Source organism: Suillus discolor (assembly GCF_016758755.1).
Source record: "Suillus discolor strain FC423 chromosome Unknown F5147scaffold_55, whole genome shotgun sequence".
Classification (NCBI taxonomy): domain Eukaryota; kingdom Fungi; phylum Basidiomycota; class Agaricomycetes; order Boletales; family Suillaceae; genus Suillus; species Suillus discolor.
Genome location: NW_024541302.1, coordinates 1 through 113715, shown reverse-complemented (window position 1 = coordinate 113715; position 113715 = coordinate 1). Strand labels below are relative to the sequence as shown.

Below are 113715 nucleotides of genomic sequence, written 5' to 3'. Positions count from 1 at the left end.
GTGGCAGCGACTCCAGCTGGCACTGCTGGCTGGTTGTTGAGATAGGTTTCAATTTCGAGGGCGTGGGCGACGGAGAGTATGGTGGTTTCGACGATGACGTCGTCTTCGATGCTGACAACGTTGTCGGCAAAGGGGGATTCATAGAGACTGATGGAGGAGGTGTTTGATTCAGTGGGGGAGACAGTTTGTTGGGAAGACATGTTTGTATGACAGTGGGGACTGGTCGATCTAGTTCAACTTGTGCCTCTTCTTATAGGCAGAGAGTAGGTCTTTGGCGTTTTCCATGTTCTCCGCTGGAATCCATTCGTTAGAGCCAGAAGAGTATCCTTTCCAGGATACGAGATAGCGTCTTCGTTTACCCGTTCCCTTGTGACTCAGGACTGCTTCGACTTCGTATTCTTCCGACTGGTTGACTATATCTGGAGGTGGTTCTTCGTAGTTCGGTCCGTGAACCTCTGTCTCCTGATAGGAGGATAGCTCAGAAGCGTGGAACGTGGGGTGGACCTTCCATTTTTCTGGAAGCTTCACGGTGAACGTGATTGGCGATAGGATCGCGGTTATGGGGAATGGTCCGTGTCGTTTGGGCGCAAGCTTCCTAGATGGGAGAGTGGTCATGAGGTTAGCTGCGGATAGCCAGACCTTATCTCCTATCTTCCATGGTTGATACTTCTTTCCGTGCGTTCTTTCTGCCATTCGTTGCATGGCGATATTGTGGCAAGAGATGGCTTCCTCTCGGATCTTTTGGAGGGCACGAACCCTTTCTTCTGCGGCAGGGGTATCCGATGATGGTAACACGTGAGGGATACCACGAGGCTCGTATCCCATCATGAGGAAGAACGGTGATGCGTTCCTTGCTTCATGTCTTCGGTGGTTATGTACAAATTCAGTGAGGGGTAAATGGTCCGACCATTCATAGGGGTTACTCCTACAGTATATTCGGAGATATGTCTCGATTTCTTGGTTGAGCCGTTCGGTTTGTCCATCTGTCTGAGGGATGATATGCCGTGGAGGCAGCGATCTGGTATCCTAAGAGGCGTGCTAATTCTCTGGAGAACCTAGAAATGAACTGAGGTCCTCGATCAGAGATCACCTTTTCGTGGAGTCCGAATCGTTTGAACTACGTTTTTAAAGAACAGCTTGGCTACTCCTTCGGAGGAAATGTTCTTGTTGCAAGGAGAAATAATCACCCCCTTCATAAGGCCATGGTCTACCACGACCATGAGAGAGTCAAAACCGTTGGACACAGGGAGGTCGGTGACGAGGTCAACAGAGACCTGGGAAAAGGGGCGAGTGGCGGAGGAGGGGATAGGGGTAATGGGCGGTGAGACGGGGTGGGTGTCAGCTTTCATCTGCTGACAGAGGGCGCATCCAGCGACATAGGAGCGAATAAAGGTGCCCATTGCAGGCCACCAGTAGTCACGCTTGACAAGTTCCTCTGTTTTAAACCGCCCGGGGTGACCGGCAGTTGGATGATCATGGTGACGGAGCAATATGGCCGCTCGTTGTGAAGGTGGCACATAGGCGCGAGACTTATAATAGAGTACTCCGTCCGACATCGTCCAGTCGGAAAGAGCTGATTTCATAGGAGGAAGGCAAAGGCCATCCAGGGCGTCACTGGCTGTAGCGAAAATAGGATCATCTCAAGAGTTCTTTGCAAGGGCGGTGGAGAGTTCATCGTCGATCAAGCGTATGAACATGGAATCTGGAAGGAGTACACGATCCTCATTGTCGTGTTCACCAAGACCGTGATCCTGGACGTCGAGAGAGTGCGTCGGGTGCAGCAAGTTTTGTTCCAGGGACGTGATGCAATTCGAGATCAGTAATTGGACAGAACAAGCTGCCAACGTGCCTGTCGTCGAGAAAGCTTCTGTGCTTTTGAAAAATAAAGGAGGTTTAGGTGGTCGGTGAAGACGAGAATGGGATGGGGGTTTCCTTCTAGATAATGGCGCCATTCATTGAGAGCGCGAATGATAGCGAGCAAGTTCACGATCAAAGATATCATAGTTGCGTTCAGCAGGGGTTAAAGGACTGAGAGATGTATTTGCAAGGATGATAGACGCCATTTTCATCTGTCTGAAGGAGTACGGCCCTGGTCGCTACCAGGGAGGCGTCAGTGGCAAGGGCAAATTGGCGTGTAGGGTCAGGATTGCGTAGTACTGGTTTCGTTGTAAAACATTGCTTGAGACTATCGAAAGGCAGGTCTGAGCTTCAGGGGTCCAGGCGAAGACTTGATCTTTTCGAGTTAGATTGATGAGTGGTCGAGCAATGTCAGAATAGTGGGATACAAACGCCCTGTAGAAGTTGCAAAATCCGAGAAAGGAGCGGACGTCTCTCACGGAGGTTGGGATGGGCCAATCCTTTATTCCGTCGACTTTGGCGTGTTCCATTGCAACTTCTCCGGGACGAATAATCATTCCAAGGTATTCCACTTCTGCTGCGTCGAAAGTACATTTTTCTGGTTTGACGAACAGTTGTTCATGACGGAGTATCTCCAATACTCGTTTCGTTCGTTCACGATGCTCTGCGAGGTCGGAGGAAAAGATGAGCAGGTCGTCCATATAGATAACAATCCATCCTTCATTGATTTCTTTCTGGAAGCGATTGTTCATGTAGGACTGGAAGGTAGCGGGGGAATTGGTTAAGCCAAAGAACATTACAGTGGGTTCGAACAGGCCTTCTTCGGTAGTGAAAGCCGCTTTCCATCTATCGTCAGGATGGATTCTAATATTGTTATAGCCTGACCGTATGTCGATTTTCGTGAAATGCTTTGCTTTGTAGAGTCGTTCTATAAGAGTTTTAGGGAGCGGGAGAGGGTATTGGTTGCGTACGGTCCAATCATTGAGGTATCGATAATCTTGACAAGGGCGCAACTCTCCGCTCTTCTTTCCTACAAAGAAAAATCCACTGGCTTGCGGGGATTTTGAGGGTACAATGAATCCTTTCGCGGTATTCTCCGTGATAAAGGTTTTTACTGCTTCTCTCTCTTTTCCTGATAACGGGTAGATTTTGGATGTCCTGGGCATGAATCCTGGTTTCAGATCGATTCGATGGTCGATACCGGGTCGTTCTGGTGGCAACTTATTAAGGCCGTCTTTTGCAAAAATATCAGCGTAAGTGTGCAGGTAAGATGGAACGAGTTCTTCGAAGCTCTTCTTCATCTTTTCCTTTTCTCCTGCGACAGCGAATTCTTGAGCTTTGTTGCTAGTTTTCGAATATCCTTGCTCCTGCTTTGATGTACCGTCTCTGGTGAGAGGAGTGTCAAAAGAGACGTCGGAGATTACTCGAACTTGGGAACCGTCAGGGGAGTATTCGATCAGGACGTCTTCGTCGTTCAGGGGATAGAGAGAAGGGTCGACCACTGGAGGGGCATAGTTTTCTGACCATACATCCTCCTTAGTGTCGTAATCCGGCTCATCTTGATCTGGTGCGAGGTGAGGAAGTTCTTCGTCGGTGATTTCTTCCACAGAAGCTCGTGGGTAAACAGGGTTTTTCTTGAGTTTGGAATTCTTCCATTCGCGGGATGGTTTTTTTTCTGCGAAAACGGGACGGGGAAACAGTAGTGGTAGGTTGCGCTGTTTCCTAAGATGGTCGATCTTCTTTTCGATCTCGAGCGATCGTTCATTTGGTACGAGAGATAGTTCTTTGTTTGTCCAGTTGATTGACGGGTTTAGTGCTTTTAACCATGGGAATCCGAGCAGGATTTTATCCTTCTTCGATAGTTTGGTTATGTTGAACTTCCCTATCATGGTTCTCCCGTCAATTTTGACAATAAGGACGCAGTAGCGAGAGATGAGTCCTCCTCTTGCATCAGATCCGTCTGCAGTTATAACGGGGAATGGTTTCGAGAGTTTGTGGGTCTTGATTCCGTGGAGTTTGCAGAATTCTTCGCTAATGAAAGTTCCGCTAGCTCCGGAGTCAATGACCATAGAGGTTTCGATGGTTTTGTTACGCTTGGTGGAAATGATAGTGGCTGGGACACGAAGCTCCTTTTTATTTCCAAGTGATTGTACAAGTCGTATTGGGACAGGAGGTACTGACATCGATGCAGTCTCCTTCTTTAAAAATCCATCTCCACGAAGCGTCGGTTCACCTCTTCGTCGTCATCACTACTCTCTTCTTTTTCAATCTTTCGGCGGATGGGCATCTTCTGTTTCTTGTCTTCCCTAGGGTGGAATGTGGTATCGTTGGCGCGATGGCCCGTCTGGTGACACTTGAAGCAGCGTCCCTCTTTGAGGTGTCTTTTTACTTCAGACTCAGAGAGCTGGTCTATCTCCATAGCATCGCTTCTGCGGGGGGTGAAGTGACGATCTCCGTACTTCTTCTTCCTAGGCTGGTAGTGCGTGGGATTCTCTCGTTTCTGAATGGCTCTCAACCGTTGGAAAGCGTTATCCAGGTTGATACACGTCGCGACGACGGTTTCAAAGTCGTCTAGACTTTCTCCAGTATGGTAGAGGTTGTTGCGAAGTCCTACGTCAAGACCTTCGCGGAAGAACTCTACTCTGGTGACGTTCTCGGTTATTCCTGCTTTATGGGCTAGGAGGCGGTAGTTGGAGATATACGTGTGGAGGTCTCCTTTCATCTCAAGGGCTCGTACTTTAGCCATGGCTGTTCCCTTGGGGTCAATAGCTCCGAAGGCTTCTTTAAACGAGACCTTGAACTCATCCCAGCTACCGTAACCGATAAGATTCCCTGCGGTATTCTTCAGCTTGGCGTTCTGAGCGGTTTCCATGAAGTCTTCTTTCCAAGCGGCAGCATTGCCCTTGGTCATAAACGAGAGTGCGAAGATTACTTTCTTCTTGTCATTGTCGTAGATCTTCTCGTTGATATCCAAATACGCATTACAGTTCAGCATGAACCTGTGCGATTCGTCGCGGTCTCCGTCGAATTCGGGGGGAGTACCGATCTTGATTTCAAATTCTTTGGTGGTGTTCGCCATTGTGTTTAATGGTGGTATTGGCGGTAGCGCGCCTAAGTTCAAAGCTCCGATTAAAGGAGTTAACGAAGTCGTGGTGTCTTGCTGACGTCGCAGGTGGCGGCGTCTGAAAAAAGGACTTTAATCTTTTGTTACGACTGGGGTATGTCGAGCTGTCTTAGTCCGAGTGGACTGAGATTCGGCGAGACAGACGTGGTTCTTCTCTCGGATGAGAGATCAAAGGTTTCTGGCTAAGGCAAGTATCGGCGACTTCCTTAGAATAGCGGTTCTTAGATAGCAAGGTTGGAGACCTTGCTAAAGGACTTGTTCCAGGTAAAACCCAGTAGATTAAAGTGAGGAAATACATGTGGTACACTATGTAACTATATAGTGTGAGTTCAAGCGGAGATTGTAAGTGCGTATCAAGATAGAAGGCGGACAGCCCGCTTGGTGAATGATAAGAGATAACAGATAAGAGATAGTAACCATGGTGCGGACAGCCCGCTTTGATAGGAGATAGCGATCTAAACATAGCGATGGTTACTGGTACGAAAAGTTAGCTTGGCGATAATATGAGTGAGGTTCTGGAAGGTGATTGGTCGCTCGTTGAGAGCCGTGTGCATGTACCATTGTCCAGTATCGAAAGAGAAGCGAAGAGAATGAATATACCGTAACACTGTCTGTATCGTTGGTCGGGGGCGTCTCTCTACTCTCTCACTCTCTATCATTGGTCGGGGGCGTCTCTTCCTCACCTCTACCCTTTGCCCCCCTTGTCTCACTCCCTCACCTCTACCCCCCTTGTCTCTAACACAATGTCCGCAAGCTGCCCAGCTTGTGGACAGGACAATCTCACTGTCACAGGCCTCAGTCATCATCTATCAAAGAGCCGAAACCCTGATTGTCGAGCGCTGTACAATTACTCACGCTCCCAGATACACGCCAACACTAGTGAACCGCAACTTGATGACGAGTTGGAATGGCCTGATGATGATGGAGGGTATGACATGGAAGAGTTTGAGTGGGCTCGCAAGGGATCTGGCCATGGTAGTGATGCGGATGAGGGAGCGGACGATGGATGGGAAGATGAAGCAAATAACGAACCTGAGTGGGAGCCTCCGGTTGATCAGCAACATGACCACGATGACATGGATGCCATGGATGATTTGGCCGCTGATGAAGCAACCGGTCAAGAACAACACCATGGTCACCAGGAGATTCAAGAACGTGCCCAAGGGCAGCATGGTTGTGTTATCGTGCCCTATCCAGACTCGCGTGCTGGGCAACCTATTTCTAACAATCATACTGCCAATGTTGCGTATGGTGCGCATCTTTCCAATGCCAACCAGGAGAATACATATCACCCATTTGCTTCTAAGATGGATTGGGAGGTCGCAAGATGGGCAAAACTTCGTGGACTCAGTTCAACTGCGTTGTCTGACTTACTTGCTATTGAGGGGGTAAGTCGGTCACCTTTTATTTTCTGGTTCATGCGCTTATGTTCATTGCAGGTCAGTGAACGCCTGTCGCTCTCTTTCAGGAACGCGAACGAGCTTAATGCCATTGTCGACCATGAGCTTCCAACAGGCCGGCCAAAGTTCAAACGAGAGCAAATCATTGTTGCGGGAGAAGCCTTCGACGTCTATTATCGCGATGTGATTGAATGTGTCAAGTCGTTGTACAGTGATCCCGATTTCGCGAGATACCTTGTGTTTGTGCCTGAGCGTCATTATGCCGACAAGGATGAGACAGTTCGTCTGTTTCACGATATGCATACAGGAAAATGGTGGTGGGATACACAGGTACATTGCATTGACTACGTCTACCATATGATACTAATGATACTTCAGAAAAAACTCGATCAGCACAGCCCAGGCGGCACCATAATCCCAATCATCATCTCGTCCGACAAAACTCAAGTAACCTTGTTCCGCAACAAATCTGCTTACCCTGTCTATCTCACCATCGGCAACATCCCAAAAGAAATTCGACGCAAGCCATCACGCGGTGCCCATATACTTCTGGCATATTTGCCATGCACACGCCTCGATCATATTTCTAACAAAGCTTCACGCCGCCGAACTTTGGCAAATCTGTACCATGCTTGCATGAGCCGTGTTCTCGCTCCCCTGAAATCTGTTGGACTGGATGGGATTACTATGGCGAGTGGGGATGGTACTCTCCGCCGTTGCCACCTACTGTTTGCGAGCTTTGTCGGCGACTACCCAGAGCAACTCCTTGCTACTGGGATAAAGTTCGGAGAGTGTCCCAAATGCGATATTGAGGCTGATGAAACGGGGAGCAATACGGCACCATATCATTTACGAAGACTGCGCGAAGTGTTAGATGCGCTCGCTACTCTGGATGAAGGCAGTATGTCTTTCGTTCGAGCTTGCTCAGCAGCAGGGATCAAGCCCATAATTCATCCCTTCTGGGAAGACCTCCCGTTCGCAAATGTTTTCCGTGCAATCACACCAGATGTGTTGCACCAGTTATATCAAGGACTAGTCAAACATCTCTTAGGCTGGTTGAAGGCTGCTTGTGGTGCGGCTGAAATTGATGCTCGTTGTCGGCGACTTCCTCCCAACCATCATATACGTCTGTTCACCAAGGGCATCACTGGCCTCTCGCGTATCAGTGGGACCGAACACTCGCAAATCTGCCGCTTTCTTCTGGGTATCGTAATTGGTATCCGTTTGCCCAATAATCTTAATGCAAACCGACTTCTACGAGCTGTCCATGGTCTCCTCGATTTTCTCTACCTCGCACAATATCCGTGTCATAGTTCGGAGACCCTACAACTACTCGACGACGCACTCAGTCTTTTTCACGAGAACAAAGACATTTTCGTTGATCTCGGTATCCGAGACAACTTCAATCTACCGAAGCTGCATGCCACTCGGCACTACTCGTACATGATTATGATGTTGGGCACAACAGATAATTATAATACAGAGTATACAGAAAGACTACACATCGACTATGCAAAAGACGCTTACCGCGCTACCAATCACAAGGACGAGTTCGCGCAGATGACACGGTGGCTCGAACGCAAAGAGAAAATACTGCGCCATGACAAGTATGTCATCTGGCGACTTGCTGGTGATGTCGAGTCTGAGCCCCACCATTCACGTCCTCCAGATATGACCTTCCGCCGCCTTCAGACTATGCCCAAACACCCTACTGCAAAAGCTGTCACTATAGACAGATTAGTTGATGACTATGGCGCTACCTTTTTCCGCGAGGCACTTGCTCGCTATATCACACAGCTCAGGCATGCCGAGGATCCTAACCCCCTCCATGAGCGAGCACTGGAAATATTGGCCCGCGACATCCATTTCCCGTTTCGAACGCTTCCTGTTTTCCACAAGATCAAGTGGGTCTCCGTCGATGCTCATGGTCATGGCGACGCAACCGTCACGTTAGATTCAGTTCACGCAAGACCACAACGGAGATCGGGTTCTGGTCTGCTGCCCTGTCGTTCAGACACAGTGCTGGTGAACCTTGGTGCGAATACAGAAGCCGTTAGCGCAGGTATAGAAGGTAAGTCAGCAACGAGTATTCACAAGGATATTGGTGACTCACAGTTGACTGGCTCAAGCACTCCGCGTTGGTCAAGTGCGAGTCGTTTTCTCACTACCTTCAAAATCTCTCCCGCTCCTCTTTCCACCAACAGTCCAGGTTCCTAGCCACCTGGCTTATATCGAGTGGTTCTCGCCGTTTGCATTGGCTCCCGATCAACACCACGGCCTTTACAAGGTCTCGCGTTCCTTTCTTGGTGGCGCAAAAGTCGCAAGCATTGTGCCATTGTCGAAGATCGTGCGGAGTGCCCATCTTCTACCGAATTTCGGTGCCATCGTCCCGCGAGAGTGGTCCAGTGATACAGTTCTAGATGACTGTGACACTTTTTGGTTGAACTCGTATCTAGATAGATTCACTTACTGTATTTTCAAATAAGTCTTGATAATTCCATTGTACATTATCGTCTTCTAGCCATTTTATTCCTAAAACTTGAAATTAGATAGAATTATCAGAATAACATCATTTAGCGCAAATTATTACAATTTTTGCCCAGGAGGCTTTTCCTGATGTTAGGTGTTAATACCGGGGCAACATCATGAAAGGAGCGAGCGAATCGAGTGATGCTAACGGCTGGATTGCACGGTGGTGTCGGTTCCTTCCGAGCGTTCACCTTGGAAATCTCCGCCGGAGCATCACCGAAATTCCCCAACTCAGATAAGGGCTGATAATGACTGACCAGGATGCACAAGGTCGCAAAAGGTGCACCAGGCGTATCAGTGTGCGGAAGGCGGGGGAAACAACTTAAAAGATCTGGTTGAGAAACTCAATTGAAGATAAGATGGCGGAAGTTGGGTAAGTAACTCGTACCTTAGCGCAGATTTTGAGCTTAGAAGCATTGATATGCCAATACTACTTATATGTTCTGATCTGGTGATGAATTCTGATAAGACCATTTCATTTCGGTATTGCATTACATGGTATGAGCAGACAGTAAAAGTACATCTAAGAGCAGAACATGCACCAAAGCTTCTGAAGGAGACTCGGTATGACAATGACAACAAGAGGATGATTAGACAGCAGCTTGAATGTGAACTGTGAATGAGAAGTGAGACGATGACAAGAGCGAAACATGCAACAAGTGGACAGCGGCTTGAATGTTGCAAATGAGACAGACAGACAGACAGATGAGAAAGACACATCCTGAGTGAGAAAAATCAGTGTCAACAATGAGACGAACCGTACACCAGCACCCGCATCTACCCCTTCTGAATAAGGCTTGCTATCTGCATGGGTTGCGGAGTTATGACTCGAACACGCTCTCATAGTCTACACATCGCCAATGACAACCTCCAGGGTGCCAGTTGCTGTTATCGATGCCAGGACTGGATGCTTCCAGTTTCGCTAACCTCTCGGTAACACGAAAATCTCATCTGGACTTCCAGCGCAAATGAACTGATGTTTGGCTTTACCAGAGGGCCCATCTTCGAATCGCTGCTCACGTCAGTCATAAAGTACACTGACACCAGGAGACCTCACCTTCGAATGTACCTACCTTTCCTGTACTTGACTACCGCTCGTGGAGACGCAGCCATGGCTTCCACATTGACAAAGGCAGCTGCCACGAAATTGATTCTGAAACCGGTAACGACTTTGAAGGGTCATGGAGAGTATTTCCTGACGGCCAGCGAATGGTCAGTGGATCTGATGATAAGACCACTTGGCAATGGGATCTGAAGACGCGCACTCAGCCTTCCAGCGCTAACCACAAGAACAATTACGCACATGACATGATGTAAGACCAGCAGAGGTGGCCACCAGGTGCGGCTGGGTTGGTATGTAAATGATACCCAGTATTGTGCATTGTAAGTTCCTACACAAATGATCAGCTATAGTTATAACTTATAAATGTGAAAAATTGTACCTATTGCACAAGACGTCAGATGCAGACACGTCGAGATAGGCATAGGCATGTGTTACGCTGACTGTAGGTCGGCGTGTGCGAACTAGGATAGGTCTTCTCAGCGACGACTCGAGTGAGTCTACTGAAGCTGAGCGTGGTCTGGCCTTGACGGAACGTCAAGGATTCCTCCGGCGATCTCGGTAAGACGGCGCTCGTCGAGATGCAGGGCTAGCGGATACGTGCTAAGTCGTATGGGGGCGACTTAGAAGTGCGGTCTCACACAAGGAAGCTGGTAGGCTTAGATGAGCAAGTTCTGGGGATGAACCTAGTAGATTAAAGTGAAGTTAATCTACAACAATGTGTCTACTCTTATAGCGTCTAGCTATAGGTATTCTAGCTCAGTCTGTAATCTATAGTATATCTGTAATCTAAGATAACTAGACATGAGGAGAGATAAGATACATGAGGCTTAACCTCTGATCAAGCATGCTGCGCCAAGGGCAGCTGCGCATAGGTACAGGAAGCGCCAAGCACGCTCCGGATCTTCATGAAGCGACATGCTGTATACATGCGCTGATCTAGGATGTCCATGAGGCGTACATGAGGCGTACAGCCTCCATGGAACAGGTACAAGGCCGTCTAGGCCAGGGGCGGGGTCATAGCGCCAGGGGGCGGGGTCATAGCGGTCCAGACCGCTGTCTTTCTAGGCGCGGGCGGCGCACCGCCGCGCGGGGAGTCTAGCAGAGCGGGGGCAGGCGTAGGGAGAGCTGGGGCTCTAGTAGGTGTTACAGATCCCTGTAACAGCATGCACAAGCACACAGAAATGAGCAAAGATGCTTGTCAGCAATGTACATACATGGATAAACGAAAACTTAGACGCACCTAGATTGCACTAGTCTAGGATGGTTAACACCCATGTTCAGAAGCTCGTTGGCTCCCTCTTCAGGTACTGTGAGCTGTGCAGAGTTCTGCATCAAATAGTTCGTTAGATTACCTGCCAAGGGAGAATTTACTTGGGAGGGTTTGGGTTGTCTAGCATGTCGAGTGACAAGATCTTTGGCCTTGCTGTGAAGTGAGGTGAAAGATCCTGGGCGGGATTGACCAGACGGCAGCTGGAGATCAGACAACTGCAGAGATATCAGATGTGAAGGAATGTAACCTGGTGAGCTTCTTACCCGGTCAATCATCACTCACCCAAGCTCAGGGAGGTCAGGTGTCAAAAGACTGTGAGATCAAATAAAGTCAATATATGCACTATATTTTGGCATGTAATCTGAGAACTCACGATTGTGGATGCTTAGACTACTTGATTTTGCTCTTCCAACTTCGTTATGTGATGGCTTACCCCTCCAAAGTTCCATGTTCTGACTTTCAAGGGCACTAGTGATGACTCCGGTGATGTATATGTAGGGTGCTCACACTTTCCAAGTAAAGTCCCATACGACGAGAAATAATCAGAATAGGGATCAGATGAGTTTGAGTGTGACAGGCCAACATGGTGGTGGTAGGGCTAAGGGTTAAGACACAACTGCCGACGAGATAATGTTATCAATATTTGGTGTTATTGACGTGATGTTTGGTTCACATATCAATAACGCACGTGATCATCAAATTCACCGCATTACTCTTGCAAAATCAGTTGTATTCCTGTCAATTGTGCTATAATCTAATGATACAAATCCCTCGATTCATGATCAGAAAATGCAATATGCGACCAGAAAACATGATAACAATGCAAAACACGACAGGATCAACACAACGGCAGCAAATACAACGCAGCAACGAGGCTGGCAAGCGAGAGCAAACTGCGAGGCAATGAGGCAGGCAAGAGCAGGCAAGCGAGAGCAGACGACCGTGAGGCAACGAGGCAGGCAAGAGCAGGCAAGCAATAGGGACGACTAATACATTGAACCGTCAGCAATGTCGCTAGAGGGGATGTACCTTCGACTGTGGCAAAAGGGCCCATAGACTCATCTACTTAGTAAACATGAGTATATGCGTTGAAAAATACCTTTTATACTACCTGAATCCACGAAACCCTCAGACTCGTGGAATCAGTGGAGGAAGGCGGCGGCGGCGGGACAAGTTGTTGGGAAGATGGTGGTAAGAAGAAAGGGGGGAAATGGAGTTGCCTGGAATTCCCAAAACATTCTAACTTTTGGTGTCAGTAGTAAAACTTGCCCAAACACAAGACTTCGTGATATTTACAGAATGTTGCGCAAGAAGCAGAGCCCAGCTGCAGAGTAAGCTGTGTGACACCGAACGACACCGAACGACGCGTAAATGTAACACTGTTGCATTGATGAAAACACGATCGACGATGCGAGTAACGCGATGCAAATCGATGACAATGTAATGATTTTGTCGTGTGACACATTGGTCAGTTGATACGGTAATAGCATATCAGGGGAAATCTGAACTTACCAGGGGCACGTCAGACTGATGGCAGCCTTACGCGTTTAGGAGGGTGTTGAGGTATGTCTGAGGGAGTGTTGTTGAACCTGCCATCAATCGTCATCGCGTCATCAGTCCGTAAAAGATTGTGGCGCGGGAAAGTGTCCGCATAAGGTAATTTCAGACTTGAGGAATTTTGGTGATGAGTGTTGCGGGCCCCGCGCCGTAGCAGTTGGGTATAGGCAGTGACTTAGATGCATCGCCACGGTGAGCAGTGATCATGATCTCTACCAGGTTGCGATTGGATTCGTACATGTGCCTCGCTGTACGTGTTTTATCCTTACACCCAAAAAGTTCTTGCTCACAACGTGGCAGTATCTGTCCGTGCCACCATGGTTGGCTGATCCTCGGACACCCCAAGTTTTGTTTCTGTAATGCGCTATCAGTGATTCATAACTTTCGACTTTTGGAAGGAGTCAACTGTTATTCTAATAGAATATGACAGTGGGTGTTTTGCTCGCATTCCAGCGCTCCTTGTATAACTGATCAGGCTGCCAAGACTCTCAGGTTTGTATCGACCCTTTCAGGTCTCGCCCGGGGTGCATCTTCGTTGCAGGAACGGTATCTGCTTTCCCAATTCCTGATTTCAGTTGATGTGGTTTCTTCATATCTGTATCGGCCAGGGGAACTTCTTTGCACCTTCCACATATCAAAGAGTTACCGTGCCTGTCGGCTGCGTTCCGTCCGCATCGTCGTCGATAGGTCTGAATTTCCTACTCTTCGCCATAAGTCCGCTCTGTTTTTCGAAAACAAGCTAGGTTGTGGCTCATAATGATATGCCACGGCTGCGGCTACGAGAAAGATATGGTCAGCTGTCTGATTCTATCCATATCATTGGTAAACTTTCCCCGGCTCGGATGCACGTCGCAATCACATGACCCAGAAACATCGCGACACTATGTAGGTGCAACCAACCGGCCTTCTCGCGCACGTCATACCAGCCTTTTTAGGGAGACGACTCGTAATCCATATGATTAGCCTGGAGCTGCATACAAATTGATGACTGTGAGTGATTTTGCAGGTGTACACAAAGATCTCCGCTTTTAAAACGTCTGGGCTCAGCGGACTGCACTATATTACCTGAGTGCCTAACCCCACCGCACCCACAGGTGCGGCTCGACCCCTACAATACCAGAATCTTGTACCTTTCGGTAGCTCATTGATACCAGTGGTAGAAGCGTGAGCTTGTTTTCTGGGTGGCTGCGCTAAATTCACTCTTCCCGCTGATAGTACCAGAGATGCGCTACAAGCCAGTGTCATCAAGCTGCATGGAGAAGCTCAATGAAACTTACATATTTATCTGATGTTGCGAAGACATCTCTGATGGGGACCTTGCGTGGGCCGAGAGTACGATCCTGAGGAGTCGACAGGAAATAAATCATGATGTTTTGATTAGGGAACCTTCGATATGGCACTGCATTGTTGTTAGAGCGGCCTGAGAGCAGTTAATGCGTTAATGCGATCAATATATTATTTTGAGGGTGGATAAGAAGCATTGACGCCTTGGTGAGACTGTCCGAATCAGTGCAAACCAGTTGGGAACGAATCACCGCTTGGAGCTTTTAGACATTGGCAGCACGCTGGTCCATTCATTGTGACGGGGGAAGCACCCCTCCTGATTTCCACAACTCTACTCATTCCATTAGGTTTCCATATGATCAACGTGCACCACGTAACAGCTACGCATCTATAACACACACGCGCCGAAGGTATTATGAACCCGGGTATTACTAAGGTATAATCGGCCGTCAGCGATAACGAGAGACTAGTACACGCATGCTCAAACTTCTATCAATGCCATCATAGAATCGGGCTCGCATCTCTGCTAGGTTCTGCATCCCACATTTTGGACAGCGCTCCACCAAAAGCCTTCCCGAGAGCCGAAGCTAGCGATGTAGGTACTGCATTACCGATTTGTCTGAATTGCTGTAAACATGTCAGATGTAGAACGACGCGCCGCAACAAAGGCTTACATCATCGATAGCCTTTGACATCTTGTCCTTGTTCACCGAGACGAATTCGTAGTAATCTGGGAATCCTTGCGCACGTGCACATTCGCGGACCGTAAGGATGCGTTTTTGCTGACATACAAAGTGTTAAGCAGTCAGATTCCAAGCAACGATAACATAATAACTAGAATGCATACAGAAGGATGCAGTACTTGACCACCCTTATTATTTGGTAGCACTGTGGTCAGTGCAGTCGAGAAGAACATGTTTGCATCCAGCCGCTGATAGACGGCTGTCGAAGGATCAGCCAATACGTGTGAATATGAACGCATCGCGTCTCGCCTTTGTATTTCGTCCTAGCGTTCTCGTGCCTCGAGAGCCCAGTGTGCAGCTCCTTTGGCAGGTCTATGGCCTTCACAGTGAATTCCACACAGCCAGAAATCATGTAGCTTGACTTACCAAAATGATTAGCTCCTGCTCTCAGAGGCACGTTTACAGTTCTGAATTCGGGGTTCAGTGGGAACCAATCCAGGATAGACAGCAAAAACGTACCGTTCAATGATAATATCGTTGAAGCGTTTCGTATAATGGTATTGAAGCTTTTCGCTACCTTGTCGCATGAGCTTCTGGTAACGGGATAGTGGCCCACTAGGATATTGACATGGTCTAGAATAACCAGCGTATGGGTCCTCTGAAGTTCTTGCAGAATGCAGCGGTGAAAAAGATGGAATCCCAAGCTCATCTTTACGCTTGCGCTCCACCGCTCTGTCAGCAGCAGTTTTCGAGATTTTGGTGTGTGGGTTAACCCTGGATGCAAGTTCGAATAAATCAGGTTCCAAAATTTTGAAACAGTGCATACCAGTCGAACGGAGGCTACAAAATAGGCTGAAGTGAATATATGTTATCAAAAGGGGGATTTCTGAAAACCATACCAAATCACCAATGGCTTCATGAATTGTGACGAAAGGTAGCGGAGCGGAGAGGTCAGTGTTGTTATCGCCGTACTTCAAGCGTGAAACAGGTGCTAAGTATGCACCAGTAGGCAACTTGACGCGCTGTACTCTTGCGTGCGGAAAGACATGTGTCGGGATCGGGAAATCGGGTAGGGGAACACCTTGCCTGGCCGCCACAAACAGAACTCTCTTGCGTGCTTGAGGCGCGCCATAGTTTCCTGCATGAAGAACATTATATTCGATTTGGTAGCTGCAAAAAGATCAGCATCGAACAGTGCAAATGTATCAAATTATACTTTAAGGCAAGGAGGGCGGCGATGATGAATTTCACGACGCCCGAAGCAACAGTTTTTCCCTTTAGTGCATGCTCCAGGATTCCACCAACGTTCTCCAAGAGGAAGTACATCGGACGGTAAAACTCTACGTATGCGATCATGTTGCAGACAAGCGTAGACCTGCAGTATATCGTTTAGTACAGACACACACCAATCGCACGTCGTGTTCACCGTATATCGTCTTCTCTCTAGGAACAAGATTGTCACTACGATGTATGGAAACGTTTTTGAACCTTACCTTCGCGTGATTCATCTTTGAGAAGGATTGACATGGCGGACCTAGTAAAGACGATAAACATCACCACTGATGACGTGAATCATTACGCACCGCCATAAATAAAATCAACTTCACCCGGCTTAGGCATTGAAGGTAGGCGCTTCTTATCTCCTAAAGCTTGGATAGGGCGAGGATTCTTCCCATCTGCGACGTCAATAGCGTGCTGGAGGCATACGTTCGTGCATTGATTGTACACCGTCACATTAGGGTGATTTTGCCTGAGACAACATCAACACAAGCGCGTCGAGCATGAAACGCACACCGACTTGTAAGTCCTCGCTGCTCCTGGAGAAAACTCAACTGCGTATCTTGTCTCCACAAAGCCAGACATATCCAATCCGGTTCCAAGGCCACCCGCACCTTCGAGTACATGTCAAAATCAGTCGCAACGACAAAAGATAAAGTCAAACCAGCAAAAAGTTCCAGCCCTCGAAGCGGGCCGAACCTCTGCAATTGTTGAGCCCGGCGTACTAAATTAGCTTCGTGCTCTTTGTGGCATTGAGCGCAGTGCCGGAATTCATTTCCTGACCATGGGTTTAGGTCATCGAACGTACGAACGTCGAGGGAATCGGCGCACTCGTTCACGTAGTAGTGATCGTCGTGAGTGACCCATGCATCGATAGCGGTATCGTCTGTTTCATGAATGACGAAACACTGTCCGCGGATATCATCAGGTCTTGTTTTCTCCTGGCTCTTCGAATGGAACAAGCGCCGCTACAAATCATGAGTTAAAAGGACAAAGTAGGGTGCAGGTGGTGCCTTACGTCGTCAGAAGTGGCTCCTTTTGTTTTATCAATACCACGGCCGACTTCCCGGGCAACATCATTATAACGCCCAAAGAGTCGAGTGATGACTTCAATGCACCTGCCCCTCTTAATTTTGAAGTCCTCGATCTGACCAATCTGATAGACACTATTAGGGCCCGTTGAGATATACGCGAAGTCACCCTTATGATAGTTGACATCATTATGAGAGAAGCCATCTCGAAGGGCTCGTGAATCAGTGAAATTCAATACGCGTTCCTTGTGACCGCAGGCGAGGCACTGCTTATGGTCGTCACAGAAGCTGAGAAGTGTTTGAGTTTCCAAGTCTGAAAGCCGAACGAAACTGGACTCGAGGCTGTTGAACATAAGTCTGCGGGGCCGTGCTCAGTGTCACACGAAGCACCGCTGAAAGAGGCTGCATACCCATAGTGAAAGTCATTGTCGTCATCGAGAGTTGACTCATCTGGCTGAAAACTGTCCATTGGCAATTCACGGACATTACATTTTTGTGATATGGCGTCAATTTCGACGTCACTGCATTCGGAGAGCATCAGGTAAAGCGCATGTGGATGTCCTGCTTCTTGGAGGAGAGTCTTTGAGCTGTGTGTGAACCACTGTGCATGGAACTTCTTGACGCCCTCGTCTTCGAAGAAGTACCGAATCATACAAAACCTTTTGAGGTAAAATAATCACAAATGACATAGCAGGAGCACAAGGTCGCAACCCACCAATAGTCATTTGCGAGTTTGTTCGTCGACTGAGAGGGCTGGTACTTGTAGGATTTCGCACGGGCAGTATCCTCGTCTTCTCCAGGTACGACCATGACAGCATCTCCGACCTGAGGCAAATAAAACATTTTTGTAGAGAAGCAAAAAAGAACTTACTGAATACTTTACTTCATCTACAAGAACAGAAACGTAAAAGCCAGGACGGTCATCCACAGGGTCCAGCCACTGCACAGAGTTCGGGTTGGCGGCGTGTATTATAGAGGGATGCCGTGGCACGTCGTCCGATGCATGCATGTCCTCGTCCATGAGCTTTCCAGCAACCTTGATATTTTCGAATAATCGTTGTGCGACCCTTCCGACGCCGGGTGTTGCGACGGTTTTGTTCCTGTGCTTAAGAACTTCTTTCTCGATATTACCGGAACTCGAAGAACGACTCTGGGGCGGGCGCTGGGTACGCGAACGGGAGGAGGGAGCAGTTGCCTCCATCAAGTGATAAGACATTTCTTGCCCGACAATGTCCTTCACTGCCGGTGTGCGCGCAACGTAGATTCCGTCATCGCGAAGCTCGTCGAGTGTTGCAAAAACATAAGATTTCTGTTCGACAGTCAGAGACTGATGCAACAACAGGAAACATAGATATACATACAATGTCGGCAGACTGTAAGTCATTCTCATTGAGCTCACGCCCGATGATGGTTAATGCAACAGAAACTTCATCGGGCGAGTCAGGAGTTATGTGAAGGGAAGAAACAAAGTCTTCATAAGTCAACCGTGGGCTAGCCAGGGCCATAGACACGAGGAGATGGGCGACTCGATGCCTGAGCCACAAGCCACGAAAGAAGGGGGCATATTGTTCTGAAGGAAGGTGGAGAATATACCAAGCATGTTCCGTTAGAATATAAAACTTGCTGGATATTTCCAAATCAGTTGCAAACTACATCAGTATCATAGATAAATACTTACTCATCGAGTTCTCTAGAACGCTGTCGTATGTCGTGAATCGTGAACTTCCGGATCTCTGTCAAACGAATCCGTTGGAGGCAATCCTCGTCGTCAGACATACCATTCCTGTTATCCTCATCGTCGTAGTTATCATCATAGTATTCATCGACATCCATATGAGATTTCACAAAACCCGAGGCACGGTACATCTCGTTGTTCACCGCAAGGTTGACGTTAAGTAGCTCACCAATAGGCACTAGCTGTTGTTTTGCGCACTCGTATATGGCGAAATCTGTTAATATGCGTACGGGAACACCCTCAGAATTGCCACAGTCAGACTGTTCAGTGGGGTCGGTTTCGCCTATGACCTGAAAGTTCTCGTCCTCGTCGTATTCGTCGTCAGGAGGGACATAAATCAGCGTTTCTAAAACGAATGTGAAGGAGATGATGCGAGATATTTAGATAGACGTGCCTTCAGGTGATGCGAGTTCCTTTGGTTCAGATTGCTGTTGTGGTGGCTGTGCCACCTCCGAGTCATTGAGCACGGACGAGTTGCGTACAACGAGGGTTAATTCCTCTGATGCGTCTGAATCAACCTGCTCACGACCACCTTTTTATATCAGCTTGATGACATGGAGTGGCTAGCTTACTACGCGTGAAAGTAACCTCTTCCTTCTTTTCTTTCCGACGCGTGAGGACTGGGGCTCATGCTCTGCAACCCTCTTCGAGGCCGTTTTCGAGGATGATGTGCGGGAAGACATGGGCCCAAAGTGCCGCTTCTTCGACATAAATTATGCTTGGTGGGTCCCCGTACGAAGATAAAGGCTCAGGAGTAACAAATACCAACTACTAAGGGATCTATACTTAACCGAAAAGTTTAGTAACAAAACAGGATGATTTGGGGGGTCGACCGAGGGCTGATCTTCTGTTTGCGCTTTGTTGCCACTGGCACGTGGCAAAGTATAATTATCCGAGATAGTCGCTAGCAAAATCGCTCGCCGTCATTCCCAGTTGCTGACAACTGTCATGCGACTGCCCCTCCAGCTTCTTCTAGCTTTTTTGATTCAGCAATGCATCTGCGCTTCACAGCCAGCCAAGCGCTCTTATACAACACACGATTATTATGTACTCGAGCATTACCCTTCCGCAGGTGCAACTCTAAATGAATGCACCGAAGAACTTGGAGTGGAACTCGTCGAACAGGTCGGAGAATTGCGAAACATATGGCTCGTGCGCTCCGCAAAACTCATATCCAGCGTTTCTCCAAGGACAGTATCAGACGGAGTCCTTGGCAAGTTCGAGGATTTGGCCGACCTTGCAGCCCATTCCAGTAGTCTATATCCGCGGGCGGGTCGCCAAGCCCGTGCACATCGCATATTATCGTCTATAAAATATTTATCGCCCCAGATACCCCGCCAACGGACAAAGCGAGACGGCTCTTTCCTAGAACGTGCACCACCTCCCGTGAATCCCGGCGACCCTCAACCGAAAGCCTCTGAGATCATTGCAGAACGACTTGGATTTGTGGACCCCCTATTTACACAACAATGGCATATCGTTAACGACCAATACCCCGAGCATATGATGAACGTGACGGGTGTGTGGGAAATGGGCATCACGGGGGAAGGTATCATTACTTCGTTGGTGGATGATGGATTGGACTACCGGAGTCGAGACTTGGCTGAAAACTTCGTGCGCTATACTCTGTGTGATTCATTTTGGCACTGACTTTCTTAAAGGATGCTGACAATTCATACGACTTCAACGACCATACCGATTTGCCCACCCCAGTTCTTTCTAATGATAATCATGGCACGCGCTGTGCTGGCCAGATCGCCGCAGTCAAAAACGATGTCTGCGGCGTCGGACTCGCTTACAAGTCAAAAGTTGCCGGCGTGCGCATATTATCTGGACCTATAACCGACGCCGACGAGGCGGCTGCCTTGAACTACGGCTTGCACAATGTGTCCATCTTTAGTTGCAGTTGGGGACCGCCTGATGATGGCAAGTCGATGGAAGCGCCGGAATATATCATCGAAAAAGCTTTTGTAAATGGTATACAAAACGGTAGGGAAGGGAAAGGTTCAATATATGTTTTTGCCAGCGGAAACGGGGCTGCACATGGAGACCAATGCAATTTCGATGGGTACACCAATAGCATATACTCCGTCACAGTCTCAGCCGTAGACTTTAAAGGCCTACATCCATATTATTCTGAACCCTGCTCTGCCAATATGGTTGTAGCATACAGCTCAGGGAGCGGTCAACATATTGTAAGCCTGCGATTCCGCGTGTCGAAGCCAACTGAAGTTATTCGAAGGTCACTACTGACACCAATGATAAATGTTCCAACAATCACGGTGGTACCTCCGCTGCCGCCCCCAATGCGGCTGGTGTATTTGCTTTGGTACTTCAAGTTCGGTGAGACTTTTATTTCTTCACAGGACTTACATTGATGATTTTTTTTTCATGACAGGCCTGACCTGACATGGCGAGACATACAACATATTTGCGTGAAAACTGCCCAGATGATAAACCCTGAGGATCCTGACTGGGAACCCATGGCTTCTGGACAGATGTACTCGTACAAATACGGTTTCGGGCAGCTCAATGCCTACGCCTATATTCAAGCAGCACAGGATTGGCAGCTTGTGAAACCGCAAGCGCGCTTCCACCCTCCTGCTGTGCAGATCAACAACGGTACCTTGCTCACGGAGGATGGTGACATGGAAGGCGGGCAGTTGATTGTCCCTGGAGGTATCACGAGCTCGTTCACGGTGACGCAAGACATGCTTGACACGCACAACTTTGAGGGGTTGGAGCACGTGACAGTTAGAGTGTGGATATCGCACACCAAGCGCGGGGATGTCGAAGTCGAGCTTACGAGCCCTGGTGGGGTACGCAGCGTTCTTGCAGCTAAGCGGGATGGCGACCACGACAGGACTGGTTTTAGAGGGTGGAGATTTATGTCCGTCAAGCACTGGTATGATTGTTGTGTTTCACAAGACTCATTCGAGGTTGTTAAGTGTTTTCGCAGGGGTGAAAATGCGGTTGGCACCTGGACGCTCAAGGTCTCTGATCAATCATCCGAAGGGCACAACGGAACTTTCCATGGCTGGCGTCTCATGTTCTGGGGCTCATCCATCGATCCCAGTGTCTTAACAACTTACGTTCTTCCGCTTTCAGAGTATCAGCTTCCTTCCACAGCTGACGACGACGCAATTAACATCCCCACATCGACATCAAGCAAATCCCACCCTAAGCCTACTTCTGGTCTCCCAGACGATCATGGTACTGCCGAAGGCGAAGCCAACAAACCTGCGTTCCCATCCCCGTCCGTACCCGCGACCGCAACGATGACGCCCACACCAGACGAAGGGTGGTTCTCAGACATGTCCAACCTCGTGTCTAGCCAGAAATGGTTCTTTGGCGCTATTGGCGCAGTAGTGCTCTTTGGTGTTGGTGCAGCAGTGTTTTTCTGGAGACGCCGCGTGAAGCATCGGGCGTACGCTGCGCTTAGTGCGGGCGATGAACTGCAGATGAACTCGGTCTCAAGGCAAGGCAGGCCCCGTGCCAAGGAGCTGTATGATGCGTTTGGGGAGCTGTCGGATGACGAGGATGCAGATGAGGAGACTCGGTTGCATGGTGTAGGGTTTCACTCTGGGTTCTTGGACGATGATGAGCCATCGGCTGCGGGCCCTGCCCCCGTGTACAGAGACGAGCCTCAACGGGAGCATGATGCGAGTCCCGATGTAAGATCTTTAAGCCCTGGGAGCGGCAGCGGCAGTGGAGACGGGAGCTGGGAGCATGCTTCTCAGACACCTTGATTTATATGATTTATGTACGTACTTTTTTGTGGTGGCATTTCCTTTATGTGCATAGAGGATATGGGCTGCATCTCGTATTTCGTCAACACCTATATTATATACCACTCGAGCATTATAAACGGGACGTCAGGATACATCAGCATCTACAACTGCTTGTGTAGAACCATCTCTACGATAGACCAAAAGTACATAACGACGATGGTGTACAACCGTGGCATCAAATTTGGTATCCGTGTAATAGAAGTGTTGAGATCAAAACAATCAATGCAGACACAGTGGAAATTCAAGTAACGCAAGTGGATAGAAGTGAAAACACAATGAGCTATCCGCGAGCGTGAGCATCGCCACCATTATGCTGGTGTGACGACTGGGTAGGCTCCAAGTCCCATCGAGAAGGCGTCCTCAGTCTACCATCAGGCCAGCAGGAGAGGTAGCAGAGGAATGCCATGAGCCAATGCACATTCGGGAGTGAATCGGCGTAAGAGACCACGGATGTTGTGTCGCTTTGTGCCGTGTCATGGAATACAGGCTCTTCTCTAGGCGGCCGTCGAGTGTCATTAGCTTTCCTGTAATGGGGCACGGAGATAACAACGACACGCTGTAGAGTGCTAAACTTCAAACAGGAAAGGAGCAATAAGATCCAGCTTACCTCCGTAGCGTGCCCAGCTGCGACTCGTGGCTGGGTCGGACTGGGCATCGACCGACGGAAAGGAAGGTGCTGTAGGAATTGTGCCTTTTGGGGGTGGTGGAGATGTCCGGCTGACGGGTATGCTTGCGGTGATTTCCTGCGAAATGGTAGCCGATTTACTAACGCCATGATGCGAGACCGTGGTGCAGAGCGCTGTGACATTCCGTGTGGAATGTGGTTGGGACGGCGGGGCGGATAAATCTGGGGATGGGTTCAGCCATGCTTCAAGATGAACCTAGATGAGGACTGACATCAAAAAATTCATCATCTAGTAATGGTAAGTCTGAGAGGTCCTGCCGAAAGAATGTTTAGGGATGGTGAAAAAAAGACGGAAATTGCTTGCCTTTTGGCTGATTTATTTTGAGGAACTGTCCAGCTGGATTCTGTACTTGCCATTTTTGGCATGTGATACAAAGTCCGATGATGGAGGCAGAGTACACTGTGCACAGTGACTGCTTCACGACCAACATTTATGTTACGCACCTGGATTGAATTCATACGAAAATACTTACTTTGGGTAATGCGCACTGCAGGAACGGATATAATTTCTCGACCTCATTTTGGTAATTAAAGCACATGATTATGGTATGACTCTAGTATCGCCGTCACTCTCATTGCCATACGTCCACCAAGTTTGCCTCTCACCCACACTAGTACTCATTCTCTACCAATATGACCATAGTCTCAAACGATCCCACTTTGTGGCCGACCATAAACGTATATCGTTATTCCAGTTATCTTGTAGGTTCGTGGAGAGCAGTTGAATATTGAAGTTGACTCATTCTAACTTTAGCTGCGGTTTTGCAGTTGCCATTTTTGTTGGAGTGACATATGATTGGGGTGAGCATGATGATATTGAATGACTGCTGATATCCTAGAACTACTATTTCAGCACTTTCTTTCGGACAGGAGGTATGTCAATCATGATGCTATGGCTGGGGTGGGCATCTCGCTAACAATGGTTTTACACTAGGTCGAACTGATCTGGGTGAGTGGAGTATCATGTCAGAGGAACACACATGAAAATACACTCAATTCCAGGGGCAACGCTGGTCCTTAATGACAGTTCTGTATCTCGGTGTATGCGGCTTGTTTGTTGTAGTTTCCATGCTAAACTGACTTAAACGTACCCTAGATGCGCTACCTTGGAATCTTATGCAATGTGTATGTTTGAAAGGTTAAGCAATCGATGTCGTATTGATTGTCTATCTCTCATAATCAGTATGACTGTGTGGAGTATGTCTCCTTTGTATATTCGCTGCCTTCGCTTCTCCTAATCAACAGCATACAGGCTGTCTTCCAACCATCTCGCTAACAGATACAGTGAGTTTTCTGCACAGATGCCTACCATCCCCCTTTAATTGATCGTGGTGTCCTGTAGGGGTCAGTGTGATTCTTTACTAACTTCTTAGTTCATTAATGACTGCTACACTATACTGCCCCAGATGTGAGTCCATTCGGAGTGTGTACCCGAAGCTTGTCACCGACTGGATCCGTTAGGCGTTATTTCGTACAACGTACAGGTTTGGATCAGTCTTTCGGTATTTATAATGCTGGGGGGTGAGCTTGGCACTTACGACAGTCATTTCTTTAACTGAAACATGTTGCAAGTCGTCATGATCACTCGGTTATATGCCATGTATCAAGGATCCAGAAAGATCCTGGTATTTCTCAGTGTCATCTTCCTGGCTGACAACATTTTCAACGGAGTGGCCACTCTAATGGTAACCCTACGTGTTTCAGGAGGTACGCTTGATTGTGGATAAAAGTAAACGTGCATAGTATTCATTGATGAATACCAGAGGAACTCATTCTCTCCGGCACTCATCAGTGCTCGATTGACTTTGGAGACGATGGCGTGCGTCTGGATTTCATTATTTGGATACTCGGAACTGTGTGGGAGGTCCTCGCACTATGTCTCGCAATCCGGATTGCTGTAAAACACTTCAACGAATTGCGACAATATTCGACAGGAAATATTACCGGGGACTGTTTCACGGTACTGCTGAAATCTCACATGGTCTACTTTGTGAGGTGAGCTCGTGGTGTGATTATCATACCTCTTACTGAAGTTTTGGCGGTGGTAGCTTTGTTGCTATTTCTTACTTCCAGCTCGCATCTGATTTCTCTCCAGCACTCTCAACGGTAGTATGTCAATCTTTTACTGACCTCTGCGTGCGACCATGGCTCATCGTTTCTATAGGACCAAAATGCCTTGAAGTTTCAGGTTCCAAATTTATTAATCGGGCAGATTTGTGTGCTGGGACCACACCTGATTCTTAGCATTCGAATGTATCACGCTGAGCTCGTGGCCGGCTCCGATACAGCAACCGGCATGAGCTCGATCGCTTTCCAAGAGCGTGTGCATATATCGACTGGCAATAGTATGTGATGCTGTGAAGTTGACGGTTCTCTAGTCTCCAAGGAGAGCAGGGAAATTTGCTTTTATTTATTCGCGCTTTCGTGATGATATTGATCAAGTTCATTTGGTGTTTCGGAGTATATTTCAAGGACACATACAAAAGTGTTCGTCGTAGTATTTAGTCAATATACACGCTTTAATCCAATATCCGAACATCTCTACTGGCACTAGTCGCCTACCCACACTTGCACCAACTATACTGGTCCTGTGTGAGGCATCTGACATCAGCAAACTAAAACTTTTGTCGAGCGTTTTACACGTCATGGCAATCCTCCATAACCAATTTTCCAAAGTCCTAGCGAAGGCAGCGAGGCCAAATTTTGAAAAACTCGTACTCTATGTTTGTATACAACACTGTATGCTGTCGAATACATATGTGTCATTTTTGTATACCGTTGACTTTACAACAGTATTGTACGAACACTGCTTATACATCCACAACTGAAACATAGATCTCGGCATCATGTTCCTTCCTCTCCGATATAGAATCTTCATCTTTGTTTTCACCTCTGATGGCCGGCGTATAGTTGGATATGGGTCCAGTGTACCAATGTACGCCTCCGTACACCGGAAAATAATACCAGGAAATCGCCAGAAACATGAACCCTCCAAGTACCACAACTGTATAGTTCATCTCCTGTGCTGTTGTTTGCGGGATCGCGGGGAAGAAGAAAACAAGGATCATGAAGGCCATCCACGTCACAGCGATCACAGAGACCGGAAAGCTCTGCAGAGGCATATGAGTTCAAGAATACATCGCGCCGATTAACCCACCAGTTTCCCCAGATAAAACGGACCGGGTTTAAAATCATTCTGGAACACAAAGCGGTTGGTGATCGGCGTTATGTAGGCGATATACGACGCGGTGATAGCAATTGTGAATACTGCATCGATGGCTTCGGTGCTCATGAACGACAAAAGTCCGATTGCCAGAGAGCAGATGATTTCGAACCACACTGTATTGACGGGTGTTCCTGTGTAGCGATTGATCCGGTATAAATACCGTGAAAAAGGTATGGCTCCATCACGAGCAAATGCAAACGTTTGGCGAGAGCCGACCAGGAGGAAGTTCGATGCCATGATGTACCTGCTCTATGGTTAGGCTGGGAATACGCTACACGGCACTAAAACGTACTCCGCTATAATAATAAGACACCATAGAGCCAGAGCTTTTTGCTGCCCGAGCGAATTGAATAAGATTTGTGCCATAGGCTGGCCAATAGGGCTATTGAGGAGGCTGCCGACATCAGTGCCCATGCAAAAGGCAAGGGAGATGTTGACTCCTAGATTAGAATGTGTCATCAAGATGAGAGTGACATGTCATCCATTTTACATACCGCAACCAAGGACAGCTGATACGGCAATAGAACTGACCTGACTGGGATAAATACAACAATTAATCATTTCTAGTGTCACTTACTATTGCCCACGGTATCGCCATAGCGGCATTTGAGGCCTCCTCACTCATGTGAACGCTAGTATCATAACCCGCTGGTGGGTTAAAGATGGTCATGAAGCAATGATTCGAGAGAATATGGTCTAACCTATTGTATAAAGAGGAGCCATTAAGCTCAAAATAAATGCGAATACGGATGGCCAGCCAGCCACTACAACTAATTGTGAGCTGCGAGCGTAATTTGACGATGAAACATACAGTTGGTGAATTCCCCTAGCGCAAAATTTGCGCTGTTTCGATAATCCGGTGGCGTCGCGATCGGAAGCGCGATGATGATTATGAAGCAAAGGCTATTGGAGGATTTGAAACAATGATCGTGGACGAACTCTACAACACCTACGCTGCATTCACCAACGTGAATAGTCTCTGCAACCTTGCCAAAACTTTGGTACCGAGGCTCACGATGACAGCTTGTGACAAACCCAAAGCTGCGTATATACCATTATAACAACCAATATGAAGAGTGTCGTGTCTGTATGGGAATGAGCTTACTAGAGCTGCTGGTTGGTAGTCGTATATGTCTGGTCAGAGGAGGTAATACTGATTGCTGCAGTAATTTGAATTGCACAGGCCCAGTTTATGGAAGCTAGCACGCGTGATCAGGGGGAGACTGTTGAAAAAATGAAACCCGTCTTACAAACTCCCGTGATCATCTCTATGGTATTCGAATCTGTAGATGGGTCAGGACTGGCTGCATGTCGCATCGAAATGCAGGACTTACAGCCAACTATCCAAGACAGAAAATTGCGGCATCGTGGAGAAGCGAGAGAGTAAGTCCAATAATATAGCTAGATTGTGTTCAGTCAAGTGTGAAACAGCGACAGCGTCGATGACATACGCCGCCAGAAGTAGGTGCTGCTGATGCGAGCTCTGCCAACGCTAACCCGGTGCACATAATAAAGGGGCAAGCAAATACCCACTGCGCAGAGGAAAGGTGAGACGTTACAAAACAGCAATCTCCACGTGTGATGAAAGCTTACACCCCAAACCATCGCAACAGGTCCACCGTTTGGTATTATATAGAAGAGCACGGAGCTGAACAATTTTTCGTCATTGATATACAATTTAGATTGGCTTGCGCCATAGGACAGCTTACGCTATAGAAGGAACCACTCCAACGATGCTGAATGCAAGTCCAGCCACCTGCAATTGTTAGCTTGTGTCGCGTACGTGGAAGAGTCTGAAATCAAGCTCACCTCTAGCGGAGTGAATTCCCTGCGAAATTCCTGCTTATATCCTAGCTTGGCGAGAGTCGCCTCATCTGCACCTGGTTGCGGGTGCAACTTTGAAATCGCTGAAGCGCTCGGAGCTGCCATATTGCACCGTTGCAAGTGGGCGATTTCGAATGAGCCTGAGCTATTGGCCACACAGTATAAAAGAGATTAGTAGTCGACCGGGAATCACCAGGAAGCACTCTCAGTATCCACCTTAGGTGATCGTGACGACCGAGACTTCCTGATGCCATACATATGGTGGAGCCTCTCTGCGATACAAACGGAAATTGAACCAAGAGATCACTGAAATTTATCTCGACTTACAATCGAACTGCGGATACTAGGCTGTCTGAATCTGACGTGCGTGGTCAATCAGCCAGGGTCGAACAACTGGACATCAACGAGAACTTGAGAAGGCTAGGTCGACATCCAGTCGTGGGCCTCATGCGGGACAGGCGTAGTACAGGCAACCGTACTAGTAGCAGCCTACCGTAACCTTTACCATACCTCTGCTGTCAGCAGAATAAGCGTTCTGGTTCTTGACTTCTTTGCGCACTTCTCAGGCTTGCCACCGCTTTGTCCTTGCTAGCTCTGAGTCGTAGTGAATAGGTTCCGTACTGTGTCTCTAGTCAGGGATGAACGTACGTGTGCTTTGAAATTTTAGCAGGCAAAGACACGTCAAAATCACGTGGCCAGACGGTAGCAACAATGCGTCACATAGAGATCTTGCCTTCGCGTCGCTTCGGGTCATGGATTCGGAGCATGGGCTGATTTGGAGAAACGGCGCGCTGCGAATGGCGATACTTACAGCAAAAGATCAGCTTAAATATGTACAAATAAATGAAGGTGACTCGGACTCGATCATGCCCCGGTATTTGAATATTTGCACCTAAGCATCGATCGGTGAGGCCTAGGTTTCCTAATAGCCTTTTGCCTGGTCGGCCTTCGAGATGACATGCTATTAATAGGTCAGGCTACCAGTTGATAACAGCACGTTTATAAATCCTCATCGCAAACATGTAGACGCCAGTCCATCCTAAAGTTCGCTACCCACAACTTCAGATGACAAGACGATCCGGGTGTGGGATATGAAGACTGGCCAGGGAGTGGATCCCATTTTCCAAGGGCACACCGGAGGTGTTTATTCCATCGCAATCTCACCTGATAGCAGGCGCATTGTGTCTGGCTCAGAAGACAAGACAATCCGAGTGTGGGATATAGAATTTCTCAATCAACCCCACCCTTTCAAAGCGCCTGTGATATGCTTTTCACCTAACCCATCCTATGCTCTTCATTCCCCTTCCTCCTTTCTCCAGGATTCCTCAAACCCAGTCTCTGTTGCTGCGAACGAGGATGGATGGGTTGTACATCCTGACGGGCGGCTTCTTCTCTGGATCCCACTCAATTTTCACCCGGTGATGTATGCCCCAGGAAACACACTGGTCATACACGATCGTGCATCGCAGTTCGATTTGAGTCGTCTTGCGCATGGCACGTCTTGGCACATGTGTCGGGAACAGGAGGCTACTTTGTTTTCGTTATGATACCCTCGTATATCGCACCACACTATACATGATTCGTACCATACGTGTTTGTCTTGGCCAGGGCTTATCAAGTTCATTTCGTCACGTACCAGTCAGATTTTGCTAGCACACAATGTTTGCCATGATACTCCAATTTGTACTAAAGCACAGCCGTACATCATGTTGTTACAACTATCGCTGCTAGCTTCTACATGCATCGCAAATCACATCCCGTCTCTCTGACTCTTCCTGTGATTGGGAACGCGAACGATCGATCAGTTTGATGTTGGTGTTGCATAGGGAGGGATGAGTGGTGTGAGAGAGGCTGGTGAGGAGTCGAGAAGATGGAGGGTAGATTAGGATGCCCCATGTGAAGAGGTGATGTCGGATGGAGAGGTGTATTCGTCGATTGAGACTTGTTCGGCTGTAGGGGAGGTAAATAGGTCTGCACACACCACAGTCTGGAGAAGAAAATAGTTAGAGAACGATAGATATAGGACTTTAGGCTCCAGAAACAATTGGGTTGGATCGTGGATGGCAGAGGTCAGGCCTAGGATTGGTATTAGCAATCTAGTGGTGCGTACATACACTTAAGAGTTTTTGTTGTGGGATCGGTGATACGACGGAACAGAACAGACCTTGAGACTAGATGCGCCCATGAACAACTCTTCAGAGCTCTATGGGATATAGCCCGCCATAGTCCATAGCCATGGTCGGGGCGCGTACAGTTAGCCCGTCAAGACCCGAGCAGTAGCGAAACCTCGTAACTTCATTCACAGGCCAACAACTCATATGTTAGTTGAAAAGGGGATGCAATAAAACGAACCTAGTCAGATGCGCGGAATATTTAGCGTGCGAGCTGAAGTTCCAGCTGCAAATCATGGACGCGAGGGCGATTCCGAAGCCTGCAAGAAGCTCATTGCCTGGTAACAAGACAATTTGAAGACGCCTGCAGCATGATTGATTAGAGACGACGTGGTGTAGAATGACGATAAATCAAAGTCTTATGCAAGACGCTGCGAGAGAATGTCAGCATCAATACATGTAGTAAGGTCATAGGGCGCACCTGTACACCCACCAAACTCTACGTCCTCTACAAGTACGACGCATATATGATAGCAGTACTTATCGTCCTTTGCAAGTGCAATACTGATCTTGTCAGTACCTTTCTTCATGCAGAGAAAATTGGGTTACTTACCTGACAGCATCTCGTGTCTCGCAGCTGCTGCGACTTCTCACATCGCAACACTATTCCTGGTGTTCTTGTACACACCCGTATTATCATACCAAGTCGAGGAGCTGAGAAGATGTGATGGAGGAAGGGCGAATGTGGGTAACGGGTTGACGGGAGTGGTGCTCATTGTCGTCTGCCAGGTCGGACGGAACTGGTTTTAGGTCACTGGATGAGTTATTAATATGGTTTTGATGTGGAAGGAGACTTACCAGTGCGGTAGCGTAGACAACGGACGAGAATATTTGGGATGAGGTCAAGAAGAAATGAGGTCGGTACACCATAGTTGATCGATCTTTGGCTACGGTAGGGCCTGACAAAGGCACATGAAAGTTAGTAAGACCGCTCAGGAATGATACCTGTGACTATCCACAACCGCGGCCGTACACCAAGTAACTCCCATCTCGAGAGAATACCATACAGTCACTGTGTGTCGTTCTCCCGAGAAAGAATCACTTGTGATTGATTCCTGTTGGTGAATTGGATGGCTGACACTGGCTTATAGGACCTTGCCCGTGCCGCGACTGTACGATGTTTCCTACTAGTAGTAAGCTCTGCACGCTAGCTAGTAAATGATCCTGTATGATAGGAATCAACAAACCGTTGGGTGTGAACTTTAATTTCCGTTGACATTATGCCGTGCGAATCTAAGCTGCACCGGTCTTTCTGACTCACAGACAGCACTGATCTGCACAATATTTGGTGCCGGCTGCTGCGAGTCCTAGTCATCGACAACCAGCTCGCCGGTCTCGAGTCGTGTCCCAAATGATGTCCACCAAACGCCACGTGCTTACCATTTTGATGTTCGTAGTAATGTCTCGCCGCCAGCTTGCATGCGTGGCTTCTCTGGCCGAGTTCCTATGTCGGTCATCCCTGGCCAAGCACAACTTCAAAGGACTTGTGAACTTCAGCCCGTCGCAGTCAAGTCGCAGTAAGTTATTTCCTCACAGTATTTGATATACAGTTGACGACAATTCATGGCATGCACGACAACCCCTGTACATGTGTGCAAAGAGTCGTGTTTATTTTAGGACATGACCACCCATTCCCGATTTCGGAATACGGGCGCGCCCATACTATAATTTGAAAAAGCTCCAATGCTAAGCTGCATAATTATGGACACCGGTTCGACTCAGTAGGTATTCCAGTTGGCTATTTTTCCTCTCCAATAATTAACAAACCTAATAGACGTTCCTCTTGGGTTCATCGTGCGCTACGGGATCTTCGCCCTCGAGCCCTACTAGCAGGTATGGTACGTTAATGACCTCGCTATGTGTCCAACATACAATGTACCTTTAATGAACCAAACGCGTCCTCAACAATCCAGTACCGTACAGCTAACTTATCGTATGCCACGGCCTCGGCTGACTCCAGTGCACACATGTCAATGGTGCCGATTCCTTTCTGGTACTTTCCTGAATTATACTGTTATCTGCTCTCAACTATTTGCCTATAGCGTTCACCCAACATCAGTGATTTTATGTCCGCTCAGGGCCCAGCCACCGTTTGCAAGATAGCTTGCAAGATATTCCTACTTGAGTGTGGACGATCACTTAGTCCCCTGCTTCCGTTGATGCGATGAGGCGCTTATGACTCAAATTGCATCGCGTCTACAACCAACTATAACATGGTTCTATATTTATACCGATGACATTAATTATAGCCTCCGTTTTCAAATTAACTGCACCTGCGGAATCACAGCAACACCTGATAGCGGTCCAGAATGTCGCAGACCTGTCGCCTGAGCTCAGCAGCCATCATGATTCAATAACCTTGGATGGATAATATTCATGTGCCTATACAGGCACTTGATAGCTCCAAGACGTCGCCGCAATGCGGTCCAACGAATCAAATTATAACAATAACATATTGTTAGATTGCAGTATGTTTTTAAGCTGCGGAGGTATAATTAGATTCGACTCATCAGTTTGTCGGGTGTTCATTCTACACGGCAACAGGGATATGTCGCGGGAGGAAGCAGCTACTCACGCTCTTGAAAATTGTTGTAAGCCAACCTTTTACTTACAGAGCTCATTCAATCTGACGTTACTTACTGGGCAGCTACTATGCAACGTAGCTGCGGCACCAAAGATCTCCGCTTATAAACAGATCCATCTCCATACCAGTCTTGAACTCGGCAACTGTCAAATTTATCGCTACAGCGCCTGGGACCAAGTCTTGAAGATCTGTGGTCGGGGCTATTTTGACAATTCTGCCGAGGCTTGATGTAAATGTAAATTTTCTACTACCGGTATCGCTTGGCTAGTGATTTGATCATGTTGCATTATACAAGGCGGTCCGTCGTGTCCTGCATGCCCAAAATAGGTCTGAAGGCGGTAGGTATAATTGACATGACAGCCTAGTTGCGTCTCGAATCATCAATGCTTATTCAGGTGATCCGTTGCAACGCCCCCGGCCAACGACATCCACAAAACGTGTGCGTATCGCTGACGGAGAGTGCCTTTGACAGGTAATTAAAATTTCCATTCTACAAAGTCCGTAGTGCATTCGGGTTGATCAGTGGAGACCTATAGCTGGGAACCTGCTGGGACGTACCAGCACAGGGGTTTACTGCCTCATCATTTTGATCCACGAATCGGAAGATATGTAGACCAACTCTCTGATCTAGAGGGCGATACGAGGAGCACTACTTAAGCTGGAGGATTCAATGTATTTCGCTCATCATCATCCTCCTCCTATTGACTCGAGTTTCGAGTCATGTTCCAACTCTATGTACTCATATGCCTTCTGGCATGCCTCCAGGGTCGTGCCGTGACTATTGGCCCAGTTTCTGACCTCGTCATTGCCAATGGCATTGTATCCCCAGACGGGTTCACCAGATCGTCAGTGTTTGCTTAATTTTCGACCTATTTGATTACTGAATCCATTACAGAGGGGTTCTTGCCGGTGGCACTCATCCCGGGCCCACTATTGTAGCTCAGAAGGTAGCATCTACTTTGCATGCGCAAACTCTTGGTTGACCTCATGTGTATTAGGGGGATACGTTCAAGATCAACGTCACGAACCAATTGACTAACGATTCGATGCTAACGAGTACAAGTATTGTGAGTACCAGCCGGTAAATGCATATAGGAGCTTACGATGATGTCTGTTGCAAACAGCACTGGCATGGACTATTCCAGCACCATAGCAACCAAATGGACGGCGTGTCATTTGTTACTCAATGTCCGATCGCTCCGGGACACTCTTTTTTGTATAACTTCAATGCTAGCGACCAAGTGGGAACATACTGGTACCACTCTCATTATGGAGTACGTACTTCGATTTATTCATGATGTCGGAAACTGATTCTAATTTAGGAGCAATACTGTGACGGTCTACGAGGTCCGCTGATCATCTACAATCCCAACGACCCATACAGTTCATTGTATGATATCGATGACGGTGAGTGCGTTCGACGAAACGGAGTTGTGATTCTGACATTTGAGTAAAGAATCTAGCATCATCACATTGATGGACTGGTAAGAAAAGAAAAGGCTGATACATTTTTTTGTCATTAATTCGGCTTGCTTTGTAGGTATAACTTGCCATCGCCTCTAGTGCCGAGACAAGTGACTGCCGACTCAGTGCTTATCAACGGTGTCGGGCGTTATGATGGAGGGCCAAATGTGCCTTTCGCCGTCATCGACGTTCAGCCAGGAAAGCGATATCGTTTCCGCTTGCTGAACATGGCGTGCAAGCCCAACTACATTTTCTCGATCGACAGCCATAATCTTACCATCATCGAAGTCGATGGTCAATACGTCGAGCCGCTCGTAGTGGACTCTATCCAGATCTACGCTGCGCAACGATACTCCTTCATTCTTGAGACGAACCAGCCTATCGACAACTACTGGGTGCATGCCGATCCAGATGCGGGTACAAATGCCACGGCTATCTTTCGATATGCAGGTGCTCCCGACGCAGACCCCCAGAACATGACAAACTCGGACTGGGATGCTCTGAATGAGACTAGCCTACACCCCCTAACTCCGCCTTCGCCTCGTTTACTGCAGGAACCAGACGTCAAACTTGACCTTGTTCTTGGGAAAAATCTGTCCAATTTCAACTTTCTCATCAATAACGTCCAGTACACTTCTCCTAGTATCCCTGTCCTACTACAGTTACTGAGCGGTGCTATGACGGCTGCGGATCTTGCGCCCAACGGCTCCGTATACACTCTGCCACGGAATAAGGTTATCGAACTTACGTTCAATCCCGATAATTCCCCTGGGGGTCCTGTGAGTCCATTTCAAAATGACATGTATATCCTTGGCTGACATGTCTTTACAGCATCCATTCCATCTTCATGGGGTACGTCTTGGCATGTCATCTACATACACTCGATGGACTAACCATAATTGGTTTGTAGCACAGTTTCGCTGTTATCAGAAGTGCTGGAAGTACCGCTTATAACTACGTCGACCCCGTCATGCGCGATACAGTGACCACTGGCAACACTGGTGATCGTGTGACTATCCGGTTCATCACCGACAACCCTGGGCCTTGGCTGTTACATTGGTAAGTGTTGTTTGTATCTATGTCTTTTTAGCTGGTGATGACTTTTTGTCTTTGTGAAGCCATATCGATTGGCATCTAGCCGCGTGAGTTGCTCCTTTCACTGAGCCTGGACTCGAATTGATCATTGGATTCGTAGCGGACTGGCTATTGTATTCGCAGAGGCTCCTGAAGATGTTGCGGCTTCGCAGCCTCTCAATAGTAAGCACCGAGCACTATGAACCAAACCGTGTCTGACGATCAACGTTAGATGCTTCGAAGCAGCTCTGTCCGATATATAATAGCATTCCTCAGCAAAATTTCCCTCTCCCTCCCGTTGATTGATATGTTTGGTTTATACCTCCGTTTTTCTGGAGAACATCAAACAGGACATTTTCAAATACGATTTGTAGATTCATAATAAGGGTCGGACACGATAGATAGTAAATAGCCCTCATTCTTAATGCAGAAGTGATGTCCGAGCTGTGATCGACAGCCATTCGTGCCGTTCGTCCGTATGCATCAGCATTTAGCTACAAATACATGCACCCTGTAACTTGAGTTCCACATGGAGAGAGCTTAATTAAGATGCGTCCAACCGCACCGCATAGAGGTACCAGAATAACATCATCTGATTTTGATCGTCTATACTTGCAAATCTGAAAGGGAACGGCCGCGAAGGAAAGGGTTCGCGGGTTACTATGTCAAATTGAAGGTGTACACGGCACCAGAGGTGAGTCAACATTCCTGTATAATGATATACTGCGGTCCTCAGGCCTCAGCGCTCAGCTGGAGAAGGGTAGTGCTTTTCTGATCGGCGAGGCGTAATCTCATTCTGTTCTACTTCGTGTGCTAAAAATGTACGTACACTGTTCGTTGGACAAATATTAGCAAGCGCCGCCGAACCAACTCATTGGCGATCCTTAGCGTACAGCCTCAATAGCAAGAAAACGCATTGCGCATTTAGAATCTCAATTTAGACCTAGTCAGTTGGACAAGGGCCCCTTGGTGCCCGCAGCCAACATTGAACACGTCACTGTCAACAAATACTTATCCGAGACACTAAGCTCATTGACCGAGTCCGTCCTCAATCATCTACTCTCGTGCGTATAATAAGGATATCAGAATCCATTTTAACATACCAACCTGAGCTAGTCTGCACCCTGATAGTACTGTAGCTCTACGATGTATTAAAAGCAATACCCTTCTCGCAAACCTTCCCTAATTCGAAAGCTACACAGCAATGAGACTTCATAGTAATGCAAGAAGAAAAAAGCAATACCTCTCTCGGATATATTGCCTAGTTGTAGCGCTTCTCGTCCTTGAGACGGTAAACAAAAGCCTCTGATGTGACAAGGTGTTATACATAGTGATCCACCAGGCCTGTGACGACTTACTTCTCTTGTGAACATGGTGGGATCCAACGTCCTCGCGCGCCATGTCGCCATCATCGTCACCACCGTCGGCGTCGTCCCTTTCATTGATTAAATGAGAGACGGAGGACTTATGAACCTCTTCGCCGCCTTCGCCGTCGCCGTCCTCCTGCCTTTCATTGATCGCATGAGAGATGGAGAACTTATGAACCTCTTCGCCGCCTTCGCCGTCGCCGTCCTCCTGCCTTTCATTGATCGCATGAGAGATGGAGAACTTATGAACCTCTTCGTCGCCGTCGCCGTCGCCGTCCTCCTGCCTTTCATTGATCGAATGAGAGATGGTGAACTTATGGACCTCTTCGTCGACTTCGCCTTCATCTTCGCCCTCTTCCTGCCTTTCATTGATTGAATGAGAGACAGAGGACTTAGAGTCCTGGGAGCTTATCTTGTGAACGACATTGTCAATGTCGTCGTTGTGGTTGGCTTCGCCGCTTGCATCAGAATTGAGGGAACGAGGCGACACGAGTGTATCTCCAAAGTTGACCGAGTCAGGTGTACTAAGTTTGAAGGCACTAGCAATGATCCCAATATCATAATCAATTGTGGTAGGATTAAGCTCCTGGGGCTTATCCAGAGCTGCATAGCATCTCCGAGTCAGCGTCACTCCCATCAACAAGAACGGCACGAGTCCTCTCACAAGTACGTGTTTCGACCAATTTTGGCGTCGGATATGACACAGCAATAGCAGCGAATGTAACGAGTGTGGTGAAGATGAGTGTGAGATGCATGGTTGGAAACCACAGTGGGTATTTGGGTGCTATGGACCCTCTAGTAAAAATTGTGAGGGCTTTTAACTAAAATGTAGTATCGTAAGAACCACCTAGGTTCATCGGATACCTTCCGACTTGACACTTACTGGACATGTTTGATTTCGGATCCGTGGCTGGCTAAGACGAACTTCACCTAATAGGCTGTTAGGCCAGGGTCTCTTAGATCACAAGTACTCCCGAGAAGTGCTGCCTGGTGGCGTTATATTGGCGTTCAACATCTCCACCAATCGCCTGAGTGCGCTACTGAAGTCGTAAGCGTTGTAAGTGTCCGTAACGCGCGTAAGTTAAGCGTTCATTTCAATCGTTTCGCAGATCAGTGGGAGTCGGCTTGGAGAGAGTGTAGTAGGAAACCAAAAAGAGGTTTTGCAATGATGCGTGACGTGCAAGACGGTGCCACGACCGGTCCAATTGCAAGTCTCTCGTCGTTATCTCAATCAAATGTTTCCTACTTGATACTCATAGATGTTCAGTCTTTTCGTGTGACGTGCTTTTGACATTCAGTTTTACTTCGTGTCAGTGTCATTCGAGACATCATGCATCATTGAGAGAGCTTAATCAAGATGCGTTCAACCGCACCGCATAGAGGTACCAGAATAACATCATTTATTTTTGATGGTCTATACTTGCAAATCGTCTGATTTGCTGTGCAGCTGTAGACATCGCAGTGATAGTTCCATAGAAGTTCTTTATCACAGCCTCACAGCCTCAGTCTATGTTGGCAATCAAATCCACACTCTTTCGAGCCATTGCCTCATGGCTGCAGACTCATGTTTTTCATTGAACTTTCTTGGAGTGGTGAACGAAGTTACATTGGCCAATCTGCGGTGCGGATAACATTCGTTGCTCGCTTCACAACCTTCTGATCAGTCTGAGCATCATTCAGGCTCTCTGCACCTTGGGTTTGTACATCCAGGTTGCAGTCTGCTACAAGGCTTGCATGCCCGCCCATTACTGGTCCCTATGATTGATTTCACCCATTCTATACCACGTGGACTTAACGAACGATCTACCTGGAAACGCTTGATGCTACAGAAGGGGGTGGCGTCTCGCTTTATCGTAGCGTTAACGGTTGCGCATTCTAGCTCAATCTTACGAGAATAGCAAGGCCTTCTCAATCTCATGATGCTACGACACTTGCTGCTCTTCGCATTGATCGGGTCAAATTTGAACCAGGGTCTACCATCGTGCCTTTGCCTATGGCCCGCCTGTCATGCAAGGATACTAGTATTACTTCCTCCTAAGGACTCCACACCTATGCAATCTATTGGGATGACGCGCACTTCACGCCATCCTACCTCTCATTCCCGTCCACGTCGCACAGTACAGTATATTTCTACGAGAGACGTCTCAGATAGACAGGGCCTCCTCGCGCGCGCCCAATGACAATACTTGAGTGTCTTTCGCAAGCATGCAGTCGACTCAAAGGTATGACTCGTTGAAAATGATAAGCTGATATCAGATTGTTAACCAATAGTATGTTCTAGACAATCTGTCAGCCTGAGAGTGTCTGATGTCAAGAGGCAAACCCGGTGTCACGTTTGTTCTATCTGTCTAGCATTCCAACTATCTTTTTAGGCTATTGGGGCAACGACGGCAAGCAGACCTAATAAGCAGGCCTTCACATATATATAAACTTGATGTAGACCGACATACTCTTTATGTTTGAGCGTTCCTTAACATCTTCCAAGGTCATTGAACAGGTCTGCGCGATATCCGAACAGTGGACATGGCCCGTGCATGACTGGCGAAGTTACCCATAGCAGCGGAGTATAGTGAATATGATGAGACGAACTTTCTCGCCTCCTCAGTATATTATCTCAGTCCCACACCATGTCAGAGAATACGAAAAATGAGATTCTCGACAACTTTACATGCAGACTTTCACGTAAATGCATATCTGGGGCCCCGCTGGCCTCGGGACGATTACAAGAAGGCGGCTGTCGAAATGTCCATATGATTGGAAGAAGATATTTCCATTTTAGGCCATATCATTACGGTTTAGGTCCACACTTCCCTTGACGTTTGAGCATACATACACTCTAGAGGCATCTGGCTGCGCACCCAGACCTCCTGTACTACTACAGCGCATCGACTCCCCACCATAAATCATGATAAGTCCCAATGATAACGGGTTTTCAGATGCAGATATCAAAGGGCTCAAGCTCGCATTCTCACAACACTGCAGCACTGCCAACGAAGCGACCAGCTCGGAGCTGGGGATAGCTCTACCACCAGCGAACTACAGAACTGGCTTGCAGTTTAACAAGGGTGCAGGTATCCATGAGAAACGAAGCCCACCAGGTGGTATCTGGATGGAATCACCGGTAGACGTCAAAGGCAAGGGCATCGCACGGAGCCTTGACTGGCATTTGGCTACCATGGCATCGAATGATAAGGAGCGCGAAGGTTCGTATATGATCTATCGAATGACGAACTACATTTGACCATTTCGTTTCTTGCACCCCTCTCTACTCACTCAAAATGCGATGTCCCTACTCGCATGAACGTTCACAGAAATAACTTACAAGCTCCTCGAGTGTCTGCCTCGTTCTGTGCTTGCGAGTCTGCAGCGCAGAATGACCCCTCTGTTGCAGTTCGATGTCGTAGGGGTGAGTCCGACGTTTTCTGTCTAGCAGCCCTGACTGATCAACTGATTATTTTTAGGCCCTTCCCACAGAACTATCTCTTTTCATCTTCACGTATCTTCCAGCAGCTTCCTTGCTCGCGTGCTCTCTTGTTTCTAAACGTTGGCACACCCTTGCAACAGACCAGGTACTTTGGCGTCGTCTTTGCTATGCACACGGCTGGGAATGGCGCACGGACGTCGCTGCGCTCACTCCTTGGGATGGACTTGGTGATGCGGATCCTGCGGATGCAGTTGTTCGCGAAGAAAGGGATGAAGATGAAGGTATGGGCGATGAAGAGGAGGACGAAGACGAAGGGAGCGGTGAAGGCGCAGGAGATGTCATCGATTTCATAGGGGACGACTCGGTAGACTGGACGTCAATGCCGATGAACATCGACGATATTGAAGTACAGGGTCTATCCCATCTCCTAATACCTATCACTTCAGTTGCGTTATCTTCCTCTTCGACAAGCGCCATCACTCCGATATCCCGTATCACATTGCAGCATGGCGTTTTGCCACGAAATGTGCATCTTGCGCCGGACTATAAGCTTCTCCACCAGACGCACATGCTCCTACACAATCGTTTCTGCCAGGGCGCATATCGTAGGCGTATCCTGCCTGGCGCAGATGCCGGCGGACACAGCGCTGCAGTGTATTGTCTCTGGTTATGGACGTATCCAGCAGGGCTTGATGGTCGGTCCGCACCCCTGCAGGTGCTATTTACGGGTTCGAAGGACCGCACTGTTCGGGAGTGGGATCTGCGCACGGACCGCGTACGGCGCGTGGTCGGTGAATTGCATGATTCTAGTGTCCTAAGCTTATGCGTATCTTCCGACTTTGCGAAGTCGGGAGATGGAGAGGAGGTTTTGGCAAGTGAGCCTAGTAGGGCTGGGTTTCTGGTGAGTGGAGGGAGTGATAGGCGTGTCGTTGTTTGGGATCTCGGCAAGGACAGGCTGGTCAAGGTGCTGCAAGATCATCTTGACAGCGTACTTTGTGTTCGTGTCGATAATGGGAGGCTTGTGACGTGTTCCAAAGGTTTGTTTGATCTACGGCTCTATCTGTCGATTGACTGAATGTTTACTTTCCAAGACCGAACTGTCAGAACATATGGGTTTCCGTCGCTGAAGCCTCAATTCGTGTTTCGTGCACATCGTGCAGCTGTTAACGCCGTTTCCGTTGTTGGTGACGTGATAGTGTCTGGCTCTGGCGACCGTTCCATACGCGTTTGGAATGCAAACACTGGTGCGCTCATCAGCACCTTTGAGGAACACCATGCACGAGGGTGAAGCTCTTCCTGAATTTTCCATTAGTAGATATGATTGCTAATATACCGTCTTCAGCATTGCCTCTATCGAGTTCAAGCCCCCATATTTGTTGTCCGGCTCATCAGACATGCATTTGCGCATGTTTGATATAGCATCGTTGCAAGGCTGGTCGACAAACCCTGAGGTCAACACTATTCCCTCATCCACGGTTCCTACCTTGACCTCCTTGGCATCGCACGGTCAAGATAATATTGCAATGATACCGGGACAGGGGATGGCGCCATTCTTTTTGCATTCCTCCCTGACACGATCCATGTCTGATACCCCGCGGCCAGATGCAAACACTATCGTATGTCATGCCTGTGGGTCGCATGGATTGGCTGCACGGCGCGAGCAAGAGAGACACACCCATCTTGTGCGAAGTGTTGCCCTTGGGGAGGAGTTTGCCGTCAGTGGGAGCTATGATTTAACCATTAAGGTATGTTGGGTGCAATCGCAGGGAACAAACGAGACTTATGACTTTGTGTTGACACAGGTGTGGGATAGGAAGACAGGGGCGCTGGTCGCTGACCTGAATGGCGGGCACACAGGAAGGATATTTTGTGTAGGTTTTGATTGTACCAAGGTCCGTGATTTCTAATTGTATGTTTAACTTGATTGAATCTCGCACAAACTATGCAGATTGTTTCGTGCGGGGAGGATCAAGTGAGTGTATATACTTCTCCGCGTTAGCCTAAAGCTGACCGCGCACATTACAGAGGATCTGTATTTGGGATTTCTCACATGGGATTGATACATCTTTCATCAAATTGTAGCTCTAGAATCATGCGATACCCTATATTTTGGAAAGCTTCCTCTCTGTAGATTGCTTATCGATTGGTGCTGCCAAAGCCTGAAATGCTGCAAGTACAGGAAAGATCGGGCGTTGTAGGCGGGCGATTGCCTGCTAGAGTGGACCTTGCATGATCATGATGTCACGCAAGAATGCGACTGCAACCACCATGAACACACAAGTTTGACTACTTACTGACTTTCCTCATCTCCGAGTTGTCTCCGAGTCTAATAGTAATACCATTCTACGTTTATTTTTGTATCGTCGTGCCCCGCTCGCCCTTCCCTGTTCTACAGTCTTTCTGATTCCAGTAAATCGTCAATAGAATGATACAATTAGGCTATTCTGACTACTTACACGTGTAGGATTTTGAATCAATGATGCTGAGTGAACCATCATGGGCTGTATCCAATATCTGCAGCAGTGTAACTCGATCGTTGAGTGCACCAGCTTCAAGTTACTCATGTGCATAAGTCATGACCTTTTTCTCAATTGACCTGTTCAGCCTTGGATCACGATCTAACATGGTATTAGTGGTCTAGTCGATCGATAACTGGCACTTTGAAGTTCTAAGCACATGTCCATCATTAATGATCCTCATCGCAAACTGGCAGTAGTAGGCGCCTGTGGCACTCTATCTTTCGTGCCACCCACCATCCTCCCCGTTCCGTTTTCACCAAGGCATCTTTAACACGCACACTCGGCCATCCTTCCCACTTACTAGATGGATGAAAATAATCCTCCTCGGAAGAAGCGCTGGGTGCGGTTGAAACCACTGCGTTCGGAGTCAGACCCGCATTCGGTAGAGGACAGAGGCAGGAAAGCAGCCAGTCAAGATGTATGAACTTTCGTCTTTAGAACTTCGCATTGTTTCTAATCATCACAGCCGTCCTCTCCCTCTCTCTCACCTTCGAGGAATGGGTCTAGTGGACTATCCTCGGGGTCGAGTCTCAAGCTCTTTGGAAAGGTGACCAAGCGCTTCGCTCGAAGTGCTCGACAGTCCTCCAACCCTGAACCCACTCAGTCCAACAAGGCATGTCTAATTTCAATTCTGAGCATGCCCAGGGAACGTGCCATTGTTTGCTACTAATCGCCTCTACAGGATCTCACCGCTCCCACTTCTGAAGCAGATCGCGAGCAGTCTTCCAATTCAGGGATTGTAGAGGCAAGTTCGACCAACGAAGTTCGCAATATTTTTATTGGTCTCTTTCGACGATGTGTTGACGTCTCTACTTAGCCCGAACATCTCGACCCGAAGTTTGTGAACGAAAGAATCGCCGATGCTACCAAAGGTGTCGCAGGCGTCGGCCAGGTCCCAACAATAGTCCAAGACGCTTCTTCCGCGATCAACAACATACCATCTGTTTCTGATACAATCGACAAGCTTTCCGCTTTGCTTAGACCCTTGAAGGCATTCAACTCTGTTGCCAACGAAATCGGAAATGTACAGTCATCTATCTCTTTTCTGTACGTGACTGACATTCACACGCAGGTCCATCCCTACGCGAAGGTGGCACTGAGTATCTTCACTTACGCGTCCAATGTAGGCTTTTTCTCAATCATCGCCGTTGCAGATCGACAAAGTTTCGGTTACAGATGATTCTTGATCAGGCAGACCGGGACGTCGCGGTTTCCAGTCTACTCTCAAAGATATCTGAAGTCTATACTTTCATCACGGTAGAGGAGGAATTGGCCAAGATACAATCAATGTTAGCGATATACGGGAAGATAGCGCAGCAGACGCTGGAGTGCGCTGATTTTATTGTTCATTATTCAGAGACCAAGAATTTTTGTGAGTCAAATGTACTGAGTAGTTGCTTAGGACTTATTGTGATTCGGATAGGGAGACGAATTGGCAAGTACGTTTACGAAGAGACATTTGCCACGATTCAGGAGTACAGCGAGGTTCTCGACAATCTGATGCAGCAATTTCGACAACAAACGGCTGGTGACATTGTCCTCTACCGTATGGGTAAGGGTTAGCCTTAAACTCACCGCGAACCCTCTTTGACAATCACCATCTTGTCATCTAGCCGAGGACTTGGACAGCGATATAGTGCATGCAGCTGGTGCTAGGCTAGATATCTCCAAGTGTTGTCTCCCAGGTACACGAGAAGGAATCCTGTCCGAGATCAAGTCCTGGGTTTGCAACACGGGAGAGGACGTACCGCGCGTCCTGTGGTTGTCTGGCGCTGCAGGTACAGGCAAATCAGCTATTGCCCACACAATAATCAAGTGGTATAAGGAGCTTGGTGGTCTGGGAGCTTGCTTCTGCTTCGATCGTACACGAGGAGCTGACTACCGCCACGAGAAAATATTTTCCACAATCGCACGCGATCTGGCTGCTTGCGATCCTTTCGTGAGGCGAGCACTGACAGGTGCGTTCCATGACGACGACACGCTCAAGCACACAACGGACATCATAAAACAATGGCAAGAATTAATAATTGCACCAGTAGGGAAGGCCTCGAAAGCCAGTGTTTTTCCCCTCTTGATTGTCATCGATGGGTTAGATGAGAATGGCGAAGCAAATTCCCGGGAACAGGTTCTTCGTCTGCTTGCTGGCAAGCTGAACACTTCTTCCTCCCAGCTAATCCCGGGAAACTATCGCATCCTCGTCACTTCCCGTCCACTAAGAGACATTCACGATGCCCTTCATACAATGCCACATGTGAACCATATTTCCATGGACGATATTCCGCCCTCGTCCACAGACCGTGATATTCAGCTTTACTTCTCCCTCAAGCTGGCAGGCCCGCGTAACATGTTCGACGATGGGCATTTCGAGATGCTTGTTCAGAAATCTGGTGGTCTGTTTGAATGGGCTCGTCTCGCCTGCGAGTATATCAACGGAACCACTAGAGTGGGCCTAGATCCAATGGTCCGTTTCAAACGCGTGCTGGCTAAAATGGAAGAAGAAGACTCAGAAGTATTTCCGTTTGATGTTATATATAGACTTATCTTGGCAGAAACGATGCCAGAGGACGAGCGCGGAAAATTGATTCCAATGTTTCTCTCCGTGATGGGTCAAATTCTTGCATCACCGGAACCGCTGCCTATGGCCGCATTGACTGCGATGCGACTGCATTTCCCATGCGATGATGACCGCTATGACGTGGCTCAGGTCATCATGCCACTGGATTCACTTTTTATCGGTACTGGCGATTCCCAGACTCCAATATGTCCGGTTCATCTATCCTTCTACGATTTTCTCAGAGTGAAGTCGCGGAGCGACGATTTCTTCGTCGATGTGTCACTGGCACAAAGTGATCTGGCTTTTGCCTCGGTTCGGGTCATGGAATATGGACTTTGTTTCAATATCTGCTCCTTGGAGAGCTCTTACCTGCCCAATTCTGCTGTCACCGATCTGGAGACACGAGTGAAGAAGTCCATTTCGGCTGAGCTATCGTACTCATGTCGCTTCTGGGGGACACACGTGCAAGCTGCGTCTTTTGAACTGGCCCTTGCTGAAGAAGTCGAAGCTTTTTTCAGCGGAGAACGCCTGCTCTTCTGGCTCGAAGCACTGGCTCTAATGAAAAGTCTCGATAGTTCAGCAGGGTGCCTCTCGTCTATCTCAAACTGGTGCAAGGTACGTAGCTTCATCCCATTGTTGGGACCAATGGAACCTCACGGGTAATGGCAGGGTCATGATAAATTTACACATACCGGTGGTGCTGCCAAGGACACGCAAGAATTCGTCCAGAGTTTCGGAACCACCATTTTACACAGCACTCCTCATTTATACTTGTCCGCTCTGCCGTTTACTCCACCAGAGTCGGCAGTATATAAAATATTTGTCACCCATTTTCCTCGCATTGCTCGGGTCGTTGGTGGACATGTCATAGTGCAGCCTCAGACCCTTGGCGGGGATGCCAGCGCTATGTCGGCCGCCGTTATGTCGGTCGTAGTCTCACCTGATGGAAGATGTATCGTGTGTGGTTCAGATGACGGAAGAATTCGGGTGTTTGATAGGATGACTGGCAAGGAGTTGGATTCTCCTCCCAAAGGGCACACCAGTGCTATTCGGTCTGTTGCAATTTCGTCAGATAGCAAACTCATTGTGTCTGGCTCGAATGACGAGACGGTCCGGGTGTGGAATACGGAGAATAGCAGCGCATTTACTCTCGAAGGGCATATTGGCGCCGTTCGGTCTGTCGCTACCTCGCCAGATGGAAAACGCGTTGTGTCTGGTTCAAATGACAAGACGATTCGGGTGTGGGATGTGGGGGCTCGTCAGGCACTCGGTGCCCCACTCCAAGGGCACACCGCCTTCGTACAGTCCGTCCAGATAAATGGAAACTACATTGTTTCTGGTTCAGCCGATCATACGATCCGGGTATGGGATGCAGTGACTCACAAGGCATTGAGTACCCTCCAAGGACATACCGACTGGGTCCAGTCTATCGCACTCTCGTCGGATGGAACTCTCATCGTGTCTGGTTCGCGTGACAAGATGATCCGAGTGTGGAATGCAGAGAATGGAAAATCGTGTTGTGCCCCTCTCCATGGGCACACTGACGATGTTCTGTCTGTTGCAATCTCGCCAGATGGAAAACACATCGTGTCTGGTTCAGCTGACAATACCGTCCGGGTGTGGAATGCAGAGAATGGCGGTGTATTTCGTGCCTCTCTCCAAGTTGCAAAGCACAATGACTACGTTCGGTCTGTTGCAATCTCGCCAGATGGACAATGTATCACGTCTGGCTCAGATGACCAAACAATCCAGGTGTGGGACAATGCCTTTGAAGCACCTACAAGCTTCTCGTCCGACCTGACTAGTATTCTCCATTCCACCTCCTCCGTTCTTCAAGACTCTTGCAACCTAGCGTCTCTCAAGGAAGGGTGGATTATAGGTCCCGAAAGACAGCTTCTCCTGTGGATTCCATCCGATCGCCACCCTTCCATCGCCAACAACATGCTGTTGATATCCAATGGTTCCTCAAAGCTGGATTTAAAGGATTTTGTACATGGCGCATCATGGCACAGGTGTCGGAAACAATAAGTTGTACCATGATCTCTCTCAGAGTTTACTCCCTGGTCATATATTTTCCGACACCTACTTTAGTGGGAATGGTGGAGTGGGGTACCCCTCCAGCGGGGGGCGGTGCAGGCGGGTGTTTTGCCACCATTTACGTAGTTTAGTCAGTAGGGGTAAAGCCTTCGCATTGTCGTAGTTGCATCACCATGTCACCGTCAGCTTCAGGCCTTCTGTGTGCCAGATGCAGGCACATTCACTGCAGAAGTGAGAAGTTGATCAGACCAATATCCGACACTGCAGGAAATTTTGAGATTGTGGAGGTGCACAGAAACACCAGGACCTTCTGATCAAACTAATGAATTGATGTCGTAAGCAGGTGTCGGGGACTGACACTGCCAGCGCCGTTACGAATCTTACGATATAGCGGTTTGTCAAATGCAGACTTACGTACATATGTCTAGTACTACACAAGAACTTGTACAATAGAGTCCAAGCAACGCAATACCGCCTTGGGTAGTGTAGATGTAACTCGGGATAAATATACGCGAGTTCCTACAGGTAACAGCATCGATAATCTAAGACGACTTAAGTCTTTTCAAACCTTTCATTGCAGATAATATTTCCTTCAAGTTGGACGGTGGAGATTCTCGTGATTCCAACTTGCTCATCGCGCCACCCAGCCCATTACGAAGAAATTCGAGGTCGCTATCTGAAGCATCTGGTGGCATGTTAGACCTCGTGATGGCGACAAGAGCTTCAAGAATGTCAATGCCATCATCCAGAACGTCGGAATCAGAACCGTTGTTGTACTGGCGGCCTGCAACATGCCATGCCATCCTCGTCAGGTTCCACCACTGTTGTCTGGTGATGGCGAGAGACCGATGCTGTCCGTAAGCGACTTGGATGCGGACGAAGATTCCGGCGAGATAAAAGAAGGATGGAGGAGGATCGTCACGAAAAACAGGGATGATTGTGATGCATCTCTCGATATGACGATCTTCGTCTAAACGAGGGAGCCAGTTGGGATGACTTGCAAGAGTGAAGATGAGACAGAGATAGTAGAAATCATCGTGGTTATCGAATTGGGGTGGAACTATGGTGAATAGGGCTGGGGAGATCACGGAGAGGACCTTGTTCTGTAAAAACACTGGAACACTGAGATTGGGAGTGCCAGTGATCATAGCTAGATCTCGTCTGATGCGATAAGCGATGTGTAAAGCGACACGTTTAGACTCAGGGCGGGTATCTCGATTTATGAAATGAATGAGTGCACCGCAGTATTGACCAAACTCCACAGTATTGCCAAGTGATGGTGCCGACAACACAAGGAATATCAGACGCTGAATGTCGATGAGCGGGGAGTCTACAAGTCGGAGGCTCTCGCTATGTTCATATTGGGACCAATAAGTGACTTGGAGGAGGCGAATTGCCTTGGCGAACAAATCGCCGCGATTATGTCCACGCTGGATGGGGGGACTGATGGCCGTCAGGACAGCCTCTGAGAAAGATGAATCGCAGTGCGAGTTACTGTCAACAGCCCGACAAGCAGCACGAAGTGCGCTATGGCGCAATGTATGCGATCTAGGGCTGTTATTCAAAAATGGAATGATGTAGGCTTGACTGATGCTCTTGAGGTGACTGAGCAAGAGGAGAGCATCTCCTGCTGCCTCGAAATCTTGGGTGTTGTTGTAATGTTCCGCGCATTCCATGAGCCAGTCAACCTTTGAGGGATCGAGTTCCGATCCGAATTCACCACGCCAAACCAATTCTACATATTCCTCGTCTGGATTGACAAATCTATCCATGCCAGCACCCAGCGCCATCCGCAGAGCAGTGCGCATGTTGTCTGCTTGGTCCCGTAGGTCTGCAGAAGCAGTATCCTTCATTCGGCGGAATGAAATATGGCACTGTTCCAGTGCCGAAGGAAGATACAGTCTGCGCCACAATTGCCAGTGCTCCCACTCTGGCATGAGTCCATTAAGTATCTCCTTCGCCATGTCATGATGCTTCCAAGAGATGTGAATCAACGCCCTCCCAAATGACACTGCGTTGTCTTGGTCTGATGGTGTAGACTTGAAACATGCCCTGAACATGTCTAACACTTTCTTGATCAACGACGGTGACAAGACATACTGCGACTGTTTGGACAGGATACTCTGCGACTGCTTGGACATGGTAACCATCAGGTCGAGCGCCAAACTGAGAACGTCAGGGTTTGTCGAAGTGTCCAAGATCCATGACATGGCGGATGCAGTAGAATCGTCATGATTTTGGTGGCCAATACGTAGGACATATAGAATGGCTAAGGAGATCCACGTCTGGAATGGACTGTCAGGGAATCTCAGAGATACCGCGACGATGTAGAGATAGAGGAGGGCACCGCAAGCAGTTGGTACGATGATGAAATAGGAAACGATCCGGTGTTGCATCCACATGGCAGCTGCCAAGGACAAAATAAACAGAACGAGAGAGATCTGGAGAAGAACTGGGAATGAATGCAGGACATGTTCGAACCACCTCTTTTTTAGCTCCTCAAACTTGCGATGCCTATGCTGGCATCGGTCTCCAAGTCGACCACGATCAAAACGATTGGTCTTATAGTGACTCAACCATTGCTTGCCCAAGACAGCGCCGAAGGCGGCAAGCAGACTAAATGTAAGGCTCATATATGCAAGCACCTGCATCCAGATTTTGGAAGAAGAGTAAGAGACGGGCGCCGAAAAGGTCACTGGCTGGGCGACAGAAGATCCGTTCCATGTGTGCTGCATAAACTGTACCAAAAGGTCGTTGGTGGTATCAGCGGGATTGGGCTGCATTGCAATGATGAATGCGGTATTGACGGCGGAAAACAGACCAGCCTGGTTATTCATTTAGGTGGTAATAAAATCAACCATATATTTCCGTACAAAGAGCATTATTATATCCATGTTGCCATTACACCTCTCTAACATGTTGTCGTCGTATTCGCCAGATATCTTTTTGTATGCAGCCCAAAATTTAGAAGCCGCGCCCTTTCCTCTCTCCTCGGCGATGCTGGAAGTCTCGAGGACCTCGATAATCTGCCGGAGAAGATTCACAAGTGGACTAAAATGAAGGTATTCAGTTCATATACAATCACACGAAAATGAGGACTCACACAAAATCGCCGCTTGCACTGTTATCATCGGAATCCATGTGGAACTTCGAGTTTGATAGTATCGATGTGGTAGGGGTGAATGGGGTTGGGAGAAGACTGAGAGATGGGCTACAGCGCTAGAAGTATCGCGCATTAATAACATTGATATCGTGGCAATGTTGTAGGTTTCAAAGTTCAAACTAGCGGCCCATGCTCAAGAGGCCGAGACCCGGATGTGACACAAACATGATTTGGATTACATAACACTCGCCCTACTATGGCATGCTAGCAGAACGTTTGAATTTGATTTGAACCTTCCCTGCCGGCAATATGTCCAACCTTGGTAGACAGTTTGTCTCTTTGCCGTTTTCTCTCTTTACCTTGTGCAGACTGCAGGATTCAGATCATGATGGTGACGCAGTACTTGTTGAACAGTAAATAGTAAAGCAATATGGGAGCCGGATAAGTGAAAGGGAAAAGGAAGCTTGCGAACGCTGCCGCAGCGCTGAGGCCGAGGCCTGTGTTTCAAGAGCATACGACGTCAGTTGTGGAAATAGAAGAGGGATACGCACGTGTCAACAGCGCACTGAACTAAATGCGAACGTAAAAGAAGTGAAGGAAAGGTTACATAAAGCAAGAGGTGAGCGCTGAGCATGTAGGAGGGGGATTCAAGACCATGGGTGACAACACGATAGAGCGACACACCTATCGCTTTCATCCGAACTGCTGTTCTGAATCCTGTAATAGAAACTGAATCTATTATTAGACTGATCCACATTGTTTCTGGACCACGTCTTCACTCCGCACGGCCGCCCTCCAAGTACTTGAACCAGGGTATGACAGGGTTATTGGTCTGAATGGCGGCCACGTATGAATGATTGTACCAAGGTCCGTTTGATGTGCGGGGAAGATCAGGTGGATGCTTCTCCACGCTAGGATATACCCCAACTTCCCCTGTAGCTGCCGTAGTCATGCGTGTTCCCTCGGCGGCCTGATGGAATGGGCGTTGTGATTTCATTTCTGCTTCCAACTTTGGTATAATGCTTGCGGTTCCATGATGTCACGCGACGTCATTTGGAATGCTCTATAAGGCCTGGTTCATACCAAACCTCGCTTTCTACTAATCTGACTGTAACGATGAACACTCTCTTTGGTACACTTTCTCGTACAGCTGCTCTTCGTCGTGCCCCGCTCGCCCTTCGCCGTTCATCACAGTTTCAAACCTCTTTCCAATTCACTGCTCGTCCTGCAGCCGTAAACCTTGCACAAGTCCACGCGCGCTTCGCAGCAAGCTCTGTCGCAGGCAGACCAGGAAGCCAGACTATCGAGCACGCCAAGCAGAATGTGAAAGAGGAAGTCGGGAACTCGATGACAGACTGGGCCCGCTCCATCGCTGGTGGCGTGTTCACAGTAGATAGCGTCAAACCATCAAAAGACTCTTTCGTACGTCGCTCTTTGTACATCAGGTCGTTCTTCTTATTAACCATAGTACTTTAATTATCCAATTTAGTTCGGTATCACCACCGCAGTCGCCCACTCTGTCCCAACCCCCTATCTCGTCATGGGCCTTACTGGTGGCATCCCATACATCGCCTCATCTGCCACTACCGTATATCTTGCGCACCAAGCAGGTCTCGCCACAATGGGTGTTCTCACAAATATGGACCCTGGCGTTGCCCTTAACATCTTAGACCAAGCCCTCAACTTCCAAGTCCACTATGGCGCTGTCCTTCTGTCCTTCCTTGGCACGTGTTTCCACTTCTACTTCTATACTTTGACTCATGTTATTTTTAGGTGCAATACACTGGGGTATGGAATTTAGTGGTCTGGGCGGCTATAAAGGCTACCCTCGTCTGTTCCTCGGCATCTCTCCTGCGGTATTGGCCTGGTCCACTATTACTCTCCAACCTACCTTCGCCCTCCTCTGGCAGTGGCTTGGATTCACCGCATTGTGGTATGCCGATAATAAAGTCACAGCTGCCGGTTGGAGTGAGTCTCCTTGTTCCAGGGTCGTGCTTCCCTTCTAATTGTGCCGCCTTCTCAGCACCAAAATGGTATTCCCAATACCGCTTCTACCTTTCTATCCTCGTTGGCACGTGCATCATCGGCTCCCTTGCAGGAATATCCTATTATGGTCCTGTAGCCGGACACGGTCTTGTCTCCCACGACCTGAACATGATTCGCGCTGAGCGGTCAGTGTCTCGTCTTATTTCACATCCTGACAGCTTCTCACCCCTTTGCAGCAAACTTATCGAGCCTGAGCGTGCGGGCCACGTCGGTGGGGACATCGAAGCTATTTCGGGTGACGAATCGGGCGACACATATGTTGTCATCCGCCGGAAGAACAAGAACGGAAATGCCGACAATGGAGCTAACGAAGAGGCGCACGCTTAACAGTGAGGGAGGACTTACCGAAAAGTGATGCCACAGAGCTGGACGTTTGGGAAATAATCATTACCATCGCTTGTACTTGTCAGCTGTATATCTGTACGTGTATCATACCTCTCGTTGTACTATCACTTCAAGACCTTCTATATTTGATCGGGATGGACGTAGTTGTTCCAATGAGATGAAAAGTCGGGGCCTTGGTGGCACTGCTACCGATATGAAATGGGAAAGGGGTCTCAACCAAGTTTGAAGTCTCAACTCACTATCATGAACCAGGATATGAAGCCCGAGTTTCTGTTTCTCACTGATCTCCCCTATGTACTGACAATTGTCTTGCAGGTATGTAGAGACCTTCACCAGATGTACCTGAGCTCCAATATATTGTTGAACTCAGTGGTCAACAATTGCTTCCTGTCAATATCCCTCTTGACAATAACACTCCTACTATCTCAGAGCATTTACAACTCCTGAGGGACAGAGCTCACACATGGTTCAAGTTGAACACTCAACCTGTCGAACACGTCGATGTCTCAAACAAGTACATCATGAAAATTACAGCCATATCAAATGGGCATTTCTGCCTCATGGATGACCCGACCCTGCATCATGACTATCTACGGGGTCAGACCATCTCCGAGATCTTTCCAATATTACAAGAGCCCTCACAGCAAGTGTTTGATCGTGTATGGCATTCAGACACACTGTCCTCAGTTCCCAATGCACACCTAAATGATATTCTCATGGACCCGACACAAAACCTGCTCACTGCCACATACCACGTTCTTGATGGGCCGGATGTCTATATTGACCTTTTACCTTTGGATAGAAATGGTGCTCACCCCCAAGCTGCTGGACCTACACTGTTTATCTCACCAGAGCTGTGTGAACCCCAGAATGTTATCCCAAAAGCTGAGGGTTGGAGGGTTTGCAGTCTGGGGAGGCTTATGGCTCTCTCGCACTCCCTGAGACTCAACGATCCAGACAGGATCCTGTGGTCATTGCAGATTTGGGACTGGCAACACTCGACAATGTCAAATGTGAGCAAGCCTTGTCATTTGAAAGACTGGATGACTGATGGATTGTTTAGAGTGTCCTCAGCAGTGCTGTGTCTGGAAGCCAAATCTCATATGGTTATTGTTTCCTCAGAACCAGTAGATTGCTTATGATTGCCAACATCAATTTGAAGGTCTATTCCATTGAAGATATGTCCCAGGTGCCACAATTGCTCGCGTGCTTCTTGTTGCCTGCAGCTGTACGTGGTACACATTTCGTCTCTGACAACTCAAAGGACAATGGTGCACAAAGTAGGCCGGAGCCAGGGATGCCACAAAAAATGTGGAAATCAGATCCAACCCATCGAATCATATCCCTCAACATGTCACCTTACCTCCATTTTGTCATTTCTAGCAGGATTTTCTTCGACCCCGACTTCATTAATGGGGGGTCGACGGCCATACCTTGGGAACATTGGGGCCCTTTGAATACTCGTATTTTCCAGCACTGTGAGGACATTGTTGATTCTGTTACTGGGAGTCGAGTCTTGAAGGTGAAACGTGCATTATCCTACCATAATGATCCCTTGGAGTACAGTTTGCGTGTGATGGACTTCAGCCCGTTAGCTATCAAGTATGGGCAGGGCCTAGGACGGTTGGTGAGAGAGCCATCTACGATAGATTTGGATGGACGGTCGTTAACGACATCCCTGCCTTATGTGGAGGTCGTGTCGAGCAAGATATCCAGTTCTCTCTATGAGCTGCTGTTGTCGTCGATTGATGAAAACAGGATCTATGCATTTCATGTCGAGGATTGCTTTGTAGGCTCTTCCCTGTCTCGAGGAAGTCTGATCTGATTTTAAACCTACAGGTCAAGGTCATTAAGCTTTGGGAAGGGGTTTGAAGTGTGCTCTATTCAGGGCAATACATGAGTTCTATATGTAGCAGGAGTAAACTGTTGATGTCGAGGATGCAATTGAACAGAAGTAGGTAGAACGAAGTAGACGAATCCAAGTGGCCCAGTGTGAATGAGAAGCTGTATGTCGAGTGCTCAGAAGACGCGTGAAGCACTTGGCGAGGATCGCGAAACATCGTATACCTGGAGCCTGTTCGGTGCAGGGTAGGGCGAGGGGACTGCCAGTCGCAACCAGCGCACTGGTGCTTGGAGCCTGAAAGGTGACTCCTGCGATATTGAACGTCTTTGCTGGTAGCACGCTACTGCATGAGGCACCAGCGGCATTCGAGACCCCTACGGTAAAAGTATGGGCTTGGTGGCGATGAGGACGTGGTAGCCGTGCCAAATGCCCTTTTCCGCTGATGGCATCAGCGTGACAATATCATCCGAGTCAATGGTAGATGGATTCGAAAAGTTAGAGACCTAACATATTTCCCTTACGGTACGGAGACGTCCAGCACGGGAGTCCTGTATGGGTGGTTGGGTACTATGGCTCTGGGGGGCAGAGGGTGAGAAAAAAAGATGGTTGATCATGTTCTTTGTTCATGGGACGTGGTGGTAGCGGTGCAGTTGTTGTGTCAAGGTGGGGAATGTGTGTTGAACTGGTCAGAGGTGCATCGAATCTGCTGCGACATGAAAACGAAAACTTGCATCGTCGAAGAACCCATGGCGAGTCCAGCGAGTTGTGGTCGAGGCTTTGGGCCTGGAATGGTCTGTTGGAGTGGTGAAGTTGAGGTAATTGCAAGATGACTGTGAAAGCTTTGCTTGCAAGTTGTTTTCGACGGCGTGAGAACATGATAAGAGAACAAATTTCTCGCCCGTTGACATGGACACCCCCCTCTCGTATCCGCTTTGCTCTGAGGAAATATCTGTGTGCAAACTACTGTCTCCACGATGAGCTGTGACTGTCCTCGAAGAAAGTCACGCAGTGCACGTCATCAGTGGCCCGCCAATGACTAGTTGACCCCTGAGGCCTGAGGCCTAATTCCCATACCGAGTCAGGAGTCAGTGTTGCCTACCTCGTCTACACCTGCCTTCCGACAATTCCACTCAGGCCAGCGCATAAGTCTGTCCTTAAAGAACTCAGAGATCACACGAGGATGATGTTTGTTCAAGGGATGCGGGAAGTTCATGAGACGCGAAAACGTGAGGCAGCCCAACGCCTTGAGATGGCGCAAGAATGGCGACGAAGCAGAGTCAAGGTGAGTAATTAATCAGTTGTAAGCATATTCCAGATTTCATTCTTTCCCGAGTACAGATATTTTATCGCCATCTTGTCGACAAAGGTCTGATCGACGAAGATGGTGCGAAGAACTTACCAGATGACACTCTGGATTGTCCTATCTGCCCATCGAAACAGACATCATGCAATTTGTGCAGATTCATTTCCTGCTCCAATATTGATTGTCAAGCCTCCTCTACTATCACCATCGTACGGTGTTTTAATCATCACGAGACGAAATTCTGTACTTCATGTTTGGAGTGTCCGGGCATTCTGCCTCGCATGGGCAAATGTCCTATATGCGCACACTGGTTCTGTTCAGCTGAGCTTGAGTGGTGCATCGGGCGCCCAGTTTCTAATGGCGACACACGCGGAACCGAACCTTCCTCACCAATTATCGGACCTCCCTCACCAATCACCGATTCAACCCGCTCACACCCAGCGCGTCCCTTATTTTGCCGGACTAGGCACTGTATAGAGGAAAGTATAGCGATTGGAAAAAATGGCGCTCGTTGTTGCAATGAATATTGCTGGTTTAGCTGGCCGCTCCACATCAGAACTTGCCCTGATTGTATCACACAGGATGATTTCACCTGTCCATGTGGTGGATACTGGGCTTGCGCTGACTGCACGTTGTTCGCTGCAACATGTGCTCCTGATTCGACCTATGCGTGCCCTGGGTGTGGCCGGCGTTTCTGCTTTAATTGCTCATATATCGGAGCTTGCGAGCTGTGCTCACATGGGGGGCTCTGTGACGACTGTAAGGAGCATGAAGAAAATATAGGAGTGAAGCAGACCGTTTTCAGGTGCCAAGGCTGTGGGTTTTATCTGTGCGGGGAATGCGCTGGCATTGATGAGAAATCGTGTTGCGAATACGACAGAAGTGTTTGCAAGCTCTGTCGACACGACGATATGAAAGCACTGACGAGCTTGTTTTGGAATTTCATCTCTGCATCATAGAAAAATTAGATGGAACCGTAACTATGTGCGTCATGAGGGAGCTCTAATTTACAGACGAAATAAAATATAATCAGGGCGAGAGATAGCAAGAATCCGAAAGTTGGATGAGAGTTCTGTGATTTTGGTAAGACCTTTTGAAGTTCACCGGCAAGTATGCGGAGAAGGTTTCATCAGTAAGCGCATCAAACTGTTTGATATGTCTCCGGTGGCAGCATCTGAGATTCAGACGTCTTTGTCACTCACGCTGACGACATGAGACCATCTATAGTGAATGTGACTCATTATGCCCACTATCATATCTTCAACATACTTGCAATATTCCATACAATGATGTGTTCGTCGATAATTTTGGGAGAACGATACCGAGTATGCCTCACAGCCCACATGTAGGGATCCGAGGAATATTTCGCCCGTCTCCCTCTTCCACACGCATACCGTATCGTCCGATGATGCACTGGCAAATGTCTCATTGCCTAGTGCGGATACGATGCTCCAGACATGCCTGTCCCTGGAATGAGATCTGTGCTCTCTGCTTTGTTGCGATTTCCCAGACCAGGATTGGTCCGTTCTTCGCACCGCTCACAAACCAGCGCTAACTAGGGGGATGCTGCAACTGTCCAGACTGTGCCATGGTGGCCCAACCTAAACAAGGGCTCCCCCACTTTGTTGTCCTATGTCCAAATCCCACATTCAAAGATTCTCATCACCAGAACCAGCGACGAGGAGACAGGAATCGGGGATGAGAGCTACGCTGTCTATCCGGTCTTCGTGGCAATTAAGCGTCACTTCTCGTCTTCGTGAGTGGTGGTTTCCACCGCCATTATTCTGTATCTTGTTCCGCAGGAGCGAGGAACGGGAGGCACGCACTTACATGCTCTGTGGTTGCTGGTCTCTCTACACGTGGCTGCTGAGCCCACATCTCTGCCTTGCTGTAAACACTTGGTTACTTGAAACTTTCTTGCTCATGGCCTCCGTCCATGATTTAGTATCCCCCAAACCTGCTGCTGTCAAACGGGAGGATCAGTTGGCATTGCAGTGAGTTACAGTCTCGCTAAACTCACCTGTGATGCAGCGTCACTGCGCGATTGCTTCCTGTCAAATGCTGAAAATAAGTGCAGCACCGAGTCCTGTAGGTATACCATGTACATTTCACAGCGGGTAATACCAGGCACCATGACCACTTGCGCTGTGCTTCGGGATGTTATATTAGCTTACTTGATTTCTCAGATGACAATAAAGCCATACCTGGGATGCCTTCCGAGCCTCCCGCACCGCTGGAAACACCATTATGACTTGTGTTATCTTTGTCACAACGCCATACAGCTCAGGCTGTAACCCAGAGCTCCCGGGAATCATACCCCGAATCCTGAACATGGCCGTTTTTATTGGTCGTGTGCACCTTGGGGTACATATGATGCCGCTCAGCAGCTCACAGGCCCATTAATCTCTTTGGCATCGTGCGAACAGCCGCGGCTCGTGCGCGCATGGCCTTCAGCACTGCAAAATTCTGCATTTAAACGTCTCACGAGTCTGATTGGTTTCACTTTCGCTTGGTGCTTTGAACCGCGAGAGGAAAGCCGACCGCGGCGACCGGTCGATTCTCGGAATTGCCATGCGAATAATGTGTTTGAATATGATATTTCAAGAGAGACTTCAGTGCCTTGGATGTGTAGAAATGACGATCAGGGCAGAGCAGTGCGAATATGAAGTTGCCGGTGTCCCAGAGACTCGGAATGTTCTGGAGGAGTCGTGATCACAACAAACTTGTAAACTTTAACTTTCAAATTCTTACAGTCGTCACTACTATATTGGTCTGTTCATCTTCGAGCACAACAGCCTCTGATCTTTTTTTATTATTATAACCAAGAATCTGAGCAAGATGGTCATGCCAAGTTCTACCGCAAACTGGCACTGGAAAAATAAAAACGTCACTTCATGGGCAAAGGAATGGTTCGAGCGAGAGCTGACAGCTATCGTGATCGAAGGAACCGAAGGAAACGTCACGATTTCTTCTGTGAGGATCGAAGATGGTGATGTCGAGCTGGGTCAGCGCAAGTCAAAGTATGCATCCTGTTCTCTCTGCATTTTGCGCATTCATGAAGAGATCATTTTGTCACTTTCAGGTTGATCACGATATACGACATTCAAATGAAGGTAGATTGGCGAGGGGCCACGAGTGATGGGACAGATGTCGCTGGAAAACTCAGTATCCCAGAAGTCTCGCATGAAATCACGCTGGATAAGCTGTCGGACTATGTTGTATGTCTCCCAATACCCGACGCGAAGACTATGAAGTTGAAGTGTTTTGATCACAGTACAACTGGACGCTCGACACTGCTTCTAGTCCTGCAGTCAATGCGCTCTTCGCTTTCGTCAAGACACGTCTTCCATCTGCTCTCGAGGCCAAGTTTGCCGAGTTCCCTGTAGCGCTCGTCGATACCCATGGAAAGGACCTTACTGTCAGCGGGGCACCTAGCCTTTCGGGTACACCACCTCCTTCTACCGAGGCAAATGCTACGACGGCCGCATCAGCCTCTACGACTGTTCCAAAACCCGCCCCCGTCAAACAATCTCAAACTAACATTAACACATCCAGTGTGGTCAAGGAAGCGACGTTTATGGCAGCTTCAGACGATCTCTTCGGACTCTTTACGGACGAAAGGAGAATTCCTTCGTGGACTCGTGCACCGGCTCAGGTAATTCGGGAGCACGTCCATAAGGAAATTAGGCTGATATGGTTGCTTTGGTAGTCTGCAGCGCAAGCAGACACTGAGTACTCGTTGTTTGGTGGTGGTGTCAAGGGAAAGTACGTGTCACTGACGCCAGGCAAGGAGATTGTCCAGACTTGGGCTTTACAAAGTCCTACATGGCCATCAGGTCGGATATCTTTCTTCCTTCGTGTTATCTCAGAAGCGCCTGAATCTCTATCGTGCCAGAGCACTTTGCAACACTGACAACGACTTTCGAGCAATCGTCTGATTCGACGAAAGTGACGTTCACTCTTGATGGTGTGCCGAAAGGCATGGAAGACGAAATCACGAGGAATTTAGAGGGATACTAGTACGTGCGCGTCTTTGGGAGTGCTTTCACGCACTGACTTTTTTCCAGCATACACGGCCTCAAATCTATTGGGTACGTACAGCTCATATCCTACACCAGACCTTCATCATCATCCACCCGTTCTCATACTATCACTCCTTCCAAACCTATGAGCTCTGCTTCATCAGCTGCGACGGCTCTAGGGATAGCCGTGGTGGTCCTTGTCGCGGCGTTCACCCTACCTTACCTCTCAGTATCTCCGATCACCTTGCGTTCTTCTGCGAAATAACGTTATTTGTATACTGATAATGCTATGCTTTTGTGGTTTTGGTTTTGATACAGGTTGGGCACAGTTCTCTGAACGAGTCGCTTCGCGCGGTGAAAGGAAAGGAAATGTCACTGAGTGTACCGTAGGTCATAGAGGGCGTGTCTAGGTGATCAAGAAGAAGAAATGTGTGGTGTAGGAGGATTTATAGAGTAGAACGAAGCGTGGAATGATGTATAGAATTGGCAGAAATGGATACATTTCGAGTCTTTTTGTGGACTTAGAAGCGGTGCCAGTAACACGTAAACTCGGACCCCGGACCCCGATGTGAACAATTTTGGTCCTCGGTTGGCCCTCGGTTTGGTTGGCCGTTCTTCGTCTTGACCTTCTCGTCGTCGTTTGCACCACCAGCTCTTTACATACTTTTCCCTCAACCCACATTTCATTTGGAAGCTATGGCTGCAGCAGCTGTCGAGGAAATCCGTGCGACGTCCTATGTCGGTTTCGACTCTATCACGCAGCAGATTGAGCACAAGCTCTTGAAACGTGGTTTCCAGTTCAATGTTATTGTTGTTGGTGAGTCGTATGGTTGTTAATGTATCTACGGGGTTGAATGATGCGTGTGGCGTTTAGGACAAACTGGTCTTGGGAAGTCGACGCTGATCAACACCATTTTTGCATCGCATCTTATTGACTCGAAGGGTCGGTTGGAGTCGGACGAGCCTGTTCGGCAGACGACTGAGATTCAGGCCGTCTCCCATGGTCAGTCAACGTTTTCCAAGTCATGTTGCGCAGTATTCACGTCGCGGTTCCACTAGTTATTGTTGAAAATGGCGTTAAATTGCGTCTCAACATTGTTGACACACCTGGGTACGGCGACCAGGTCAACAACGAGAACTGGTAGGCTCCTTTACGTGTGTTTTTGGACTGTCGATAACAGGCGTCGTGCAGTTGGGATCCTATTGTCAAGTACATCAAGGACCAGCATAGTGCGTATTTACGCAAGGAGTTAACGGCCATGCGTGACCGCTATATCCTGGACACGCGTATCCACTGCTGCCTGTACTTCATCAGCCCAACGGGACACTCGCTTCGTGCCATTGACGTCATTGTGATGAAGAAGCTGAGCGAGGTTGTGAACGTTGTGCCTGTGATTGCGAAGGCGGACAGCTTGACCTTGGAGGAGAGGGTTGCGTTCAAGCAGAAGGTCGGTGAGATCTTATGAACCTTGGTTCATTGGCTGACCGAATTGAAGATTCGCGCGGAGCTTGTGTACCACAACATTCGTTTGTATCCCTTCGATACGGATGAAACAGATGAGGAAGAAATTCAGTTGAACGAATCAATCCGGGTATGTGTGTTTGTAATAACATTTGATGGTGCTAAGACCCTTTTAGAGCGTGATTCCCTTCGCTGTCGTCGGCTCTGAGCGGAGTGTGATTATTGACGGCAAGTCTGTGCGGGGCCGGAAGAACCGATGGGGCGTGGTGAATGTCGAGGATGAAAACCACTGCGAGTTCATGCACCTGCGAAACTTCCTCACGAGGTTTGTGCTACATGCCGAATATTTCGGGACCGCATTCTCACCGTGGCGTACTATAGGACACACCTGCAAGACCTAATTGAGACGACAGCCCAGATCCACTATGAGGCTTTCCGTTCAAAGCAATTGCTTGCTCTCAAGGAGGGTGTGCAGCAAAGACCACCCACTAACCAATAGAGTGCTATTCCCCTGGTTGCGATCGATGTAAGTGGTAGTGTTTGAGATTAAAATATCAAGCTAAAATGAAGCACAGGAAAATGCAAACCAAACATTGATACCCTGTTGGTTCCGTACTAGCTTTTGCGTTCGTTTGTTTTCCAATGGATTTTTTACAAGTTGTTGCGTTACTCGCCTGCACGTTCATTTTGCGTCTAGTAATCTCATACCTTAATATACAAGTGATTTTCTTGCGTCATCTGCATTATTAAGTAAAAGGTTTTACATAAATAAGTCCTTTCCGAGGCCGCCGTTCCGTAAAATTACCTGCGTATTGAGTTCGGCCAGGTAAGAGAAAAGAGTGAGGGGGGGCCCGACTCCTCTCATGGTCAAGGCACCAAGTGACGGAGCAAATTAGTTTGAAACTAAACAGAGGGGAATCAACGGATCTGAGGCGTGGGTCAGCCACAGATGTCATCAATGAATAATCAGTCATCGGGCGCTGCTTCGGCAAATAGTACGTATACGCTATGACTCTATAAACAAATCCCTTCTTTCCATTAATACTACTCCTCCTTCCTCCCTTCTCTGAGTCCAGGTGCTCATATGGCAAAGTATCGCTCCAGCGTTACTGCCTTGTACAACAAAGTTGTCAACTTCAACGTAGAGTCTCTATTCTCCCGCCATCCTGGCCCGGGCATACCTCGGACTGTCTTCTTCAACCAGAATCTCCCAGATGGCTACTTCGATTCAAAGGGCAAGCCAAAGAAAGAGCATGTCTACCCCACAAACCAGGTCATCTCATCCAAGTACACAATCATAACATTTCTGCCCAGAAACCTCCTAGAACAGTTCAGGCGAATAGCCAACATGTGTGTCTCCACTCTTTGCACCGCCTCAATGACTGACCACATCCTGTAGTTTCTTTGCATTCATAGCCATTCTGCAGTTCTTTCCCGAGTTCTCCACCATCTCTCCAGGTCTGGTCATAATACCCATCCTTATCGTCCTTAGTATCACCGCTATAAAGGATGGCTACGAGGACGTCAAACGCCATCAGTCAGACCGTCACGTCAACCATTCTCAGGTTCGCGTCCTCGCCGGTGGCGATTGGGTTAACCCGAATTTGAATGGTAGAAAAAGTCGGACCTTCGTCAGGGGTATCGTCCCAAGACGCCGTCCAAAGCGGAAAGACGTTGAGGCGGGTAGTGCAACCAAGCAAGATCCAGATATCGAGTACGACCGCGCGGATTCCATGGAGGAGGTTGAACATCATATGTTTGGAGATGCCGGCGAAAATATTAGGCCTCATTGGCACAAAACCATGTGGGAGGATATCCGGGTTGGCGACTTTGTCAAAATCATGAACAATGAGCCTATTCCGGCTGATCTCCTCATATGCGCCACCTCCGAGGACGAGAATGTGGCGTTTGTCGAGACCAAGAACCTTGATGGAGAGACGAATCTCAAGTCCAGAAACGCATGTCCTGCCCTAACTGACCTCCATACTGCTGCCTCTTGTGTTTCCACACTCAATCCATTCACTATCGACTGCGATCGACCGGATACGAACATGTACAGGTTCAATGCCACCGTTACTCGCAATGGAGAAAAGTCCCCAGTGGACGTTCAGACGGTTCTTCTTCGCGGCACGGTACTCCGGAACACGGAGTGGGTCATCGGTGTCATTCTTTTCACTGGCGCTGAGACTAAGATCGTCCTGAATTCTGGAGGCACGCCCAGTAAGCGGAGTCGAGTCGAGAAGCAGATCAATCCCCAGGTGTAAGTCTTTTCCATCTTGGGTCTCTTCTGTACCTGACTCGTGCTCTGCTTCCAGCTTGGCAAATCTAGCTATTCTGGCTATTATGGCAGTCGTGTGTGGCATCGCGGATTCCCAGATCGAAGCCGTGCAATACGCAGAGGGTGCCCCTTGGCTATACGGCGATAACGTGTCTAGTGATAACCCAAGGATTAACGGGCTGATCACTTGGGCATTTGCGCTGATCACGTTGGTGTTCATGATCCCTTCTTCCATTCAAAACTGATCGATCATCACAGGTTCCAAAACATTGTACCCATATCCCTGTACATCTCAATAGAGTTTGTGAAGACGTGTCAGGCACTCTTCATCTACTTTGACTACGACATTTTCTACGTAAAGAAGAACCAACCGACCGTTGCCCGAAGTTACAACTTGTCCGATGACCTTGGGCAGATAGAGTACATATTTTCTGACAAGACCGGTACTCTGACACAGGTACGCTTGCTGTGGCTCATCTGCATCCCGATTTAACGTTCTTTGTAGAACTCTATGGTCTTTAGAGAGTGTTCCATCGCAGGAACGGTCTATCACGGTGATCCTGAAGAGGATGAGGACGACGACATCAAGAAAACCTTAGGAAACAGTTCAGACGTCGTTCGTGAAACCAGCAACGACTCCTCCTATGCTTCGACCTCCGGGCGTGGGGATGATCCTGCCGTCCCATCTGCTGCGGATGCCACCGCCGTCAAACTCTCTAGCGGTGTCCTCAAACATTTCAGGGATGAGCGCCTCTCCCAAGATCTCGCACGTGCAGTAGAAGCCGAACCGGATTCAGAAAACGCTGCTCAGGCGCGGTCGCTTAATGGATTTTTTTCCGTCTTGGCACTTTGTCATACTGTTCTAACCGCTGTCGACCCTGCGACAGGCGCCATCGAGTACAAAGCACAATCACCTGATGAGGCTGCTCTGGTCCAAGCTGCCGCGGACGTCGGGTTTATCTTTCGCGGACGTGAGAAGGAGATTCTGCTTTTGCAGACCCCTTTCTCGAAGGAGACAGAGCGGTATGAACTGCTTAATATCCTGGAGTTCACGAGCGCACGGAAACGGATGAGCATCATCATCAAGAAACTGGATGAACAAGATGGGAGACTGTTCTTGCTTACGAAAGGCGCGGATAACGTCATCTTTGAGCGGCTGAAGGCTGGTGGAGATGACTGGAAACGGACGACTGAGGCACATCTGGAGGACTTTGCGAATGCTGGATTGCGGACGTTGACTTTGGCATACAAGGTTATTCAGGGTAAGTTAAATTTGGCTCGTGCCCCTACTTGGCTAAAGGGTTTATGCAGAGGATGAATATGAGGCCTGGTCTGAACGTTATCATGAAGCCTCTACTGCCCTGGAGGACCGTGAAGACAAGATCGAGGCAGTTTGTAATGAAATAGAACAGGACCTGCGACTTCTTGGTGCCACTGCCATCGAAGATCGACTCCAGGATGGTGTGCCAGAAACGATCGCTGATCTCAAGGTCGCGGGAATTAAGGTCTGGGTTGCTACCGGTGATAAGCTCGAGACTGCCATCGGTACGTATTCATTCTCTTTTTCAGGGTCTGTCTGACAAATCTTCGATGCAGCTATCGGGCGCAGTACGAATCTCATCGCCGAGGACTCCAATATTATCATCATCCGCGGTAGCGACCGCCCGGTTGAACACCAGATGATTCAGGCGGTGGAGGAATTCTTTCCAGATAGCGGCATACTCGATGAACATAGTATTGCGTCTAAATCACCTTCAACAGAGTCGACCAGCGCCTTCCCCATGCGGCGGCTGAGCTTGGGGATCTGTGATATCGTCGGAGACGACAACGGTAATCGACCTGGGGGATTTGTGCTTGTCATTGATGGCGCTGCGCTGGACCACGCCCTTCCGGATGACAACAACAAGGCTCTTCTTCTCCGTCTTGCTACGCAATGCGAGGGCGTCATATGTTGTCGTGTTTCTCCGCTGCAGAAAGCACTTGTGGTGAAGATGGTTAAGGACGGTCTTCACGTGATGACCCTTGCTATTGGTGATGGCGCGAACGATGTCAGCATGATTCAGGCTGCGGACGTTGGTGTCGGCATTAGTGGTGAGGAGGGTCTGCAAGCTGTCAACTCGTCGGACTATGCTATTGCACAGGTGTGTGATTTGGTTCAGTCTTGGACATGTCGCTCATGATAAAATAGTTCCGGTTCCTCAAAAAACTGCTCCTTGTCCACGGTCACTGGTCTTATGCTCGTAACGGGATCATGTTAGTTTGTTCATTTGTGCTTGATACTGGTTCTGATGCTTTTCGGCTATAGGATTGTGAACTTTTTCTATAAAAACATTGTGTGTATCGGCGTGTTGTGGTGGTTCCAGATCTATTGTGGCTGGAGTTCAGCCTAGTGAGCTATGCACTTGTCTCAATCTTGCATAGCTGCTGACTCTTTTCCCAAAGCGCATTTGAGTATACTTACCTGTTATTCTGGAACTCGTTCTGGACGATTGCTCCTGTCCTCGGAATTGGCCTGTTTGATCGAATAGTTGGTAAGATCATATCACTAGACATACGAGCTACAGGTTTCTAACGAATTGCACAGATGCCGATGTTCTGATGGCCTTCCCTGAACTGTATCGCTATGGTCGCGAACGGACTTGGTTTTCTATGAAATCGTTCCTCATCTACATGATTGATGGAGTCGTACAGGTACGTTATACCTTTCCTTGGGTCGTATTACCCCCCTGACATCCATGCAGTCTGTTCCTATCTACTTTATCATCACCTATACATACTTCACGACTACTTCTCGTACTGATGGATACGGCATCGAATTGTATGAGTATTCAACGGTAAGCTTTGTTCATTTAACTAATGTTTTGTTATTGATTGTCATCCTCGGCAGACCATGGTTTTTGCCACCGTTATGGCTGTCAGCTTGTTCAACGGCCTGAACACAAATGTCTGGACTGCCTGGGTCTTCTTTGCTGTCTTCATCGGTATCATTATTCTCTGGATATTCACGGTAAGTTCCTAGCGCTCTTTCTGTCATCTATGAGACTGACGTCGCCACAGGCTGTATACGACGCAATCAGCCCGGGATGGACAGTGACTAACGTCTACGGCAACAATTACTACCTGTTCACGTCGGCCTATTTCTGGTTGTGTCAACCCCTCGTCATCGCCATCGCTCTCCTTCCAAGATACCTCTATCGCGCATGGCAACTGGGCTACGCGCCTGGGGACCTAGAGATGCTACGCTACATCCGGAAGACACGGCCCGATCTTGACATGGCAACACTCCGAAGTGAATCGACGCGCTCCAAGCCGTATGCGTCTTCAAGGCGGCGTACATCCTCACACATGTCACGAGCGTCGATTGCTTGTTCCAGCGTCGATAACTTATCATTAGATCGGATGGCACAAGATCCGCGCGGTGCAAGCCGAACAGACATGTCCACTGGTATTCGCTCCGTATACCGCGGATTCGACTTTGCGACTGAAGAAGGTGGCGTTGCAATGCGACGCATGCAGACCAATCTGTCAGAGCGGAGGCAGAGTAGCCGCAACCTGCCTTCAATGCGGCAGAGCCCGCCGAAGCGCAGCCTACGTTTGTTCTCCTCTCTGCGTCGCAAAACTACTCTCAAGAAGGATGATTGATGATACTTTTCAAATTGCATGCCATGGTTTGCTTCTTCACATTTTATTCATCATTCATCGCATTGTGCTGCTACTCATCTCCCCCCTTATTCCCCACTCCACGTGTATGGTCATACTCACTGTATTCCTCATCCTCAGCTACTATTTATGACACCGGGATATATAAACACCTCGACGACACACCTGATAAATATACAAATATCAGAATTACTAATACACTATATACTGGGATGTAAATGAAACAAATAAAGATAGGGTAAAAAAGATAACATGACTTTCAAACATCGGGACTGTCGCTGTTCTGCAAGAACTTAATCTTCTTCCTGGGGCTAGGGGTGGAAATAACGACTTCCACGAGCTTGCGCTTCTTGGACATTGGTGGTTCAATAATGGTAGTTGCAGGCATACAATTCGGCGTTCGAGAGCGTGCAGAGGATCGTAAGCGAGTAGAGTGTTTAGAAGAAGTTCCTTCGTCTTGGTCGTCGTCCATGTATACGGGGATTGGTGCAACGGGCAGAGCATCAGCGTCATCCTCAGATTCGCACATGCGCTGCACCTCATCTTCTTCGTCGTCGGATTCAACAATATCCTTAGCTTTGCCTCGCCGCTTCTTGGTGTTTCCCTTTGACTTCCCCTTCTTCCCCGTCTTGTTTTCATCCCCTTTACCCTGCTCGTGAACTGAACACAACTCCACAGCTGTTCCGGCTCGGAGAAGGACGTCGATCCAGAGCTGTAGTTTATGGATGTCAGCTGAGATACGTGCGCGGGGACTCGCTGACATTGACCTTTTGATTTTCCTGAAGACTATCACCTGGGCCCTTAACCTCGACGAACTTGCATTTCCCTGTATCCGCATTCCACACAAAGAGATCTGGACCGCCGGAGCAGCGCCCAGCATAATCTTCACAAAAAATATGACATATCACAGACAACGCTGTCCCGCCAAGACACTATGACTGCGTCAATGACCAGCCTTCCCATAACGGAATTCACACTCACACGAACTATCTTTACAATCTCCCCTTCCTCTACCAATTCCCAATCTACACCCACGCACCACGTCTTGCGTGCTCTATGCTCTGCTTCTACTCGGTTCACAATTTCCTCTCCTCGTCCATCCTCGAGTTCCTTGAGCCTTGTTTCGATGGGTTCTCGTCGAGCATGATAGAATGCGTCTTCTGCAATATCCAACGGTGCAGTCTGGAAAGGGGTCTCGAAGGCACCGGGGATGGGGAGGAAGATGATATCCCAGAAGAGGATACCAAAGAGGGTGGTGATGATTCTAGTTTCTGAGTGTATGCTGCGGAATTGAGCGATCATGAGGGTGGAAGGCGAGAAAGGCGAGAGATAGACATACCCTTTGAACCCCTGGTCTTCGTACCATTGTAGTGCGAGTATCTCGACATTCACTTCTAGGTTATCTCGTCCAACCCAGATGGACTTTCCTTTCTCCTCCTTCCGTTCCCTTATCTAGGAACAAGTCAATATTTAATTTCTCATCTAGAATACGAGAACTCACCTCGGCTTTGATGGAGACAGGCGTCGCATCCACTTTTGTCACGCCAGGCTTTTTTGGTGACAAAAATTTAGTGATGTCTCCTGCTTGAGTGATAGAAACTTTTGATTTGGCACTGTCATTGATATTCCGCCCGGAACGGTCGAGTTTTAAACTCGCTGCACGGTGGCGCACGCGCACTCCTTCAAAGGAGACCAACACAAGGGGTTGGAGGTTCCATTCGTTCGTATGCCGATCTGCAGGCTCAACTTTGAGCTTTTTTTCAAGAGCTGTCAAGCGGCGGTCAAGTTTGGGACGAAATACTATCCGGTAATTAGTCAGGATGCAACGAACATTAGCTTCAGGATCCCAACCCACCAATATGTGTATCATCATCTTTTAGAGCATCGAGGCATGCCGAAAGTGCGTCATCATATCTGACTACATATTTCTCTAGGATCAGCGCCCGGCGCTCGTGCCACCTCCCCCGTCGTCCACGACGCCACCGCCTCTGCGCAAGCAGAGACTCGAGAACACTGAGTTCATATTCGTGTTCCCCGAGAATACCGAGTGCATGCGCGCCTTTACAGACGAGGCGAGTTAGGACGTGCCCTACAAAAAAAGTTAAGCAAGTGGGTGCATGTGGTGGATGGAATGTACATACCGCTTTCAAACCTCTCTAATCCATAACCTCTCTCTTTCCCCTCAAGACCACCTTCATTTTTCATCTTTACCAGAGCCTGCCAGTGTGGATACACCTCCTCGAAAATCTCCTTCACTAGTCGCGCCCCACGCACGCGGACAGAGTCTGATTTCTCAGTGTTGCCAGACACACCAGATCTGGATTGCGGCCTGCCCTTGCTACTTGAAGCAGGTGTTGCAAAGGTGTTCGATACAGGGGTCTGCACAGTCTTCGTAGAAATTGGTGTCTGTGGTGCCCCAGGTGCAGCGCTTGGTGTCACTGGTGTCTTGAATCGAAGCTCATCGGCGGCTGGAGTCTTAAATTCCCTCTCAGTTCCCACTGCTGCAAAGTTCCCGGCGAACATGGCATCTACAATTTCTTCTTGATCAAGCGCTTGTTCGTAAGCGAGAAGAGCATCACGTGTAGGCCAGATATCCTTCGTACGCGTGGAGGCTATATTTGCGTAGGAGCGCTTCTTAAACCGCGAGAGCAGGGCGGGCAGAAGAAGACTTTGAGAGGATTGAGTCCTATATGATAAGTTAGACTGGTATAGAGAAACGAAAAGGCACAAGAAGGTGCAGGGGGAGAAGAAGAGACGCACAGTCTGAAATATATTATGTTTGCCCGCCTCACGAACCGATGAAAGCTCTCATGTACACGCACACACTTGCCGAGTGTACCGAGAACAATATCGCGCAGTCGTTTCTGGGCTGTCTCGCGAGCAAAAGGGAGGGTAGTTTGTCGAAGAATGTCTGATGATGTGAAACTTGTAGGAATTTTGGATGTTGATCGAACCTTGGACGCCATCGTAGCACAGGCGAATGATGATATTAGTGTCGACTGCGTGCAAGAACCTCTTAAAAGAGCGTGTATCATTTCGGACTGTATTTGCGGAGATTCAGAAGATCAGGCTAGACGTGACAAGGACTTGAGGACACACTTTTGAACTAGTTTTGACACGCATCTGCTTTGCGATGCGACGCAGTTCGTCGACTTTGAGGCACTTGAGGAGGGTGGGAAGGTCCATTTGAGACTCGTCCTCTGCTAGAATGACTCCGGGCTCTGGAAGTGTTTCGACGTGGTTCATAAGCTTGGTGTCAGCCATAGGGAGGTCTTCGAGTTTTATAGAAGAGGGACCAGCAAGAGCGTTTGTAGCAGAGAGTGTTGCATCTAAAGGTATTGGGACTTCCTCAGTCTTGATAACAAGGGGAGTAAGTGGTGTGGGTTGATACAAGTGCGGTGCAAGTATTTCCTGAGGTTGCAGAATGTGTGAAGGCAGGGAACGTGGTGGGTAGACATCATCCGAGAGGTCTATTATTTCCCTCTCCTCTACGCTCATCTTGACGGCCTCTTCATCTATAGTGTCTACTTTGACTTGACCTGGTACAAAGCATATCTCGTTGATAGCTTGAATAAGCCCTTCTTTGCTACCTATTTCAGTTTCATATTTGAGGGAGTCTAGACGGTGCCATGCATTGAATTTTCGCAAAAGAAGCTTCGTCATAAGAAACTTTGCATTTGCTATTTATCACTGAGTTTAGCTCATGAGGATATGGAAAGTGAACATACGCGAAAGTCTGTCATATCTCTGGAAGTAATCAAGTTCTGGAAGGTCAAATAAATGTGCCTCGGTTTCTATCAAAGTCCCGAGCATGTCTGAGTATGCGCGTATTCAACATGCTTGATCATAAAATCTTGATATATGACACACCTTCAAAAAGTCGGACATATACATTGACCTTCTTGTCACATGCGTCTCCTGTCTCCTGATCGTGGTTCAAGTTGCAGAGCTCTCCCAGGTGCTCACTTTCACATATTTTGGTTTCGCATGAGTAGTCGCCTTCAATTTTGCCGCCGGAGAATATGAGTGTACTAACTGAGTCCGCTTTTGGTGAACTTGGGCTCATTGTCGGGTTGATGCATGATTGAGGCGTGTTGATGCTCTTGCGGACGTATCACGATCACGTGCGTTTCATTTGCCCGTTACCATCATGATAATTTCAAATTCGGCACTAATGATGTACTCATTCGCCTCGCGATGTGAAAACGAGTTTGGTAGTGATGCGGGCCAGTAGGGCCAGTAGTCCAGCAGATGAGAAGCTAGGGACTCTGCATGTCCCCACCGGCGATTATTTGCAACTGTGACTAGTACACCAAACAGCAAGGAAAACTCGGTAATAGACCCATTCGTCTGCAAGTGCAGGATGACTTGTCAATACACTAGGTTGGCCATGCAAGTATGGGATGAAGTCACGAATCATTGTTTGCTCTGTTAGCGTAAGTAATCCAGAAAATCGGTATGACCGGCAAATGAGTGGTATCTACTCAGCTGAACAAGAGAATGCTGCGTACGATGGTAATCCTCTACCGGCAACACGATTGAATTGCATAAGTGTCTTTCAATACAGCCAGTAACATCTACCTCAATGAAAATGCTCAGAAGGTACAAGAAGCCTAGCGGGAACCTGAAGCGGATCGTGATAAACATGGGAGGCACCTTGCGAGAACCGCAAAGCAGCTGCTGTGTGGGGTATGTGCGACGTCTAGTGGGGAAGAGGGTCTGGTACTTCCAGTTTGCAACGCTGCTGACGCAGTTTCATTGACCACATTGGATGTCTCCGCTGGCGGCGTGCTGCTGCTTGAGGCACCAGCGTGAGCTTGCCAGTTGCGAGGAGGATGTTGTAGCTGCAGCAACCTGTCCCTTTTTCCACTGTGGGCATTAGCGGTGCGCTGCGAGACATTATCAACGTCACTACATGGATGTCGATAATTCAGGAAAGCTTACATATTTGCCTCGTGTTGCAAAGACGTCCACAAGAGGAACTCCACGTGGGCGAGGAGTTTGGTCCTGAGAAGCGGAGGAGCGAGAAAAAATACGATCTACCATGTTTTTGATTTTGGAGCCTGTGGCGTAGCGCGTAGTGCCGGCGCCATTGTTGCGTCTAGTTGGATCAAACTGTCAGAGGATGGTGAGACGTGCATCAGATCTACTGTATCATATGGACTTACATCATCGAAGAATCTACTAGTCGGTATTGGAGCGCGTTTTGGGCGAGGCCGTGGGTCTGGGATGGTTTTCTGCAGGATTGGAATTAGGGATTGTACAAAACAACGAGCGTGAAAGCGGCGTACCTTCTGAGTGGACTATATGACAGGTCAGCGGGCGTGAAGTATGATACGGCGAGTGAACTTGCTCACCTGTTGGAGCACCTTCTCTGACTCGCTCAGAGGAACTGTCCATGTGCGAACGATGTTGTCGCCACAGCCAGTAGCGATGAGTTGGCTGTCCTCGGAAAATGCCACGCAAAAGACTTGATCAGGGTGCTCAAGTGGCTCGCTGATGGGTTCGAATGTGGTCAGGTCAAAGAACCGCGTGGTCTTGTCGAGTGAAGTGGTTGTGAATTTGTTGCCATTGGGAGCAATGGCTAGTGAATGAAAGAATCTGTCGGTGTGCGCGTCGAACTGTTTGATGATGTCTCCGGTGGTAGCATCTGATATTCGGATGTCTTTGTGGTTTCCACTGACGAGACCATCTGGAGTGAATGCGACTCGCCATGCCCGCTGTTCTATTTTCAGCAACTCTTCTCCACTTGCTGAATTCCAAATGATGATGTGCTCCTCTGTGCCTGCTGCTAGTTTCGTCCCATCGGGGGAGTACGACACCGAGTATGCATCACTGCCCACTTTGAGTGGTCCGAGGACTATTTTTCCTGTCTCCCTCTTCCACACGCATGCCGTTTCGTCGCTGGATGCACTTGCAAATGTCTTGTTGTCCGGTGCAAATACGATGCCATGAACCGCTCTCTCGTGGCCCTTAAACGAGACGGGCACTCTTTTGAGCTCTCTCTTGTTTGTCACAACTTCCCACACCAGGATGCTTCCATTCCTTCCTGCACTCGCTATCCAACGTCCATCAGGGGACGCCGAGACCGCCCAGACTTCGGCATCGTGTCCCAACAAGGGCTCTCCCACTTGTTTTCCCGTGTCCAGATCCCACACCCGGAGACTCTGGTCGGCTGAGCCAGTGACGAGGAGACGGATATCGAGGACGAAAGCTACCTCGCCCACAGCCTCCTCATGACCCTTGAGTGTCAGTTCAACAGGCTGGGCGGGCGCTTTTGTGGATGCTTTGTGGGTGGCGACCACCATTCAATCTTGTTCGGTGTCTCGCTTAGCAGGAATACTGAGGGAGCAGCAATCACTTAGTACATGCGCTATAGTGAGTAGTCGTCAAGTTGCATCTTCTGTAAGGTACTGACCATCCCTGAACCCTGGTGTCAGCTGTGCTGTAGACACGTGGTGTCCTGTACACGGATCATCTTCAGTGCTTCTTCCAGGAGCTTTCTTCAGTAGGCGCTGTGGCCGCCTTTACTGTGTTTCAGCCTGCCATAATTTCCCGGCCATGTTCGACTCAGTTGACCCGAAATCTCTTCCTGCATATTGTACTGATAAGTGATAACATGAATGTAACAAATCAATCGCTTGATACTGATTGGCTGTGGTAATAGCACCATCCAGGGTCAGGTTGAGGGAGAATGAGATGTTCGTTCCTGCCAGCATCATTGGTTCTTGAAAGTGGCAGCTTTGCTCCATTGCATGGTTTCTCCTGAGCACTGCAAGCCAATTTATTCCGCGATTACAAGTTTGACCACCATGCGGACACGGAGCGAGAGATGCTGAACTGGCCCATATACGCGCGAGGCTCGGCTAAGCATACCGTAAACTGCTATCGATATAGCGGGCGTCAAACTATTTAAAGAATGTTGCAGTCTCCAGGCTCAGGTGGGTGGTGAATTATGAGTGGAGCGTCCGATGGAAGAAGCATACCTCATGACCAGCACTGAATAGAGAACGCCGGCTGCAGACCGACTCGGAGGAGTCTCCGAGTTCAAGTTATTTTACGCTCTTTGTCTGGGGAAAGGTTTGTCTTGTATTCACTGCGCGATCTCACATTCACGTGCCATTAATGTTGTCCATGCCCATATTTCATAACTTTTCTAAACCTGAAGGATGCACTCATCAACAACGTTGTTGTAAGGATGCAGGCTCACCGTGCGTGCACTAGCCTCCCAATTTTGTCAGGTGAGACTCTCAAGCCTTACTTGTTCTAGCTTATAGAATATTCTGATTGATATTAGTCGATCAAGCAGTGGAGATTTGCGCCGAAGTACTTCCTTGACATCGAGCATGTTGTCCAGTCACGGATCTGTCGCATTGACCTGCCGACACCATTGGACAAGGATTCAGATCCCTGATGGAGAGTTTGCCTGTGCCCTTCTCCACTGCATAGATTACACTCCGGTATACCTCACCACGCGCCAGAGGACAAGGTCCACGTTGATCACGAGGACCTCACGCAGCTCTGGAGATTTTCTCCCGTAAATGAAACAGTGGGGCAATGGTTCAAGTTGGCGAGTGGCGTACTCGGTGAAGCTCTGTTGTGAGGTTTTGGTTGTTGGGGGCCGTGTTTCAAGAGGGGAGTTAACAACTCAATGATCGCAGTCGCTGAAATTCGTCGGTGGTGTAAATACGATGGCTATTCTCTCCATCATGTGTTGGCTCATACATTGTCAATTGATCCCTCGAGACGTAGAGAATCATCCGATCGGAGCACATCACATTATTGGTGAGAAGCGGAGCACTGGGAAGGATCTTACAACATCCTACTGGCTACACTAGTGTGTTGCGAAAGGGTATCATACAAACCAATACACCGGTCCATCTCCCAAAAAATAACCTCAGGGACGCTCAGTACCCTCTCCTCAGCCTATCATTTTCTCCCGCAACCTCTGATTCTCCTCCCTCAACTTTTTCACCTCCCCACCCCACTCCTCCATCTCCTGCCGAAGCCCGCGCCCCATTCGCAGCATGTCAACGTGCAGCGCTTTTATGTCTGCGTGGTTTTGGTCTGCATGTCCACAATGAGCCCCCGGAAGAGCTCGTATGCACCGCTTGCTCCAGATTGCATAGGAAACGTGCCTGAATTTCGCCGGAGCGGTGATGGAACCCAGGTCTGTGCCACGGGTCGGCGAGGGGAAACTTGCATCGAGAGCTCGCGCTCGCGAGTCACTTGCGCCTCTTCTTCGTCTTTTTCCGCGGCGTTTAATTCCTCGTACTTGCCAACATCTTCCGCATCCACATTGACTTCTTTGCCCTTTCCCTTATCCTTACTTCCCCTGGACTTTGCGGTACCGATAACATTAAGGCCTGTGCTGCCCGTCTCTGTTCCTCGTCCTCCCTACACTTGTTCTTACCCTCGGTTTTGGCTTCAACGACTATTCTTACTGACTGTCTCTTTATGTCGGCCACGGGGGTTACAGGGGTCTATCGGCAAATCCGGAGACGAGATTTCTGTGCGTGCATCCTCGTCTTCATTGGCAGGCGTCTTTGAGCGAGCGCTTTTCCCTCGTCTTCGATGAAGAGATCGATATTGTCGACGGGGCGCGCTTTAGCGAAGACCCTTTGGTTCTCGTGCCAACAATTAAGTTCGACGACGTCCTTGTAATCTCAGAACGAGTGGATGATCCAGAAGCAACCCTCGTCCTCTCTCGTTTTATCCTGTGCGCATCGAAGCCAGTCTAGTGGAGATCGACTCAGCAGGGTGCGCATGGATACCCAAAAGCCTAGACTTTTGGGAAGATGCGGCCCGTGTATTCGATCGCATTGGGGTATCACTTGCATCATCAAAGATGTTTTCCCGCGATGTAGACACACTACTGCGTAGTGCACTAGTTACTAGTTTTTGAGACGCATGTTAGCGTTCTCTACATGTATACTGCATAAAAGGTAACCCACTAGAACTTTCGGTGCTCCTGCCACCATGCGGTGATATAGGATTCCTCGACGGTGAGAAAGCACCTCGATTTGAGACACGCCTAGTTGGCGTACTGGTCTCTAGAGAATTCTGCTTCTTAGGTGTCCCAGAAATGGGTGATTTTATTGACGATATCCCATTCTTTCTCGGTACAGCAGCCGTCACAGGTCGGAGAGGAGAACGAACGCTTGAGGCTACTTTGGCACGAGCACGTACAGGAGAGGAGTTTGCTGGATTGGAAATACTCGGTTTAACAGCCGACGCAGTTTTTAATCGTTTCTGCTTTTGTCGTTAGATTGGGAAAGATAGCGAATTGCTAGTGTGTGCCAAAGATACGTACCTGAACAGCGAGACATAGTACTCCTTGTCCAGTCTCGCCCACAGAAACCCTCTTCATCTCCTTGTCCAGCTCTCTGAGATTGAGAATCCTTAGTCCATCCCGCATACCGAGGTAGATAGCTGCACCCTCGGGTGAAAATGTGATCGAGGTAATGAGTTCCGGGGACAAGACTGTCTTGAATAACCTATGTCAAGGGAGTTAGTGCATAATGAAATAGAACACGTGTGTATGTACCCCTTATCCTTATCCAAATCAACAAGGCTAACGCTGTTTGTGCTGGCAACAGCAACCAGCGTCTTGCTAAACGGGCTGCACGCGATGCCCACTACGTCCCGTCCAATGCTGATACATTTCACAGGCGCGGAAGGCTTGTCCACGTCGTAAACCAGTATATCATGGCCAAGACCAAGAAGGAGGCGGGTTCGAACATGAGGATGGAATGTCATGGTGCTCACAGACCTAGGAGCACTTGTGGGGAGGGGGAGAGATGTATGTTTGGCAGGGACGAGTAGATTGTGAATATGCACGCCCTTTGAAGAGGCGGAAGCAATGAGCATACTGTCGTTTGACACAACCAGCGCGGTAATCGTTGTTCCATGGGATTCGAGGGTTTTGAGCACTTTTGCTGATCCAGCTGCGTATTCCAGCATAACCACCTTCCTCCCGACGCCCAGTACTATATTTCCTGACGGAGTTACTGCCATAGTATTTATCTCACTTTCCTCCCTGGACTGCACGTATATGGCCTTATCCAATCGGCTTTGGGAGGTCATGAAGCGATCAATGCTAAAGGGAGAGGCAAGATAGAGAGATGAGTTATCGGGGGACCATGCTGATGCTATATATTGAGATAGAAGAGGCTGGGTTATTGGAAGGAAAGATGGAGGATTCTTTAGAGTGACAGGAGAAGTCAATGCGAGGGCTGTCGTGGTGACCAAGGCAAGCATGTTGGTCGTGTTGTGAAGTTATCACTGGTTAATTTTCAAGGAGTGGTTAACAAGGAACGAAGGAGGACGTGCAAAGTTGTAACAGCTTCCTGGTATGACAAGTTGAATGATAAATATGTTATACAGAGGATTGATTAAACAACGATCCACGGCACGCGATTCAAAACAGGACGCGTCGGTCATGTGATACAAAACCCTCACATGATGTGAGTCCAATAATAGATTCGTTCTTGATCTACCGTACTACCCGCAGGAGCCCATTAATGATGGAGCACCAATACGCACATACACCTCCATGTATGCAGTTCAGCCGGTCATGATGATGGCACACGTTTCTCGCTTGCCAAACCTGATAATATATTGATTGGCTGTCCATTCTAGCCACCTCCGCCCTCATCTCCCTTCCCTCAGGGTTCCTCAGCACTGTCCCACAGACCGCGTCAGCGTCAAGCCTGTCTGCACCTGGGCACGCGCTTAGTCATCCTCCCCGTCATGCCCGAGTACCCAACCGCAGCAAAGCACAGATAAGCATACTAACTTAATAAGCTCTCGGTGTGGTAGTAAGCGGCTTTTCAAGTGCAGTTACAACTTGATGTCTGTCGCACCTTGAATATCCACACACCGCTTTAACCATGTTTTCTTCAGTCGATGCTCGCCTTGTTGTGCTCGCCGTCTTACTACCTGCTTCCTTTGTTTTCATCACATCCCTCAAGCGATTCATTAGGAACAGACAAAATAAACTTCCCCCTGGCCCAGTGCCGCTCCCACTGTTAGGAAATGTCTTATCGATAGACACCAAGGAACCTTGGTTGACTTATACTAAATGGGCTGCTGCTTATGGTACGTGATCAGACAGTACCATGGTGCATATGTTGTGCAAATCATCATATCAGGAGACTTGTTTTTCGTGCGACTTTTAGGCCAGGAAGTCGTGGTGATCAATTCTCAGCACGTTGCGAAAGCTTTACTGGACAAGCGTTCTCGCATTTACTCCGATAGACCATACATAGCCACACTTGAGCCGTGCGTTCTTCTGACATTCTTCCATTTAATCATTATGAAGTACAGACAGGTTTGGTTGGTTGGTCGTCTTTGGATTCACAGGCTATGGTGACGAATGGCGTCTTTGCCGACGACTCTTCCACCAAACTTTCCATACCGACTCTGCACTCAAGTTTCGTCCAATGCAGATCAAGCGGGCCCGTGAGATGATCGTTAATCTAATTGATGACCCTGAACATTATCATTCTCACTTCGCAACGTCAGTCAACGTGTTTGTAAACATCGAATGATTGTTAACCTGTTCATAGACTCTCGTCATCAGTTGCGATATCAGTGACATACGGCTACCAAACCAGTCCTCGTGATGATCCTCTGGTCCGAATCGTAGAAAATGCACTGGCTATTGGCCTTCGGGTGGCGACCTCAGAGAGAGCAATCTTGCTCAAAACCTTCCCCTTCTGTGAACTCATCTCTTTTTCTTTTTCTCATGAAAAATAGTTGACATTCTGTACTCTGATGCAGTACTGAAGTTACCTGACTGGTGTTGGGGATCCTCGCTCAAACGCGAGGCCCAAGCTTCGACCAATCTCATGACTGAAATGACGGAGGTGCCGTTTCGATATACGCAGCAGCATATGGTAGGCATCTTTCGTTTTAATAAATATTAGTTTTGTCCTAGCTGTTAATTGCATGGCCGTCAAGGCGGAAGACTTGGCCCTTGGTCAGTTTTCAATGGTGGCAGAAAATCTTCAACGAATGGAGAAGCAGGATCACACATCTAGACCATTGTTTGAGAGTGCCTTGAAGAAAGCAGCTACTTCTGCTATTGCAGGTTCGTCATCTTTTACAAGGGACAGTATACTGCTCTTTGATGCATATCTACGTAGGTTCATACGAGACGGTTAGTGGATGTCCAAACCATATTGTCCACCACTGAATGTCTTCGCAGAGTACTTCGTTATTGATGGCTTTTGCTCTTGCCATGGTGTCTTACCCAGATGTTCAAAAACGCGCACAAGCGGAGATCGACTCAGTGGTTGGGCGGGACCGCTTGCCTACATTTGAAGACAGAGCGTCACTACCATATATCGAATCAGTTCTGCGGGAGACTTTGCGATGGCAGCCTGTTGCACCCATTGGTAATCTTCCTCGCTGAGGGATCAAGCCTGCACTAAAGATGATATCATAGCGCTACATGCCACCTCGGGTGATGATATATATGACGGTTACTTCATTCCAAAAGGTTTGCCATTTTTGTCTAATGAGCAGATCATCGGTAACATCATACATCAGGAGCGACTGTCATGTGCAATATATGGTCAGATACATTCTGTCCAGGTTTCGAGATGCTGACGTTATATTGCAGGGGAATTACACGGGATGAAAAGCGGTACCCCAATGCATCTGTGTTTATGCCAGAGAGGTTCATGGACGCCGATGGTGCGCTGACGGACGACGATCCAGCTGAATATTGTTTTGGCTTAGGCCGACGTAGATGTCCAGGTAGGTTGCGTTATTTCATTGCCGTATTGCATGTGATGAGCCAATGCATTCTTTGATCAGGCCGGTATGCTGCTGATGCCTCAGCGTGGTCTGCTATCGTTACCATGTTGGCCACGGTGGAGTTTTCTTTTGCCAAAAATGACCAGGTGATCGAATTCACCCCCGAATTCTCGACGGGACTATTTCAGTACTTGCTTTCTTGTGTTATTTTATCCGGTTACTAATATCTTCACCAATCTAGTTCCGTTACGGTCTTTCCCTGCAGTATTTCGCCACGTTCTCATGTTCATTCGGGACTCCTGGGTGCCGCTTTACGAATGGCAGAGTAATATGTATACAGTGAAAGACCCGTCGTTGTCCTTTTCTATGTTCTGACTTAGGCCAACTACCAATCAGTCTCCTAGGTGTTCTTTTCGTGTCACAGTACTCTCGGTGTACCTATATTTGATGCGTCCTTTTTCCAGTTCGAGTTGTGTTGACACATACCTTGTTTGAGTAGTTTTGATATTTGTTTTCGTTAGCAAACTACTAAGGGCCTGTACAGACTTGTACAGACTTACGGCCATGATCGATTTTCTGCAAGTGAACGTTTGAAGAGATGCGTCAGTCACATGATGTAAACAGCGTGAGTCTAATAATATATTTGCTCTCAATGTTAAAGTTTCACGTCTACCTAGGCTACCCATTTCACTTCCTCTTCTATCCGCAGGCGGGGTCCCCTGTTTAGTGGAAACAAGGGAGCGAGAATATCGGAAATGATTGCCTCAGTGAATGGGTTGGCACATAATCCTCCATATAACCAATATTAATGTTCTCCAAGTCGCAGTGCCATTGATGATTGGGCAGTAGGAAAACGTACTATGTGAGTAGTCTTTCACTGTTGCTCCTAAGTGCATGGAGGCTGATGATGTACTCCCAGTGATGAGTATAGTTCGCATTATAGGGACAAGGACGAGTCGTTCCCGCTGCGGTTTTCCTTGTGAATTTTTATCGTCTACATGGTATGCAATTTAGATCTGTAACAACATGCTATCGCATCAGTCGAATATGCCATACACCCCATCCTACTGTGCCCCTTATCAAGCCAACTTTATCATGGCGCGTTGCTACCCCGATAACCTTTGCAAACCAAAATCCTTCTGAAGTAGGCATAGCAAAGCATCATGCATCGCGACAAAGAGCCTGTTTGTGTCAAAGATATGTGCTACGGTGATTGGTCTCATCTTGCGGCTTTATACCCCGTTCTAACATATGGTATTACAAAGCCAACTTCTAAACAGTAGTCGACGCCCAACCATCCTTTTCCAACACCAACTTCCACACGCAGCTTCGTCTTCGCCTCACCCCCTCCGATCACCATCGCCTACTTGTTCTTCCGTTCTCCCGGTGAATACACATCGTAAGCGCAGTGTTCCTTGATATGCTCAGAACAGGCTGATTGCGGACGAGCAGCTGCTTACGTCTGAACTGTCTGTAATTCATCTCCGTCGAAAGTTGTTCGGGTAGTTGGATGATAGCACCGTTTATGCTATTGGGCACGACTTCGAGCTTAATTGCAGTGAGCCATCTATCTGGAAAAGGAGGCAATGAAATGTGGTGAGGGGAGAAGATGGAACTGGATGAGGCAAAGTGACCCTTGTCGAGTGGTTGTTCAAGATCACATTGAGTTGCGACTTGCACAGTTTATTTCGCACGGGAAAGGAATTCTAACGCGATGGGAGGAGAGTATGTAAAACATAGTGAATGAAATCTTCTTACAGCCCTAAACTGTTTTGCGAGTGCGATCCCATTAAGTAGAACGGAATGAAGGAGTGCGAGATGGTAAACAGGTATTGTGTGGAATTTGTAGAATGGGAATAAAACTTCAATCAATCAACATAAGTACATGCCCAAAGTCCGACCACAGATACAAACGTGAAGACAATGTGACCTATTACTCTTTGCGACAATGTGCCATGATGTGCCGTGTGCGACATGACTCAAGTCCAGCTGCAGGGCATTGCTGGGTATCACCAGGGTATTGCCTGGGGCATACACCACCGGGTGGAAATTGAGCGGGATCCAGAGGAGAAGTTGTCCTTCAGGACCTATGATCCATCCCTCTTTGTTCGGGATGTAAGGGACTGGGGTTTCAGATTCGAACTCGGACTCATTCAGAGGATGAGGATGAGGATGGGGCTGGGATTTGAAACTTGGAATCTTGGAGAAAGGAGGAGGTGGAGTGAAGTGCGTGAGTCAAGTCGGATGAGAAACATATTGTAGGTGCTTCAAATGATCGGTGCTGCCGGATTAGAAATTCTAGATCCCACACCTGGATGGTCTTGTCGTCTGACCCAGACACAATGCGTTTGCCATCAGGGGAGATTGCAACAGACCGAATGTGTCCGGCGTGCCATCGAATAGTGGCTACTACCTCGCTCACATCCCACACCCGGACAGTCTGGTCATACAAGCCAGACATGATGTGATTACCATCTGAGGAGATCGCAACAGTGTGAACCCAGTGAGTGTGACCTTGGAGAGAGGCACCCACTTGCTCGCCCATATCCCACACATGGATAGTCTCGTCTTCTGAACCAGATACAATGCGACATACATCCTGCGAGTCGAGTCGTGAGTAAGCCTTGCCATTAACTTTGGTGCACTCAACGAGTTACATTGCTGCAGTAGTCACCTTATTGGAAGGATATAGTTTATCCAGGATTATCGAGTCAAAATCCTACATGTGAGTAGTAAGAATAGCCATACTATAGGTTGTGTCATTCTACTGACAACTTACTGAATCGGAAAGAGGTTTGGAACTGTGTAGAACAGCGAAGGGCGAGCGGGACACGACGAAGAGCAGTTTTGTGTGTCATGGTGGTTGCTGGAGTGGCATTCCAAATGACATGGCGTGACATCATGCGACACCACAAGCATTACCATCAGTAAACCGAGGAGTCCTTGACATGGTAGGGATTGCTATTGTGTTGTAGAGTTATCACCGGTTGATTTTCAAGGAGTGGTTAACAAGGAATGAAGGAGGACGTGCAAAGTTCCTGGTATGACAAGTTGAATGATAAATATGTTGCAAAAAGGATTGATTGATCAATTGAATAACGATCCGCTGCCGCAGCACGCGATTCAGTGTCGGTCATGTGATACAAAACTTACCTCTGTCGGTCATATGTCTAATACAGTAGACTTGCTCATAACATATATGGTAATAATGTATATTTTTCATATTGTATTGGGTTTGGGTGGCTCCCGTTGTGGTATGCGGGGAAATGGCCAGGATATTGTATAATGTATAATGTATAGTGTTTGGTGGTCCAATATACAGTATGACACCTAGTTTACTAAGGCCCGGGGTGGTCGGAGATCCTGCAAGTAGCATGAAATTTTTTCATTAATGCGCATCTAGTACTAACTCAATGGTTCCCGACTCCCACGGTAGTGGAGGAGGGTTTTGTCTGCAACAAACGTGCCGTTCTCTACCAAATCATGCATGGGAAACTGAGAGACCGACTCTAACCGCCGTCCTGCCCATCAACCACATCAGGAAAATCAAAAAAATTCTTAATGAACCTTAGATAAACTTAGCATCACTTAATAAATATTTTAAGTCGGATTCAGCCAAAAAACATTAAGGGGATTGTGACTTGCCACAAGTAGGGTCTTCGGATGAATCTGACTTAGCTGCTCTGATTGCTGTGCTTATTATTAGAGCTAAGTGAAAGGTAGTAGGGTCTTCGGCTGAATGTGACTTAGCTGCTCTGATTACTGTGCTTATTATTAGAGCTAAGTGAAAGGAAGTACTAGTAGTACGGTACTACTGAGGCTACTACTAGCAGAAAGACTGTTTCAAAGTACTTTCAGGCTCCAAAGCTTCAAAAGTCAATATTAAGTAAAAAACAACTGAACTTTTGCATGGGTGACTTAGGGCTGTTTATTGCATGCGCACCACTTAATGTACCTCAAACTACTTTACTACGCTCTGAAAGGTCCTGAACTGAGCTTGAGCGCACCCTTAAGGACATAAAATCACTGAGATAAGTCAAATGCAGCATGATAAGAATCTGTTCAAGTCACATGCAGTAGCATTCAAGTTGTGCAAAGTAGTACTAGTAAAACAACGAAAAAAAACAAGAATCACCGGTGCCAGCTTCAAGGAGGAATGAACAAGCGACTTTGAGGCTCCTACTCCACATCCGAGTCAGATCCATCATTTCCCTCGGACTCGGTGTCGGATATGCCCACCAGCTGAGCGTGTTCATCCAGATCAAGGTCATCCTCCACAGCAGCATCATCAATGTCATCGCCAGGACGACTCTTCTTCTTCGAGAATTCCATGGCAGATGCAATGATGACTTCGAACTTGTCTTCGCGGAGATTCTTCATGATAGCCTTCGCATAGGCGCGCGTCGATGTACCCCAGGAGATGTCGTTGAATCCTGTTTGCCGACAGGACACCTTGCCAGTCGACTGATTCATCGTCTTCGGCAACGAGATGCTGGTTTTGTTCTTCGCGGCCTGAACCATTTTGATGGTGAGAGTACGAGTAGACCAGAGAGTTAAAGCTCGTTCGACCTAGTTAAAATTGTCAGTTCGTGAGTTTCGAGAATAAATAGGATGATGAGTACTTACCGCAGCACATGACAATGCGAGACCCCCAGCAGGATTTGCTAGTACACCTGGCTTGTCTACCCCAGGTATCTTTTGGGCACCACGGGTTGCGGTGAAGTGTGCACCGAAGGTTTGCACAACAAATGCGCCTTGATAAAGGCCCCGGAATTTCTGCGTTAAGCATTAGCACAACAACAACAACAACTCGGAAATTGATTGAGACGGAAGGAGTACGTACAGACTTGTCATCACCATTTGCCTTCTTGTATAAGAATCGAAGGTTGCTGAGTGTGAACACTGCGAATTCTGCACGATTGTCATCAGAGTCCCTCAGCGAGTCCTGAGACTCAAAGTACGCAATGACAATTGCGATAGCTGCAGAGCCAATGTTGCTGCGGTAGGAGTTGGCAACTCGCTGGACAGCCTATATTGAAGTAGATCTAAGTTAGTACTGTGTTAGTAAAATTGAGCGCACTTACGATGTAGTAGACTGAACTAAGGCTTGTCACTGTGTGGCCGATATGGGGAAAGATCGCATCCCATATCACCTGCATCTTCTCACAGGCCAGCTTGGCGGGAACCTCCCAGGGATTCGCCAATGTCGCGACATATTGTATGTATGTCGAGATAAAGACACGGCGCCAGATTTTGGGATCGATGCCTTCGGGGAGGTCGTCATTGCTGGGTTTCTTCGCTCGTTCAGTTTGACGGGCTATTGGCTTGACGGGGGAATCTTTAACAAGAGCCTGTAGTAGTCAGTAGTAGTAGAAATAAACATGACATCAAAACAGACACTTACTGAGCTCGTAACTCGTTTTTTCCCTTTGGGAGGGCTGGCGACTGCAGCCTCACGTTTGAGACCTTGAGTCTCATCCTCGTCAGAGAGCCCTCCATCAATGACTCCAAGGTGATAGTTCTTCTTGGGTTCTTCTTTGATGCGAATGACCGGTTCTGCGTGAGAAATCAAAACGTTGTTAGTCAGGACTGAGTTGGACGATGATCGAGTGCTGCCATTGGTCAGGGGGGGAAGAACGGATCCATTGCGGCGCGAGGCTGATCTATTTTTAAAAATGCTGGGCTGGCTGGTGTTGGCCTTGCTACCAGGCTTTGAGTTCTCTGGGATGCTCGCAGCCCAATCATTGATGCCAGTTGAAAATTCCTTTGAGTCCATAGCACTAGCAGAATCACTGAGAAAAAAATAATAAAGTGTCGTTTCGTCGAGAGTGAGCATGATATTGATGGACAAGTGACGACAGGAAAAGAAGAAGGGAACTTCGTACCTTTTCGGCTGAACCGATTTCTTATCATGTTGCTGCTTCCCCTTCCCCTTATCATCTGACTTCTCCTTCGCCTTCTCCGTCACCTTCACCTTCGCCTTCTCCATCACCTTCCTGCTACCCCTTTCCTCAGTCTGACTACCACGAGGCTGCGCCTTAGGTGTGTTCTCATTGCTCAATGCTGGCATTGCCCACTGAGGCTTAGCTGGGATATCAGTAAGCATAGGTTCGTCATCCGAGTGATCGGCTTGCTGAAGGGCTGATCTTTTGCTGTGAGCTGCTGTAGGCGTCGCATCAATGACCAGGACATTCGACTCCGTATCTGAGTCAATGCTTATTGTGCTGGGAGGTTGGGCTGTCTTCCTCTTCTTCCTCGTCTCCTGCTCATTTGCCTCTTCCAGTTGCGCCACCTTAATAGCATCCCGCACCTTAGTCTTCTCAGCCGGCACCTTCTTGCCCTCCCGTTTGTCGATCCTTGCCTTCTTTTTTGGTGGCGAAGTAGGAGTTTCACTCAACTCTGAGCCATCCATGCGGGTGTCAGTTGTTTCTGAGGCTTGGGATGGATCTGGGTTGTAGGTGCTGGTGTCAATGGCGGCATCGTCCATCTCGACATCAGAAATGAATCCGTCGTCTTCAGGAGGCGGAGTGAGTGATTTTGCACGAGTCTTCTTTGGAATGGGCTTTGGACAGGGCTTTGACTTCGGTAAGACTGCAGCCCGCGGGGTAGCATCGGTTGACGCATCCTTTTCTGCTTGTTTCTTCTCATATTCAGCAACATGCTTGATCCCAGCGCCCTTGGCACGTTCCTTTTCTTCTTTGGCATCTAACTTAGCCTGACGCTCAGCAGCTACGTCTGCAGCCGTGCGACGTTTCTTCTTCGGGACCGCGTCTACAAGACCAGGACGCTGAGTTGCATTCTTGGTGCGGGTAACACGGCGAGTAGACATTGGTGAGTCGGAGTGGTGGAAGGAGCAAGACGTGAAAGGTGAGCAAATTTCGTCAACTTTACGATGGTGGTAGTCGTAATACTAACTAAAGTGGTTCAAATCGGGACTTAGGGTTTTGCCATGCCTCACCAGCATGGCACACTGGCATTGGACTCCCGCTCTGGTATGTGTTCAATGATATCTATACAACTGATATCGATCTTTTTTTATCTACAGAGCTAATCAATGCTCACCCAGATGTCGAATGGAACTCTGCGATTGAACTTGTGCGTGACAATCTCGCCACATTTTCTAGCCTGCAGGCAAGCATGTTCCTCGGTATGTGCTCATGTCTATTCAGTGGTTCAGAGAACGCTAATATGAGTTTATTATGCCAGATACAGCAGTCTTCTCAATGTTCACCCAGATGTTGAATGGAACTCTGCGATTGATACGGCAGTCTTCGCATCGTTTCAGCTTCGTCTTCATCCTCCACTCGCATCGTTTCAGCTTCGTCTTCATCCCCCACTCGCATCGTTTCAGCTTCGTCTTCATCCCCCACTCACATCATTTCAGCTTCATCTTCATCCCTCCAGCCCGTTCTGCTCACTATGGCTGCTGTACATGGTCCCATACTACCTGCCCATCCCTCTCCATTCCGCTCACTATGGCTGCTGTACATGGTCCCATACTACCTGCCCATCCCTCTCCATTCCACTCACTATGGCTGCTGTACATAGTCCCATACTACCTGCCCATCCCTCTCCATTCCGCAATGCTCAGAGTGTGCCCCATTCCAGAATGGGCTATCATCCCGCACCCTTGGTCAGTCTTTAGTAGCCGCTCGTCATATTCGCACTAACCTGCAGTGCTAGATCAGGCAACCGATGACGGCAAATTGGACCATCATCCTTCACGACACCATCATCCAGCCCGTTCTGCTCACTATGGCTGCTGTACATGATCCCATACTACCTACCCATCCCTCTCCATTCCGCAATGCTCAGAGTGTGCCCCATTCCAGAATGGGCTATCATCCCGCACCCTTGGTCAGTCTTTAGTAGCCGCTCGTCAACTCATCCCCCACTCGCATCGTTTCAGTTTCGTCTTCATCCCTGACTTGCATCCCTCACTCACATCATTTCAGCTTCGTCTTCATCCCCACTCGCATCATTTCAGCTTCATCTTCATCTCTTACTCGCATCGTTTCAGCTTCGTCTTCATCTCTCACTCGCATCATTTCAGCTTCGTCTTCATCTCTCACTCACATCGTTTCAGCTTCGTCTTCATCCCCCACTCGCATCATTTCAGCTTCATCTTCATCTCTTACTCGCATCGTTTCAGCTTCGTCTTCATCTCTCACTCGCATCGTTTCAGCTTCGTCTTCATCTCTCACTCGCATCGTTTCAGCTTCGTCTTCATCCCCCACTCGCATCATTATCACTTCGCCCAGATGTTGAATGGAACTCTGCAATTGAACTTGTGCGTGTCAATCTTGCCACTTTTGCTAGCCTGCAGTCCGCATGTCAAACACTTTCTCTAGAAGAGCCCACTACCCTGCCCTTTTCCCGATCTGGATCTCCTGGTGATCATTCATGCTGTCCAACTTAATGGCTGCCTCATTGTTGGTACGTAGTATGCATGTTTGTTGTACCATTGCCTCATGTTACTTTTGGAAGGTTCTCACTGCTCCCAACAACGCATACACCTCGCGCTTCAAGTGGCGCCTTCACAGGCTCTTATGCTAAGGTAAGTTTGCATATAAATATCATGCCGCATGCACCTCTGAAGCTCAGACTTGTAGGCTCTCATTACCCCGCCAGTTCTACACCATCACACTATACCATCCAGTACCAACCTCCATATTCGCAAAATGCGCACCCTTAGCCATCGTCAGCCTACACTACCATGCTTAGCAGTAGGCTGCACCCGCCATTTCCATAATAGGTCCGGGCGCACTTCCCACATGCGATCACAGCATGAATCACAGACTTTCCGACTGCCACACCATTCATCCTCCAGTTCCAGTAGTTCTCCCCCACCTGCTAGTTGCAAGCGCAATTCATCATCGGCGTCTCAGTCTGGCCCTGAACGTCCCTTATTTGACTCAACATATCATTCGCGCAGCCGGAGCAGATCAGAGGGAGCTTCTGACAGTCGCACTCAGGCTAGTGGCGGTCGTGATTTTGATATGGTGTTCAATCCACCTGACTTGGAGGATGTCATTGAGGATGGTCATGGCAGCCATCATGATTTTGAGTATGATGCACCACACGATACCTTTGAGGATCGGCATTCTGCTGAGCCGCCGGCAGACTCTACAGGTGGCTTGGATGTAGATCAGCCTCCTGGTAGTAGTGCTAGTTCTGACAGCCAAGCTTGGAGTCGACCTCAGGTAACTAGGTCATATCATCCCATCATTAACGGTACATGACTTCTCTTGATGCTCATACAATTTATGCTCAATTCTCCTCTACAAAGGGAGAATCTGCGATGGTCAAGGGAATCCCATACCCCCAGATGCTCCACCACCTCCACGCCCATCAGATCGTGGATCTGACGACTGGACGCTGTTACGCTGACTGTAGGTCGGCGTGTGCGAACTAGGATAGGTCTTCTCAGCGACGACTCGAGTGATTCTACTGAAGCTGAGCGTGGTCTAGCCTTGACGGAACGTCAAGGATTCCTCCGGCGATCTCGGTAAGACGGCGCTCGTCGAGATGCAGGGCTAGCGGATACGTGCTAAGTCGTATGGGGGCGACTTAGAAGTGCGGTCTCACACAAGGAAGCTGGTAAGCTTAGATGAGCAAGTTCTGGGGATGAACCTAGTAGATTAAAGTAAAGTCTAAGTACAATAATCTGTGTCTACTTATAGGGAAGTACTACAAGTATTCTAGCTCAGTCTGTAATCAATAGTATATCGTAAATCTATGATAGCAAGACATGAGGGTCAGATAAGATACATGAGGCTTAACCTCTGATCAAGCATGCTGCGCCAAGGGCAGCTGCGCATAGGTACAGGAAGCGCCAAGCGCGCTCCGGATCTTCATGAAGCGACATGCAGTATGCATGCGCTGATCTAGGGTGACCATGAGGCGTACAGCCTCCATGGATCAGGTACAAGGCCGTCTAGGCCAGGGGCGGGGTCATAGCGCCAGGCGGGGTCATAGCGGTCCAGACCGCTGTCTTTCTAGGCGCAGGCGGCGCACCGCCGCGCGGGGAGTCTAGCAGAGCGGGGGCAGGCGTAGGGAGAGCTGGGGCTCTAGTAGGTGTTACAGATCCCTGTAACAGACGCCATACAACGATCGTGTCGAGTTTGAAGTTGCTGATTTCCTGTACCGTCGCAACCAAATGTCTGCAGGCGATATTGATTTTGTATTCAATCTGTGGGCAGCTTCATTAGCAGCTCACGGTGATACCCCGCCATTCACAAACCACACTGACATGTACGACACCATCGATTCAACTCCTCTCGGTGATGTTCCCTGGCAAAGCTTCAGCTCGCAGTACAACGGAATTTTACCTGACGACCCGGATGACATTCCATCATGGATGAAGTCTGAGTATGACGTATGGTTCCGAGACCCTCGGCTCCTGGTTCACAACATCATATCAAACCCGGATTTCAAGGATGAATTCGACTATGCACCACTACAGGAGTATAGCGTTAGTGATGGAGCGCATCAATTTCAGGACTTTATGTCTGGCGACTGGTGTTGGAAACAGGCCGTAAGTGTTGCTCACTTACTCCTTCGCGTTGTTGTCTCACTTCTATTATTCACTGCAGGACTTAATTGCGCAAGATCCGGATACAATAGGATCGATGTTCGTCCCTATTATCCTTGGAAGTGACAAGACAACAGTCTCTGTCGCCACTGGCCATAACCAATATTGGCCGGTCTATATGTCCATTGGCAACATCCGCAACAATGTGCGGCGTGCACACCGCAATGGTGTCGTACTACTTGGCTTCTTAGCCATTCCAAAAGGTACATACTCTCTACTAATTGTGTGCGCTACTGTTACTAATGTGGTACTGATTTACTTAGCTGATAATGAAGACACCAAGGACGCACACTTCCGAAAGTTCCGCCGCCAGCTTCTACACTCGTCACTTGCAAAAATGCTTGAAACCCTCAAACCTGGCATGACCAAACCGGAGGTTGTCCGTTGCCCTGATGGCCACTTTCGACGAGCTGTGTATGGTCTTGGACCATACATAGCTGACTATCCCGAGCAAGCACTGCTTGCATGTATTGTACAAAATTGGTGTCCAAAGTACGTTTTTGTCTTATTCTTCGTGTCCCTATGCTAAGTAGGACTATGGTGCTCTTACACCGGCAGATGCACCGCACCAGCAGATGGTCTCGATGAAGGCACATATGGCCGACGTTCCCGCAATCACACCGAAGTTTTGGTTGAGGAATTTGAACTAGGTGTTCTGTGGGATGAATATGGCCTTGTTGGAGACATTGTGGTGTGTACAATACTTCATCTACTCGTCTCTTTTGAACTTACACTATTGATACAGCCATTCACTAATTACTTTCCACGCGCCGACATACACGAGCTTCTCTCCCCAGATATCTTACACCAGCTCATCAAGGGAGCGTTCAAGGACCACCTAGTTAGTTGGGTGCACGACTACATCGAAGCTCAATATACAGAAGCCAACGCGAACAAGATACTGGACGACATTGACCGTCGGTAAGTTTATCTTCAAATTCACTTCAAGCTGCTGCTGCTGCTGAATAGTAGTATGTGTCACACAACTAGCATCGCTCTAGCTCCAGCGTTTGCAGGCCTTCGACGATTTCCAGAGGGTAGAGGATTCAAACAGTGGACTGGTGACGACTCAAAAGCTCTCATGAAGGTCTGTACCGATATTCTTATATTTTACATAGCAACAGTACTAATATTTTTAATGCGCATTTACTGCCCAGGTCTATATACCTGCTATCGAAGGTCATGTACCCAAAGAGATGGTACAGGCTTTGCGAGCGTTACTCAACTTCATCTACATCGCTCGCCGCATCATCAGCTCTAACAGCCTTGATGCAATGGACGATGCCTTGAAGCGTTTCCACAGGTACCGCGAGATATTCCGAACATCCGGTGTTCGACCCAGAGGATTTAATCTCCCTCGACAACATTCACTCATCCATTACCATAAGCTCATTCGAGCGTTCGGCGCACCAAATGGGCTTTGTTCGTCTATAACAGAGTCCAAACACATTAAAGCCGTCAAGGAGCCATGGCGCCGGTCGAGTCGTTTCGAGGCTCTCAGTCAAATGTTACTTACCAATCAGCGTCTCGACAAGCTAGCCGCTTCACGCGTTGATTTTGTTGACCACGGGATGCTACGAGGGACATGTTTGTCATACATCCTCAACAAACTTGGTATGTGATTTTCATGATGCTGGGCTCGCCAACACTAATCACCACCTTTACAATTCACAGGGATACTAAATGCTCCATTGGAAGCACACATCGAACAAGATGTCCCAGACCAGGATGAGCCTTTTGGACGCTACCATCATGCAACTAATGATGGCGAAGGTAGTGCAGACGAGGGTGAGGGTAACACCAATGCTGAGCCTGATGCTGATGCTGTTGATGGGCCAATGGTCCTTGCCCATGTTGACCTGGCGAAGACAGCTGGTAAGTAGTTTTGTGTATACTTGCATGCTTCCGCTCACCATACACCTTACTACAGCCAGACGGATCTACCCAGAGCTCATTGCAGATCAGATAGGTCAACCCAACTTCACAACTTTGATTCAGCATTTTCTGCGTGACCAATGCCATGCTGACTCTGACTCATCTAGCTCTGACTCCTCCCGGTCTGCACTTCCTGAGATCTATGAAAAGATCACACTGTACACTTCAGCCGTGGCCACCTTCTTTGCTCCTAGTGATTTATCGGGGATTGGCGGTATGCGCTACGAGTGTATTCGCGCTGTAGATACGTGGAGAAATGGCCCTGGGCGCTATGATTGTGTCTTTGTTAGCACTGATTCGTCTGCCGATGGCATGCGCGGCCTCGACATTGCTCGAGTGAGACTATTTTTTTCTTTGAAGCATGATGGTATCACGTACCCTTGTGCACTTGTACAGTGGTTCAAACGTGTGGCTGACTCCCCAGATGAAATTACGGGAATGTGGGTTGTAGAGCCAGAGCTTCTTGAAGATGGAGCATGCTGTGTGTCTGTCATCCACCTTGATAGTATATTTCGTGCGGCCCACCTTATACCAGTATTTGGGGGCGACTTTGTGCCAACCAATCTCACTTACTTGCAGACACTCAACGCTTTTTGCACTTATTATGTCAACAATTTCATTGATCATCATGCATATGAGATCGCATTTTGACTTATCGTAGTACTTATTATTGTTTAGCTGAAATCAACTTATGTTTTCTGCTTAGTAATGATACTCTGAGTGAGTCTACTACTTAGTAGATCTCAAATTTCACTTATTATCACCTGCCTACTTAAAATTCTGAATAACACTTGATTCGCAGATTTCTTTCTTGTATTTCCTTTGTGAAGAATTCTCTAAGTAGAAATTAAGTAGAAATGATCTTCTTACATGACTTGGTGCACTTAGTATTGTTTCAAGTAAACATAAGTAAGATAAGTTGGCTAAGAATTTTTATGATTTTCCTGATGCAGCCATCAATGCTGTCGTCGCTGTCGACCTTGCTGGTGTTATCCGATCCCCAATCGCCCTTTATTTGTCACTTTGTCTGTTCTCAGGGAACCATTTAGAAGATGGCACATGCTGCTAGAGGTTGAGCCGAAGGAAATCGCGGTCAAACACAATCCAGACGAGCAAAGGGGAAAGCTCCTGCAAGTACAGTTGCACCAGCAGATGAAGATGATGGCCCACAACCTGAGATTAGTCCTACTCCCAACACCACGAAGAAGCTGGCTATCTATTGGGAGGGGGCTTACAGTGCTCGCACCTCGCGGCTCATCGCCTGGTGCAAAACTAATGATGATGCACGCATAAAACTCTTCTTCGATTCTGTGAAGGATGCCAAAGACCAGGGGAGGAAGAAGAAGCAGAGTGTTATGACACATGGTCGTGTGCGACTAGGATAATCTAACAGCGACAACCACGACAGTGGTACCGAGTGCTGAGAGTCGTCGGCCTTTACAGACAAGCAAAGGTTGCGTACTCGAACGTAGCTCGTGGTGGTTAACGAGGGGTTACGCTGAGATGATAGCGGTTTACAGACAGTGAGAGGCGTCACTGAAGGTACGAGTCGATGTCGAGCAGGTAGCTTTAGCGGGACAAGGAGTTCAAGGGTAAACCTAGTAAGATTAAAGTAAGGAACGTCTACTGTTAATCTTCGACCTTATATAAGGCTACTCTTCGTATCTAAGCTCAGCCTAAAGCTGGGTTCTAATCTGCTTATCTACATGAGTCAGAGATAGCATCCATGAGGCGGGCTTCTATCGTAGATAGGATCCATGAGGCATCCTTCTATCAGTACATGAGGCAGCACGAGGCTTGCCTTCTATCTTGATAACATAAATAGGTCTTCTAGACCTATGTCGTCATGTGTCGTCACGTGCGGTCCAGACCGCTTATCTAAGCCGGCAGTTGCCGCTTATCGTCATCTATTGTCATAGAGCTGGTGAGACTCCGGTATTGTCTATAGCTGTACGGTGGCAGAGGGCTGTTCTGCTGGCAGGGGACTCATGCCATGTTACTGTAACACAGAGCAGTACTCCAAAGGAAACATACTACTCGCAGCTCGCAAATGCTATATTTTCAAATGACGAGGATCCTGAAGTACGGCGCCTCTTCCAGACAAAGCCTGTCCAGACTCAGTTTGGAACGTGAGTACCTCCAAAATCTTCTTGTGTCTGTTGCGAATTACAAATTTATACTGTTTTGTTACTGATCAGATGCTTCAGGCTCAAAAGAAAATACAATGAATTCAACAAGTCCCTCAAGCAGACAGGTGCTGGATTGACATATGATGAGCTACAGAAGAACCCGCAGACCAAGACACTCATCGGTAGGTTGTTCTCGTGCGCGTCTCTCAATTGTACTTTTATTTATTTATCTCTTGCAGATTCGCAACTGAACAAGTTCCCATGGTGGCCGGACCTTCATGGTTGGTGGAGGACAAATCCTGCCTACAACACTATATTCTCAACCACTGACCCTGGGCAAAACCATGAATCCGCCGCGCTACAACACTTCCGTATGCCTGACCGTGAGGACGCACAACTCCCTGCCGATGAAAATGAACCAAAAGAGGATGCTGATATCGAAGACGGGGAAATTATCGACACGGGTGATGTTGACACAAATGTCGACGCCTGTTGAGAAGATATCATCCCCGTTGACACCACCAATGCAAATGCTGCAGGACAAGTAGATGACGATATCGAGATGGAACAGTCAGATTGGTTCTTCCACGTGCAACAAGCACCAGCTCTTCATCATCAACCCCCGGTTTTTTTCGTGGATCTACCTCTACAGGCTCATACACTTCCTTGCCGCGTCTTCGCCCACCCATCACTCCAATCTCAACACGTTATTCCGACCAAGATGCCATATCACTCAATTCGCCGGAGCTTCCACATGATGACCAATCCGACAGCCAATATTCTTTTTTTTCAAGCTTCAAGCAACCAACTTCCAACCACAACACCACGCCACATGACTCTGACTCTGATATCAGTGCCAGCAATGCAATGAATCGTTTGCGGGTTGACTCACGTAAAGCAAGTCCTTGTCGAGGACGTCCAGGATCACAAATCATGAAGCTATCTGGAGGAACTACTCGTAGCGCATCGCCTCAATCACCTCAAGCTACCTTGTCCCATCCTCCATCACGCAAACGCGCCAACAATGATCAAGCTTCGACTACTGCTGCTGCCAAGCAGCTCTCTGAAACAGTGCAGGTGCTGATCCAGCAAGTTGGCGAAAAGCGTGATGGTCGTGTCAAGCACGATCGTTATAAGCGGATGAAGCTTGAGAGTGATATGTGGGCTAGAGAACTCAAAGTGTGCAATGCTCATGACGAGCGAGAACACGCTATGCATCTTGCTGAGCAAGACCACTTACACAAATGTGAGCTCATGGGTCACCAACTGGAGCATGCAAGGCTTGAGCTTGAGCTCACCCGTGCACGTCGAGAAGAGGAGGAGGCAAGGATTCGGCGTATTGCAATGGAGCGGGGCTTGCCAGACCAAGATTGAGTATCGTGTTGTCATCTTCGTGCGTTGCTTGTTGCATGTCCTCTCGGTTTGTTACTTCACACGTTATCATTGTCGCGTTTTTGTTGATAATTAGATGTTGTTCGAGTACTGCCAGTGTTTTAATACACAAATTTCGCCGCTACGTCTACTGGAGCATGAGAAGTAAATGTGCCATTAAAGCATTGCGAAAATCTTGTCCCGCTGTCCCAATATAAGTCTCATCACCCTGCCCCGCCTCATCCTCGTCCTCGTCCACGTTCAGATCCATCCTCTGCCCAGTCAGCTCCTCGTAGAAATCGTTACCAGTACTTGCAATGCCGAGAGTCTCCTCGATCTCAATAATCAAGTTGTGCAAAATCAGACAGCAGCGGATCCACATATTGGAGTAATCCAGTTCTTTCTTGCCTTGGATCGGAAACCGAAGCTCTCGTAGGCTCTGGAATCAGCCTTTGATTGAACCGAAAAAGTGTTCAGACCGAACGCGGACCTACAAATATGTAAGTGATGTTTCAAACTTGAGCAGAATGATATTCCGAAGCCATTCATCTGCAGGAGAGCGACATTCCAAAGCCATTCATCTGCAGGAGGACGATATTCCAAAGCCATTCATCCGCAGGAGAACGACATTCCGAAGCCATTCATCCGCAAGAGGGGGTACTCACCTTAGAAAGGTGATAGTTGAACATTTTTTGATCCCTCGTCAACGCCCCCCCAGGGGGTCGTTTGAATGGTGTGATGCACCATACTTGCGAAGCATACGCAGAGTCAGCCCACAGCCACTGGTTCGCACCAAAAAAATCATCTGGGTTTTGTGCGACCCTCGTTCGTCCAAAAACGTTCGAGTTGTGAAGGCTACCAGGTACGCCAATCACATAGTCAACAATCCGGAGATTGTGCGGGAGAATAACGACCTTTAGAAGGTGTAAGCTCATCTGATGAAATGAAAAAAATTAACGTACCTGAGCGGTAAGAGAGTAGTTCGAATTTTTGTCAAAAAACCCTTCCCCGTGCCACCCAGGCTTCTGAAATAAGTTGAAAGGAGTGCCATCGACGCAGAGGAAGCCACCACGCCATTCTCGGCATGTCCTCCCCTCAACCCACTGTTGTGCCCTTTTCTGTTCCTCCTGATCTTCTTGGTCGAGTGGATCAAAATGGATCGCATCGTCATGGTGCTTCAAAATTGCAATCATCACTCGTTTGAAACAGTTGTACACGGTTCCAACGGACACTCCTGCCCATTCAGCCAGATCCTGCGTCGTGGCAGCATTTCCATAGTGGCCTATGCCGTTGAGAAAAATCGCAAGTTGAATAGGAATAGGAAGCTGTGGGTTGTTCGAATTGTTGTAGAAGATTGCGTGTGGCTGGATATGTTCAATGAGTTTGTTGAAAACAGCAGGGGACACACGAAGCTTTCGCAAAAATTTATCAGGGGCATGCATACCCCATTCTGGCAGCAGGTGCAGTTGTGGGGCGCGGCTAAGTTTGGGTCTCGCATTAAGAATACGGCTGGTCTCTACTTCGTCAGCCAAAGCACGAACAGCATCTATAAACTCCGTAAAGGCTCGACCGGCCATCTGTGGCCCATCTGACGAGAGCTGGGAGGAGTAGGCACTTGTGATTGTGACACCCGACATCAGGGAGTCCAAAGATGCATCCGACAACATCGAACAAACTGACATACTGATGGATCCACCACTGTCATTTGAGGAGGCGCTGTAACTGTCATCTTCAGAATCTGGTTCTTCCAAAAGCTCATCAAGTGCGTATTGCACAAGCTCGATGTAGCGAGCTAATATAAGGTCATTGTGTGTATTTTTGAGGGCCTGTAGTTGTTGTTTTCGAAGCGATATGCGAGGCATAGCAGTGGGCTGATCTTATCAGCATAGTATGACAGTGATGTGTAAGCAAAACGGAGTTATAATTCGGAGTTTCAATAGTGTTTTGCAACTTTCCAGACCTTGTCTTTTCTTTATCTTTTTTAACTTTGAATACCACTATTGGTCACGATAAACCAAAGTTGAGTACCATGGAGCTAATCAAGCTCTGTGAACAACTCAAGGCAGCATGCATTGCACGAGTTAATGCGGACTCTTCCTTTGATATTATTCACAATTTCCGTAGGCTCAGAGGGGTTTTGCGACGCGAAGAAATTCAGAATGCCAAGCAGGCTACTCTAGACACGTTCTGGAACATGAAGTAGACTAGATACTGACGACTCGTTGAATACATGTGATGATGCTGTGACCGTGGGAACCATTCCATCTCAATTCCATCTTGTATATTTTTCATAGTGTATAGAGAAAGGGTGGCTCCCGTCGCTATACGTTATGAGCAAGTCTACTGTAGTAGTAATAGATTCGCTCCAAGTTGATGCATGATGTTTTCGCCCGCAGCCTGAGGAGCCCATTAATGCAGCACCCATACGCACATACACCTCCCATATATGCAGTTCAGCGGGTCATGACGACGGCACACGTTTCTCGCTTGCCCAACTCGACAATATTATACTATTGATTGGTTGTCCATTCTAGGCACCTCCGCCCTTATCTCCCTTCCCTCCAGGTTCCTCACTGCCCACAGACCACAACAAGTGCACTCTATCCGGTTCAGCACCAAGCCTACGTGCACCGGGGCACGCGCTTAGTTATCCTCCCCGCCAGTCGTGCCCAACCACAGCGAAGCATAATAACATAATATGCTCCCGGTGCGGTAGTAAGTGGCTTTTGGTGCAGTTACAACATAATGTCTGTCACACCTTGAATATACACACACTGCTCTAACAATGTTTCCTTCAGTTGATGCTCGCCTTGCTGTCATTGCCGTCTTACCTGCTTCCCTTGTTTTTATCACCTCCCTCAAGCGATTCATTAGGAACAGACAAAACAAACTTCCCCCTGGCCCAGTGCCGCTCCCACTGTTAGGAAATGTCTTATCGATCGACACCAAGGAGCCTTGGTTAACTTATACCAAATGGGCTGCTGCTTATGGTACGTGATCACATAGACCACGGTGCATATGTTGTGCAAATCATCACATCAGGAGACTTGTTTTTCGTGCGACTTCTAGGCCAGGAAGTCGTGGTGATCAATTCTCAGCACGTTGCGAAAGCCTTACTGGACAAGCGTTCTCGCATTTACTCCGATAGACCATACATAGCCACACTTGAGCCGTGCGTTCTTCTGACATTCTTCCATTTAATCATTATGAAGTACAGACAGGTTTGGTTGGTCGGTCATCTTTGGATTCACAGGCTATGGTGACGAATGGCGTCTTTGCCGACGACTCTTCCACCAAACTTTCCATACCAACTCTGCAGTTAAGTTTCGTCCAATGCAGATCAAGCGGGCCCATGAGATGATCGTCAATCTAATCGATGACCCTGAACATTATCATTCTCACTTCGTAACGTCAGTCGATGTGTTTGTAAACATCGAATGATTGTTAACTTGCTCATAGATTCTCGTCATCAGTTGCGATGTCGGCGATATACGGCTACCAAACCAGTCCTCGTGATGATCCTCTGGTCCGAATCGTAGAAAATGCACTGGCTATTGGAAATCTGGTGGTAATCCCAGAGAGAGCAATCTTACTCAAAACCTTTCCCTTTTGTGAGCTCATCTCTTTTTCTCATGAACATAGTTGACATTTTTGTACTCTGATGCAGTACTGAAGTTACCTGACTGGTGTTGGGGATCCTCGATCAAACGCGAGGCCCAAGCCTCGACCAATCTCATGACTGAAATGACGGAGGTGCCATTTCGATATACGCAGCAGCATATGGTAGGCATCTTTCGTTTTAATCAATATTAGTTTTGTCCCAGCTATTACTTACATGATCGTCAAGGCAGAAGACTTGGCCCTTGGTCAGTTTTCGATGGTGGCAGAAAATCTTCAACGAATGGAGAAGCAGGATCACACATCTAGACCATTGTTTGAGAGTGCCTTAAAGAAAGCAGCTACTTCTGCCATTGTAGGTTCGTCATCTTTTTTACGAAGGTTATACTGCTATTTGATGCATATCTACGCAGGTTCATACGAGACGGTTAGCGGATGTCAGAACCATATCGTCCACTGCTGAATGTCTTCGCAGGGTGCTTCGGTCTTGATGGCTTTTGCTCTCGCCATGGTGTCTTACCCAGATGTTCAAAAACGCGCACAAGCGGAGATCGACTCAGTGGTTGGGCGGGACCGCTTGCCTACATTTGAAGACAGAGCGTCACTACCATATATCGAGTCAGTTCTGCGGGAAACTTTGCGATGGCAGCCTGTCGCACCCATTGGTAATATTCCTTGCTGAGGGATCAAGCCTGCACTGAAGATGATATCATAGCGCTACATGCCACCTCGGGTGATGATATATATGACGGTTACTTCATTCCAAAAGGTTTGCCATTTTTGTCTAATGAGCAGATCATCGGTAACATCATACATCAGGAGCGAATGTGATATGCAACATATGGTCAGATACATTCTGTCTAGGTTTCGAGATGCTGACGTTATATTGCAGGGGAATTACACGGGATGAAAAGCGGTACCCCAATGCATCTGTGTTTATGCCAGAGAGGTTCATGGACGCCGATGGTGCGCTGACGGACGACGACCCAGCTGAATATTGTTTTGGCTTAGGCCGACGTAGATGTCCAGGTAGGTTGCGTTATTTCATTGCCGTATCGCATATGATGAGCCAATACATTCTTTGATCAGGCCGGTATGCTGCTGATGCCTCAGCGTGGTCTGCCATCGTTACTATGTTGGCCACGGTGGAGTTTTCTTTTGCCAAAAATGACCAGGGCAAAGTGATCGAATTCACCCCCGAATTCACGACGGGACTATTTCAGTACTTGCTTTCTTGTGTTATTTCATCCGGTTGCTAATATCTTCACCAATCTAGTTCCGTTACGGTCTTTCCCTGCAGTATTTCGCCACGTTCTCATGTTCATTCAGGACTCGTGGGTGCTGCTTTACGAATGTGAGAGTAATATGTATGTGACAGTGAAAGACTTGTCATCATCCTCCTCTATGTTCTAGCTTGGGCCACTGCCAATCAGTCTCCTAGGTGTTCTTTTCATGCCGCAGTACTCTCAGTGTACCTATATTTGATGCGTCCTTTTTCCAGTTCGAGTTGTGTCGACACATACCTTGTTTGAGTATTTTCGATATTTACTTTCATTAGCAAACTACTAAGAGCCTAGGGTACAGAAAGCTTGTACAGACTTACGGCCATGATCAACTTTCTGCAGTGAATGTTTGAACATCGAGACGCGTCAGTCACATGATGTAAACAGCGTGAGTCTAATAATAGACTTGCTCTCAATGTTAAAGTTTGACGTCTACTTACCTAAGGCTAGGCCCCTACCTGTGGCAGGAGCTCATTTCATTTCACTTCCTGTTTTATCTGCAGGCGGGGTCCTTAGTTTCATTTCGTGGCTCTATACCCGTCCTAACATATGATGTCACAGGAACGAACCTAAACCATTCCTCTCCAACACCAACTTCTACACATGATCTCCCTTTCGCCTCACTTCCTCTAGTCACGATCGCTTATGTGCGCTGCCCGCAGTGACTAGTATTCGTGGAACGTTGTGGTCTATGCTAGTGGACATGTTTCGAGTTTGCATTGAGTTCTAACTTGCACACTTTATCCTGCAGGAAGTAAACTAGGAAGTAATTCTAGTAACAACGGGAGGAGATGTAGTGAATGAAATGTTCATGTGCCCCTAAACTGTTTGGCGAGAGTGAGACCAATGACTGTAACAGAACGGAATGAGGTGCGAGAAGGCAAATAGGTATTGTATGAAACCTGTGGAATACGCATAAATCTCCAGTTGATTAACATAAGTGCATGCCCAAAATTTGACTGACGAATACAACCGGCTACTGTCCCCGACACTTGTGCCATGACATGCCGTGTGCGGTACTACTCAAGTCCAGCTGCAGGGCATTGTTGGGTATTACTGTTACGCACTCAAATAGATCTGTTAGGCGGAGCCCTAAGAGGGGCGTCGTCCGCTAACGTTCATGACGTAACCGGAAGGGTCCGGTATAGCAAGTGAGACTGGCGATGACGAGTCGGCAGCGATCACAGTACGTGCGTGTCACGTGACTTCGTAGACGGATGTCTGTGAAGTCGCTCAAGGTAAGGACAGTCTTGTCCTGTACGATGAGGTCGATCGAAGTAGACTTAGTCGCGATGAGCGACTAAGAAAAGATACTAGAGACTGAAGCTGAGGGGGCTTCAGAGAGAAGTATGTTCCAGGGAAGATTGAGTAGATTCAAGTTAGGGAATCTAGTACAGGGTGACTGACTACTTATACTAAGTGGAGAGGGTTAAGGGCAAGGCTACCGCACAGTAGGTAAGGGTAAAGGGGAAACGAGAATGGTATAGGTGCGTTGGCAACAGAGCCGGATTAGTGATGGGTGGTCGAATGTGGAATGAGACCGAGAAACGTTGGAACGGACCAACAGTAAGAATACAACGTGCGGGAATCCACAGTCAGAAGAAACAGAAAGAGGAAAGCCACATTGGTGGCACGAGTCAGACTGAGTCATAGGTGCGGGACCACATTGGTGGTCGAATCAGAGGAGGAACGTGCGTGCACGTGCATAGAGGCGGGCAATGCGAGGGACGGGAACGGTCCCGAGGATCCGGTCAACGGAAAGGCGGTAAAGGAGGATGAGCTGGTAGATGGTGAGGGCGAGGATGAAGGGAAAATGATAGGGGGGCCACGTGACCGATGTTACTTGTAACAATTACCAGTGTGGTGCCTGGGGCATACATCGCAGACGAGTATAAAGTGAGTGGGATCCAGAGGAGAAGTCGTCCTTTGGGACCTACAATCCATCCCTCCCCATTTGGGCCTAATGAGCCTAGGGTTTTAGAATCTTGGAGAAAGGAGGTTGGGGTTGGGGCGTCAGATTCAGAATCTTGAAGAAAGGAGGAGGTGGAATGAAGGGCATGAGTCAGGTTGGATGAGAAACATATTGTAGGTACTTCAAATGGTTGGTGCTGCTTTAGAAATTCCAAATTCCACACCCGGATGGTCTTGTCGGATGACCCAGACACGATGCATTTACCATCAGGCGAGATTGTGACAGACAGAATGCTTCCGGTGTGCCCTCGAAAAATGACTGCCTTGCCAGTCTTCAAATCCCACACCTGGATGGTTTAGTCATCCGACCCAGACACGATGCGATTGCCATCCAAGGAAATCGCGACAGTGTTAATGCGCTCAGTGTGGCCTTGGAGAGTGGCGCCCACCTGTTCGTCAGTCCTCATATCCCACACATGAATAGTCTTGTCTCGTGAGCCAGATACAAGGTGACATACATCCGGCAAGATTGCAACAGAGAGGACCCAGCCAGTGTGGCCTCGGAGATGGACACGTGATACCGTGCCAGTCCCCATATCCCTCACTTGAATTGTGCTGTCATCCGAACCAGACACTATGCGGTTTCTGTCCGATGAAATTGCAACAGACCGAACATAGTCAGAGTGCCCACCAAGAGAATATACATTGCCGGTCTCCATATGCCACGCCCGGACTGTCCTGTCGTCTGAACCAGATATGATATGATTTCTGTCGGGCAAAATTGCGACAGACCGCACATAGTCAGTATGGCCTCAGAAAACACCCGATGCTTTCCCAGTTTCTGCATTCCACATGCATATACTCTCGTCAGCTGAACCTGACACAATGCCCTTCCCGTCCGGTGAGATTGCGACTGACAGAACAGAATTGATGTGCCCTTGGAGAGGGGCAACCAATGCCTTTCTGGTCTCTATATTCCACACTTGAATTGTGGTGTCATCTGAGCCAGACACGATGGAACATCCATCGGGTGAGATTGCAACAGAATTGATAGAGGCAGTGTGACATTTGAGGGTGGTACCCGATGCCTTGCTCGTAATGGTGTCGGCATCCCACACCCGAATTGTTTTGTCGTATGAACCAGAAACTATGCAGCTCCCATCTGGTGAGATTGCAACAGACCCAACCCAGCCAGTATGGCCTTGGAGAGGGGATCCTATTGCTTCCCCATTCTTCGCATCCCACACTTGAATTGTCTGGTCATCTGAACCAGATAGAATGCAGCTTCCATCCAACAAGATTGCGAGTGACAGAACAGCATCAGTGTGACCTTTGAGGGGGGCACCAAATGCCTCACCAGTCTCCATATCCCACACCCGAATTGTCTTGTCGGATGACCCAGACACAATGTGTTTTCCATCAGGCTAGATTACGACAGAGAAGACAGTGCCAACATGGCCTTGGAGAGAGGTACCCAATGCCTTACCGGTCTCCATATCCCACACCCGGATCATCCTGTCTTCTGAACCAGACATGATACGTTTCCCATTCGGTGAGATTGTGACAGAGTAAACCTTGTTTGTGTGGCCTTGGAGTGGGGCACCAAATGCCTCGGCAGTTTCCATGTCCCACACCCAAATTGTCTTGTCAGCCGATCCAGACACAATGCAGTTTCCATCTGGTGAGATTGCAATAGACAAAACTGAGTTAGTGTGGCCTATGAGAGGAGATCCTGATGCCTCGCCAGTCTTTGCATCCCACACCCGGACTGTTTCATCCTCTGAACCTGAAACAATGTGATGTCCATCCGGCGAGAATGCAATAGACAAAATAGAGCCAGTGTGGCCTCGAAGAGGGGCAGAAAGTGCCTCGCCAGTATCCATATCCCACACCTGAATCGTTCTATCTTCTAAACCGCATGCAATGTGTTTTCCATTTGGCGACAATGCAACTGAGTAAACAACATCATTCGCACGGAGTATCTTCTCCATCTGAGGCCAATTTTCGACATGGCCAGCAACAATGTGGGGGGTGCAAGAAAACTTTGAGGCGAACTTGCAGAACATTCTGGACTGCGTTGGGGCGAACGGCAGAGCGGACAAGTATAAATGGGGAGTGCTGCGTAGAATGGTGATTGCGAAAATTCGGACAAAACACAGTGTATCCCTGGTAGCGTGACCAACATGCGTGAATTCAGCATGAGCCTGCAATCACCCCACTACTCGTAAGAATTCATTGGGAAAAGAATGAGCTTGAGCTACGCACCGAAAACCAATCTGCAACAGACGAGAGGGTCACTGCCGAGCTACCAAGGCCCTTCATCAGGGTCAGCGCTTCCAACCACCAAAGAAGGCGCTCTCCATCGAAGAAAGCTTCAACTTCCTTGGCGAGCGACAACTCAAAGGACACGGAGCCAACATGCATGCCCCAGAATCGACATGAGTATGATAATTCAGTTGAAATAGAATCCTTCACTCGTTTCTCCAATTCAGGGACAGATGAGTTAGGGAAGTAAGAACTCTCTAAGGAGCATATGTTGAAGCGAAGTCCACCCTCCATGACTCGAAGTGAAGCAAAGGCGAGATCATTGTGTACTGATGAGGCATCAATGAAAAAGTCATGGCTCCGCGATTTGTCTGTGAGAAAGTCATAGAAGGATGCGTGGAGGGGACGTATGGGAGTATGGCAGTCCGAAATACCGGTCAAAAGGGACCCCAGTGGCCCAAGGACCTGGCCCACTTCGTAATCGCAAGTCCCTTCGAGAAAATGGAGCCGCATGGCCATCAACGCAGGCATGGGCAGGGGTTCCAACGAGGCAAGGATTTGTCCCATCACTGAGCAAAACACCGGGATAGCTTCCCTGCGCTCGTCCTCCGGCATGATTTCTCCCAAGATGCGTGCATACATAATATCCAACAGACGTGTTCCTCTTTCAGATGTTCCTGCAATCACAGCTTTGTAACGGCCCACTGGACCCACGCCCACTTTGTTCGTACCCTTGATGTATTCACAGGCGAGACGGGCCCATTCAAACAGGCCATCTGATTTCAGAGCGAGCGCCTTAAAGCGTACATCGCTGAACACGTGACGCAGGTCTTCCAGCTTGTGGGAGATATAAAGCTGAATGTCGAGTTCTGTAGACGAAGACGAGACATCATCCAAGGAAATGTGGCGAACATGTGGTGCAGTATGCAGAGTGTTGTGAATGTCTTCAAGTGGACGGGAAATGAGGAGAATGCGGAAGTTGACTGGAAGTTCAACTAGTTGTGAGGTTGAATTGTTCAGTTTTCCAGCGAGTAGACTTCCCGAGAATCAGTTTCACCGCTCTCATCCAACGCATCGATGACAATGAGCACGGGTGCAACGATGGCTTTTGAGGCTATGCTCGTTGGCCCGATGATGAGTTCCTGCCACTGTTTTGTGATATCTGGAGTGCGCTTGAGTCCGTCGTGGTCACGAACTGCTTGCGCCAAGGCTCGTCGCACGATAGGTTTGCAGTCCGCTAATTCTCTTGCGATAGTCGTGAATATTTTGTCTTGACGGCGATCCGCTTGCCGAGTGCGATCGAAGCAGAAACATGAGCCAAGACCACCGTTTTTGATATACCAGTTGGCTATTGTATGGGCAACGGCCGATTTACCCTTGCCTGCTGTGCCAGACAACCATAAGATGCGTGGAGCGCCCTCCTCGGTGCTGCTGATCCAATTCTGAATATCCTTCAAAAGGTCTCGCCGAGTATTTGGCAAACAGCATTTGGACGTATTCAATCCGGCACCTGTTGCGTACTCCATGCCTACAAGGTCCAGGCTCTCAGCTATGCCAGAGGTCGTGGAATGTCAGATAAGGCTCAACAAAATTTAAGAGCATCTCTTACCCATATGGTGAACAATCACAACGGTGTCACGAGCCACTCGGTCTCGGAATTGTTGCATGAGACCGTCGAGAACATTGCTGTAGCTCTTAATCGTTGTATCTGTTTCGTCGAAAATGTGCTTGCCAAGCCTTGTCCCTATACAAACAGGCACCATTGAGTCCCAGAAGGCGAAGCAGTGGGATCAACTCACAGGCACTCTTCGTCTCGGAGTAATGGCTGATGAAATCAGCACACTCCAGAGTCTGCTGCGCTATCTTCCCATATATCGCTAGCATTGATTGAATCTTGGCCAATTCCTCCTCTTCCGTGATGAAAACATAGACTTCAGATATTTTTGAGAGTAAACTGGAAACAGCGACATCACGGTTTGCCTGATCAAGAATCATCTGTCATGTAAAATCTCGTCGCCCTGCGATGGTGATGATTGAGAAAGATGCCTACCTTGGACGCGCAAGTGAAGATACTCAATGCCGCCTTCGCGTAGGGATGGACCTGTGTGTGAATGTTAGTCGCGTATAACAAAGAGATACATGACTGTACATTTGCGATCTCGTTGACAATGAAATTGAATGCCTTCAAAGGTCGAAGCAACGCGGAGAACGTGTCAATTGCATCAGAAACAGACGGTAAGTTGTTGATTGCGGAAGAAGTATCTTGGACTATTGTTGGGACCTGGCCAATGCCTGCGACACCTTCAGTAGCTTCGGCGATCCTTTTGTTAACAAACTTCGGGTCGAGATCTTCGGCCTGGTTATAAACGCTAGCATATCATCAAAAGAGACGGATCACAATATTGCGAACTACATTGATCGAATTTACTTCTGCAATCCACGAATTGAAAGATTGTTCAGGATTCGGTTCGAGTGTGGGAGCGGTGATGTCCTGCAGAAGTGATGAGTAGCAATCATGGTAGACAGAGCATACTCAGAGATGAGATCGTGGATACCTTGTTTGACTGAATGAATTGAATGTCTTGTGGGCTGGAACTTGCAGTCGTGGTTTCAGGGTTGAGAGACTGTCGAGCGCTTCGAGCGAAGCACTTGGTCACCTTGTCGAGTAACTTGGGAACCGACCCTAAAAATCGTCCACGAGACCCATTCCTGGAATCCGGGAGAGAGGATAGCTGTGATCATTACAAATAATGCATAGTTCGAAAGACAGAGGTCCATACATCTTGGCTGGCTGCCCTCCTGCCTCTCTCCTGTACCAAAGGACGGTCTGGATGACTTGGCTTCAACCATCCCCAACTGGTCTTACGATGAAAACTGTTTTCATCCATCGAGAAAGTGTGAGGGACAGATGCGTGTGCGTGTTAAAAGATTCCTTGGTAAAAAAGGAGCGAGGGTGGGTGGAGCCAAAGATAGACATGCACTGAGCCACTGCATGTCTGCCGCAATGAGGATTATTATTTGCATAAATCAATGATGGACATATGTTTGGAAGCGTCCGTTACGGTCGGTCATGCGGGAACGTTACATAATGATCGATTCAGGCTGGAGAAGACTTGTACCGGAAACTCTCCGGTTCCGGCATTTTGCTGATGTAAGGGATTTTGGTTTATGTGCAAATTGGAGCTGCATAGCCGATCGAGATGATGACACGCCTAAGTCGCCCAAACCCGACAATATATTGATTAGCTGTCCATTCGAATTTCTAAGCACCCCGCCCTCATCTCCCTTCCCGCCAGGTTCCTCACTGTCCACAGACCTCCACACATCGCCGACCGTGACGAGCGCCTGCTATCTGGGATCAGCGCCAAGCCTACGACAGCGAGGCATGGATAAGTATCTCAATAAGCTCTCCGCGCGGTTTTCCGTGCAGTTAAAAACTCAATGCCAGTCTGTCGCGTCTTGTATACCTACACACTGCTCTAACCATGTTTCCTTTAGTTAATCCTCGCCTTGCTATCCTCGCCGTCTTACCTGCTTTCTTTTTTCTTATCACATCCCTCAAGCGGTTCATTAGGAACAGACAAAACAAGCTTCCCCCTGGCCCAGTGCCGCTCCCACTGTTAGGAAATGTCTTATCGATCGACACCAAGGAGCCTTGGTTGACTTATACCAAATGGGCTGCTGCTTATGGTACGTGATCACATAGTACCACGGTGCATATGTTGTGCAGATCATCATATCAGGAGACTTGTTTTTCGTGCGACTTCTAGGCCAGAAAGTTGTGGTGATCAATTCTGAGCACGTTGCGAAAGCCTTGCTGGACAAACGTTCTCGCATTTACTCCGATAGACCATACATAGCCACACTTGAGCCGTGCGTTCTTCTGACATTCTTCCATTTAATCATTATGAAGTACAGACAGGTTTGGTTGGTCGGTCGTCTTTGGATTCACAGGCTATGGCGACGAATGGCGTCTTTGCCGACGACTCTTCCACCAAACTTTCCATGCTAACTCTGCACTCAAGTTTCGTCCAATGCAGATCAAGCGGGCCCATGAGATGATCGTTAATCTAATCGATGACTCTGAACATTATCATTCCCACTTCGCGACGTCAGTCGACGTGTTTGTAAACATCGAATGACTGTTAACCTGTTCATAGATTCTCGTCATCAGTTGCGATGTCGGCGATATACGGCTACCAAACCAGTCCTCGTGATGATCCTCTGGTCCGAATCGTAGAAAATTCACCGGCTATTGGCAGTCAGGTGGCAACCCCAGAGAGAGCAATCTTACTTAAAACCTTCCCCTTCTGTGAGCTCATCTCTTTTTCTCATGAACATAGTTGACATTCTGTACTCTGATGCAGTACTGAAGTTACCTGACTGGTGTTGGGGATCCTCGATCAAACGCGAGGCCCAAGCCTCGACCAATCTCATGACTGAAATGACAGAGGTGCCGTTTCGATATACGCAGCAGCATATGGTAGCCATCTTTCGTTTTAAAAAATATCAGTGTTGTCTCAGCTATTACTTACATGATCGTCAAGGCAGAAGACTTGGCCCTTGGCCAGCTTTCGATGGTGGCAGAAAATCTTCAACGAATGGAGAAGCAGGATCAGACATCTAGACCATTGTTTGAGAGTGCCTTGAAGAAAGCAGCTACTTCTGCTATTGCAGGTTCGTCATCTGTTTACAAGGGACAGTATACTGCTCTTTGATGCATATCTACGCAGGTTCATGCGAGACGGTTAGCGGATGTCCGAACCATATTGTCAACCGCTGAATGTCTTCGCAGAGTACTTCGTTCTTGATGGCTTTTGCTCTCGCCATGGTGTCTTACCCAGATGTTCAAAAACGCGCACAAGCGGAGATTGACTCAGTGGTTGGGCGGGATCGCTTGCCTATATTTGAAGACAGAGCGTCACTACCATATATCGAATCAGTTCTGCGGGAGACTTTGCGATGGCAGCCTGTCTCACCCTTTGGTAATCTTCCTCGCTGAGGAATCAAGCCTGCACTGAAGATGATATTATAGTGCCACGTGCTACTTTGAGTGATGATATATATGACGGTTACTTTATTCCAAAAGGTCTGCCATTTTCGTCTAATGAGCAGATCATCGGTAACATCATACATCAGGAGCGACTGTCATATGCAACATATGGTCAGATACATTCTGTCAAGGTTTCGAGATGCTGACGTTATATTGCAGGGGAATTACACGGGATGAAAAGCGGTACCCCAATGCATCTGTGTTTATGCCAGAGAGGTTCATGAACGCCGATGGTGCGCTGACGGACGACGACCCAGCTGAATATTGTTTTGGCTTAGGCCGACGTAGATGTCCAGGTAGGTTGCGTTATTTCATTGCCGTATTGCATATGATGAGCCAATACATTCTTTGATCAGGCCGGTATGCTGCTGATGCCTCAGCGTGGTCTGCTATCGTTACTATGTTGGCCACGGTGGAGTTTTCTTTTGCCAAAAATGACCAGGGCAAAGTGATTGAATTCACCCCCGAATTCACGACGGGACTATTTCAGTACCTGTTTTCTTGTGTTATTTCATCCCGTTACTAATACCGATTTAGTTGCGTTACGGTCTTTCCCTGCAGTATTTCGCCACGTTCTCATGTTCATTCAGGACTCGTGGGTGCTGCTTTACGAACGGGAGAGTAATATGTATGTGACAGTGAAAGACTTGTCATCGTCCTTTTGTATGTTCTGACTTGGGCCAACTGCCAATCAGTCTCCTAGGCGTTCTTTTCGTGCCGCAGTACTCTCAGTGCATCTATATTTGATGCGTCCTTTTTCCAGTTCGAGTTGTGTTGGCACATAGTACCTTGTTCCAGTAGTTTCGATGTTTGCCTTGTCTATTGTTAGTTTCATATTTCCCAACTCATTTGATGATTCAAATTGATTGCGGGGGTGAATTCGAAGCGAATGCGTTCTGTTGTGAATGGCGTAAACCTCAATCCGTTACATCTTGGAATTTGTGCCAAACGTTCTCTGTAGTCGGCGTAGACCCCGCTATAAATAGTATTAGGTATGTCTTCCCCTTCTATGATCATGTGACAATTTGAAATAGCCCAGCGTGAATCTAATAATAAACTCACTCTCGATCACGCCGTATACCTCAGGCTAGTACCCGCAGCAGCTCGTTTCACTTTCTCTCCTCCGCAGGCGGCATTAATCTCTGTTCAGTCACTGCAGAAAAAAATAACCAACTCGTCTGACTTTCCACATATAACCCGACGTAGATTATGTCCCTCACAAATTCTTTATGGTCCTTGAGAGCCAGTTCGACATATGGCATTTCCTTTCGTGCGGGTTGACAGTGAGCTTCTTGGAATGCTTTATCTTCTTAAGTCATTACCGCCATTGAAACTTGCTCTGCTAGGTCGGCTCGCCCTCAGTTAGCAGGAGCATTGAGAGGAGAGACACTCATTAACTCAAATGCGCTGTGGTGAACAGTGATCAAGTATCTCTATCAGCCTGCGATTGTCTGCCTCGTTGTAGACTCGATATGCGGGTCTCCTTGCTCACCGCCTCAGTTCACTGGCATGATTAGCTCAGGCTAGTTTGCTTACTCTATCCTCCGAGGAAGCGAGGTTTTCTGCGTCTCTGATACTTTCGTGAATTTGACTCGAGTTTGTTTTCCTCCCCATTGCGAGTCCTTAACAGGGAAAATATCGGAATCGCGGTGTGTTTTACTTTCGGCGATCAAACCTAAGCGCTGTTATATCAGACTGTCACGATCAGTGTCAGTTCTTCACTGTTCTTGAGTGCAATCCTTCTAGACGCCTTATCGGCCATCTCCTGATCGACACCATGGACTAGTTTCTTGTCAACGAGGTAGCCTGGTGTGCATCTGGAACGACTCGACTCATCTTGACGTTTGTGTCTTCATGCACTTTCCTCAATCACTTGACGTCTACACATAGTCTGAGCGGGGACTACTAAATGCTTCATTTTCTCCGCTTTTGAATCTTTAACTGCAGAGGTCTCCACACGCGTAGCAAAGAAATCAAATGCTCAGTACTCAGTCATGGTCTTGTGGATCGAATGGAGTGCACCTCATCCGAGACCAACCGTATCGAAAACTCTGTGCTCGTTAGATGAGTCAGTGTGAGTCTGGGCCCCATGACCACCAGAACGGGTACTACTTATTTCACCTTCGAAGTTCGATCCGCGTTCCGTTCGATGCTCAGGCTTATAATACCTCCGGCGCACGTCTACGCTCGTTCTGTGACAGCAAGTTATGGGAAGTTATATATTATACCCCGTCGATAATGTAGGCAATCTGTGTCAAGCAACATTATACATGCCATTCATATCTCACTCGAAGATCGAAAACCAATAAACCGAACAAGCTGGGGTGTCGTGACATCATGATATTGCTCGCTGACATCCTATCAAGGCAATTCCCTGTTACAAAGTACATAAAGAGCAGACACCGAGAGTTGGTCGCATTACAAGACACTCGAGGACGTAGAAAAATTAGCTGCGCTATACAGAATACAGATTATCGACGGATTACACATATTTTACGGGCTCAATCGGGGAGTCCATTTGTCCGAGGAAAGATCAAAGTGGAGTACAATCCAGAAGCTTATACCATCGGTCACCTTCAGCTGATCCACTCCTGACGGTGAAACGCATTTTCGGGGAAACGACTGCAGGACCTTCGACTCTGCATACGTGTCATGCACTTGCCCGAGGTTGCCGATAACGGGTTGTAGGCGAGCTACAAGTCGATTGAGAGCATCTTTATCCGCTTCCAAGTCGGTAGCGGGCAGTCCAGACAGAAGTTTACACTTTGCAGCCCCTCAGAGCCTGACAGAATGTGCAAAATGAAATAAGAAACTTACAGATTCGTTGCAGGGAGAAACCGTAATTGTGTTTTTTTCATCATCTTCCAATTCGAAAAGCAGGTTGTAAAACCATTTGCAATGAGTGTCGAGCATGTCATCGCAGTCGATACAGCGTTTCCAGGTCCGCCGTATCCTATAGAACACGTTAGCGTCGCCTAGGGAAAGAATCGGCTTAAGCTGACTTGGTGTTGCACTTCATGCACCGCAGGTACGTGGCTTGATCCAGATCGAAGGGATAAAAATCGGCTACCCGCGCAACGACTGTGAATGTGTTAAGACAGACGCTGCTGGCGATAACTTGTTTCAGAGTGAGATCCTGGAATGTCTCGGGAGTACGAGGGCGTGATGTTGTGACGGAATTGGTCGCCACCCCAAAAA

At 48.2% G+C, this 113715-nt stretch overlaps 27 protein-coding genes across 27 annotated transcripts; 16 read left to right on the top strand and 11 right to left on the bottom strand.

The window, feature by feature from the left end:
• Positions 1-6066: 6066 nt before the first annotated feature.
• Positions 6067-9000, top strand: F5147DRAFT_640302 (uncharacterized protein; the record flags this gene model as incomplete). Its single annotated transcript, XM_041433026.1, has 5 exons — positions 6067-6369; positions 6421-6711; positions 6760-8452; positions 8511-8913; positions 8972-9000. 4 exons carry the CDS (start codon positions 6067-6069, stop codon positions 8864-8866), a joined length of 2643 nt encoding a protein of 880 aa, XP_041289427.1. The 3' UTR covers positions 8867-8913; positions 8972-9000.
• Positions 9001-10970: 1970 nt separating this feature from the next.
• F5147DRAFT_777071 (uncharacterized protein) lies at positions 10971-11518 on the bottom strand (the record flags this gene model as incomplete). Its single annotated transcript, XM_041441933.1, has 4 exons — positions 10971-11106; positions 11214-11299; positions 11345-11458; positions 11507-11518. 4 exons carry the CDS (start codon positions 11516-11518, stop codon positions 10971-10973), a joined length of 348 nt encoding a protein of 115 aa, XP_041289426.1.
• Positions 11519-14401: 2883 nt separating this feature from the next.
• F5147DRAFT_640297 (S-adenosyl-L-methionine-dependent methyltransferase) lies at positions 14402-19615 on the bottom strand. Its single transcript, XM_041433025.1, has 22 exons — positions 19384-19615; positions 19206-19332; positions 18755-19157; positions 18438-18699; positions 17948-18385; positions 17792-17901; positions 17487-17735; positions 17064-17433; positions 16710-17013; positions 16566-16659; positions 16351-16517; positions 16261-16301; positions 16194-16210; positions 15984-16142; positions 15667-15937; positions 15594-15607; positions 15287-15541; positions 15194-15234; positions 15077-15139; positions 14932-15026; positions 14759-14866; positions 14402-14711 (listed from the first exon to the last, which is right to left on the bottom strand). The coding sequence occupies exons 1-22, from the start codon at positions 19519-19521 to the stop codon at positions 14586-14588; spliced, it is 3852 nt and encodes a 1283-aa protein (XP_041289425.1). The 5' UTR covers positions 19522-19615; the 3' UTR covers positions 14402-14585.
• A 125-nt stretch (positions 19616-19740) lies between these two features.
• On the top strand, positions 19741-22721 carry F5147DRAFT_327815 (peptidase S8/S53 domain-containing protein). Its single transcript, XM_041429240.1, has 5 exons — positions 19741-20425; positions 20473-21006; positions 21054-21154; positions 21210-21716; positions 21771-22721. The coding sequence occupies exons 1-5, from the start codon at positions 19760-19762 to the stop codon at positions 22558-22560; spliced, it is 2598 nt and encodes an 865-aa protein (XP_041289424.1). The 5' UTR covers positions 19741-19759; the 3' UTR covers positions 22561-22721.
• On the bottom strand, positions 22722-23591 carry F5147DRAFT_327818 (uncharacterized protein). Its single transcript, XM_041429241.1, has 3 exons — positions 23500-23591; positions 23210-23449; positions 22722-23158 (listed from the first exon to the last, which is right to left on the bottom strand). The coding sequence occupies exons 2-3, from the start codon at positions 23408-23410 to the stop codon at positions 22883-22885; spliced, it is 477 nt and encodes a 158-aa protein (XP_041289423.1). The 5' UTR covers positions 23411-23449; positions 23500-23591; the 3' UTR covers positions 22722-22882.
• A 2326-nt stretch (positions 23592-25917) lies between these two features.
• Positions 25918-28795, bottom strand: F5147DRAFT_754632 (amino acid permease-domain-containing protein). The gene is made up of 16 exons (XM_041440294.1): positions 28665-28795; positions 28323-28609; positions 28223-28269; positions 28107-28161; positions 27965-28045; positions 27848-27914; positions 27764-27796; positions 27619-27712; positions 27325-27416; positions 27215-27277; positions 27091-27161; positions 27008-27044; positions 26806-26953; positions 26445-26757; positions 26093-26397; positions 25918-26031 (listed from the first exon to the last, which is right to left on the bottom strand). The coding sequence occupies exons 2-15, from the start codon at positions 28440-28442 to the stop codon at positions 26098-26100; spliced, it is 1521 nt and encodes a 506-aa protein (XP_041289422.1). The 5' UTR covers positions 28443-28609; positions 28665-28795; the 3' UTR covers positions 25918-26031; positions 26093-26097.
• A 433-nt stretch (positions 28796-29228) lies between these two features.
• On the top strand, positions 29229-29977 carry F5147DRAFT_327705 (uncharacterized protein). Its single transcript, XM_041429239.1, has one exon. It carries the CDS (start codon positions 29429-29431, stop codon positions 29882-29884), a length of 456 nt encoding a protein of 151 aa, XP_041289421.1. The 5' UTR covers positions 29229-29428; the 3' UTR covers positions 29885-29977.
• A 1121-nt stretch (positions 29978-31098) lies between these two features.
• Positions 31099-31378, bottom strand: F5147DRAFT_777065 (uncharacterized protein; the record flags this gene model as incomplete). Its single annotated transcript, XM_041441932.1, has 2 exons — positions 31099-31248; positions 31307-31378. 2 exons carry the CDS (start codon positions 31376-31378, stop codon positions 31099-31101), a joined length of 222 nt encoding a protein of 73 aa, XP_041289420.1.
• A 380-nt stretch (positions 31379-31758) lies between these two features.
• Positions 31759-32132, top strand: F5147DRAFT_710699 (uncharacterized protein; the record flags this gene model as incomplete). The annotated part of the gene is made up of 2 exons (XM_041438288.1): positions 31759-32025; positions 32059-32132. The coding sequence occupies exons 1-2, from the start codon at positions 31860-31862 to the stop codon at positions 32130-32132; spliced, it is 240 nt and encodes a 79-aa protein (XP_041289419.1). The 5' UTR covers positions 31759-31859.
• Positions 32133-33812: 1680 nt separating this feature from the next.
• Positions 33813-35936, top strand: F5147DRAFT_777064 (laccase; the record flags this gene model as incomplete). Its single annotated transcript, XM_041441931.1, has 12 exons — positions 33813-33937; positions 33988-34039; positions 34091-34159; positions 34217-34366; positions 34415-34499; positions 34549-34576; positions 34633-35335; positions 35388-35408; positions 35467-35615; positions 35675-35698; positions 35752-35813; positions 35863-35936. The coding sequence occupies 12 exons, from the start codon at positions 33813-33815 to the stop codon at positions 35934-35936; spliced, it is 1542 nt and encodes a 513-aa protein (XP_041289418.1).
• An 875-nt stretch (positions 35937-36811) lies between these two features.
• On the bottom strand, positions 36812-38123 carry F5147DRAFT_762927 (uncharacterized protein). The gene is made up of 4 exons (XM_041440605.1): positions 37881-38123; positions 36989-37600; positions 36874-36935; positions 36812-36824 (listed from the first exon to the last, which is right to left on the bottom strand). Exons 1-3 carry the CDS (start codon positions 37885-37887, stop codon positions 36892-36894), a joined length of 663 nt encoding a protein of 220 aa, XP_041289417.1. The 5' UTR covers positions 37888-38123; the 3' UTR covers positions 36812-36824; positions 36874-36891.
• A 1698-nt stretch (positions 38124-39821) lies between these two features.
• On the top strand, positions 39822-42831 carry F5147DRAFT_710688 (WD40-repeat-containing domain protein). The gene is made up of 8 exons (XM_041438287.1): positions 39822-40200; positions 40309-40403; positions 40459-41458; positions 41513-41705; positions 41764-42166; positions 42224-42313; positions 42370-42393; positions 42447-42831. The coding sequence occupies exons 1-8, from the start codon at positions 39903-39905 to the stop codon at positions 42501-42503; spliced, it is 2160 nt and encodes a 719-aa protein (XP_041289416.1). The 5' UTR covers positions 39822-39902; the 3' UTR covers positions 42504-42831.
• A 7276-nt stretch (positions 42832-50107) lies between these two features.
• F5147DRAFT_533923 (uncharacterized protein) lies at positions 50108-50512 on the bottom strand (the record flags this gene model as incomplete). Its single annotated transcript, XM_041430124.1, has 2 exons — positions 50108-50356; positions 50405-50512. Coding segments are annotated over 2 exons (357 nt in total), but the record flags the coding sequence as incomplete, so codon positions are not given.
• Positions 50513-51651: 1139 nt separating this feature from the next.
• Positions 51652-53166, top strand: F5147DRAFT_710680 (uncharacterized protein). The gene is made up of 5 exons (XM_041438286.1): positions 51652-52056; positions 52124-52358; positions 52408-52602; positions 52658-52805; positions 52857-53166. The coding sequence occupies exons 1-5, from the start codon at positions 51751-51753 to the stop codon at positions 53005-53007; spliced, it is 1035 nt and encodes a 344-aa protein (XP_041289414.1). The 5' UTR covers positions 51652-51750; the 3' UTR covers positions 53008-53166.
• A 102-nt stretch (positions 53167-53268) lies between these two features.
• F5147DRAFT_813327 (uncharacterized protein) lies at positions 53269-55334 on the top strand (the record flags this gene model as incomplete). The annotated part of the gene is made up of 4 exons (XM_041443491.1): positions 53269-53340; positions 53373-54038; positions 54089-54814; positions 54865-55334. The coding sequence occupies 4 exons, from the start codon at positions 53269-53271 to the stop codon at positions 54895-54897; spliced, it is 1497 nt and encodes a 498-aa protein (XP_041289413.1). The 3' UTR covers positions 54898-55334.
• A 562-nt stretch (positions 55335-55896) lies between these two features.
• F5147DRAFT_327486 (uncharacterized protein) lies at positions 55897-57256 on the top strand. Its single transcript, XM_041429238.1, has 2 exons — positions 55897-56150; positions 56207-57256. The coding sequence occupies exons 1-2, from the start codon at positions 56049-56051 to the stop codon at positions 57128-57130; spliced, it is 1026 nt and encodes a 341-aa protein (XP_041289412.1). The 5' UTR covers positions 55897-56048; the 3' UTR covers positions 57131-57256.
• Positions 57257-58896: 1640 nt separating this feature from the next.
• F5147DRAFT_710671 (activator of Hsp90 ATPase) lies at positions 58897-60705 on the top strand. Its single transcript, XM_041438285.1, has 7 exons — positions 58897-59191; positions 59254-59389; positions 59446-59826; positions 59881-60007; positions 60067-60190; positions 60239-60262; positions 60512-60705. Exons 1-7 carry the CDS (start codon positions 59010-59012, stop codon positions 60528-60530), a joined length of 993 nt encoding a protein of 330 aa, XP_041289411.1. The 5' UTR covers positions 58897-59009; the 3' UTR covers positions 60531-60705.
• A 5-nt stretch (positions 60706-60710) lies between these two features.
• On the top strand, positions 60711-62392 carry F5147DRAFT_710668 (Septin-type guanine nucleotide-binding (G) domain-containing protein). Its single transcript, XM_041438284.1, has 8 exons — positions 60711-61010; positions 61068-61196; positions 61253-61334; positions 61386-61641; positions 61690-61785; positions 61832-61980; positions 62037-62181; positions 62231-62392. Exons 1-7 carry the CDS (start codon positions 60890-60892, stop codon positions 62152-62154), a joined length of 951 nt encoding a protein of 316 aa, XP_041289410.1. The 5' UTR covers positions 60711-60889; the 3' UTR covers positions 62155-62181; positions 62231-62392.
• A 277-nt stretch (positions 62393-62669) lies between these two features.
• Positions 62670-67859, top strand: F5147DRAFT_754626 (uncharacterized protein). The gene is made up of 14 exons (XM_041440293.1): positions 62670-63005; positions 63055-63915; positions 63971-64141; positions 64192-64390; positions 64439-65195; positions 65245-65478; positions 65530-66074; positions 66122-66186; positions 66239-66322; positions 66376-66464; positions 66518-66624; positions 66675-66767; positions 66821-66940; positions 66991-67859. Exons 1-14 carry the CDS (start codon positions 62740-62742, stop codon positions 67573-67575), a joined length of 4176 nt encoding a protein of 1391 aa, XP_041289409.1. The 5' UTR covers positions 62670-62739; the 3' UTR covers positions 67576-67859.
• On the bottom strand, positions 67853-71659 carry F5147DRAFT_747172 (uncharacterized protein; the record flags this gene model as incomplete). The annotated part of the gene is given in 11 exon segments (XM_041439919.1): positions 67853-68305; positions 68387-68476; positions 68575-68875; positions 68933-69045; positions 69095-69429; positions 69449-69682; positions 69735-70279; positions 70386-70504; positions 70693-71273; positions 71322-71408; positions 71464-71659. The coding sequence occupies 11 exon segments, from the start codon at positions 71657-71659 to the stop codon at positions 67853-67855; spliced, it is 3054 nt and encodes a 1017-aa protein (XP_041289408.1).
• Positions 71660-75500: 3841 nt separating this feature from the next.
• F5147DRAFT_747171 (WD40-repeat-containing domain protein) lies at positions 75501-77853 on the bottom strand (the record flags this gene model as incomplete). Its single annotated transcript, XM_041439918.1, has 11 exons — positions 75501-75519; positions 75540-75660; positions 75702-75980; positions 76007-76036; positions 76071-76150; positions 76191-76310; positions 76346-76487; positions 76521-76527; positions 76720-76845; positions 76907-77090; positions 77141-77853. The coding sequence occupies 11 exons, from the start codon at positions 77851-77853 to the stop codon at positions 75501-75503; spliced, it is 1821 nt and encodes a 606-aa protein (XP_041289407.1).
• Positions 77854-78485: 632 nt separating this feature from the next.
• On the top strand, positions 78486-80896 carry F5147DRAFT_839248 (cytochrome P450; the record flags this gene model as incomplete). The annotated part of the gene is made up of 12 exons (XM_041444202.1): positions 78486-78693; positions 78747-78876; positions 78926-79114; positions 79164-79315; positions 79378-79493; positions 79558-79687; positions 79743-79756; positions 79805-79994; positions 80045-80098; positions 80149-80358; positions 80419-80545; positions 80600-80896. 12 exons carry the CDS (start codon positions 78486-78488, stop codon positions 80685-80687), a joined length of 1608 nt encoding a protein of 535 aa, XP_041289406.1. The 3' UTR covers positions 80688-80896.
• Positions 80897-84537: 3641 nt separating this feature from the next.
• On the bottom strand, positions 84538-85670 carry F5147DRAFT_582288 (uncharacterized protein; the record flags this gene model as incomplete). Its single annotated transcript, XM_041431644.1, has 4 exons — positions 84538-84927; positions 84985-85134; positions 85202-85269; positions 85439-85670. Coding segments are annotated over 4 exons (840 nt in total), but the record flags the coding sequence as incomplete, so codon positions are not given.
• Positions 85671-89132: 3462 nt separating this feature from the next.
• F5147DRAFT_747170 (uncharacterized protein) lies at positions 89133-93538 on the top strand (the record flags this gene model as incomplete). Its single annotated transcript, XM_041439917.1, has 10 exons — positions 89133-89561; positions 90458-90895; positions 90954-91155; positions 91216-91444; positions 91511-91643; positions 91698-91873; positions 91943-92039; positions 92110-92566; positions 92627-92827; positions 92883-93538. The coding sequence occupies 10 exons, from the start codon at positions 89133-89135 to the stop codon at positions 93536-93538; spliced, it is 3018 nt and encodes a 1005-aa protein (XP_041289404.1).
• Positions 93539-99172: 5634 nt separating this feature from the next.
• On the top strand, positions 99173-101363 carry F5147DRAFT_839246 (cytochrome P450; the record flags this gene model as incomplete). Its single annotated transcript, XM_041444201.1, has 12 exons — positions 99173-99377; positions 99430-99559; positions 99609-99797; positions 99847-99998; positions 100055-100170; positions 100235-100364; positions 100419-100432; positions 100481-100670; positions 100721-100774; positions 100825-101034; positions 101095-101227; positions 101282-101363. 12 exons carry the CDS (start codon positions 99173-99175, stop codon positions 101361-101363), a joined length of 1605 nt encoding a protein of 534 aa, XP_041289403.1.
• A 5725-nt stretch (positions 101364-107088) lies between these two features.
• F5147DRAFT_813275 (uncharacterized protein) lies at positions 107089-108354 on the bottom strand (the record flags this gene model as incomplete). The annotated part of the gene is made up of 7 exons (XM_041443489.1): positions 107089-107150; positions 107264-107459; positions 107515-107565; positions 107614-107820; positions 107893-107955; positions 108020-108196; positions 108245-108354. Coding segments are annotated over 7 exons (866 nt in total), but the record flags the coding sequence as incomplete, so codon positions are not given.
• Positions 108355-108949: 595 nt separating this feature from the next.
• F5147DRAFT_777043 (cytochrome P450) lies at positions 108950-111043 on the top strand (the record flags this gene model as incomplete). The annotated part of the gene is made up of 12 exons (XM_041441930.1): positions 108950-109154; positions 109208-109337; positions 109387-109575; positions 109625-109776; positions 109832-109947; positions 110012-110141; positions 110198-110211; positions 110260-110449; positions 110500-110553; positions 110604-110628; positions 110677-110813; positions 110874-111043. The coding sequence occupies 12 exons, from the start codon at positions 108950-108952 to the stop codon at positions 111041-111043; spliced, it is 1512 nt and encodes a 503-aa protein (XP_041289401.1).
• Positions 111044-113715: the final 2672 nt, after the last annotated feature.

Coding starts and splice junctions, on each gene's coding strand:
- F5147DRAFT_710671 (XM_041438285.1), top strand. CDS start 59,010: ATGGTCATGCCAAGTTCTACCGCAAACTGGCACTGGAAAAATAAAAAC. Junction 59,192..59,253: donor CTGGGTCAGCGCAAGTCAAA/GTATGCATCCTG, acceptor TGTCACTTTCAG/GTTGATCACGATATACGACA. Junction 60,008..60,066: donor AAGTCCTACATGGCCATCAG/GTCGGATATCTT, acceptor CTATCGTGCCAG/AGCACTTTGCAACACTGACA.
- F5147DRAFT_710680 (XM_041438286.1), top strand. CDS start 51,751: ATGAACACTCTCTTTGGTACACTTTCTCGTACAGCTGCTCTTCGTCGT. Junction 52,057..52,123: donor AACCATCAAAAGACTCTTTC/GTACGTCGCTCT, acceptor TATCCAATTTAG/TTCGGTATCACCACCGCAGT. Junction 52,603..52,657: donor AGTCACAGCTGCCGGTTGGA/GTGAGTCTCCTT, acceptor CCGCCTTCTCAG/CACCAAAATGGTATTCCCAA.
- F5147DRAFT_710688 (XM_041438287.1), top strand. CDS start 39,903: ATGATAAGTCCCAATGATAACGGGTTTTCAGATGCAGATATCAAAGGG. Junction 40,404..40,458: donor TGCAGTTCGATGTCGTAGGG/GTGAGTCCGACG, acceptor GATTATTTTTAG/GCCCTTCCCACAGAACTATC. Junction 41,706..41,763: donor GAGGAACACCATGCACGAGG/GTGAAGCTCTTC, acceptor TACCGTCTTCAG/CATTGCCTCTATCGAGTTCA.
- F5147DRAFT_762927 (XM_041440605.1), bottom strand. Junction 36,936..36,988: donor CCACCATGTTCACAAGAGAA/GTAAGTCGTCAC, acceptor TTGTCACATCAG/AGGCTTTTGTTTACCGTCTC.
- F5147DRAFT_640297 (XM_041433025.1), bottom strand. CDS start 19,521: ATGTCGAAGAAGCGGCACTTTGGGCCCATGTCTTCCCGCACATCATCC. Junction 19,158..19,205: donor GGAACTCGCATCACCTGAAG/GCACGTCTATCT, acceptor CATTCGTTTTAG/AAACGCTGATTTATGTCCCT. Junction 17,736..17,791: donor AAACTCGCAAATGACTATTG/GTGGGTTGCGAC, acceptor TTACCTCAAAAG/GTTTTGTATGATTCGGTACT.
- F5147DRAFT_327486 (XM_041429238.1), top strand. CDS start 56,049: ATGATGTTTGTTCAAGGGATGCGGGAAGTTCATGAGACGCGAAAACGT. Junction 56,151..56,206: donor GGCGACGAAGCAGAGTCAAG/GTGAGTAATTAA, acceptor TCCCGAGTACAG/ATATTTTATCGCCATCTTGT.
- F5147DRAFT_754626 (XM_041440293.1), top strand. CDS start 62,740: ATGGCAAAGTATCGCTCCAGCGTTACTGCCTTGTACAACAAAGTTGTC. Junction 63,006..63,054: donor TTCAGGCGAATAGCCAACAT/GTGTGTCTCCAC, acceptor CACATCCTGTAG/TTTCTTTGCATTCATAGCCA. Junction 66,323..66,375: donor TGTGGCTGGAGTTCAGCCTA/GTGAGCTATGCA, acceptor CTTTTCCCAAAG/CGCATTTGAGTATACTTACC.
- F5147DRAFT_710668 (XM_041438284.1), top strand. CDS start 60,890: ATGGCTGCAGCAGCTGTCGAGGAAATCCGTGCGACGTCCTATGTCGGT. Junction 61,197..61,252: donor GATTCAGGCCGTCTCCCATG/GTCAGTCAACGT, acceptor CGGTTCCACTAG/TTATTGTTGAAAATGGCGTT. Junction 61,786..61,831: donor AGTTGAACGAATCAATCCGG/GTATGTGTGTTT, acceptor AGACCCTTTTAG/AGCGTGATTCCCTTCGCTGT.
- F5147DRAFT_327815 (XM_041429240.1), top strand. CDS start 19,760: ATGCGACTGCCCCTCCAGCTTCTTCTAGCTTTTTTGATTCAGCAATGC. Junction 20,426..20,472: donor GAGACTTGGCTGAAAACTTC/GTGCGCTATACT, acceptor ACTTTCTTAAAG/GATGCTGACAATTCATACGA. Junction 21,007..21,053: donor CAGGGAGCGGTCAACATATT/GTAAGCCTGCGA, acceptor AGTTATTCGAAG/GTCACTACTGACACCAATGA.
- F5147DRAFT_327705 (XM_041429239.1), top strand. CDS start 29,429: ATGAAGACTGGCCAGGGAGTGGATCCCATTTTCCAAGGGCACACCGGA.
- F5147DRAFT_754632 (XM_041440294.1), bottom strand. CDS start 28,442: ATGGCAGCTCCGAGCGCTTCAGCGATTTCAAAGTTGCACCCGCAACCA. Junction 27,162..27,214: donor GGCTCCTCTTTATACAATAG/GTTAGACCATAT, acceptor TTAACCCACCAG/CGGGTTATGATACTAGCGTT. Junction 26,398..26,444: donor CGTTTTATCTGGGGAAACTG/GTGGGTTAATCG, acceptor ATGCCTCTGCAG/AGCTTTCCGGTCTCTGTGAT.
- F5147DRAFT_327818 (XM_041429241.1), bottom strand. CDS start 23,410: ATGTCACAGCGCTCTGCACCACGGTCTCGCATCATGGCGTTAGTAAAT. Junction 23,159..23,209: donor CAGCTGGGCACGCTACGGAG/GTAAGCTGGATC, acceptor AGCACTCTACAG/CGTGTCGTTGTTATCTCCGT.